A 102,916-nucleotide genomic window follows, 5' to 3' on the forward strand; every position below is an offset into this window, starting at 1 on the left:
AAGGAGTACTTGTGGCACTTTAGAGACTAACAAATTTATTTGAGCATAAGCTTTCATAAGCTTCATCAGATGCATTCAGTGAAACTCATTTGAGCATAAGCTTTTGTGAGCTACAGCTCACTTCATCGGGTGCATTCAGTGGAAAAATTTCCACTGAATGCACCCAATGAAGTGAGCTGTAGCTCACGAAAGCTTATGCTCAAATAAATTTGTTAGTCTCTAAGGTGCCACAGGTACTCCTTTCCTTCAAGACAAGACACACACCACTGCACCCACTTCTCCCTCTGGGGAGAGGCTGAGAGAACTAACACCATATGACAGTTGTGAAGTCACATTATTTAACGTGCTACTGGAACGCACTGATACTACAGTGATGAGTGTTGTCATAAATATAAAGGGAAGGGTAACCACCTTTCTGTATACAGTGCTATAAAATCCCTCCTGGCCAGAGGCAACATCCTGTTACCTGTAAAGGGTTAAGAAGCTCAGCTAACCTGGCTGGCACCTGACCCAAAGGACCAATAAGGGAACAAGATACTTTCAAATCTTGGGTGTGGGGGGGGAAGGCTTTTTTTTGTGCTCTTTGTTTATGTGGTTGTTCTCTCTTGGGACTGAGAGAGGCCAGACAGAAATTCATCTTCTCCAACCCATCCTAATCCAAGTCTCCAATATTGCAACTAGTATAGGTAAGCCAGGCAAGGCAGATTAGTTTCTCTTTTGTTTTATGTGAATTTTCCCTCTGTTAAGAGGGAGGTTTATTCCTGTTTTCTGTAACTTTAAGGTTTTGCCCAGAGGGGGATCCTCTCTGTTTTGAATCTGAATACCTTGTAAAGTATTTTCCATCCTGATTTTACAGAGATGATTTTTACCTAATAAAATCCTTCTTTTAAGAACCTGACTGATTTTTCCATTGTTCCAAGATCCAGGGGTTTGGGTCTTTGATGATTTTGTAACAAATTGGTTAAGATATTATTCTCAAGCCTCCCCAAGAAAGAGGGTGTGTAGAGCTTGGGGGGATATTTTGGGGGAAGACATCTCCAAGTGGTCTCTTTCCCTGTTCTTTGTTTAACACGCTTGGTGGAGGCAGCATACTGTTCAAGGACAAGGCAAAGTTTGTACCTTGGGGAAGTTTTTAACTTAAGCTGGTAAGAATAAGCTTAGGGGGTCTTTCATGAGAGTCCCCACATCTCTACCCTAGAGTTCAGAGTGGGGAAGGAACCCTGACAAGTGTTGTTCTGGGCCAAGGTGCTCAAAGAACCACCAGCCCGGCAGGAGTACTATGAGAAATAAAGAGGCTTACACGCAGCTGTGAGTTATTGGCTTTATTGAAAGTTAGTGACCCACCCACAACGGGGACTCCAAGCGTTGCAGTCACAGAGGCGGGGAACCCAGCACACTGGAGCTTTGCCTGGGACAGAGTCCAATGGAGGGGCAGACAGCGTTAATAAGCATTACACAAAAACAGCTCATGAATATAGAATTAGGTATTTCCCAAAGGGGTCTTTCCACTACCTGGTAAACGGCCATGCAAAGCAGTTGTGTCCTTCAAGAACTCTTTCTATCCCACAATAAGGAAGCAGCTATGTCCTACAGTAACCTCTTGGCTCGAGAAAGCAGAAGTTCCCTGGCTAGGCTGTAACAAAAAGTCTTCTGCAGTCCCTTTCAAGTGTGTTATAAAAATCCTTTATAGAACAGAACAGTACAGATGTCACTGTATTTGCAATAACTTTTACATCCTGTAGGTGGAAGTTTCCCTTAGGAATAAATTAGAGTGTAGATGGAGTCAAACAAGTTACTATGTACAATGGTACCTTTTTACAATGCTCGTCTGCTTGCTGAATACTTTCAAGTCATATCTGGTGTGATGAATGGGGCTACACCTGTACAATTTAAGAATTCTGATTGATATTGTAAAGTCATCTTATGAAAAACTGCTGGACACAGCCTGTAGCATGTACACCACAGACAGAAACACGGGGAAATACTTAAGGTTAATGATCATATTTAGACCTCACAAAGGTTATGCAAAATAGACGCTGCAGTCTTAGAAAAAAATTTAGCTGATTCCTCTGGATGGAGGAGGGAAGGTAGGAGGAGTGGAAATTTGCCAGGAGATGTTTCAATAAAGAAACACATAGGAACAGGAGCCAGGAGGAAGAAGCAGAATGGGGCAGGAGAAAGCAAGATCACAAAAGCAGGGTAAGGGGCTCTAGGAGAGAGAGGTCACTTAGGATGTGGAAGCCTCATGGAGGGCGGTGGGACCCTGCCCACATTCCTGAACCCAGATGGCCTCAAGGACTCTGGACAACCCAAGAGACATGGACCCCAGCCCAAAGAATGCCTTGCAGGTTCATGAACCTAAGACAAAGACACGTGTTTTGTGTTTATTGTTTTATATGATCTGTACTCTCCCATGCTTTACATGGTCAAGTATAACAGAGCATAAAGGTGTTAGACTGTGCAAAGTGTGTGTGTGTCAACTGCTATCCAGTTACTGAGTGCCCCCGAGAGTGTAACACTGTAAACTAGAAGCTACATTCCTTTTTGGTGAAGTTCTGGAAGGGAGGTGTGTTTATGTAACTGGGATATCTAAGGGGTCAACCTGGTCCTGCGACGTGAATTCCCCTAACAGTAGCCCTTGTGGGTAGCTAGAAGAGGGTGCTCGCTACAGTCTGTGACAGAATGGTTCTTTTATTTTAAAAAGCAAACTATCTGAGCCCAACCAGTACAACGACGGGACATTTTGCTCCACTCCACACATCGGTAACAAACTCGTCACCTAAATTCCGATTGCAGAAACCTACTACTGCCAGCGATGTGTGAGCTGGAAAGACAAAACCTGGCCATCAGTGCCGAGACAGGATTTACAATATTTTGTCTTTGAACTAAACTTAATCTAGAACCATTATGTTTACCCAGTGATTAAAAGCTCCATTATAACCATATTTTCAAAAGGTGTTTGGCATGGAGTCTCAAATTCTCCTTAAAATGAAGACGTCATACTAGTATAAAACCCTGCCATACCAGCTTTTAGCCAAATCTGCCTTTGCCAACTAAATGCTAATTTGTCTCATTGTATGCAGTGTAGTAGCCGCATTGGTCACAGGACACTAGAGCCACAAGGTGGGTGAGGTAATATAGTTTATTGGATCAACTTCAATTTGTCTCATTGAAAGAAGCTCCTCCTGCACATTTTTAGAGAATGCTACCTGCAAACTAAGATCTGGGGGAAGAATGAAGATTTGGTATAGTGCAATGGCAAAGGTGCCATTTTATCACTGTTCAAAAATTAGGAGATTTACAGGGCAGTTCCCTGCTCATAAAAATATGAACAAAGTAGAAGGGGAGGGTGGTGGAGAAGAGGAGTGGAACAGAGGAGACTAGAAAACAGACATTTATGCAATATATGAGAGAGTCAAAAATGCAAGTCTGATGTGAAAAAAAGTTATCAGAGAAGAGCAACAAAGGATAATGGAGAAAGAGAAGGTGTGACATCATCTGGGGTACAATCTGGGCTGTGCTATTGCTGTGCCCCCTTCACTCTGTAGCTCAGGATACCGCTCACCTGGCTCTGCTAGTGAAAGGCAGCCCCTCGAGGCTTTGCTTTCACAGCAATTAGCACCCAACAAAGTTATATGAATACTTTCCCGGCCACTCATGAACTGTACATGGGGAGACACCCACAAATGCCCCAGCCTTGCACCTCAGAACTGTGCATCTTACATTACTCAAGACCCCCTTGGATAGTGCAAGCTCACAAGTCTGTCATTTTATCAAAGAAAATGAATATGCACCAGCCCTTGTTAACCTCAGCAGAGATTTTCCCAAACAGGTCAATCAAAACACACTGGTTTACATAAAAGAATAAAACAAGCTTATTAACTATTGAAAGATAGATTTTAAGTGATTATAAAGTGATACAGGCAAAAAAAGGTTAGAACTGGTTACAAAAAGAAATGAAATGATAAAATCACAGTCTAAATTCTAAACTTTGCCAAACTAAGTAAACTTTGAAGCATGCAATTTTCTCACCCCACCAGATGCTGTGGGCAGTTCACAGTTCATACTGACCAGAAAGCCTTGCAGTTAGAACCATCTCTTCCTGCAGTTCAATGGTGCTACTCTTTGTCTTCCAAATGCTCTTGCTTCCAGGTGTCAAGATGAGGGGTAGGGGGGGTGAGGGCTTAAGGAGCCATTGGTTCTTATTTTATACTCTCCTCCTTTCCTTCAGGAACACCCTCCTGCTGGGGTATAGACAAAGCAGTCTCCTGTGTACATGAGATTGGAAGCATCTCTCGGGTGAATTGTAAATTTCTTGCTAGCACCTTCTGTGTATGTGACATTTGGGATGACATGCAAGGCCTTTGTTATTTCTGAGGAACTAGTCTGTGGCCATTCCCCAGACTCACAATGTGCTTGAGTAGCAAACACATAGCAAAATCTCATAACTCCATAGACAATGATGAGACACACATTAACAAGATAATGATGTTCAGTAGCTCATGAGTTTTCAAATGATACCTCACAAGGCATACTTTGTACAAAATATATTTCATAACCATATAAAAGTGGTGAACATGGGGTACAGGGTGTTATTCTTTACAGTGTGTCAGTCCACGCCGGAGTCCCAGGTTCCTGACTGCCTGGTGCTGAGGGGTCCGGGCTGCCCCGTTGCCCAGCACTGTGAGGTCGGGGGGCCAGGTCAGCTCCCTGGCCCCGTGAGCTCCAGGGGCTGGGGCAGCCATGCAGTTGGGGACTAGGGCAGAGGTCCAGGGTAAGGGCAGCCAGCCAGCCCTGCAGGGTCCAGGGAAACTACCTGGCCCTGTGAGCTCCGGTGGCTGGGGCAGCCACGTGGCAGTGGACCAGGACAGGCAGCCGGCCCACCCTGTGGGGTCTGGGGCAGACGACCCACCCCACGTGGCAGGAGCCCAGGATCCAGAGCAGCCGGTGGCCCCACAAGCTCCAGGGTCTGGGCTGCAGCAGCCGCGGGGTGGGAGTCCTGGGCCAGCAGCCAGCTGGCTCCACACCACAGGGGTTGGGTCCAGGGTCTGCTCCGTGCTGCCGCTGCCCTGCCACCTGGCCCAGGTTACACAATGAGAGCCACTGCTCTACAAGCACCAGAAATTCTAAGCAGGCACAGATGCTTTTGCATAAAATTGCACTCTTCTTTCTTTCCCAGGATGAGAGCCAGCATCTCTGTGTTACTCTCTAATTGGAAGCACTGTGTTTTCGTTTTTAGAACAACTTTAAAAACTTAGCTGTCTCCCAGATGGCTGTGAAGGAGCCTCTCTTTGAGGCTGGTCAATACATAGCCAACACATAGCTTACCAGTGAAAACTAATACCCACCTCTGCTCTTAGCTATCATAGAAATGTAGGACTTGAAGGGACCTTGATAGGTCATCTAGTCCATCCCCCTGCACTGGGGCAGGACTAAGTATTATCCATAGGTGCTGATTCCATGGGTGCTCCATCCCTGGAACAACCATGGAAAAAAATTAGCGGGTGCTTAGCACCCACTAGCAGACACCTTCCTTCTCCCTCTCACCTCCAGCCCGCTGGCAGCCCCACCAATCAACTCCTGTCCTCCCAGTGCCTCCCACCTGCCGTCATCAGCTGTTCCTCAGCATGCAGGAAGCACTGGGGGATGCTCAGGGGAGGGGGTGGAACTGGGCGGGAAGAGGGAAGGCAGGGGAGGGGGCTTGAGAGAAGGGGTGGGGTGGGAGCGGGGTCTGGGGTGGATTGGGAGGAATGAGCTCCCCCGGGGCCCGGAGAAAGCCAGCATCTATGGTATTATCTGCTGGTTCTCCCTCCTTTTATACATCTCTCATCTTACTTCCATCCATTTGGTTTCTGATGTGCTGTTTCTGAGGAAGCCCATATCCTGCTCAACTTACTTGCTGTATTGTACAAATGGGCAATCCCATAATTATCAATCATGTTTATTAAGGTAGTGCCTCAGGACCAACCAAGAATGGGGCCCCACCACGCTAGGTGCTGGACAAATACAGAATAGCAGACAGTCCCTCCCCTCAAGAGCTTGCAACCTAAATAGACAAGACAGACACAAGGGTCAGGAAAACGTTGATAACATGCAAACAGAGTAAACAATGGGATCGTAGCAATATTAGTGTGACCATTTTGTTTTGGCTGGCAGGGGTCAGTTAGGAGAAGATCAGCTAAATGGAAAGAAAAGTGACGGGAGAAGGGACATTGAAGGGAAGGGACATTGGGGGCAGGGCAGGTGAGAACAGCATAGGGGGACAGGTGTGGCGTGACAGTGAGATGAAAAGAGTGCGAGGGATGGTGGGGTGGTTTGGAGCAAATAACCAATCAGCACAGGGCTATGAAAGTCCATTTAAAACTGTAGAAATCCTCCAACTATCTCTGCTTTGGCTGCTGCTAACACCGTTCCTTTTTCAAGCCAAGTATCATGTCTGAGTTTGCAAATGTTATCTTTCGCAAACCATTATTTACATCCTTTTGCATTTTACCCCTAAAACTCTAGAGTTTCTCTAGAGCCACAAAGGACAAGAACCAAAAACCACAAGCTCTCAGTATAAAACAGAGCATGTAATAATGCAAAAATCATCTGGTTGCACTTCATGCACCTCCCTCACTATAAGTCCTACAGTGACTTTTCCAACTCTCCACTTAATATATCAGTAATATTTGTTAGCTACAGGTAAAGAACAGCAATGCTTTATCTGTTCAGGGCCCATGTAGACGTTTTCTTTGCGTCGCATTATTCAGGGCCAATGCAAACTCCAACTGCAAACAAGAAGAGATGTCTACAATGAACAAGAACCATTGATTATCTTTAAAGCAGCCAGCCACAGCCACCAGATGAGTTATTTCTGAACTATTCCTTCATGGAGCTGACAAGAAATGAACTAGTTTAATAAATGCTTTATATGCAACCCAGAGTGAGCAACTACACAATCCTACTGTTTCAGAGTAGCAGCTGGGTTAGTCTGTATCCGCAAAAAAGAACAGGAGGACTTGTGGCACCTTAGGGACCAACACATTTATTTGAGCATAAGCTTTCATGAGCTACAGCTCACTTCATCGGAATGCATCAGATGAAGTGAGCTGTAGCTCATGAAAGTTTATGCTCAAATAAATGTGTTGGTCTCTAAGGTGCCATGAGTCCTACCGTTGTAAGCCACATCCTTCCTCGCCCCATTAAAGCTATTTGCACTGTAGTACTAAAGCGGTTCAAAGCTGCACTATGGAGTCTAGTGCTCAAAGATGCTTTGGCTTCATAGAAGGTTCTGAGCTGATATCAGTTACTGTAAACTACATGGCCTTGATGTGCCCAGGATCAAACATCACTGCTCTCTGTAAATTTATGGATTATACTAACGTGCCTTTTTGATTTCTTTAAAATGAACAGTTTTACTTCACTCTTAAAACTGGCCAAAACAAACATTACTCATGTAAAGAGCATGTTTAAAAATATTTGTAAAGTATTTTTTGGTGTTGAGGGTCCCGTTTGCAAACTTTAGCACCTAAAATCCCATAACTGGCTGTTCAAACCTCTGCTAGGTGCCCTGAAATCTATTTTAGGTTACTTGAAGGCCAGAATGTAGGATTTATAATCCCAAATTTAAAAAAAAAATACCCACCCAGACACCCAACTTTCTGCCACATATTAAAGAGCCAGCATTCGTAGAATCATTTTAATCAATGTTTCCTCCATGGTTTGAGCATGGTAAAGGGCTTTGTGAATGTTGGGTATTATTACTGAAAACTACTATCTGAATATCATAACTGATAAGAGATACCAGTCAGCTGAGCACTGTTACCTTACGTAGGTGGAGCAGCATATTATTCTGTAAATTTTTACTGCTAAAGCAGTACCTTTAATGCAGGATGTGGGAAAGAGTAACAATTTCTAGTTACTATTGAACAGTTACTACAAATAATGATCTTAAACCTTTTAAAAACCAGCCCATAGCCCCTCTAGCCCTAATGCTAGCTCCCACCACAGGAACTTCTCTCTATGGATATTATAGACAGTGTTTATTATCATTTATTCCCTTGTTCCTGAAAGAGATTAAAAGGAACCGTATAGACCAGGTGTCTTTTGGGCTGCCAGTGTATGATGGCATGCGACTGGCCTGTCAACTCACAAGGGTGGACTCAAGCATGTCCTTGATTTAAAGTGTTAGCTCACACAAAATGGAGCTAAGGGTGGACAGAGTACCAACTGTACAGAAGTACCATCAAGTATCAGACTCGTCAGAAATCTTGGCATTATTACCTGGACATAAAACAAAGTTGTGACATTCCAGGACTTGCTGACAAGATCTTATTTTGAGAGGGAAATAGGTGATCTTATATGAGGGATAGACTGGGATCTTCAAAGGACCTAAGTAATTCAATCATACTACTCCCATTAAATCTCAATGGGAGTTGGGCAATCTAACTCCCTTTGGCCCCTGTGAAGATCCCACACCTCACTTTTATACTAGGGTATCTTCCAGGCTTAAACTCTCACATGAAGTTGAATCATGAGATGCGATATTCTGAAGTATATGAACTGCCTTTATTCAGTTGTGTTGTGTGTCACAGAACACAATAAATTATAGTGTACACACAGCTAGATATATACTATATAAACTTGTTATATAGGTACCCCATGGTGTCTATCCCAACATTACATCATTAACTTTCCAAATCATTGAAATCTTTCATCTCTCTTCACTATCACATACATCTATGGCAACGTATAAGGAAATAATAATAAATCTATCAAGTAGATAGCATCAGTAGAGACTGGACTGGCATGAAATTTAAAATGACCAGTAGAGTTCAACGATTTATTAAGGAGCACAATTCTCTAAAATATTTATTTTATTCAAAAGAAGGTTAAGAGATCACTTGATCACAGTCTATAAATACCCATTGGGAGAGATTTCAGAGTAGCAGCCGTGTTAGTCTGTATTCGCAAAAAGAAAAGGAGTACTTGTGGCACCTTAGAGACTAACAAATTTATTAGAGCATAAGCTTTCGTGAGCTACAGCTCACTTCATCGGATGCATTTGGTGGAAAATACAGAGGGGAGATTGATATACACACACAGAGAACATGAAACAATGGGTTTTATCATACACACTGTAAGGAGAGTGATCACTTAAGATAAGCCATCACCAGCAGCAGGAGGGGGAAAGGAGGAAAACCTTTCATGGTGACAAGCAATGTAGGCTATTTCCAGCAGTTAACAAGAATATCTGAGGAACAGTGGGGGGTGGGGTGGGGGGGAGAAATAACATGGGGAAATAGTTTTACTTTGTGTAATGACTCATCCATTCCCAGTCTCTATTCAAGCCTAAGTTAATTGTATCCAGTTTGCAAATTAATTCCAATTCAGCAGTCTCTCCTTGGAGTCTGTTTTTGAAGTTTTTTTGTTGAAGATAGCCACCCTCAAGTCTGTAATCGAGTGACCGGAGAGATTGAAGTGTTCTCCAATTGGTTTTTGAATGTTATAATTCGTGACGTCTGATTTGTGTCCATTTACTCTTTTACGTAGAGACTGTCCAGTTTGACCAATGTACATGGCAGAGGGGCATTGCTGGCACATGATGGCATATATCACATTGGTAGATGCGCAGGTGAACGAGCCTCTGATAGTGTGGCTGATGTGATTAGGCCCTATGATGGTGTCCCCTGAATAGATATGTGGACAGAGTTGGCAACAGGCTTTGTTGCAAGGATAGGTTCCTGGGTTAGTGGTTCTGTTGTGTGGTCTGTGGTTGCTGGTGAGTATTTGCTTCAGATTGGGGGGCTGTCTGTAAGCAAGGACTGGCCTGTCTCCCAAGATCTGTGAGAGTGATGGGTCATCCGTCTGGATAGGTTGTAGATCCTTGATGATGCGTTGGAGAGGTTTTAGTTGGGGGCTGAAGGTGATGGCTAGTGGCGTTCTGTTATTTTCTTTGTTGGGCCTGTCCTGTAGTAGGTGACTTCTGGGTACTCTTCTGACTCTGTCAATCTGTTTCTTCACTTCAGCAGGTGGGTATTGTAGTTGTAGGAATGCCTGATAGAGATCTTGTAGGTGTTTGTCTCTGTCCGAGGGGTTGGAGCAAATGCGGTTATATCGTAGAGCTTGGCTGTAGACAATGGATCGTGTGGTATGATCTGGATGAAAGCTAGAGGCATGTAGGTAGGAATAGCGGTCAGTAGGTTTCCGATAAAGGGTGGTGTTTATGTGACCATCGCTTATTAGCACCATAGTGTCCAGGAAGTGGATCTCTTGTGTGGACTGGTCCAGGCTGAGGTTGATGATGGGATGGAAATTGTTGAAATCATGGTGGAATTCCTCAAGGGCTTCTTTTCCATGGGTCCAGATGATGAAGATGTCATCAATGTAGCGCAAGTAGAGTAGGGGCATTAGGAGACGAGAGCTGAGGAAGCGTTGTTCTAAGTCAGCCATAAAAATGTTGGCATACTGTGGGGCCATGTGGGTACCCATCGCAGTGACGCTGATTTGAAGGTATACATTGTCCCCAAATGTGAAATAGTTATGGGTGAGGACAAAGTCACAAAGTTCAGCCACTAGGTTAGCCGTGACATTATCGGGGATACTGTTCCTGACGGCTTGTAGTCCATCTTTGTGTGGTATGTTGGTGTAGACGGCTTCTACATCCATAGTGGCTAGGATGGTGTTTTTAGGAAGATCACCAATGGATTGTAAAAAGAAAAGGAGTACTTGGGGCACCTTTGAGGCTAACAAATTTATTAGAACATAAGCTTTCGTGAGCTACAGCTCACTTCATTGGATGCATTTGGTGGACATCTGATGAAGTGAGCTGTAGCTCACAAAAGCTTATGCTCTAATAAATTTGTTAGTCTCTAAGGTGCCATAAGTACTCCTTTTCTTTTTGCGAATACAGACTAACATGGCTGCTACTCTGAAACCTGTCACAATGGATTGTAGTTTCCTCAGGTGGTCAGTGGTGTCTCGAAGATAGCTGGGAGTGCTGGTAACGGAGGGCCTGAGGAGGGAGTCTACATAGCCAGACAATCCTGCTGTCAGGGTGCCAATGCCTGCGATGATGGGGCGTCCAGGATTTCCAGGTTTATGGATCTTGGATAGCAGATAGAATACCCCAGGTCGGGGTTCTAGGGGTGTGTCTGTGCGGATTTGTTCTTGTGCTTTTTCAGGGAGTTTTTTTGAGCAAATGGTGTAGTTTCTTTTGGTAACTCTCAGTGGGATCAGAGGGTAATGGCTTGTAGAAAGTGGTGTTGGAGAGCTGCCTAGTAGCCTCTTGTTCATACTCCGACCTACTCATGATGACGACAGCACCTCCTTTGTCAGCCTTTTTGATTATGATGTCAGAGTTGTTTCTGAGGCTGTGGATGGCATTGTGGTCTGCACGGCTGAGGTTATGGGGCAAGTGATGCTGCTTTTCCACAATTTCAGATCGTGCACGTCGGCGGAAGCACTCTATGTAGAAGTCCAGTCTGCTGTTTCGACCTTCAGGAGGAGTACACCCAGAATCCTTCTTTTTGTAGTGTTGGTAGGAAGGTCTCTGTGGGTTAATATGCTGGTCAGAGATGTGTTGGAAATATTCCTTGAGTCAGAGACGTCGAAAATAGGATTCCTGGTCACCACAGACCTGTAGCATGTTCATGTGGGTGGAGGAGCAAAAGGAGAGGCCCCGAGATAGCCCAGCAGAAGAATCTGTCCTAAGAGTATAGTTGGATAGATTAACAATATTGCTGGGTGGGTTACGGGAACCACTGTTGTGGCCCCTTGTGGCATGTAGTAGTTTAGATAGCTTAGTGTCCTTTTTCTTTTGTAGAGAAGCAAAGTGTGTTGTAAATGGCTTGTCTAGTTTTTGTAAAGTCCAGCCATGAGGAAGTGTGTGTGGAAGGTTGGTTCTTTATGAGAGTATCCAGTTTTGAGAGCTCATTCTTAATCTTTCCCTGTTTGCTGTAGAGGATGTTGATCAGGTGGTTCCGCAGTTTCTTTGAGAGTGTGTGGCACAAGCTGTCAGCATAGTCTGTGCGGTATGTAGATTGTAATGGATTTTTTACCTTCAGTCCTTTTGGTATGATGTCCATCTGTTTGCATTTGGAGAGGAAGATGATGTCTGTCTGTATCTGTACGAGTTTTTTCATGAAGTTGACAGATTTCCACTCTATACGGCTAAATTCAGTGCCTTGCATAATGACAGGTTTCAGAGTAGCAGCCGTGTTAGTCTGTATTCGCAAAAAGAAAAGGAGTACTTGTGGCACCTTAGAGACTAAAATTTATTTGAGCATAAGCTTTCGTGAGCTACAGCTCACTTCATTGGATGCATTTGGTGGAAAATACAGAGGGGAGATTGATATACACACACACAGAGAACATGAAACAATGGATTTTATCATACACACTGTAAGGAGAGTGATCACTTAAGATAAGCCATCACCAGCAGCCGGGGGTGTGGGGGGAAAGGAGGAAAACCTTTCATGGTGACAAGCAAGGTAGGCTATTTCCAGCAGTTAACAAGAATATCTGAGCAACAGTGGGGGGGGGGGGAGAAATAACATGGGGAATATTTCTAATAGAGGAAGGCTGATTAATCTAGCAGATAAAAAGACTGGAGGCTGAAGCTAGATTAGAAATAAGGTTGAATTAACATTGGACGTAAGGTGCAAATTTTAACAATTAGGGTAATAGACCACTGGAACAACTTCACCAAGTCATGTGGCAAAGTCGCTACTTGTGGTTTTTAAAATCAAGGAGGAATGTCTCACTAAAAGATATGCTGTAGGGTAGCTCAACCAGAAGGTATTGGCTTGATGCAAGAATTATTGGATGAAATTCTATAGCTTATGTTCTGCAGAGAGTCAAACTAGATCATCATACTGGTGCTTTCTGGTCTTAAAAACTATTAACTATTGACCTTCTCCACTGCAATGGCTTATTGTTTTCTTTTTGTTAAAGGGTATGTCTACCCAGCATACCCTTTATGGGAGGTGCAATTCTCAGCTCGGGTAGATAGACAGACACTTATGGCACCTCAGCCACGTCGATATTTTTAGCATGCTCACTTGAGCAGAGCAGTGTATTTCTATCTCTCCTGTTCTTGGAAGCACCCTCCCAGCTGCTAGGTAAACATACCCAAAGATGAATTGTGCCTCTTTACAGGTGTAAGCTTTCCCATTCTACGGCATTTCTTAAAGAAAGACTTTGCTGTTGTCTGAATGATAGAAGCGCTTGTGAAAAGCGCTATATACTCTCTCCTTGCACTTATGTATTGCAGGAATCATTTTGCAGCAGGCTTGTCTAACGGTGAAGGGATCAGTCATCCGTATTTAGACCATTTGTGTATTAGAGACTGAAAATATTTGCATGCATCTGAAGAAGTGGGTTTTTTACCCACGAAAAATTATGTCCAAATAAATCTGTTAGTCTTTAAGGTGCCACCGGACTCCTTGTTGTTTTTGTGGATACAGATTAACACGGCTACCCCGATACTTGAAAATATTTGAGCTGTCTTGAAGAATAAATCTTCCTTAATTTGTGGGCTTTGACAAGTTTACGGAGAATTTTCCATTTCAGCATCCCCTGCATGGATTCTAGAACTGATGTGTTACAATAAGAAATGTGTTTATGATCACCAGTCTCTTAAAAAGAGGAGCGAGTGAGCATGGTGAAAGATGGAAAGGTGAAAATGGGGAAAGGGGGAGAATGTGGTAAAAACCCATGCTGTCAAAACCCTAAATTTTCCCCACCTTCAAGTGAAAAAGAATTGAATTTCTGCTCTATTCCCAACAAAAGTTGGTCAAATAGTCACAGATATGGCGAGAGAAAGAGATATAAAATCTGCTATAAAACAGGGAAGTTTAAACTGAGTGTAGGGGAAGGTTGCGGAAGATTGGCGAGGAGCTAAGTGGTGGACTGAGTATGTGACTGGATGTAAGCGGAGGATGCAGGCAGTTTCAATGAGCTTTGTCTGACAGACCCTGCCAAAAGATATTGTAGCATAGCTCAGCATATTTTCGCCTGTAAACGAGTCAGTTTATGTAATAAGCATAAATCATATATATATGAATGTAACCAGATGTTGACCCCATGTAACCCCGAGATAAGCATGGAGAATATAGTGCCGCAGAGGACTCCCCCCTGGCGGAGTGCTGCCTGGTCAGCTGTTCCGAACAGCCAGAGTCCCCTGCAGCCCCTCCGTGCATCCCAGGGGCTCCCCGCACAGATTGGAGCGTAAGTCCTTCCTTCCTTCAATAAAGCGTAGTTTACTATTCTTAGGCCTGAGTGTCCTCCTTTCACTGGTATCTCCCCCCCCCCCAGCCCTTGCAGGCACACTGAGTTTTCAGTTTGATCCAGAAAACGGGGCCCTTTGTTTCTGTATATTATGTAAATAATCCTAATGGAAATGTTACTTACTCCTATAGGTCCAGTTCTTTGACTGCATTCTGTTTTCTTTCTGAGTACATCCTTGGCAGTTTGCATCAATTTCAGCAGCAGTTCATCCAATGAAAGCCTAAAAACCTATGTTTCAGACTCAGAAGTTTCATGAATACCTCGTCTAGTCACTTACTGCACTGCATTGGCCTTCCTGTTTTGCCCAGTATGTTGAATTCATGTACACATTTTTGTGAGCAACATTGGATAAACATTGCGAATATTTATATTCTCAAAGTAGAGTAGGGAGAATGGGCTGGTGGATAGTGCACTAAAATAGGACTCAAAGGACCTGGGTTCAATTCCTTGCTTAGCCACAGACTTCCTGTGTAACCTTGAGTAAGTCATTTATTGTACCCTGTCCCTCAGTTCCCAAGGGTTCCATTTAGGGAGGGCAAATGCCTTTCCGAGTTTCATATAGGAGGTATGCAAGCTCCCAGATGAAGGTCCTAACTACAGCTTTAGTGTGAAATGTAAGTTCTGCAGAGGACAGGTGGCCCTTTGGCAGGGAGTCAGTATTTTGTTTACAAACAAAGGCAGGGTGATTAAGATAAGAAAGGGTTGTACTGCATTGGATCTGGATCTGGAAGTCTAGCCTGTAAAACAGAAATTCCTGGGAGGGAGGAAGCAAGGGTTGTTTTAGAGAGAACACAGGGGACTCAGAAAAAGTACAGCTCGGACCTCTGAGCCAAGGTTACATTCCGAAAAGGGGGAGATTTGGGGGTGAAGGTGAAAAGAAGGGGACAAAACCAAAGGAAGGGCTAGCCATGGTATAGAGAAGATCCCACTCTACCTGTGGTACTCATGTGGCCCCATCACCATGGTATCTGATCCTCTCACAAGGTCCAACTTATTTCTCCTCACAGCCCCTCAGTGAGGTAGAGCAGTGCTGTTATCCCCATCATACAGATGGGGCACTGAGGCACAGAGAGACTAACAGCCAAATTTTCAAAAGTATTTAGGCACCTGGGGTTGCCAGGTGTCCAGTTTTCAACCGGAACACCTTGTTGAAAAGGGACCCTTCCCAGCCTGTTGAAAATGAGCGAGTGAGTGAGCGACAGAGGGAGGGGGGGATAAAGTGAGCAGGGCAGGGCCTCTGAGAAGGGGCGGGGCAAGGGTATTCGGGTTTTGTTTGGTTAGAAAGGATTTTCCAAAGTGCTTAGAAGTTTAGGTGCGTTGTAAAGCCCACTAGATGCCTAGCTGAATCTTTGGGTGCCTAAAAGGTTTTGAAACTCTGTCCTTAAGGCACTGGTCTCAGGTCATACAGGAAATCCATGGTGGGGAGTAGAACCCAGGTCTCTCGGGGCTAGCCCCCTATCCAGCAGACCAGCCTCTCTCTCTGCTGCAAAAAAACAAGACTCTGACAGATGGGAGCAAAACCAAGGCGGCCAGTTCTCTAAAACTCCAGCAAATGGTCGCAGGACGTTGGGATGGCTGTCATGGCTGACAGCATGAAAAGCAGCACAGAGGTTGGGAAGGATGGAGAACGAGAGTCAGATGAGAGGAGATCACTTAACCTGCAAGGGGTGGCAGCTTCTGCCCCAGGCTGGGTTGTAGAGCAATGCCTGCTGTGCAATTTTACATTTCAACTGAAAACCATTTTGTTTGGTCATTTTTTGTTCTGAGTTCCAGAAAAGGAAGGAATGAGAAAGTGTCGTATGAATATCAGATGTGTTTATGCCTCAAATTCCTAGAGTATCAGCTCAATTCCAGAACAAAGATGATGAGGGCCTGTAAAGGGGCTAGCCAAGGCTCGACCCTCTCCCGGGCGGCAGGGAGCCACACCAGCTCACTGCACCCAGCTGAGGATTGGGGAATTAGTTCAGCCATGGGAGTCTTCCCTGGCCGCTCTTGTGGAGGCAGAAAATAAGTACAGTTATGCCAGGGCCCTAGGTCAGGGCGGGGCAATAATGCGTCAGGAGTTCAGGCCCTCAGGCAGGGCTGAGCAGTGGCAGTACAAACAGTAGTGAGCCCAGGCCTCCAAACGGTCTGGGGGAGGGGGAGACTGCCACCCGCCAGATGGATGGCAGAGGGGACGCAGGCCCTCCAACTCCACTGAGTCCCAGCCCGGGGCCCCAGCAGTGGCAAACGACCGCTGCTGTGTCAGTGGGGATCCTGCCGCAACACACTGACATGGGCTCTGGCAATGCTACAACCAGACTAGGGTCGGCTGCCCCCGGGCTACTTCCTGACTCCCCCTCTTGTGGTTCCTGAGTCCCAGTAGTGTCCTCTGGGGGCTCCAGCACCATGGGTTCCTTGGGGTAGTGGGCACAGGGCAGGTTCGGCAACTCCGCCGGGTAGCGGGCACAGGGCAGGTCGGGCCAGTCCTGGCGTGCACCTTGGGCTGCAGGGGCTTCCCAGTGGCGGGCTAGGCCGGAGGTGTCTGGCTTCCCCAGCGTCATGCCCTCCAGTGAGCTCAGAGCAAGCCTTTATACTTCCGGGTCACCCCCTGACCTCTGAGGGGCAGGCTCAGAGCTCCCTAGCTCCGCCCACCCCGGCCTCCGGATGGGCTCGTCCCTCTCCAGGTCGGCATGGAGCCACACTGCCTCACTACAGGGCCATTATAATATGATGATTTTTATGATGCTGTAATGGCGTGGCACCAGGGCTGGCTCCAGGCACCAGCGTTCTAAGCAGGTGCTTAGGGCGGCAGTTTTTCCGCCACGGCGGCAATTCAGCAGCAGCTCCTCTGTCCCGCCGGCAGCTCCTCTGTCCCCCCGGCAATTTGGTGGCAGCTTCTCCCTTTTGCCATCTGTGGCTGGTATGAGTGGAATCATCAAGCCCTACTTGAGAGAGAAACAATTTGAGGACTTCCCAGGGTGCATCCTTGATGCCCCTGGCCAGAGAAGTCAAGACTGTGTGAACTAGACCGTAAATTAAGTGAAGCGTAAAAATAAAATAAATGAGTTGTAATTTGTGCATGAAGAGTGTTTTAAATATGATCATATTGGGATATGCACTGCAGTGCCTCTGTTTAATCCAGGAGCATTCAACTCAAGGGGCAGAGGCAGAGGACCCAGATAAAATGTTAGATGAAATAATCAAACTAACAGATAAATGGGGAAGCTTGAATGGCTTCTTCATTCAGAAAATTACGAAATCCTGTTGAGCTAAAATCCTAAATTAGAAGTGGTTTGGGAACAGAATGTTGAGAAAATAAAATAAAAGCTTGTGGTTTAAATAAATGTCAGTTGCAAATGATTGTAGGTAACGTGTTTTGAAGGAGTTCCCCAGTATCATACAAACAGATCAATTAACAGCTATACAACCCCATCTTGGGCAAAGACTTTCAAAGCACAGCCCCCACCAAGCAAACCAGTATAGGAAAATATAGTCTGTAAAGGCAGTAGTAATGCTTACGTGCTCCTTTGTTTCAGAAATGTACCTCCTAAAACAGGCAGGTTTCAGAGTAGCAGCCGTGTTAGTCTGTATTCGCAAAAACAAAAGGAGTACTTGTGGCACCTTAGAGACTAACAAATTTATTTGAGCATAAGCTTTTGTGAGCTACAGCTCACTTCATCGGATGCATTCGGTGGAAAATACAGTGGGGAGATTTATATACACACACAGAGAACATGAAACAATGGGTTTTATCATACACACTGTAAGGAGAGTGATCACTTAAGATGAGCCATCACCAGCAGCAGGTGGGGAAAGGAGGAAGACCTTTCATGGTGACAAGCAAGGTAGGCTATTTCCAGCAGTTAACAAGAACATCTGAGGGACAGTGGGGGATTGGGTGGGGGGGAGAAATAACATGGGGAAATAGTTTTACTTTGTGTAATGACTCATCCATTCCCAGTCTCTATTCAAGCCTAAATTAATTGTATCCAGTTTGCAAATTAATTCCAATTCAGCAGTCTCTCCTTGGAGTCTGTTTCTGAAGTTTTGTTGTTGAAGATAGCCACCCTCAAGTCTGTAATCGAGTGACCGGAGAGATTGAAGTGTTCTCCGACTGGCTTTTGAATGTTATAATACTTGACGTCTGATTTATGTCCATTTATTCTTTTACGCAGAGACTGTCCAGTTTGACCAATGTACATGGCAGAGGGGCATTGCTGGCACATGATGGCATATATCACATTGGTAGATGTGCAGCTGAACGAGCCTCTGATAGTGTGGCTGATGTGATTAGGCCCTATGATGGTGTCCCCTGAAGAGATATGTGGACAGAGTTGGCAACGGGCTTTGTTGCAAGGATAGGTTCCTGGGTTAGTGCTTCTGTTGTGTGGTTGCTGGTGACTATTTGCTTCAGGTTGTGGGGCTGTCTGTAAGCAAGGACTGGCCTGTCTCCCAAGATCTGTGAGAGTGATGGGTCATCCTTCTGGATAGATTGTAGATCCTTGATGATGCGTTGGAGAGGTTTTAGTTGGGGGCTGAAGGTGATGGCTAGTGGCGTTCTGTTATTTTCTTTGTTGGGCCTGTCCTGTAGTAGGTGACTTCTGGGTACTCTTCTGGCTCTGTCAATCTGTTTCTTCACTTCAGCGGGTGGGTACTGTAGTTGAAAGAATGCCTGATAGAGATCTTGTAGGTGTTTGTCTCTGTCTGAGGGGGGTTGGAGCAAATGCGGTTATATCGGAGAGCTTGGCTGTAGACAATGAATCGTGTGGTATGATCTGAATGAAAGCTAGAGGCATGTAGCCTCTAGTGGTCAGTAGGTTTCCGATATAGGGTGGTGTTTATGTGACCATCGCTTATTAGCACCGTAGTGTCCAGGAAGTGGATCTCTTGTGTGGACTGGTCCAGGCTGAGGTTGATGGTGGGATGGAAATTGTTGAAATCATGGTGGAATTCCTCAAGGACTTCTTTTCCATGGGTCCAGATGATGAAGATGTCATCAATGTAGCGCAAGTAGAGTAGGGGCATTAGGAGACGAGAGCTGAGGAAGCGTTGTTCTAAGTCAGCCATAAAAATGTTGGCATACTGTGGGGCCATGCGGGTGCCCATCGCAGTGCCGCTGATTTGAAGGTATACATTGTCCCCAAATGTGAAATAGCTATGGGTGAGGACAAAGTCACAAAGTTCAGCCACCAGGTTAGCCGTGACAGTATCGGGGATACTGTTCCTGACGGCTTGTAGTCCATCTTTGTGTGGAATGTTGGTGTAGAGGGCTTCTACATCCATAGTGGCTAGGATGGTGTTTTTAGAAAGATCACCGATGGATTGTAGTTTCCTCAGGAAGTCAGTGGTGTCTCGAAGATAGCTGGGAGTGCTGGTAACGTAGGGCCTGAGGAGGGAGTCTACATAGCCAGACAATCCTGCTGTCATGGTGCCAATGCCTGAGATGATGGAGCATCCAGGATTTCCAGGTTTATGGATCTTGGGTAGCAGATAGAATACCCCAGCTGCTACGCTGAAACCAATCACTTTAGTGACACACAGGCATGGAGATTGAAGATGCTGCCATCTATGTTGCATTGCTTGTAAACACTCTGGTCGCAGTCTTCAAGGATCTTGCAGCATAGCACCAAAAAGAATGGGAAATAATCTAGGGGCAAGCATACAGCACGGCTTCATGACCGTTTGTGACAAAGAAAGGCTCTGATGAAGCACCATTTTCCAGGACTTTAGCCAGCATGCTGACAGGGAATAAGGGTACAATGGTGATGAATTTGTGCAAGCACCCAACTTTGTGCAAGATCCACCAGAGACCCTCTTGACTAACAATGTTGAAGGCCTTTGTCAGGTCTACAAACACCATACAGAGGTCACAGTTTTGTTCCCGGCACTTACCTTGTATTTGGCAAGCAGTAAAAATCATACCCGCTGATCCACACCGTGGGCGGAAGCTACAATGATACTCTGAGAAAGTGTTATTGGTGATCGTAGAGAGTGTATTGAGCAAGACACATGCCAAAATCTTCCCTGCAATGGAATGAGGCAAGATCCCATGATGGTTGTCACAGAGTGCTCGGTCATCTTTGGGATCATATATATGGACAATTGAGACATCCTTGAGGCATGGTCTCCTACTCCCAGATAGCACTGAAGAGCCATATGAGCATTCAAGATGTGTGATAAACACTATGCTTATCGACTTCTGGTGGCATTCTGTCTAAACCAGGTGCTTTTCCTTATGATAATTATTTGATAGTGGCCTCTGTCTTGATGCTACTTGGTGGTCTAGTGGGTTCTTGTGTATTGAGAACCGTGGCATACCATCGATAGCAGCTAGCATTCATAGTGCAAGATAAAAAGATCCATTTCTCTTGTTATCACAACACAAAAAAAGCTTTGGTTAGAACAGAATGGAACTTCTGATGTTAAGTTCTATCCTCTATGGACTTTGGCCCCCATTCCTTAAGTGCAAAACTGCTCTTTATATCAACATTAAATCAGGTGTGCCAATCAATGGGGTTAAATCTGCCCTGTTTGAATTACATAGGAGAACTAGGCAGGAATGTCCATTGTCTCCTTTACTTTTCACATTGGCCATGGAGCCTTTCTTCACAGAAGACAAGAAATCATTAATCTATCACAGGAATGATGATGGGCGATCAATCGTTACCAAGTATGATCATCTTCCATGGGACTTATGAGTCCTCAGATGGCTAATAAGGCCAATCCTTGAACCACAAGTTCTATTACTATGAGGGCAGATGTTTTCAGGCTCAGCAGGAGGCAGTTGACCATGACTGCTAGCCAGTCTCTCTTTCCTCCTGCCCCTCTTGTCCTCTTCAGCTTGTCAGCAAGCAAGTTCAAAATGCAGGGGACCATCATGTAGGACTTCACTCCATTTTAAGCGATCCTGGGCAAGAGTCTCCCAAGTGCCAATGTCAATATTACACTTTTTTAGGTTGTCTTTCAGTAAGTCCTTATAATGCTTCCATTGTCCACCCACATTACAGTACCCTTCTTTCAGCTGAGAGAACGGGATCTGTTTTGGGAGGCAATGGTCTGCATCCAGACAACTTGACCAGTCCAGCAGAATTGCTGACAGATGATCATTGCCTCAATACTGTGGTCTTTGCCTCTTCCAGAGCACTAATATTGGTGCACCTGTCTTCCCATTTGATCTTCAGAATCTTACGAAGGCAGCATTCATGGTGCTTCTCAAGGACTTTCAAGTGGTGTTTGTTTATAGGTTGTCCAAGTTTCGGACCCATACAACAGTACTGGGAGAATAACGGCTTGAAAAACAAGAAGCTTGGTGTCTGTTCGAATGTTGTGATCTTCAAAAACCCTGTGCCATAAACAAGAAAAAGCTACACTGGCACAGCTCAGGCAGTGTTGAATTTCTGCATCAATATCTGTCTTGGATGAAAGATGACTTCCAAGGTAGAGCAAATGATCGACATTCTCCAGTGCCACTCTATTAATTTTGATATATGTGGCATGTAATACCTCATTTGGAGAGGGCTGATAGAGCACTTTAGTCTTCTTGATATTAAGAGTGAAACTAAGGCATGAGTAAGTATCAGCAAACACATTCAAGATAGTTTGAAAAAAGAAAAGGAGTACTTGTGGCACCTTAGAGACTAACAAATTTATTAGAGCATAAGTTTTCGTGAGCTACAGCTGTAGCTCACGAAAGCTTATGCTCTAATAAATTTGTTAGTCTCTAAGGTGCCACAAGTACTCCTTTTCTTTTTGCGAATACAGACTAACACAGCTGCTACTCTGAAACCTAAGATAGTTTGAAGATCTTTCTCAGAGTGGGCAAAAATTGCATTGCCATCAGCTTACTGAAATTCTTCAATAGATGATGTGGAAATCTTACTCTTGGATTTCAGTCTGCTAAGCCTGAACAGCTTTCCATCTGTACTGTAAATGATTTCAATGCCAGCTGTAAGCTTCCCAGCACTTAGATAAAGAATGACAGCAATAAAAATCATTAATGTGGTTGGAGCAATGATACAGCCCTGTTGGACTCCTGTTTGTGCTTTGAAAGGTTCACTCTGGGAGCCAGTCCTGCTCAGAACAGTTGCTTTCATGTTATCATGAAGCAATTTGAGGACATTGGATGTCCTGATAAATATATCAATCTTAGAAAGTACAGTCCAAAGGGCACGGTATTTCACTGAATCTAAGGCTTTAGTTAGATCAAAAAAAGCCATGTACAGTGGTCAGTTTTGCTCCCAACACTTTTCTGTTGTGTAATGTTACAATGGCTGTGAAGATGGATGAAGGCTGCTGCAGATAGAGGATCTCCAATCATCATGGTGTCCATGCCATTGGTTTCAAGTCCTCTATCTATCAAGGATAGTGTGGTGACTGTTATGCACAGTCTCCCTATTTTAAAAGAAGTCTCACCCAGGCATATTCCAGTTTTTGGGAAAATAACATTTGCACAAGTCAAAAGTCTGGTGGCGATCGGCGAGTGGCGATGGAAACAGACAGTGAAATCCGGAAGTTCCTGGTCACAGACTGACACACAGGAGCGGATGTGTGATACAGTCGTCTTGCTCAAGGATGGAGCATCTTGGCAGCTGCACCCAAGACTGAGCAGTCCTTTTTAGGATCCACTTTGCTCATCCCACATGGGGAGGGGGTTAGAAAAGGTACCCTAAAAATAGTCTTGCCTGTTTTTCCTGGCTGGAAAGCTGCATCCAGCAGGATCACCACCTCAGCGGTAGAAAATGTAAGAGACTTTTCAACTTTGGAACTTGGAATATATGTACCCTGATGGACAACTCAAACAGTGACCGACCAGAGCAAGGTACAGACATTATTGCTCGTGAATTGAGTCAGTTTAATATCGATATTGCTGCTTTGTCTGAAACTAGAAGAGCTGATGAAGGACAGGTGGGAGAGGAGAAAGGATGATGCACCTAGTTCTGGAAGAGAAAAATCTATAGATGAACCCTGATTGCATGGAGTGGGTTTTGCTATAAAGAACAAGCTTGTACGGTACCACTTTGAGGTACCAGTTGGCATCAATGAGCGGTTTATGACACTCCGATTGAGGCTCACCAAAAATCAACAGGCAACTATTGTGAGTGCCTATGCACCAACACTGGATGCCGATGAGAATGTAAAGGAAGATTCTCACTTGGAAATCAATTTTATCAGAGACCCCTACAGAAGACAAGATCATCCCTCTGGGGGATTTCAATGCATGTGTTGGACGAGAATCAGACTTGTGGAAAGGAACAATCAGGAAAGAAGGAGTTGGCGAAAGCAATTAAAATGGAATTCTGCTCCTGACCAAGTGTGCTGAACACGAAATTATTTTGAACACTCTTTTCCGACAAAAGGAAAAAGTTCAAAACATCTTGGACACCCCCACGGTCAAAACACTGGCATCTCCTCTACTACATCATAGTTCATGCCAGAGATTGTAGTGACATACTTCTCACAAGAGCAAGGATAAGTGCTGATGACTGTTGGATTGATCATCATCTTATTCGATCCATAATGAAAATTAAGATCACTCCCAAATGGAGGCTGCAAAAGAAGGTCATGCGCAAGTTGAAGGTTCAAGATTTGAATGACACTATTAAGCGTGACCACTTCCAAGCAGGTTTCAGAGTAGCAGCCGTGTTAGTCAGTATTTGCAAAAAGAAAAGGAGTACTTGTGGCACCTTAGAGACTAACAAATTTATTTGAGCATAAGCTTTCGTGAGCTACAGCTAACCTCATCAGATGAAGTAGCTCACAAAGCTTATGTTCAAATAAATTTGTTAGTCTCTAAGGTGCCACAAGTACTCCTTTTCTTTTCACTTCCCAGCAGTCTTAGAAGAAAAGCTCCCATCAGAGTTTCAGGAAGAAATTGAGGAACACTGGAGCCAGTTGAAAGCAGTAATTGTCAATGCCTGTGAGGAAACCATAGGCTACCAAACCAGAAAACATCAGGACTGATTTGACAAGAATGATGCTGAAATTGAGCAACTCACCAGTGAGAAGAGAATGGCATTCCATGCTTGGCAGCACAACATAAATTGTAATATAAAGAGAGAAGTCCATGCCAAGGTGAGGGCAGAAGTCCAATGTAAAACCAGAGAAATCAAAAACAAATGGTGGACTGAGAAAGTGCAAGAACTCCAACATCTTGTGGACATTCACAATACCTATGGTTTCTTTCGTGCCACCAAAGCTATTTATGGGCCAATTTGTCATGGTATGAATCCTCTTCACTCTAAGGACGGAACTACACTTCTGAAGGAAAATGAAGCTATCAATTCTTGCTGGAAAGAACATTTTGAAGGTCTCCTTAACTGTAATTCTATGGTTGCAGATGAAGTCCTTGAGCAAATCCCTCAACGACCATTTAGGGATGAGCTCGGAGACCCTCCCAATTTGTATGAGGTACACAATGCAGATGAACAACAACAAGGCAGCAGGTCTAGATGGGATCCCCGCTGAAATCTTTAAAGACAGTGGACCAGAGCTAATTCAGCAGCTTTACCTGCTTATCTTTAAAAGCTGGATAAAGGAGGAGATACCCAGTGAAAGGAGGGATGCCCTGATTGTGACCCAAGAAAGAGGATAAAGTGGATTGTGGAAATTATCATGGTATCTCCCTCCTAGCCATTGCAGGCAAAGTTCTGATGCGGATCTTTGCAACCCACCTTCTACCCCGTCAGAAGAAATTTTACCGGAGTCACAGAATGGTTTCTGACCAAGTCATGGAACTGCGGATATGATCTTAACAGCACAGCATCACAGGAATAAAAGTTGCAGGAATACATTAAAAATAGCTTTGTGTGTACATTATGTAATATTTTTAGCTCATCTGAATATTTCCCTGAAATTAGTATCTAAAGCAATCCATTATTTCACAAAAGCATCTGGCTTTAAAATAAATTATGCCAAAACTAAAATGGTAGCTATACGTTTACTAGACTCTGAGAAGTCATACTTACAGAAAACATTTAGTTACTAATGGGCAGCCAATTCAGGTCTCTAAACAACCTACAAAAGTTGCATGATTTAAATATTAAACCACTACTTCAGCAAACAAAACAAGATTTGGAGTGCTGAGGGAAGTATGCAATTTCTTGGTATGGAAGAACAGCCACAATCATATTAATATTTTACCAAGGACATTTTTTTTGTTTCAAAATATTCCTCTAATTATCCCACATAAAACTAGCAGGAATACAGAGAATGTTAGAATTTATATGGAATAACAGTGCATTAAACCTGGGTAGTCTAGCTTTTCCAAATACTATATGGTACAAGTAAGCCGGCTGGCAGACTAGGGGTGCTCTAATCTCACCAAATACTGAGTCATTATTGAACAAGAAAACTGTTGCAATGTAAATATTACTGGGAAGTTTCACTCCATATTTTCTTTATGAAAATATGCTTATGACATCAATAGGACATAACTGAGATGTACTTTATGCAAAATGGGTCTTATAAAAGTATCATTGGAAAGGTTATGATTTACTTAATGTGATTATCCAATTTGTATGCCTGTATCATTTTCTGTATCCGAAGTTAGGAAAAATAACTGCGTCTGATTTCAAATGTGTTGCTTTGGGTGTCAACCCCAACCAGCCCTTCAGGTACAACAATGGAAAAGCCAGACAGGACTATTGGGCCATTAGCAGAGACAACGGACTGTGAAAGAGCTTAGTCTTCCTGTGGATGCTGGAGACAGCCTACAAGCAATGGCTGCCACAGCCATGCAGAGACCGGGGTCAGAGTCACCTGGCACTGGATACCCCACTTCCCCTTTTGGAATGCCAGTGGTTTTCCATGAGGAGACAAAGGGTTCCCGCCTTACACAAGAGCTATATAAGGCAGGGGAGTGACATCATCAAGGTGCTCTTCTGCCTCCCCACCCTAATAGACACTGAAAAAGACCTGGAAGCAAGAATCTCTTATATTCACCTAAAATTAACCTTTTGTAGTTAATACAATTTGTTGTGTTTATTAATTAAACCCAGTTTCGTAATTTCTAACTCGGGGGTGAGAGAAGTTGTGCACATCTCCCTCCATGTTGAGGGAGGGGGCGAATTTCATAAAACCTTTGGGTTTGTACCCCTCTAGAGGTAGTGAGCACTAGAGTGTTGGGGCAAGCCCCTAAGGCTGAATCTTTCCTGAGTGGATCTCTGTCTCTCTGTACAGCTGGGTGTGGCCCTGCCTGTGTGCTTGACTGGAAGAGGCTTGTGAGCCTAACCCAGCAAGGCCAGGTAAAGGGGACCCAATCTGACATAATAGGCAGACTCAATGGTATCTCAGCACATCAGGTGACACCCCAAAGGGCCCAAAAACGTCACAATTACTAGGTTACCATGGACTACTAAAAAACATGCCCTCTGGAAATTTACACACATCACTTAGCAAAAGCTACAGGATAGAACTACTCGGGGGGAGGAGGAGGATGGGGGAAAGCAGGTCTTTAGTTCTTTTCCTTCATCAATGACACCCATTGCAAATAATACCCAAGTCACAAATCAGAGAGTTTTTAAAAACTGGGATAGTCACAGAATACATATGGCTGGCCAACTGTTCATCAAAGAAACTTTTCTAACTTATTTTAAAAATCAAAACTAATTTCAATGGTCCCACTCTCCCATGGTACCAGTACCTTCAAGTTAGGCACTAGGTTTCTCAACTTTTCTAGGAAAGTTTTTTTACTCAGAAAGCTAACTTTTATTAAAATTATGGCTTCATGTCAATTAGAAAACAATCTTTGCAGATGCTTTTCTAATAAAGTAGTACACATATATGACAGGTGTAAAGAAATTTGGATATACAAATTACTACAGAGGAATGGACTTTGATCTGGAAAAAGAGGACCAGAAACCTCAATCTCTAGTACAATAAAAGAAAATTTCTTTAAGATACTGTTTCTGTGGCACCTCATATTAGTATGGATGGATGGATTGAATGGGGATAAGTGTTGGAGAAATTGTAGTGAAAGAGGAGATATTATGCATATATGGTGGACATGTTCATTAAAGTTTTTAAAAAATTATAGATAATTTTCTAACACAAATGGTATTGCAACCAACATGATGTAACTATTTTGGACCTTATGAATTAGTCACTGCACATGAAGATGTTGATTGCCTAGGGACCAATGATTTAAAGAATATAAGAATGGCCATACTGGGTCAGACTAATGGTTCATCTAACTCAATATGCCGTCTTCCGACAGTGGCCAGTGCCTGATGCTTCAAAGGGGATGAGCAGAACATGGCAATTTTCAAGTGATCCATCCCTTCTTGTTCAGTCCCAGTTTCTGGCAGTCAGAAGTTTAGGCACAGCCAGAGCATGGGCTTGAAGCTCTGACCATCTTGGCTAATAGCCATTGATGGACCTATCCTCCAGGGACTTATCTAAATCTTTTTTGACCTTCACATGGCCTGATAACATTCAATATGAGCAAACAAAAGACAGTCCCAACCAGTAATATAAAATTACACACCCACACACGTGTGCTTCAACTGATAAAAAAATTAAAGCATAGAAATACAGCTAATGCCAATTCAACATTTTATTGAAAACAGACCTTGTCAAACAAATCTGGTTTTACTCTGATGAGATTAGAAATTCGATTAAGGTACCTGCACAGAGATAACATACTTTGATTTATGTCAGGCCTTTGACTTCGTACCATGCCACATTCAGATTTAAAAAGTGGCACTAAACAATAACTACAAAGCACATGTTAAATGGATTAAGAGCTGGCTCACTGATAGATCTCAAAAAGTAGTTGTCAACGAGGAATCATCATTGAAGGACGACGTTTCTAATGGCATTCCGAAGGCATTCATACTAGGACTGACACTATTAAACATTTTCATCAATGATCTGGAAGTAAATATTTAATCACCGCTGATAGTATTTGGGGATGACCAAGATTTCTGGAATGGTAAATGATGAGGGCAGGGCAGTCATGCATAGCAATCTTGATCGCATAGTAAGCTTGGTCCATTCAAAGAAAGTTGGTTCTGATACAGCCAAATGCAAATGAAACGTCTAGGAACAAGGAATGCTGGACCTATCTACAGAACAGGGAACTGCAGCCTTGAAAGCCATGGCTCTGAAAAGGATATAGGGGGTCACAGTGGAGAAGCAACTGGACACGAGTTCCCAGTGCAATGCTGTAGCATAAACAATGTATAAACAGAGAAGTAGCGAGCAGGAATAAGGAGGGGATTTTATATGCTATCAGTGAGACCAATCCTCGAATACTGCATGAAGTTCTGGTGTCCTTTTAAAAAGAATACTGGAAAATTGGAAAGGGTACAGAAAAAAGCCACAAAAATGATTCAAGGACAGGAGAAAATGTCTTACAGTGACAGACTTAAAAAGCTCAATCTCTTTAGTTGATCAAAAAGACAGAGGTGACTTGATTACAGTATATAGGTACCTTCACACGGAGAAAATACCAGGTGCTGAAGTGTTCTTTAATCTACCAGACAAAAGCATAACAAGGACCAATGGCTGGAAGCTGAAGCCAGACGTATTCAAATAAGAAATTAAGCACAAATTTCTAAACTACTGTGATTAGCAATTGGAACAAAATTGCCAAGGAAAGTGATAGATTCTCCATCTCGATGTCCGCACATCAAGACTGGATGCCTTTCTGAAGATATCCTTTAGTCAAACAAGTTACTGCGTTCAATTACAGGGGTGACTGGTTGAAATTTAATGGCCTATAACATGCAGGAGATCAGACGAGATTACAAAATAGCCTCTTCTGGTCTTAAACTCTATGAATCCATACAATGTCACTTGGCACTGCATTTTCTCCACTTTGAGTCTCCTAGTGCAATGCACAAGTACAAACAGTTCGTTCATAGAACTTTTCAGGGCACAGTGGCCAAAGCAGCAGGTAATAGCCACATGACTTTTATGCAAGTGAGGAAAGAATTTGTTGATCCTGTTTTTGCAATGCCGATCTGTAGCCCACTTCCTCTCTTGCCCCTAGCCCTACTTAAATAACAATGGCAAGTTGCATTATATGGAGATATTGGTATTAGCCCTGCCCAGATTACAAAATTCTTAACAGCAGTATTCAGTGCAGATAGTAAGTGGTAGTTTGAACTCACTTTTGATTCCCAATAAATCCTGCAGCACATCCTCCACTCAGACTGGGTCTGAGCTGCGAGAAAAACCATGGTCTTCCCAGTTATACAGAGTGTGAACTCTCCAGAGTTTCTTCAAGTTTGATTTCTTGACCACTTGATTCTCTCCCCTTTGACATTGTACAAAGCACTGGTAAGACCTCATCTGGAATACTATTTACAATGCTGGTCACCCACATTGAAGAATGATGAATTCAAACTGGAACAGGGGAAGAAAGTGCTACTAGGAAGATCAAGATAAAGGAGAATATATCTATCAGTGGAGACTAAAAACTTTGCTTGTTCAGCCTAGCAAAAAACATAGGCTAACAGGGGATATGAGTACGCTCTGTAAATAGATCGGAGGTAAATAGCAGCAAGGGAGAAAAACTATTTAAGCTAAAGGGCAATGTTGGCACAATGGATATAAAAGTAACAATTATTAAATTTAGGCTGGAAATTAGGTTTTTAGCCATCAGGAGTGGAGGTCTGGAACACAAATTATAAAATGGGGTTACCTGTGGTAGCAGGGCACTGGACTTGATGACTCTTGCAGCGCTCTTCCAGTCCTATGTCTTTTGAGCATGACTGCAAGAAACGTAACAGCCCTGGGCTTTGGAAGAATGCATCAACGCTACAGACCTGTTATACCACAGGTTTATCTCCATTACAGTCCAGGAAATTAGAACAGGGCTGAATTTGATCCACCATCTGGAGTGTAATGCAGTAAAGAAATAGGCTAAAATTGCTCCCTTTCTAAAAAAACCAGAGATGAGCCTGCTCGTGAAGGGTGAGGGAGCTTGGGTAAGTGTGTACATGCATTATTCCTTGAAATGTGTTTTTTGCTTTTCCTCTCCCTCAAACCTCACCTCCCTCCCCGCCATCAAGCCACCTTTGTTTCCCATTTAAAAAATGGCACCTGGCCCACCTGCAAGTTAAGACAAAGGTATGGACTCTTCTTTGCTTTACTGGTATAGTGTTATTTTCTAACAGGTTAGGGAACAAGTTCTAAAAAGGGTTGTATGGCACACAACCCACATCAGAACAGTGTCCTGTGCTCAGCCAGAGGTAATCAAACAAAGGTAGAGTCAGCATTCGCTTTTCCTTTCTCCGAGTGCTCAATTTCCTTTCTTTGGCTTGTCTGGCTACGTGTGGTGCTGCTCCATCAATGTCATCAGCAACCTGGCATTTCCCCCCCCCACTATATACACATCAGCTTTCAGTCAGCATGTGAGAATTCTGTTGAGCTCAAGAGGTTCAAGCTTCTGTCAGAGAAATGATGGCAAAGCACTGCATGGAACTGAGGGAGTTTTTAAAAAACAATGCAAAAATTATGAGATGTGGAAAATATTATGGGATGAAGAAAGTGGCATGGTGTGAACTTGACCCCATCTCAAAGAAATCCTGAGACAAATCACGGCTATTCCACAAAGCACTCAAAAATATCACAAAAGGTATTTTGCCAGACAGTGGCATGAGGCACACTGGGCTGCGTTGCTCCTAACTTTACATCGACACAAACACTCCCGGTAAGTATGCACTGGCAACAGCCAAGTGTGCACACACCTGAGCAACATACAAACTCTGGAGGCTGTTCACAGATGTTACTTGTGCCAACCAAACTTTATAGCGTAGACACAGCCTTAGTTACATAGAAAATAAGGCTTATGCTCTCCAAGATAGTCAGAGTCACTCTCTGGTAAAAGGAGAGCAAAAGGGTAAGGTTCTGGAAAGTCAGCCTTAAGGAAGAGATCCCACTGCTTATGGAACCAGAGGTGCATGCAAAAATCCCTGCTGCTGGTGGGAGAGAGAAAGGGTGCTACCTGACCACTTCTGTGTGGTCTCTGTTGTCACCTCTGAAAGAAGCAGTTTTCAAGCAACCTCCCTGCCTCAGCTGGCTGAAAGACAAGGCCTGGTGACAAAAGCCACCTCATGCTTCTTTTCTGTTCAGATCTCTCCTTTCTAGGTCAGTTGGTCTCCTCTGTTACCTCTTATTCAAGACCAGGCTGCCACACTAAGTTACCACCCAGCACCCACTGGCAGAAGAGGTTGGTCTACATTCAGTCTCTAACATCTCCAAGTACCTCAAGACTGGGTCATAATCCCATTTGAATACCATTGGGTTACAGATCTTTCATGGAGACTAAATGCTTTGTAGAGTATTCTCACTCTGTATTTACACTACTCCATTTGCCTGCATTTTACATATATCAGCATTTTACATGTTCATAGCACTGTACAAACTAATCATAAGTAGCACTACCATACAAAAATCCCAAGCTGACATTGCTTTCATCTGGAGGCAAGCCAATCAGGTTACATGCAGGATTCCTGTACATACACACAGCAATGAGATCCATACTCTGCATACACAAAATTGTGAAAATCTGTGAAAGCAAATTGGAATGGGCAACCTCTAAGCCAAAATAATTGAGCTGTTCCTAGATTTGTCTCTTTTGCTATCTGCTAAATAACCCCCCAAATATGAACTAAACTTAAAATTACTTTAAAGATTTTTTTTAATAAAATATATTTTTAGGTGGACAAGCTAGTGCCCTCTTTAAAAACGTAGTTTAGAGTAGATTACGGGTCTAAATACTTTAAGATTGAACAGATCATCATGTATATCATGTTTTGCATTTTTCAGATGCTGCAAGGTAACAACCTACCACCATTCAAAGTTGAAAAATTAACAAAGTTCTAGACACCAAAGTAAAAACATATCCAGTTAATGAAAAAAGCATACAGACTGCACTGATTCTGAATATGCATCTGTGCCTCCTCCCACTATAATGCTATTATAAAAGGTAAATTCTAATGTAAGGTTACTTTATCTTCACTCACAAATTCTTTAAATTTCACTACACGTGAATCACATGTAAACACATTTAGAACGCTAAGGACAGTGCTGCAATGAAGACAAATATATTCTCATCTACATTAGCCTCAAGAAGCTGGAGAGCACATTGGCTGTGAGTAGGGGACCAATTCTCACGTACACCAAGCAGATCCAAGAATAACTCTCATGAAATTAATCTTAAATCAAGCATAAGTGAAAGGAAATGAGGCACTATTCCATAAGGTCTCCTCTTTCTAGATTGCCTGGGATCTCATGTCGACTATTAAACTGGATCAGTGAACTCTCTAGCTATATATAATTCTTAATGAAAAAGACTGAATACGTTGCGACCTGTGAAACTACATAAATAGAAAGTGGTTCCATCTGTTTATTGCTTTTCACAGCCTGAATTCCATTGCTGTTTCAGGAATGGTCAAGTCCACAAAGGAGTATTCTACATAATATTTACTACTACAGAGAAAAAAGTTTGATCACAACTGACAAAGTTAGTTGGATTACAGTTTAAACCCACATTAAAGCATCTTGTAGAGCTGATGATAAATGGAAAACCTCAAAGGACGCTATTGATTGCTTTAATAATACTTTCATTCTATTAAGTTCACATTTTCATATTCTTAAGTCATAACAGTGAGAAGTCCTGGTGAACTAACAGTTAATGTACAACAAAACTTTTGGGTAACAGCACTTTGAAAGACTTGAGAGTATTACTGTCCATATGCACATTTTGAATTTTCCCAAACCCTTTCATATTTCAGTACTATTGAATGGAGTTAAGGTAACTTGCTTTCATCTTAACTATAAGGGGATAATAATCAACATGTTATATTAAACAAAACACTATCTGTAAAAACTTTACATATCAGTAATTTTCAAGTAAACAGTTTGATCTATACTTAAAAGCATACAAAACATGGACTAGAAATTTATTGCTGTTACAAAAATTAGTTTGTTACAAGGAGGAAGTTAGGTTAATATTATTGCTGTTGCACAAATGGAGCCCTGAACACACAGAGCGTGATTTCTAATCATTCACTTTAGGGGATGTGTGGGTGCTTAGGAAAGATGAGGCTCATAGCCATTATCTTGTGTTACACTTTGTAAACTGGCATTGTTTTATTGTCTCTCTACAACCATAGCCAGTGCAACTTCTGCGTTCATACACGATCATCCATTAGACTCACTCTTCACGGCAAGTATAAATACTATATTCCATTCCCACATCTTATTTTGTTGATGCAATTTAACCTGATGCTAATTTTAAAAATATGCCTAGTGTATTTTACCATATGATAAGGAACTTGTGATATGATAACAGGAAGGTTTATCACCTGGAAAGTCAAAAGCGATTCCTGTAATTCATATAATTATGTTTCACCTGTTCACTTATTAACTTTCTGATAAGATTTCATGTTCAAATAAAATATTTTTCACTCGCTCTGAGTAACGACAGCACTCAAAAGCAAGCAGTCCAATAACCACAACTGTTATTTGCAAAACAGCTTAGACTTGCTCACAAAAATACAGTCCCGCTTTCTTTCAATTGCATTGATTTCCGATCGTTAGAAAGTACATTTATACAGAAATTTTTAAAAGCAATCTGCACTTAGCAGACATTGTACAGTGCTAGTAGATAATACTACTTCCTCGAAGGCAATTTCTTCTTCATAAGTTATTTGTGCACACAGAATTGCCAGTTTATTTGGTGGCCTGCAAAGCAAACAATTCCACTCTCTCCCTCCCAATTAAGAAGCATACACCATATTCACAACATAAAAGGGCCACTATCAACTTAAACTATATTTGAGTCTGAATTTTTATTTTACATAATACTGTTGCAAGTTAATACCTATTGTACCACTAAGGAGATTAAATCAAATACTTCCGTTCTTTTACTTTGTCTGTAGTCAGTTTCACTCCGACTACTACATAGTAAGTTTCCATTTAGTTTGTGGGTCTTTCACACAGCAGCAAGGAGTAAAACATTTTTATAAAATAGCAAAAGGACAGGTGTACCCTCAAACACTACTTTTTACCTCCCTCCCCAAAAAGGACTGGAATTCGTGTTGATGCTGTTCCTGTAACAATGATGTTGAAACTTTGTGACCCAACCATATTATGACCAGGTGTTTGGGAGCCAGGAATGGGAAAGAGAAGAGTTTAGGCTCATGTAGATATCTACTGTAGCCTAAATCTGGTTATAACATGGTCAGGTCCAAATGTGTTAAGTGGTTAAGTAGCCAGCATTCTAATCCTAAAGCACTCACACCCATCAATGATTTAAATACCAGGCATGACTAGATGTGGCATGAATGAACTTACTGTTCAGCTCCACTGCCACATCAGTTTTGCTCTTTCCTGCTTCCCTGACCACCCCACCCCCACCCCCAAAATATCAGCACAGAAAGGGAGTAGTTTAAATATTTGTTGAAGGTTACACAAGTGGATGATCTACCACAAAGAATAGGGAACCTGCAAGCAACAAAGCAAATTCACTTAGAAAACACACACCTTTTCTTTTCTTTGTATGCACAGAAGATTCATGTACTGACAAATGGACCCACAAAGGCAACATCACTTCAGTGGGAACAATTCTGCTCTCCCCAGATTAGGCAACACACACCTAGGTTTGTGAGTGCCTTTCACATATAAAACCCTTAAATTTTCAGTTTTCCCTCAGACAGCTTAAAACATGACACATTTTAAATGAATCTCTCTAAACTGAAAACTGTATTGATAATTACCCACAAAAGTGTGCAAGGTAAAAACCTGGACTCAAAATAAATTAAAAAAATACAACAAATTCAACTTGACATTAAAAAGCAACAGAAATACAAAGAACAGAGATTCTTCAAAGTCTTTGTGGGATGAGAGCACTGAAAGGGCCATTGCTAGCAAGGCTGCAGGAACCTCTAATCCAGTCTGTGCTCTCAGTTCCAGTCATTAGCTTGTTTTTTTGCAGAATTCACACACTATTCCTCCACTGAGGTCTTTCACAATCCCTTCTTTGATCAGTTTTTGTAGGAATTTTGTTTCAGTTGTCACATTATGCATAGTTTGTCCTTCCATTGCAGCCATGCAGAGATTGTCATAGTAGTGCAAAGGTGTGTTGGGTTGATGGAGGTCATATCCAAATCCTGCTAAACTCACTTCATCACATAAATGTGTGGCCAGAACAACTGCAGTGACCCCAATAGTGGGAACATTCTAAAAAGAAAAACAAACATTTTCAATACAACATCTCTCTCCTTTATCAGTGGTCACAGAGTCATAGAAACATAGGGGAGGAAGGGACCTCTAGAGGTCACGTAGACCATCACTCTGCACTGAGGCAAGACCAAGTATAGCTAGACCATCCCTGCTGTGTTTGCCTAACCCATTCTTAAAACCTCAAATGACAGGAATTCCAAAACCTTCCTTGGAAGCCTCTTCCACTACTTATTTATCCTTATAGTTAGAAATTTTTTTCCAACATCTAACCTAAATCTTCCTTGCTGCAGCATAAGTCAACTACTTTTTGTATGGACAGGGAAAACAACTGATCATGGTCCTCTTTAAAATAGCTCTTTACAACATGCTTGAAGACTTCTTTTCTCAAGACTATATATGCCCCCTCCCCTTTTTTAACCTTTCCTCATAAATCAGGTTTTCCAAACTTTATCGTTTTTGTTGCTCCATTCTGAACTCTCACTCATTTGTCCACCTCTTTCTTACTGTGCAGTGACCAGAACTGAACACAGTACTCGAGTACTCACCAATGCCAAATAGAGTGGGACAATTACCTGACATACTACAATCCATATATAAGACATCCCAGAACAACATTAGCCTTTTTAGCACTGCATCACGTTTGAAGACTGTTGAATCGTACTCAATTTGAGAACTACTGTACTAGGAGTAGTAATTTGCACTTGTCTTTATTGAATCTCATCTTATTGATCCGAGACCACTTTTCCAATTTGTCAAGGTCCTTCTGAATTCTAATCCTGTCCTCTAAAGTACTAGCAACCTCTTCCCATCTTGGTGTCATCCACAAATTTTAGAAGCACATTCTCCACCCCATTATCCATCAGTGAAAATATTGAACAGTACTAGGTCCTGTGTCGGCCCTGCATCAACAATGAAAGGAAACAGAAGTTAACGAATGAAGCATGAATCCACAACTTAAATGTATGGCCAACATTAAAAAATATAGGAAGAGAACCAAAAAAGTATCTCTGTGGCTAAACAACAAAGTAAAAGAAGCAGTGAGAGGCAAAAAGGTATCCTTTAAAAAGTGGAAGTTAAAATCCTAGTGAGGAAAATAGAAAGGAGCATAAACTCTAGCAAATGAAATATAAAAATATATTTAGGAAGGCCAAAAAAGAATTTGAAGAACAGCTAGCAAACGACTAAAAAAGTATTAGCAAAAAAAATTTTAAGTACATCAGAAGCAGGAAGCCTGCTAAACAACCAGTAGGGCCACTGGATGATAGAGATGTTGAAGGAGCACTCAAGGACGATAAGACCATTGCGGAGAAACTAAATGAATTCTTTGCTTTGGTCTTCATGGCTGAGATTGTAAGGGAGATTCCCAAACCTGTGCCATTCTTTTTAGGCAACAAATCTGAGGAACTGTCTCAGACTGAGGTGTTATTAGAGGTGGTTTTGGAAAAAATTGATAAACTAAACAGTAATAAATCAGCAGGACCAGATGATATTCACCCAAGACTTTTGAAGGAACTCAAATGTGAAATTGCAGAACTACTAAGTGTCATCTGTAACCTATCATTTAAATCAGCTTCTGTACCAAATGACTGGAAGATAGCTAATGTGACACCAATTTTTAAAAAGGACTCCAGAGGTGATCCTGGCAATTACAGGCCAGTAAGCCTGACTTCAGTACCAGGCAAACTGATTGAAACTAGAGTAAAGAACAAAATTGTCAGACACATAGATGAACATAATTTGTTGGGAAGAATCAACATGGCTTTGGAAAGGGAAATCATGCCTCATCAATCTACTAGAATTCTTTGAAGGGGGTCAACAAGCATGTGGACAAAGGGATCCAGTGAATTATAGTGTACTTAGATTTTCAGAAAGCCTTTGACAAGGTCCCTCACCAAAGGCTCTTAAGCAAAGTAAGCTGTCCTGGGATAAGAGTGAAGGTCCTCTCTTGGACTGGTAACTGATTAAAAGATAAGAAACAAAGGGTAGGAATAAATGGTCACTTTTCAGAATGGAGAGCTGGAAATAGTGGTGTCCCCCAAGGGTCTGTACTGGGCCCAGTCCTATTCAACATATTCATAAGTGATCTCGAAAAAGAGGTAAATGGGAGGTGGCAAAATTTGCAGATGATACAAAACTACTCAAGATAGTTAAGTCCCAGGCAGACCATGAAGAGCTACAAAAGGATCTCTCAAAAGTAGGTGATTGGGCAACAAAATGGCAGATAAAATTCAATGTTGATAAATGCAAAGCAATGCACATTGGAAAACATAATCCCAACTATATAAAATGATGGGGTCTAAATTAGCTGTCATCACTCAAGAGATCTTAGAGTGGATGTTTTCAGAGAACTATCCACAATGACTCCATGTGCAGCGGCAATCAAAAAAGCGAAGAGAATGTTGGACATCATTAGGAAAGGGATAGATAATAAAACAGAAAATATTATATTGCCTCTACATAAATACTGAATACTGCGTACAGATGTGGTCGCCTCATTTCAAAGAGATATATTGGAAGTGGAAAAGGCAACAAAAATGATTAGGGGTATGGAATGGCTTCCATATGAGAAGAGATTAATAAGACTGGGACTTTTCAGCTTGGAAAAGAGATGACTAAGGGTGGATATGATTGAGGTCTATAAAATCATGACTGGTGTGGAGAAAATAAATAAGGAAGTGTTATTTACTCCTCATAACACAAGAAGTGGATAGAAAGTGGATAGAAAGCTGTTGGGCTCAACGGCTAGTGATCAATGGCTCCATGTCTAGTTGGCAGCCGGTATCAAGTGGAGTGCCCCAAGGGTCGGTCCTGGGGTCGGTTTTGTTCAATATCTTCATTAATGATCTGGAGGATGGCGTGGATTGCACCCTCAGCAAGTTTGCAGATGACACTAAACTGGGAGGAGAGGTAGATATGCTGGAGGGTAGGGATAGGATATAGAGGGACCTAGACAAATTAGAGGATTGGGCCAAAAGAAATCTGATGAAGTTCAACAAGGACAAATACAGAGTCCTAGACTTAAGATGGAAGAATCCCATGCACCGCTACAGTGTAGGGACCGAATCGCTCGGCAGCAGTTCTGCAGGAAAGGACCTAGGGATTACAGTGGACGAGAAGCTGGATATGAGTCAACAGTGTGCCCTTGATGCCAAGAAGGCCAATGGCATTTTGGGATGTATGCATTGCCAGCAGATCGAGGGAAGTGATCATTCCCCTCTATTCGACATTGGTGAGGCCTCATCTGGAGTACTGTGTCCAGTTTTGGGCCCCACACTACAAGAAGGATGTGGAAAAATTGGAAAACGTCCAGCAGAGGGCAACAAAAATGATTAGAGGACTGGAACACATGACTTATGAGGAGAGGCTGAGGGAACTGGGACTGCTTAGACTGTGGAAGAGAAGAATGAGGGGGGATTTGATAGCTGCTTTCAACTACCTGAAAGGGGGTTCCAAAGAGGATGGATCTAGACTGTTCTCAGTGGTAGCAGATGACAGAACGAGGAGTAATGGTCACAAGTTGCAGTGGGGGAGGTTTAAGTTGGATATTAGGAAAAACTTTTTCACTAGGAGGGTGGTGAAGCACTGGAACACTGGACCACTAGGGAGGTGGTGAAATCTCCTTCCTTAGAAGTTTTTAAGGTCAGGCTTTACAAAGCCCTAGGATGGGATGATTTAGTTGGGGATTGTAGCGAGCAGATCGAGGGACGTGATCGTTCCCCTCTATTCGACACTGGTGAGGCCTCATCTGGAGTACTGTGTCCAGTTTTGGGCCCCACACTACAGGAAGGATGTGGATAAATTGGAAAGAGTACAACGAAGGGCAACAAAAATGATTAGGGGTCTAGAGCACATGACTTATGAGGAGAGGCTGAGGGAGCTGGGATTGTTTAGTCTGCAGAAGAGAAGAATGAGAGGGGATTTGATAGCTGCTTTCAACTACCTGAAAGGGGGTTTCAAAGAGGATGGCTCTAGACTGTTCTCAATGGTAGCAGATGACAGAACGAGGAGTAATGGTCTCAAGTTGCAATGGGGGAGGTTTAGATTGGATATTAGGAAAAACTTTTTCACTAAGAGGGTGGTGAAACACTGGAATGCGTTACCTAGGGAGGTGGTAGAATCTCCTTCCTTAGAGGTTTTTAAGGTCAGGCTTGACAAAGCCCTGGCTGGGATGATTTAACTGGGACTTGGTCCTGCTTTGAGCAGGGGGTTGGACTAGATGACCTTCTGGGGTCCCTTCCAACCCTGATATTCTATGATTCTATGATTCTATGATTGGTCCTGCTTTGAGCAGGGGGTTGGACTAGATGACCTCCTGAGGTCCCTTCCAACCCTGATATTCTATGAGACTATGAAGTAGAGGTCACCAAATGAAATTAATAGGCAGCAGGTTTAAAACAAAAAAAAAAAGGAAGTATTTCTTAACACAACGCACAGTCAACTTGTGGAACTCTTTGCCAGAGAATGTTGTGAAGGCCAAGACTATAACAGGGTTCAAAAAAGAACTAGATAAATTCATGGAGGATAGGGTCCATCAATAGCTATTAGCCAGGATAGGCAGGAATGGTGTCCCTAGCTTCTGTTTGACAGAAGCTGGGAATGGGCAACAGGGGATGGATCACTTGATGATTACCTGTTCTGTTCATTCCCTCTGGAATACCTGGCATTGGCCAATGTCGGAAAACAGGATACTGGGCTAGATGGACCTTTGGTCTGATCCAGTATGGCCGTTCTTATGTTCTATAGCTCCCACTCCAGCTTTACAGCTGACCATTGATAGCTACTCTGAGTACAGTCTTTCAACCAGCTGTGCACTCATCCTATAGTAATTTCATCTAGCCCACATTTTCCTAGCTTGCTTATGAGAATGTCATGTGTCGAAAGCCTTGATAAAAATCAAGGCATCTCACATCTACAGCTTCTCCCACATCCACAAAGCCAGTTATCCTGCCAAGGAAGGATATTAGATTGGGGTTTGGCATGATGTATTCTTGATAAATCCATTCTTATTATCCTACTATCCTCCAGGTGCTTACACACTGATTGCTGTAATAACTGCTATTTTGACCCAAGTGAGCTACCCCAAGTGAAGAACTCACCTATTTTTACAGTGTAGTGTAAACATATTCGTAGGCAAAATCCTCCTCAGCAAAAAAAGGAACACACAAATGATTCAAAAAGCCTTACGTTCTGAATGCTTAAATGCAGTGCATGGGCTACCACACGTACATGGTATTGAGAAGACCTGCATCCTTAATGCATTTCACAGAAGTACTTTATTTTTAAAACTTTGGGGTATTTATTAAAACAAAAAAACCACACACACACACACACACACACACACACACACCACATCACATGCAGGTCACCTTACGTGAACATAAACAAGCCTAACCCCTAACTTAAAAACTAAAATGGACCTAGATTTTTACTTTTTCTATAATTAATGAGAACGCTGAACCCCACTGCTCTACAAATATTTAATAGAGAATGTTAAAGAAAATACAAATAGTGTTTGAGAAGAAAAGACTGATGTTTTACTGAGAAATTGCACAAAGAGACTACACTGAATGAAAAAGGCCACATTTTTTTTATTTGATCTTGTCATATTAGATTTCTAAGGAGTTAAATGTATCTATACAGCATCCCCGCCCTCTCCCCCCCCAAAAAAGGTATCTTACCTTATCCCAGCCCCAAAATTTAGATCGAGGCTCAGGGTACTGTAGTATATCCAAGGCAGTCTCTTTAACAATGATCGGATTTAAAATGCGAAACTGTTTTGGTGGTACAGGAATTTTCTCAGCCACCTGCTTCCAAAAAAATAGTCGCACCCATAGTGGCTAAAGAGGAAAAAAAAAATCAGTTAAAACTAGGGAAACATTTTGACATGACAAATTGGTACTGGGGCATAGCATGTAACTCAATACTATTAAAACATAAGATTGTCCACATCTCATCACAAATGATTTATGCAAAAGACTTACTAGGACATTGATGAATAATTTCCAAATGCCTGAATTCTTTTAAACAAATAATACTTGAGAGAGAGAGCGAGAGCGAGCGAGCGCACAATTCTTTATCTGATTAGGTCATTTACTTTGAACATGTGACTGCATTTCCGTGGACAGTCACTCACCCATCCCTATTGCCTCTATTTGGGCTTTCCCACAGCAACACGCTAGAGAAAGCATTTGAAAAGAGAGGAAAAACATGATCAAAAATCCACAACAGTTGGCTGAGTGACGTGCAAACAGGTGTAGGACCTGAAACCAGGGTGACCAGACAGCAAGTGTGAAAAACCGGGACTGGGGTGGGGGGTAATAGGAGCCTATAAAAGAAAGACCCAAAAATCAGGACTGTCCCTATAAAATCAGGACATCTGGTCACCCTACCTGAAACTATTTTACTCACATTTTCAAATTAACTGTATTTCTAGCAGACAGTGTACATTTAAAGACAAGTGTAGTAGGATGGAAGGAGAGAAGAGCAATGAGACTTAGCATGCCCAATGCTGGATCTCATGCCAGAATATGTCAGAATGTTAAAGAAGTCAATAGAGATGCACCGGTGCTAAACTGGTGAAAGATCAGAATCAGGCTCATTTTATGTTTCTCTCCATAAATTGTGTCATGGTGAGCAAATGAGACAAGTGATTCAAGAAGAGGGTACCTTTTCTGGACATAGGTACATTCTTTCCCAACAAATCCCTATAAAAAATATTTGTTGTATCTATTGCTGTAATGTGACTTCTCTTCTGATATTACAAAAATACAGGGACTTTTCATCATTAGAATATACCATACGCAGCTTTAAGCCCATAAAATGACGTTAGAGCCACCAAAGTCAGTCAAATATCCAGTTCAGATCAGAGGGTGCATTCGGTAGTTGTTAACATAATGCTGCTATGTGAAATTGTGCCATTTTTTCTTAAAGGTGTGCTGGTGTTCTATAAAATTACACATTGCTTGGGGCCAATAAATCACACAGTAATAGTTCCTCAAAGTTCCACAAATGTAATACGTTTGCCTGTTATCACCCTGAATGATTATTGATTGTTAAGAGTTATCCCCATTATTTAAATTCAAACGATAACTTAAGGATAATTTCTTCATTAGTATCACTTGTATTATATTTAAAGCATTTTTTTTAAAAAAGCAGAACATACAATGCCAAGCACTGTAATAAAACAGTATATTCCACCTAAATGCATATGCAAAGTAATTGGTAGTCGTGGTCACTTCTGCAAGTCTAAAAGCATTCCATAAACCCGTCCAGGTTGCAAAACCATAGAATTTAACCTTCCTTTGCATTATCTATAATACTATGTGCACAAACTGCTAAATATCTTGACAGATTTTCTATCAAATATATTGCTAATGAATAATTTATGGAATTTCATGTTTGCATAAACACTCTAATCAATAAAATACGATACTTCAGGTATCTCTTGCATATAGATCTGTTTCTTTAAACATACATTAAGCAACAAATGAATCTTCATGCAGAATTTGAAGGGCAGTAACCAACACCAGTAATACCTTACATCTATTACACATAACACAAACACCCCTAAACAAGCATGATGTGGTTTAGCGGGTAAGGAAGGGGACGGGCAGTCCGAACATCTGGTTTCTGTTCCTGGCTCTGCGACCTTAACCAAGTCACACAACCCAAATACAAAATGAATTATACTTTACTGAGCACATAAGGCATTTTGATGTTTAGTGTATGTAAAGAATCAAGATACTTGGATGAAAGGCACCAGTGTGAGCATACAGTATTACATCTATGTACTGACATGAACAATAACTAGAAGTACTGCAACAAATAGATTGCTTGCAAGGTGGATAAAAAAAAACAAAATTTGATTTTAATTCAACTTTTTTTAAAAAGATATATTTAAAATTAAATTTGAAATTATGCTATGTTAAGGCCTAAATTAAAATGTATTACAATAATTTAAATATCAAAATAATATTCAAACAGAATATGTTTGCTGCCAGAAAAGCTAAACCACTGAACTAATTGAAGTCATTGGCTATGCACCTAGAACCCGGGTTTGTTGAAGTGTTACCCAGCTTTTGACAGACCTAGCCCCTTCTGCAGCTGCAAAGAAAATATTTTCTTCATTTCAGTTTATTCAAGTAGTTCAATGCAATGATTAATTCATTCAAAGTTGTGAAACCAGCTGGAAGCTTAAAAAGTAGAAAACTTGTTTCCCTCTTTTAATCTATCAATAAACACGAGGGGACAGGACAAGAGCTACCATTATAAAATCTTGATGGATATGATAACCAGAAAGAAATCACTTCAATTAACTACAGATAATACTGTCGTCGTTTAATAAATCAATTAGTTTTAAATGCAAAAAATGTTGATATACTTTTTTTCTTATGTATCCAGCATATTTAAGGTAGTTTTAACAAAAAAAATTTTAAAATGTTATTTTTTGTGCATTTTTAATTAGATTCCAATTTCCATCCAAATAATACCAATAATAATATGACATTCACTTAGTCCTTATATAGCACTTCTCTTTTGTAAAGTGTTTTGAGATATAAAAGATGAGGTCATGGTATCACTATCCCTATTTTATAAATGAGAAAATTAAGGGACATGGAGTAGTGACCTGCCCCAGGGCACATAGGCCAGTGGAAGAGCCAGGAATTAAACCCACATCTCCTAAGTCCCAGTTCAGTTTTCTAGCCACTAAGCTATACTATCTCCTATGTAATACAGCTAGACAAGTCACTGCTAAAAAAAAAATAAAAATCAATCTAGTATATAAATGTGTCAATCAGCATTTTCTAACAAAAATATAAAAATTAAGAATCTGACTAAATCTATGTTAAACCACATACTGCTTAAATGCATAAAATGTCTCAGAAACATAGGACTGGAAAGGACCTCAAGAGGTCATCTAGTCCAGTCCCCTGCACTCATGGCAGAACTAAGTATTGTCTAGACCATCCTTGATAGGTGTTTGTCTAACCTGTTCTTAAAAATCTCCAATGATGGAGATTCCACAACTTCCCTGGGCAACTTATTCCAGTGATTAACCACCAACAGTTTGGAAGGTTTTCCTAATGTCCAAACTAAACTACCCTTGCTGCAAATTTAAGCCAATTATTTCTTGTCCTATCCTCAGAGGTTAAGGAGAACAATTTTTCATCCTCCTCCTTATAACAACCTTTTACGTACTTGAAAACTGTTATCATATCCCCTCCTCAGTCTTCTCTTTTCCAGATTAAACAAACTCCATTTCTTCAATCTTCCCTCATAGGTCATGTTTTCTAGACCTTTAATCAGTTTTGTTGCTCTCCTCTAGACTTTCTCCAATTTGTCCACATCCTTCCTGAAATGTGGTGCCCAGAACTGGACACAATACTCCAGTTGAGACTCAGCATGGAGAAGAGCGGAAGAATTACTTTTCGTATCTTGCTTATGAAACGCCTGCTAATACATCCCAGAATTATTGCTTTTTTTGCAACAGTGTTACACTGTGGACTCATATTTAGCTTGTGATCTATTATGATCCCCCAATCCCTTTCTACAATACTCCTTCCTAGGCTGTCATTTTCCATTTTGTATGTGTGCAACTGATTGTTCCTTCTTAAGTGGAGTACTTTGCATTTGTCCTTATTGAATTTCATCCTATTTGCCTCAGACCATTTCTCCAGTTTGTCCAGATCATTTTGAATTTTAATCCTATCCTCCAAAGCACTCGCAACCCTCCCAGTTTGGTATCATCCGCAAACTTTATAAGTGTACTCTCTGTGCCATTAAATATTGTGTACCCTCCAGGTTAGCGAAAAGTAGTACCACATTGTACCAACCAATGAGAATCAACCTTTCTTTAGAAAAATCATTCAGAAGTACAAATACAAAGGATTAAAACTGAATATTTAAATCAAAGTTTCCTGCTTGCTGATTTAAAACAATCCACCCTGACTGCTTGTGAAGAATTCAATACAGTAAAATAGTGACTGGACTGGAAAGTCAGTCTTCTGTGCATCAGAAAACCAAGATACGCATGTGATAAGTCGACTGTTTATACCTACCAATGCTTCATTTTTTACCATTGCTTGAAGCCAATTGAAATCGACACTTTTAAATAAGACAACAACAAACAAGCTCTGAGGGTTATATTCATTTTCAGAAAGTGGGGCTCCCTCTGGATAGGTCATCCTTATGGTAGTTTTGTTACCAACATGATCTGTGTAGCCCTGAATTGGTGCATCATTTAATCTAAAAAAGTGAAATAAAACACATTAAGTAAACATAGTATCTGATGTCATTAAAATACCATACAAGTGACTTTAAATACCTAAGTAACAAGTTTTAGTTGGCTCACCAAATTTTATTTGAACATAATACATCAATAAATTACTCCCCTGGTAACAAGAACAAACCTCAATGGGTGGCCTCGCTCTGAAAAGCAACTGTACAAATACTATTGCAGTGCTCGTGTTTCTTGTTGCCCTATAGCTCAACTAGGGCTCTGAGGGGCAAACAGCAAGCTTCCTGCATATCACCACCAGTAATAAAAGGCTCCAAGTCAAAATGACCCCTTCAATGACATCTCAGGAATCCCAATGTCCTCAATGGGTTTGCACAATTCTAACTGACTGGAATTTAGGAGACAAGGTGGATGAGGTATTATTGTTTATTGGACCAGCTTCTGTTGGTGAGAAAGAAGTTTTCAAGCTTAAACAGAGCTCTTCTTCAGGTCTGGGAAATTAATTTTGTAGTGTACACGTGGCCTGAGTTAAATTGACCTAGCTTACGTTGGCATACAGCTGCCGTAATAATTACACTGCTTGTGCATATCTATACTTTGCTCCTTGGGTCAGCAGTGTGCCTCCTCACGAGGAGTGCTTGTATCGATTGTACTGTCAGTGTAGGGCATTGTGGGATGGCTCCTGAAAGCCAGGAACAGTCAACATATGCAAAGTGTCTACACTGACACTACTTCGACCTAACTACATTGACCTTGAAATAACGCCACTCTGGAGGTGGAGTTAAGTCAGCATAGCAGGGCAGTTACAGTGACAGGAGCGAAACTGAAGTGTAGACATTGCTATAGTTACTTTAACTTAAGCTGCCGTATGTTGACCTAACTCTATAGCGTAGCCTAAGGCTATGTCTATACTACGTGCCTTCTAGCAACACAGCTGTGCCACTACAGCCAGGCCACTAAAAGGTGCGAAGTGTAGCCGCTCTATGTTGGCAGGAGAGAGCTCTCCCGCCGACAAAATAAATCCACTCCCAACAAGAGGCAGTAGAGAGCACTTTTTGTCAGTAACACTTTTGTCATTCGGAGTGTGTGTGTGTGTTTTTTTCCACACCTCTAAACAACCAAAGTTTTATCAACGAAAGTGCAGTGTTAGACAAAACCTTAACCTCACAGTGTTACCGCTAAATGCAAGATGGAACAGATTGTTTTGCAAAAGAAGTTAACACATATTTCAAGGGACTATTCAAGGCAAAGTGGTCCGTTAACATCTTTCCAGTCACAGGGAGGAAAAGGCAGGGAAAGCAGCTGAGAAGAGGGGCTATTAGTGGGTTATAGATGGCTGTAATAAGCCATAAATCCAGTGTCTCTATTCAGTCCATAATTTTTAGTGTCTCACAATTCTATTGGTGACAAGAAAAGTAGTATCTCTGCAGGGCTAACGAGGGTAAAAAGCAGTCAAGACTTACTTTTGTCACTAAAATGAGCAAGCAGTCTATATTTTATATTGCATTTGTCATCTTTTAATTTCAATGAGTATTTAATATGACCTCTAGCGAGCCCATATTATTCTTTGCCCATCTCATCACTCCCAAAGCTTTTTTTCTTTTTCTTTTTTTAATTGGAACCTCAGAATAGGTTTTCATTTAAAGAAGACAGTGGTTTATTTCATTTTTATTGACTGTTTATTATGCTTCTGTTATACTATGCGTCTTCCAGAGTATGTCAACAAGGCAGGTGCATTGAAAATAAAGCTATGTATCACAACTCTGAAACAGGTTTCAGGGTAGCAGCCCTGTTAGTCTGTATTCGCAAAAAGAAAAGGAGTACTTGTGGCACCTTAGAGACTAACAAATTTATTTGAGCATAAGCTTTCGTGAGCTACAGCATCAGGAATGCATCCGATGAAGTGAGCTGTAGCTCACGAAAGCTTATGCTCAAATAAATTTGTTAGTCTCTAAGGTGCCACAAGTACTCCTTTTCTTTTTGCGAACTCTGAAACAGAATGCTTTCTAACACAAGCAGATCCATTTACCCTTTCACATGAAACACTTAATACTAGAAAAGCAAGATAACTGATCAACTCCCTCGAAATAACCTGTTCTACCTTCTGGTTATCAAAGAGCCTACATTAGAATGATCAGACATCTATTTACTTTAGGAATTTATATAATACCAATTTCATGTGTACATTGTGCTTTGTCCGTGACTGCATTAATTTCCAACTCACTATTTTCATTATCCATGTTGTGTGGTATCTGGTGTCTAGAGCAGTTTCTCAACCCACAGGTCACTACCTAAAGTGGGTCGCATGAATGTACAAAAGGTTCACAGCCACTCAAGCCCTGCTGCCTAGGGCTGACAGCCCTGAGCCCCGCCACCAAGGGCTGAAGTTATGGAAGTCACATAAAATCACGGAATCAGTGACCTCCACGACCTAGCCTTACCGATTAGCAGTTGAATGCAAGGCGGGAAGAGTTATGGGAAAAGAGTGCTGTGTAGAGTTTCAAGTGAAGAGTGTGTTTTAATCACAAAGTGGGTCTTTAGTTAGTGAAATGGATAAATTTTTAAACTGCCCTGTTGCAATTGCAAGTACCAATGATAGTAGGAATTCATCACAACCTGGGAAGAAAAAGTAATCATAGGTACAACCCTGCTTACTTAAAGTTTGGGTTTTCATTTACCGAGGACCGAAATGGTGAACAGAGACCACAGTGTGTCATCTGCAGTGAACTGTTAGCAAATTAAAGCCTAAAACCATCACATTTATGTAGACCTTTGGAGACAAAGCACTCTAGCTATAAAGACAAGCCTCTTCATTTTTTTAAACGAAAAAGCAGATTTGGAAATGCCAAAAAAGCATCTTAACATGTATTTACTGTTCGTGAGCAAACATTGCATGCCTCTTACCTTGTTGCACGCTGCATTGCAAAAAAGCTCACACTGTTGCTGAGGAGTTAATTTTACCTTCTGCTATTGACACATGCACTAAATTGTTGGGCGAGTGAGTGGCAAAAAAATTAAAAGCAATCTCTTTCTCCAACAATACAATATGGAGAAAAATCTGTGATATAGCTCAGAACACACCAAACTGCAAACAACTGATCATCTTTCAGTAAGCGACTATTTTGCTTTACAACTAGATGAATCTACAGATGTATCAAACCACACTATATTGCTGGTTTATGTGAGGCATGCACAGAAAAGTGATTTCCAAGAACAGTACTTGTTTAGTGCAGATGTGGGTATTTCTCTTACTACTGCTGATATTTTCTTGCACTGGATAATTACTTGGAGTTGGTGGGATTAAGTTGGTCGAAGTATGTTGGTGTTACAACTGATGAGAGAGAAACATTCAGTAGTTGCTCAAAGAATCCTTTTGAAAGCACTCAATGCAACATGGAACTATTGTTTCCTGCACAGGGAGGCATTAGCAGCTAAAGACAAGGCACCTGAGCTTCAAGAAACTCTTAAAAATGCTGTCAAAATAGCGACTTACATCAAACAAAATACCAAGAAGTCATGATGCTTTCAAGTTTTCTGTCAGAAAATGGGCAGTACACACGTACATCTGCTTTACCAGGCTGAAGTTTGCTGGCTGTCCCATGGCAAAATATCTCATGTATACAAATTTAAAAATGAGTTGGCAGCTTTTCTGGAAGAAAAAAAGTCTCACATGGCAGAACGCTTCAGTAGCAACACAGTTTGTTTGTGCTGCATATCTGGCAGATATATTTGATCATCTGAATTATCTGAATCTATCTTTACAGGGCAGAGGGCACAATCGCTTTCAGCTAACTGACAGAATTGTTGCATTTAAAAAAAAAACCTCTCTCTGTGAACAAACATGTTTCAGAGTAGCAGCCATGTTAGTCTGTATTCGCAAAAAGTAAAGGAGTACTTGTGGCACCTTAGAGACTAACACATTTGAGCATAAGCTTTTGTGAGCTACAGCTCACTTCATCGGATGCATTTGGTGGAAGTGTGTATGATAAAACCCATTGTTTCATGTTCCCTCTGTGTGTATGTAAATCTCCCCTCTGTATTTTCCACCAAATGCATCTGATGAAGTGAGCTGTAGCTCACGAAAGCTTATGCTCAAATAAATTTGTTAGTCTCTAAGGTGCCACAAGTACTCCTTTTCTTTTTGTGAACAAACATGTTTCAAATGATAGGATGGACATGTTTTGTAACGCATATCCAGAAACAAAAAATTTGAAAGATTCCACTAGCCAGGAAGCACTGAAGAAAATGATCAGTAGTCATTTAACTAAATTGCACATAAGATTCTGCAATTACTTTCCAGACAAACAACCTAAGGGCAAAAAATGGATACAGGATCCGTTTGGAGTTGTGTTGGAAAACATGAATCTACCTAAGGAGGAAGAATCTCAGCTGGTCGAGTTATCTTGCATTCGCAATCTATAGAGAAAATATACTGAAATGAGCATTCCCCAATTTTGGTGCAGTGCTGCTGTTGGAGAATGTCCTGCTTGCCATGCAATTAGTGTCATTTTGCCTTTCAGTACAACATACTTGTGCAAAGCTGGATTCTCTGCCTTGACTCAACTGAAGAATAAAAGCAGAAATAGACTAGATGTTGAACACAACCTTCAGATTGTGCTGACTAAAATTACCCCAAACTTTGATAAACTTGTCAAAGAGAAAAAAGCTCAGGTTTCTCATTAAAGTAGAACCTAGAATTTATTATACTGTTAATGTGTTCCTGTTAATGTTGATTTCTGCCTTTAACCTTCTGGATATTGAGCTGCTTTAACTTTTTATTACTGTTATTGTTATTATTGTTGTTGTTACATATAGTGGGCAATAAGTATTTTGGGGCCAAAATACTTGCGTTTTCTACTTTCTACTTACTGGATTGAGACTGGCCATGAGTGTTTACAAATGGGTCCTGGTCCAAAAAAGGTTGAGAACCACTGGTCTAGAGCACACTGAAATGATATATATCTGGTCCCTGCAGTCTGAATTTGAGTAAGTTTATCTGATTCACCATATTTTGAATATTGTAGACAAGTAATATTAATAAAATACTTTCAGTTTCATAAACTAAGTAATAAATGGAGTCTGAGACTCCCCTTTCCCCTCTCAAAAAGAGAGGCTATTTGCAAACACAAATGTTAAATTACTTTGTAACTTTAGACAGAAGAGAAATATGTACCTTATAACAATATCAAACTCATTCAGCACATGGCCTAGCTCCAATCCATGAAGTATTCCACCACTTCCTACAACAACACAACGTTTACAGTGTTTTGACTTCAAGTTCTCCGGCAAGTCATACTCAGGTAAGAGTTTTAAGAGGTTCTGAAGTTTATCAGAGTTCTTGTGAAATCCAAACGGGGGTTTGTATTTAAACACAGCTTCATGTCTGTTTATATCTTCTCTTACAAAGGGAAATATATTCACGTTGTACTTCTCAGCAAATAATCTGTCCATCTCCTTCTTCACAAAAGAAGGTCGACATTTTCCTTGCTGTATGAGTTTGGCATATTTTTGTGCTCTCTGAAACAAGACGGTATATAAAATTTAAGTCATATCAAGATAGTACATTTCAGTATTATAAATATAGCATATCCTGTCTGAAGCAACCTCCCATGAGGTCAATAGACATCCGTAAATTAGCAGATGTAAATTTTGAAAGACAAACCAAGCTGAACCGCCAACTGTGGGAAATTTAAAACTAGTCAATTAAAACAAGGAGCTACCTGTTTGTGGTGTTATCAAGAGTGCAGGTTTCAGAGTATAACTTACCTCTTTCAGGTGGAAGATTTCTTTGGAGTAAGTTAGAGTGCAGGTGCAGTCAGAAAAATTACTATGTAAAATGGTACCGTTTTACAAAGCTTGTCTGCTTTCTGAACGTTTTCAAGCAATAACCGGTTATTTTTGTTCATGGCCAATACAGCTATGGGAAAGGAAGATGGTTTTTGCTTTGCCTCATCCATCAACAACAAATTTGTCAGCTAAATTTTGATTGCAGAAACTGTACTACCAGAGACACGTAAGCTGGAAAGAAACTCCATCACATCCAAGACAGGACTTGCAGCATTTTGACTTGTGAACTGACTTTAATCTAGATGTTTATGGTCATTTAAAAAATCCCACTATAATCATGCTTAAAATGTTCACCTGGAAGTGGAGGGTCTAAAGTTCTCCTTAAAATGAAGATGAAGTACCAGTATAAAAACCTACAGTACCAGCTTTCGGCTGAATCTTCCCCTGCCAAATAAATGATAATCTGTCTCTTTGAAACAAGATCCTCCTGCACATTTTTAGAGAGTAGAACCTGCAAATTGGGGTCTGGTACCAGGAGGAAGCTTTAGTACAGTTCAAAGGCAAAGATGCCATTTTAATCACTGCTCAACAAATTGGAAGATTTATCATAAAAACAAGAACAAAATGGAAAGGTGGGAGGAACAAAGGCAAGTAGAAAACAAAGATGTTTGTGTGATATATATGGGAGAGTCAAAAATGCAAGCCTGATGTTAAGATTACAGAAAAAGGGGAACAAAGGAGAATGGGAAAAAGGGGAGGTTTTTTAAAATTGCAATTAGAAGAACTCCACAGATGTGCAGAACAGACCCTACAGGTACCAAAAAATTTTAAACAGGCCCAGGGTGTTTTAGAATTCTAATCAAATGTTCAGAATACCAAATTCTTCCTTCTTCCCAATGCAGGGCGAGAGTCAGCACCTTTGTGTTACAGTGTAATAGCAAGCATAATGTTTCAGTTTTTAGAACAACTCCCTAGCCTTCACACTCTCCAGTGTGGCACTACAGAAGCTGGTTTTTAAGTCTGACTAATGATCCCATCCATTCTGCAACTTGCAGCAAGGTCAAAGGCATTCTGTGCATGCACCTGGCAAGATAATCAAGCCACAAAATTCTACGTACATATCTAAGTCATTTTCTTTTCTTGCAACCTTCCACAAACTTTTTTAAACTATGTATCATATCTGTGATGGCAAACATTACTCTTTCATAAACTACTGTTTTCTTCCTCCTTAATTTTATTCCTAAAACGCTATAATTTTCTCTGTGTAAGTCTCACTGCCTACATAAGCATAAGAATTGAAAACCTCAGCCTCTCAGTGCAGGTAACGGAGAATATAGAAAGGTAAATTCATCTGCCTTCATTGCAGGACTTCAGCCTACAACTCCATCACTTCAGGTCCTGCAGTGAACTTTCCAACTCTACACAATACATCAGTAACATTTGCTAGATACAGATAAAGAATAGCAAACCTTTACACGTTCAGGGTCCACATAGTGCATTTTCTTCATGTCACATTCTTCAGGGCCAAAATGTAACTTGAGGATATAAAGGAAGTACACCACGACTGCAAGCAGTATAACAGGTCTAAAACGAACAAGAGCCAGTGATCACTTTTAGAGCAGTAGGCCACTGCCAACAGTGGAGTTGTTTCTGAACTATTCCTTTGTGAAGCTGATAAAATGTGAGCGAGTTCAAAAAAATAAAAAACTGTAAAAAAGCATGTTTAAGTGCAACCCATACTGAGACACTGCACAGTCCTAATGCTGTAAGCCACATTCTTCCTCACCTCTTCAAAGCTTTTTGCACTAACGTGGATAAATACTGTAATATGGAGACTGGTGCTAAAGGATGCTTTGGCTTTGTAGCGTGGTTCTGCACTGGTAGCAGTTACTTTAAACTAAATGACCTTGATGTGTCCTGCATCAAATGTGACTATATCAACAGGCTGCTCTCTGTAAATTTTGGGACAACACTAAAGTGCTTTTTGTTTTCTTTTAAAAAGAATAGTTTTACTTCATTCTTAAAAATGGCCAAAACAAACACTACTCATGTAAAGAGTGCAGTTGCAAACTGGGTTTCCAGTGTCAAAAATACTTAAAATGTTTTTGGTGCTGAAAACCAAATTTGAAAACTTCAGAGCCTAAAATCCCACACCTGGGTGTTCATACCACCACCTAGGTGCCATCAGATCTATTTTAGGTTACTTGGAAGGCCAGAATGCATGATTTATAACCCCAAATTTAAAAAAAAAGATACCCAGACACCCAACTTTCCACCCTATATTAAAAAGCCAGCATTCCTAGAATCATTTTAATCCAAGTTTTCCTCAGTGGTTTGAGCATGGTAAAGGGCTATGTGAATGTTGAGTATTATTACTGGGAACTACCATCTGAATAACATAAGTAATAAGAACTACCAGTCAGCTGAGTGCTGTTACCTTAGATGGAGTGTTATAGTTAGGGCCCTACCAAATTCACAGTCATAAGATTTTAAAAAATCGTCAATTTCATAATTTCAGCTATTAAAATCTGAAATTTTACAGTGTTCAAATTTTGGGGGTCCTGACCCATAAAGGAGTTATGGGGGTTTGCAAGGTTATTGTAGAGTGTGTTGCGGTACTCCTACTCTTACTTCTGGCAGCAGCACTGCTTCAGAGCTGGGCAGCTGGAGAGCAGCAGCTGCTAGCTAGGAGCCCAGCTCTGAAGGCAGAGCCACCACCAGCAGCAGCACAGAAGTAAGGATGGCATGGTATGGTATTGCCACCCTTACTTCTGTGTGGCTGCTTGCAGAGATGGGCCCTCAGTCAGCAGATGCCACTATCCGGCCATCCAGCTCTGAAGACAGCAGCACAGAAGTAAGAGTGGCCTGGTACGATATTGCCGCCCTTACTTCTGTGCTGCTGCTGGCAGGGTGCCACCTTCAGAGCTGGCTCCCTGACTAAGAGCCACCACTCTTCAGCTGCCCAGATCTGAAGGCAGTGCAGAAGTAAGGGTGGCAATATTTTAGGTGACCCCCCTAAAATAACCTTGACACTCCCTGCAACTCCAGTGCGGGTCAGGCCCCTCAATTTGAGAAATGCTGATCTTCCCTGTGAAATCTGTATAGTACAGGCTAAAAGCACACTAAAGACCAGATTTCATGGTCTCCAACGCATTTTTCATGGCCATAAATTTGGTAGGGCCCTAGTTATAATATACTTTAAATATTTATTTGAAAGTATTTTTAACAATAGTTTCTGTCTTCTTGTTCCACTACCATCCCTTCCCCACAGACACTAGCCAAAGCTGTACATTTAATCTGGGATGTAGGAGAGAGTAATTAAAAATTGTTACTATTAAACAGGTATGACTTTATGCTCCCCCATCCCCAGCACTAGTTCCCCAATGGGAACTACTCTCTAAGAATGTTAATAGACAAAGCTTATTAATATTTATTCCCTTGTTCCGAAAGGGATTAAAATAAACTATAAAGAACAGATGTCTTTTGTGCTGCGAACGTATGATGGCATGTGATTGTCCAGCCTCTAACCTCACAAAGCATGGGATTAAAGAATGAGAGAAGGTTACTTACTGTAACTGGAGGTTCTTCGAGATGTGTGGTCCCTACCCGGATTCCAAATGCAGGTGCGCATGCACGCCATGCGCTGGAGCCAGAACTGTTCATATTAGTCTCTGTTGACCTGCACATGCCTCAACCATGTGGCGCATCTGAGGGTTTAAGAGGTTGACACCCCTCTAGTTCCCTCGGACCAGGAAGCAAATGGAGCCCAGAGCATAGGAGAAGGGTGGGATTGGAATCCAGATAGGGACCACACATCTCGAAGAACGTCCAGTTACTCGAAGAAGAAATGGTTATTTACCGTGATGGTCCCTATGTCAGGATTCCAAATGCAGGAGAGTAGCGAGCAGCAGTCAGTAGTGAAGCAGGCATGAGGGCTCTTGAGAAGACCAAGTCTGTAAGATAGCATGACCAGCTGCTGCATTCGTCATAGTTGAGGGGACAATGGCACAGTGAGAGGAAAAGGTATGGACAGAGGACCAAGCAGCTGCCTGACATATCTATTGCCACAGAACATCCGCAAGGAAAGCCAGCAGGGTTGCACATGCCCATGTGGAGTGGTCATGATGCAACGGGAGATTCATTTGGACAGGCATTGGGAAGAAAGGGTGCAACTCCGACAGCGCACTGCGATGGCGATGAAGAGCCAGTGGGCCACTCGGAAGTCACGGGTGTGGTGGAGATAAAAGGCTAATGCTCAACGACATCAAGGGAGTGGAATATGCAATCCATGGGGGAGGTGCATGGCTTAGGGTAGAAGACCAGAAGGTGTGTACTCTGGTTGAGGTGGAAGGAGGAAGTCACCGTGGGCAGGAACTCAGGGGAAAGACGTAAGGAGACCCTGTCTTTGTGGAAGATAGTAAATGGCTGATCCACCATCAAGGCGGCCAGTTTGCTGACACATCATGCGGAGGCGATAGCCACTAAGAAGATCACCTTCATGGAAAGATGGGAGAGAGAGCAAGTGATGAGGGGTTCAGAGGGTGGCTTGGTGAGCACAGAGAGAACCAGATTCTGAACCCAAGAGGGGATAGGCCTTCGTACTAGGGGAAAAGCATTGAGAAGGCCGCAGAGGAAGCGGGAGGTTATCGGATTGGTGAAAACAGAGAAGCCATCCACAGGAGGAAGAAAGGCACTGAGTGTCTCCAGGTGGATGCAGACAGAGGAGTGAGCAAGGCCTGACTGGCAGAGATGACAGAGGTAGTCCAGAAGAACAGGAATGGAGACAGAGCCTGGAGAGATGTGATTGCAATGTGCCCATGAGCTAAAGAGGTGCCACTTAGCCATTTCAAGTGGATTGGCATCTGCTATGAGTGAGGATGTCTTGGATGGGGTCAGAACAAGCCTGGTCTATATGCGAGCCCCATCCAAATACCAGGCCATGAGGTGGAGAGGGCTCGGGTTGGAGCAGGAGGGGCTCGTCCGCTGGAGAGAGGAGTCTCGGAACAGGCAGGGGTCTAGAGCGTGGGGGAGAGCCAATGAAAGGCAGCATGATCTCATCTGATGGCATCAGGGTGATAAGCATGCCAGAGTGCGCAGGACTGGGTGGGACAGGCCGGAAGGTCCTGGCGGTGTTGACAGCGCCGTGGGCGAAGGAGGAGGCCCAGGTGCCAGAGCAGAAGACAGTGCCAGTGGTGTACGACGACGTTTGGAGCAGTGCTCCGTATAAGCCTTCTTAGGTGCAGGAGCATCCACAGCTGCACACATAGAATCATAGAATATCAGGGTTGGAAGGGACCCCAGAAGGTCATCTAGTCCAACCCCCTGCTCAAAGCAGGACCAAGTCCCAGTTAAATCATCCCAGCCAGGGCTTTGTCAAGCCTGACCTTAAAAACCTCTAAGGAAGGAGATTCTACCACCTCCCTAGGTAATGCATTCCAGTGTTTCACCACCCTCTTAGTGAAAAAGTTTTTCCTAATATCCAATCTAAACCTCCCCCATTGCAACTTGAGACCATTACTCCTCGTTCTGTCATCTGCTACCATTGAGAACAGTCTAGAGCCATCCTCTTTGAAACCCCCTTTCAGGTAGTTGAAAGCAGCTATCAAATCCCCCCTCATTCTTCTCTTCTGCAGACTGAACAATCCCAGCTCCCTCAGCCTCTCCTCATAAGTCATGTGCTCTAGACCCCTAATCATTTTTGTTGCCCTTCGTTGTACTCTTTCCAATTTATCCACATCCTTCCTGTAGTGTGGGGCCCAAAACTGGACACAGTACTCCAGATGAGGCCTTACCAGTGTCGAATAGAGGGGAACGATCACGTCCCTCGATCTGCTCGCTATGCCCCTACTTATACAACCCAAAATGCCATTGGCCTTCTTGGCAACAAGGGCACACTGCTGACTCATATCCAGCTTCTCGTCCACTGTCACCCCTAGGTCCTTTTCCGCAGAACTGCTGCCGAGCCATTCGGTCCCTAGTCTGTAGCGGTGCATTGGATTCTTCCATCCTAAGTGCAGGACCCTGCATTTATCCTTATTGAACCTCATTAGATTTCTTTTGGCCCAATCCTCCAATTTGTCTAGGTCCTTCTGTATCCTATCCCTCCCCTCCAGCGTATCTACCACTCCTCCCAGTTTAGTATCATCCGCAAATTTGCTGAGAGTGCAATCCACACCATCCTCCAGATCATTTATGAAGATATTGAACAAAACGGGCCCCAGGACCGACCCCTGGGGCACTCCACTTGACACCGGCTGCCAACTAGACATGGAGCCATTGATCACTACCCGTTGAGCCCGACAATCTAGCCAGCTTTCTACCCACCTTATAGTGCATTCATCCAGCCCATACTTCCTTAACTTGCTGACAAGAATGCTGTGGGAGACCGTGTCAAAAGCTTTGCTAAAGTCAAGAAACAATACATCCACTGCTTTCCCTTCATCCACAGAACCAGTAATCTCATCATAAAAGGCGATTAGATTAGTCAGGCATGACCTTCCCTTGGTGAATCCATGCTGACTGTTCCTGATCACTTTCCTCTCCTCTAAGTGCTTCAGGATTGATTCTTTGAGGACCTGCTCCATGATTTTTCCAGGGACTGAGGTGAGGCTGACCGGCCTGTAGTTCCCAGGATCCTCCTTCTTCCCTTTTTTAAAGATGGGCACTACATTAGCCTTTTTCCAGTCATCCGGGACTTCCCCCGTTCGCCACGAGTTTTCAAAGATAATGGCCAAGGGCTCTGCAATCACAGCCGCCAATTCCTTCAGCACTCTCAGATGCAATTCGTCCGGCCCCATGGACTTGTGCACGTCCAGCTTTTCTAAATAGTCCCTAACCACCTCTATCTCTACAGAGGGCTGGCCATCTCTTCCCCATTTTGTGTTGCCCAGCACAGCAGTCTGGGAGCTGACCTTGTTAGTGAAAACAGAGGCAAAAAAAGCATTGAGTACATTAGCTTTTTCCACATCCTCTGTCACTAGCTTGCCTCCCTCATTCAGTAAGGGGCCCACACTTTCCTTGGCTTTCTTCTTGTTGCCAACATACCTGAAGAAACCCTTCTTGTTACTCTTGACATCTCTTGCTAGCTGCAGCTCCAGGTGCGATTTGGCCCTCCTGATATCTTTCCTACATGCCCGAGCAATATTTTTATACTCTTCCCTGGTCATATGTCCAACCTTCCACTTCTTGTAAGCTTCTTTTTTATGTTTAAGATCCGCTAGGATTTCACCATTAAGCCAAGCTGGTCGCCTGCCATATTTACTATTCTTTCGACTCATCGGGATGGTTTGTCCCTGTAACCTCAACAGGGATTCCTTGAAATACAGCCAGCTCTCCTGGACTCCCTTCCCTTTCATGTTAGTCCCCCAGGGGATCCTGGCCATCTGTTCCCTGAGGGAGTCAAAGTCTGCTTTCCTGAAGTCCAGGGTCCGTATCCTGCTGCTTACCTTTCTTCCCTGCGTCAGGATCCTGAACTCAACCAACTCATGGTCACTGCCTCCCAGATTCCCATCCACTTTTGCTTCCCCCACTAATTCTACCCGGTTTGTGAGCAGCAGGTCAAGAAAAGCGCTCCCCCTAGTTGGCTCCCCTAGCACTTGCACCAGGAAATTGTCCCCTACGCTTTCCAAAAACTTCCTGGATTGTCTATGCACCGCTGTATTGCTCTCCCAGCAGATATCAGGAAAATTAAAGTCACCCATGAGAATCAGGGCATGCGATCTAGTAGCTTCCGTGAGTTGCCAGAAGAAAGCCTCATCCACCTCATCCCCCTGGTCCGGTGGTCTATAGCAGACTCCCACCATGACATCACTCTTGTTGCACACACTTCTAAACTTAATCCAGAGACACTCAGGTTTTTCCACAGTTTCGTACCGGAGCTCTGAGCAGTCATACTGCTCCCTTACATACAGTGCTACTCCCCCACCTTTTCTGCCCTGCCTGTCCTTCCTGAACAGTTTATAACCATCCATGACTGTACTCCAGTCATGTGAGTTATCCCACCAAGTCTCTGTTATTCCACACGACTTCTTGCCCGACCTAGCACGGCTCGGGGAGGTAACATTGCCTTTAGAAGCTGTCCCCGTCAAGTAAGCGCTCTTATGCCCATGCTTCTTGTGCTCGCAGTTGGGTTTTGGCGGGTGCGGCAGTGCTTCATGGGAGCGGCCCAGTGAAGCGCTCACCACTGATGTCGGGCACTGTTCCAGCAGATCTGGTGGAGCCGTGTCCGGTTATGCACATGGGCGCATTGCCTCCTCCATCAGATATTTGCAGAGGTAAACTTCACAAGCTGCTCGAGTCCGGGCTACGAGAAACAGTACAAGGCAGTAAAGGCAACGAATGTGCTCGTCTCTCACTGAAAAAGAAGCAAGGGCACAAGTCACAGTTCTTGAAGCCGGTTTGTTGGGGCATAGTCCCCAGGCCAGGGAGAAAGAAACCCCTGAAGGGGAGAAGTCCAAGGAAAATTAACTAACTACTAAAACTCATGGACAACCACCACATACAGCAGAAACAAAGAGCAGTTCTCTTAGTAGGGGTTCCAACTCTGACCATGCGGCAGTAAGAGGAAACTGTAGTGGCATCGACCCGCACAGCCTCTTACCGCCTCAGACATACCACACAGTTGACACACAAAGCACGTGTGGGTCAATGGACACTACTATGATCAGTTCCGGCATCAGCACATGGCATGCATGTGCACCTGCGTCTGGAATCCAGATAGGGACCATTACTCAAAGAACAACCTTGACTTAAGCGTTAGTTCACATGAAATGGAGCTAATGGAGGACTAAGCCTCCAAGGTTGATGCACAGTACAGCACTTTTACGCTACTTAACAAGATCCTTTTTTTTGGAAACTCAGCTTATTCAAATGTACCATAAGTGTATGTGTTGTATTTGTCTTATTTTAAAGACACAGAATCCTGGAGTGTGCTAGATGCTTTACAATTAAAAAAAAATATATACAAAAATACAAAGCAGCAAGCAATGCCCCTTCATTAGAGTGCTTACAATCAAGATTCTGCCAAAACAGAGTAATACACAATAGAGAAGAAGGGATGAGAAAAACGAAGGCTACAGTAACAAGATGACACATTTAGTCAGTTTTGCTTATACGCACACCCAGTGTGTTGCGTGAGGGGTGTTTTTTTGTTTTTTTTTTTATAATTAGACATATGTAGGTCAATCAAAAAGTGCACAGAATTTTACAACCCACCACAGAAGTTCTGCGGAGACAAAAAATTGATTTTATATCATCATTGCTGCAAAAAAGTTTCAATTCACCTGCTATTGCTTCTGAGAAGGCACAGCCAAGGTGTTTTAGACTGATGGAGTCCTTGCCTATACTCAGCTATAAAAAGTGCATTTTCCTAAGAACTCATGATTTTTTAATATTTTTTTACCCAGAACAGAATAAATAATGTTAATTAAATACTTTCTGACAAAGACTATTGTATAACGGTAATGTTGCAATGTCAATTGCCTGATTTGTCATGTTAAAACACAAAACCAAAAATGCTATTTGGTCATTATATCTTAGAAACACTTATATGATAAAGAATAAAAATATTTTTAAATTGACCATTACAAATGCATATTGTTCTTGTTAGTTAATTTGAATAATTTCTTGTTATTAGGAAATCTGGTTATTGATTTTTGAGGTTTAGTTGTTCATTTATTCCTATGGAACAAAAGCCAACCATTACAATTTATGGATTTTTATACACAAATAAATATTAGTTCTCAGTCATTTAGAGTAGCGTAGATAATTTTTAATAAATGAATGAATGTATATTTGGTTTCTGCATGTCAGAAGTAAATATACAGTAAAGCCAAGATTTTCACAAATGAGTGACTAAAGTTAAGCTCCAAAGTCTATATTAGGCATCCTAAATAAATACCTAGATTGTTAGAAGTGCTGAGCACCCAGCAGCTCCCATTTGACTGTCTTTGACATAAACCTATTCAGTGTATGCCAGCAGACAGCTATTTTAATAAGTTCTATGTGAAAAGCAAAGTTTGCTAATCCACACTCTAGTAAACCATAAAAACACTGGCAGGTTCTCCACACTTCAAAGATTTAATGGCCCACTGTAATGATGTGCCTTAATACAAATATATATCTTTATATTTTATATAATTTAGCATTTATACTAATATACTACTAGCTATGAAGTATTATCAAATTAGAACTAACTACAAGGAACAAACATTTTTGGTGCAATTTTTTTAAAAACACAATTGTGTTTAGCAAGTAAATGAACAATGGGAAAATTCAGTGATCAACAATGCATTTCCACTGTACTCTATTTTCATCAAGTACCACACTATGATTTATTGGACACAAAATAAAACTGATGTTCCAGGTCTTGCTGCTAAATTCTTATTGGGAGGTGGGGAAATGGGCTGTGTATATTATATGTACAAAGTGAGACAGAGGCTGGCATCTTGAAAAAAATTACACAGGCACCCAACTTCCATTGGATCTCAATGTGATTGGGTGCTTAACTCCCTTTGGCAGATGTGATGATCCCATTCGCTAGGCTTTTATACCACACATCACTGAGGTATCTTCAGTGCTTACACCCTGCAGCACGTTTGATTAAACAGCAATTTAAATCCAATTTATCATAACAGAGACACACTTACTTGAGAGTACCTTTTAAAAACCAGCTTGGTCTTTTCATCTTCATGTGTGACCAGCTTTGGTTGATCACTTTTCAACTTCATACAATTATCTTCATCACTCAGCATTGCTGAAAAGAAAAACACCCCACTTTAAATAAGAATCCTGTTGCTATGCATTCAAAAAGCTTCTGAAGGCATCCAATTACTATGAGCAATTAAAGTGGAAAGTTTTCTGGAACAGATCGTGGTTTTGTTTACCCTGTTATCAATGGTGAATCGCAGTTTTAATTTCTGTATTGTTGAGAATCACTTCATCCCAATGGGTTGCAATGAATGTATGAATTCATCCCAATCAACTCTCCACTGTATTGCTAGGAAGCAATTCTAAAAATATACAAGTGTTACTATTTACAAAGCACAGATTTCATGTGAGTTTAAATAATAGGAAATGCAACATTTTGAACTATATGAATTACATTATACAGAAGTTGCATAAAGCTATCACAGAACAGAATAACTGACTATAGCTGACTATAGTCTACATGTACACTTTATATATTATACACACACACACACACACACACACACACACACACACACACACAAGCCCTATGTCATCTATTCCAGCTTACATCACGTCTCAGACTGTAAACTATCCAAGGCAATTATTGTATCTCTAAATTCTATTCAGCATTACATACATCTATGACAACATACAATAAAGTAATAAAATATTTAAAATAGGGAGCCCCTGTAGAGATAGGGCAGGTGTGATGTTTTAAATGACCACGTTTCTAAAAGAATGTCTAAACGGAGGGTAAACCGAAGAGTAGATTTCAATGAATTTATAAGAAAGCAGAGTTATCTAAAATACAGATAAATATTTTAGTTTATCCAAGAGCAGCTTAACAGGTAACTTGATCATAGTCTATAGGAACCTACATGGGGAGAATATTTGTGATAGTTAAGGGCTCCTTAAATCGAGCAGAAAAGGGCATAATAAGATCCAAAAACTGGAGGCTGAGGCCAGACAAATTCAGACTAGAAACAAGGTGAAAATTTTTAACCATGAGGATAACAGACCACTGGAGCAACTCAGTCACTTGAAGTCTTTAAAATCAAGAATGGATACCTTTCTAAGGAACACTCTAGCTCAACCAGAAAACTACAGGATTGATGCAGAAAGTCAGCCTAGATAGTCATAATGGTGCTTTCTGACCTCAAAAACTATCAATAAAAATTGACCTCATCTTCTGGAGTGGCTTAATGTTTTCTGTTTCTTAAAGATAAATTGTGTCTCCTGCACAAGTGTAATTTTCCTATTCTATGTTATTTCTTAATGATTCTGCTGCTATTTCGCTTGGATGTGAAAAACGCTGTTCTGTTTAACTGTATTTACACACTGCAAGTATCATTTTGCAACACGTCTGCATGCTGGTGAAATGCTCAGTCTCCCCTGTTTAGCCAATTTGAGTATTAAGAGACTGAAAATATTTAAAAACTGTCTTCAAGATAAATCTTTCTTAATTTGCGGGTTTTTACAAACTGATTTTCCATGGATGAAAATTCTATTACAGAATCCTGTGCAGTTTCTGATTCTGGTATTGATGTTTTACGTTAAGAAATGTATTTATTATCATCAGTCTCTTAAAAAGAGGAGAAAAGCCCCTGGTTGCCAGAAACCCGAGCCACCTACCCCCACCACCACAGGAGCCCCGGGGCAACTCAAGCCTGCCGACCAACCAAGCAGCCCCAGTCTGCTCTGCCACAGACGCCCCAGCCAGCCCCAGCCCAGCATCCCACAGCAGCGGCTGCAGCCAGGAAAGGCAGAGCCTTCTCTGGTCTATTATACCTGCTGCCCATGATAACAAATGATGATAATAATCATGCCAAGGTCTTGTATAGCATTTTTCATCATCAGACTCCAGAGCACTTCACATTATTTAATATATTAATCTTCACACTACCCCAGTGAGCTGGGGGGAGTGCTATTATCCCCATTTTACTGATGGAGAACTGAGGTACAGAGAAGGTAAATGACTTGCCACAAGAAATCTGTTGCTGAGCAGAAAATTGAACCTATGCCTCCCAGATTATAGACTAGTGTCCCAACTACTGGACCAACTTTCCTCACAAAATATCTTCACACATGGCTCTTGGATCTATTTCACATTTAAACAAAAAATATTCTCACATAACTCAGTGGGAAGACAAGAGTACTCAGCAAATTGAAGTATCCTCGGCTAGAAATGTTTTTACTTTGCTCCTCAAATATCTGCTGACTATACAACAGTGATTTACTTGTGCAGTTTGAAATGGCTGTGGGAGGAGGTAAACAGATTCAGAGCTCTTTCCTCACGTGCTTTGTAAGAATACCAGCCATTTTGAGCACTCTTCTTTATGCTGTCATAAATATAAAGGGAAGGGTAACCACCTTTCTGTATGCAGAACTATAAAATTCCTCCTGGCCAGATGCAAAACCCTTTCACCTGTAAACGGTTAAGAAGCTAAGATAACCTTGCTGGCGCTGACCCAAAATGACCAATGAGGAGACAAGATACTTTCAAAGATGGGGGGGGGGGAACAAAGGGTCTGTGTCTGTGGGATGCTTTTGCCGGGAACAGATCAGGAATGCTCTTCATAACTCCTTAAGTTAGTAAGTAATCTAGCTAGAAATGTGTTCAATTTCCTTTTGTTTAATGGCTGGTAAAATAGTTGTGCTGAATGGAATGTATATTCCTGTTTTTGTGTCTTTTTGTAACTTAAGATTTTGCCTAGAGGGATTCTCTATGTTCTGAATCTGATTACCCTGTAAGGTAGTTACCATCCTGATTTTACAGAGGTGATTCTTTTACTTTTTATTTAATTAAAATTCTTCTTTTAAGATCTTGATTGCTTTTTCATTGTTCTTAAGATCCAAGGGTTTGGGTCTGTGTTCACCTATGTAAATCGGTGAGGGTTTTTATCAAGCCTTCCCCAAGAAAGGGGGTGTAGGGCTTGGGGGGATATTTTGGGGGGAAGACATCTCCAAGTGGGTTCTTTCCCTGTTCTTTGTTTAACACGCTTGGTGGTGGCAACATAGGGTTCAAGGACAAGGCAAAGTTTGTACCTTGAGGAAGTTTTTAACCTAAGCTGGTAAGAATAAGCTTAGGGGATCTTTCATGCAGGTCCCCACATCTGTACCCTAGAGTTCAGAGTGGGGAAGGAACCTTGACACATGCCATTTGCTTCAGGTGTATTTTCAATAAACCAAAGACCACAGAGTTAAATAATCTGTAACAGGAATAATTTAGCAGTAATTGTTGAGCAGGTAACGCCATCAGAAGTACAGACATTGTTCCAACTTTTTCTTCAGTTGTGTGACAATTTTCATAGAATCATAGAACTGGAAGGGATCTCAAAAGGTCATCTAGTCCAGTCCCCTGCACTCATGGCAGGACCAAATATCATCTAGACCATTCCTGACAGATGTTTGTCTAACCTGCTCTTAAAGTCCCCAATGATGGAGATTCCACAACCTCCCTAGGCAATTTATTCCAGTGCTTAACCACCCTGACAGTTAGGAAGGTTTTCCCTAAAGTCCAGCCTAAACTTCCCTTGCTGCAATTTAAGCCCATTGCTTCTTGTCCTATCCTCAGAGATTAAGAAGAAGATTTTTTCTCCCTCCTCCTTTTAACAACCTTTTATGTACTTGAAAACTGTTATATCCCCTCTGTCTTCTCTTTTCCAGACTAAATAAACCCAGGGTTTTTTTTTCCAATCTTCCCTCACAGGTCATGATCTCTGGACCTTTTATAAGGTTTTCCTGTAAGCTGTCCTTCGACCATTACTGCAAAGTTTACAAACAAGTGTTTAGATTTGTGCTTCAGACAAGTGCTCATTGTGCTCGGAGTGATCTTTAGATGCAATTTGACAAGAGTAAACCAATACTGAGGATCAAACATGGAAGAAAAAATAGAAAAGTCTGTTACAGTAAAATCTCAGAATAACAAATACCAGAAATAAGACCAGACTGGTCACCCACACACCTCATTTGGAATCAGAAGTACACAATCAGGCCGCAGCAGAGGACCCCCCCCCCCCCAAAAAAAAAAAGATATACAGTACATCATCCACATAGCAAACAAGATTTCTGCTACTGAAGCTGAAAAGAAACAGAAAGCACTCCATAGTGCATCAGGAACTTTGCCATAAACTGCTTAACCTACTGTATTCTGAATTTAAGAAGCCCCACAGCTCAGAGTTCATTCTGTCAGAAGACAAAGGCAACAACCATCATATTGTACATAAACCCAAAGTTGAGTCTGAACAAGACTTTTCTCCTCAGAGTAGAGGATCTTAATACTGGGTCTACCAGCAGGTGGAAGGAATTGCACAAGTTGAAAGACTCACAACTATGGGTTTAAAGAGGAATGAGAGGACAAGACGTTCTCAAAGCCATTAACACAATCACTAAGTGAAAATTATTTTGCATGAAGAAATGTGTTCTAATCCAAGGTGCTGCCAGTATAATTTTTTTTTGTCTTTGCTTGTTTATAATTCTGTACTAGATTTTTTTCCAGGGACTTTTTGTTTATATTACTGTCTAGTATTCATTATTCCTGTGATATCTGGTGTGTGTCTTCTATTCTACCAACTCAAAGAATTATTAATAATCCACTCTAGATTCTTGTATGTTTTGCCAATTAGTAAAAATCTTCCGAGTGGGCATATCAGGATTTCAATTTTTCTTCTTCTTAAATCACCCCAAATTTTTCACAAACACAGAATTGGTACAGTTCAGGTCTGGACTAAATTCTCAGCATGACTTAGTTATGTTCAGACAGTATCTACACTCACCAACAGTCCACTAAAAACATTTGGCTTCTAACAGCTCCATTCATCCAAGGTTCCATTACAAGTGAAGATTTTTTTGGTGACTTCCAATTAAAATATCAAAGTTTGAAGTTCAAATATGGGATACCCCTCATTATTCTCCCCAATCTATTTTTACCACAGGAGTTTTTCCTCCTTAAACCTTCCAACTGCCATGGAATGTTCTTAAGGTGTTCTGAAGGGAGAAATGACAATGACCCACACTGAAAAATTGTATCAGATTTCAAGACTATATCTCAAAAAGGCACTTCAGTGATTAAAACAAAATGTGTCAGTTGTTTTCTGATGGAAAGGTCAGTATTTGGAGTTGGGATTTCTCCTCCTATTTAGCATCATATGATCAATTAGGGTAGTACCAAATGTCACCATTCTAGCTGAGAACTGGCAAGTCAATTATATTAGTTAAGATCTAAATTGTATTAAATACAGTTCTCTTTCTTAGTAATGCATTTGTTTTGTTCCATAATGTTAGAGCCAGGCCTGAATTTCACAAGTTCCTTTTTTTTTTCCGCCCCAGCCAAGAAGTTTTCTACATTACACCTGGATTATGCAGCAAAATAGCACTGAACAACAGGCGAACTGATAATTATGGAACCATGTTAAAAGTTCAGCAGCATTTTTACAACCATATCATCTAGCCCTCCATGACATGGTAGCAAAAGTTGCACTTAAGCTTAAACAACTGGTGGCTGCAATGCCAGAATTTTCTATACCAAGCAGGGCCTAACAGAAATTTGTAATAGGGTGAAGGAAACAATTCTAGACTCAATTTCAGGAGTTACAACCTCTTTGAGATGGATGATGGGATTTAACCTCAAATTCATATTCATTTGTGACAGACATGGAAATGCCAATCGAAGAGTAACGATTTTATTAACACTGTACGTGACCTGGTCAGTGAGGGGAAGTTACTGTATACTGGGTCAAGACTTTCCTGTATGAACGCACTGATCTAGAGGCTGTGGGAAGAACAAACAGGGAAGGCAACACAATGGCTTCCCACATAAGACCATCCAGGCACAAACACAAAAGACAATTGGGAAAATTGTGTCTCCAACAAGTTGCAAGCCTTGTATACATGTCAGCTGGGGATCAAGAGAACACTAAACAGTTAATAAAAGCTTCTCAGGAGAAGAGAGGTCAATTGTCAGAAGCTATTAGGGAGACAGGCTAACACAGGAAACACTCTGCAGATGTAGTTTGAAGGAGGTGGGCCTTCCCAGAAGCTAGGAAATCATAGAAATGTAGGGCTAGAAGGACCCTGAGAAATCATCAAATTCAACCCTCTTTGCTGAGGCCAGACCAAGTATATCTAGACCATCCCTGACAACAAGTGTTTGTCCAACCTACTAAACCTCCAATGATGAGGATTTCACAACCTACCTTGGAAGCCTATTCCAGAGTTTAATTAGCCTTGTAATTTGGAAGTTTGGACAGATTTTGAAAGTTAGACAAATGTCCAAAGTTGTTAACACTCTGAGGCTCCCTGCTGAACTACAAACTCTACAGGGAGTAATTGTGGCAGCTCTGACTGTGTAATATGAATAGCATGGGGATAAAAGAGGGCCCACCAAAACTTAGTATGCTCAGAATCAACCACTGAAACTCTCCTATCCATCAGTTGAATTGTTATAATTTAAAAAAAAAAAACCCCACAAATATTTTAAGTACTCTCTGCTCTTTAACATGCATCTGTATCACTGAGATTAGCCATTCAGAAAATGACGTTAACCTAACACACAGGAAGACTTTAGTTACAAAAGTTCACTACACTAACATAACACAGGCACTAATGCCGAAAAAATAAGTAGTGAGACACTATTCAATTCCTCAAAGGTCACACAATGAATTCATAAGGCAAAACTTAACCTGAACGGAGGTTCCAAAGAGGATGGAGCTCAGCTGTTCTCAGTGGTGGCAGGTGACAGAACAAGGAGCAATGGTCTCAAGGTGCAGTGGGGGAGGTCTAGGTTGGTTATTAGGAAACACTATTTCATTAGGAGGGTGGTGAAGCATTGCAATGGGTTACCTAGGGAGGTGGTGGAATTTCCATCCTTAGAGGTTTTTAAGGCCTGGCTTGACAAAGCCCTGGCTGGGATGATTTAGTTGGTGTTGGTCCTGCTTTAAGCAGGAGCTTAGACTAAATGACCTCCTGAGGTCTCTTCCAACCCTAATCTTCTATGATTCTAAAATGGCAGACGTCTTCAGGGAATTATGGAAAGGCTGTGGAATTTCTTGCTCCAGAGTTTCTTTTGCATTCAACCTTATATTAGTGTTTATAGATTCATAGATACTAAGGTCAGAAGGGACCATTCTGATCATCTAGTCTGACCTCCTGCACAGCGCAGGCCACAGAATCTCACCCACCCACTCCTATGAAAAACCTCACCCATATCTGAGCTATTGAAGTCTTTAAATCATGGTTCAAAGACTTCAAGGAGCAGAGAAGCCTCCCTCAAGTCAACCATGCCCCATGCTACAGAGGAAGGCAAAAAACCTCCAGGGCCTCTCCAATCTGCCCTGGAGGAAAATTCCTTCCTGACCCCAAATATGGCAATCAGCTAAACCCTGAGCATATGGGCAAGATTCACCAGCCAGATACTACAGAAAATTCTTTCCTGGGTAACTCAGATCCCATCCATCTAATATCCCATCTCAGGGGATTTGGCCTATTTACCCTGAATATTTAAAGATCAATTACTTACCAAAATCCCATTATCCCATCGTACCATCTCCTCCATAAACTTATCAAGTAGAATCTTAAAACCAGATAGATCTTTTGCCCCCACTGCTTCCCTTGGAAGGTTATTCCAAAACTTCACTCCTCTGATGGTTAAAAACCTTCGTCTGATTTCAAGTCTAAACTTCCCGGTGGCCAGTTTATACCCATTTGTTCTTGTGTCCACATTGGTGCTGAGCTGAAATAATTCCTCTCCCTCTCCTGTATTTATCCCTCTGATATATTTATAGAGAGCAATCATATCTCCCCTCAACCTTCTTTTAGTTAGGCTAAACAAGCCAAGCTCCTTAAGTCTCCCCTCATAAGACAAGTTTTCCATTCCTCGGATCATCCTAGTAGCCCTTCTCTGTACCTGCTCCAGTTTGAATTCATCCTTTTTAAACATGGGAGACCAGAACTGCACACAGTATTCTAGGTGAGGTCTCACCAGTGCCTTGTATAAACGGTACTAAAACCTCCTTACCCCTACTGGAAATGCCTCTCCTGATGCATCCCAAAACCGCATTAGCTTTTTTCACAGCCATATCACATTGGCAGCTCATAGTCATCCTATGATCAACCAATACTCCAAGGTCCTTCTCCTCTTCTGTTACTTCTAATTGATGCGTCCCCAACTTATAACTAAAATGCTTGTTATTAATCCCTAAATGCATAACCTTACACTTCTCACTATTAAATTTCATCCTATTACTATTACTCCAGTTTGCAAGGTCATCCAGATCCTCCTGTATAATATCCCGATCCTTCTCCAAATTGGCAATACCTCCCAGCTTTGTATCATCTGCAAACTTTATTAGCACACACCCACTTTTTGTGCCAAGGTCAGTAATAAAAAGATTAAATAAGATTGGTCCCAAAACCAATCCCTGAGGAACTCCACTGGTAACCTCCCTCCAACCTGACAGTTCGCCTTTCAGTAGGACCCGTTGCAGTCTCCCCTTTAACCAATTCCTTATCCACCTTTTGATGTTCATATTGATCCCCATCTTCTCCAATTTAACTAACAATTCCCCATGTGGCACGGTATCAAATGCCTTACTGAAATCTAGGTAAATTAGATCACTGCATTTCCTTTATCTAAAAAATCTGTTACTTTTTCAAAAAAGGAGATTAGGTTGGTTTGGCACGATCTACCTTTTGTAAAACCATGTTGTATTTTGTCCCATTTACCATTGACTTCAATGTCCTTAACTAATTTCTCCTTCAAAATTTTTTCCAGGACCTTGCATACTACAGATGTCAAACTAACTGGCCTGTAGTTACCCGGATCACTTTTTTTTTTCCTTTCTTAAAAATAGGAACTATATTAGCAATTCTCCAATCATTCGGTACTACTCCTGAGTTTACAGATTCATTAAAAATTCTTACTAACGGGCTTGCAATTTCAGGTGCCAATTCCTTTAATATTCTTGGATGAAGATTATCTGGGCCCCCGATTTAGTCCCATTAAGCTGTTTCAGTTTCGCTTCTACCTCAGATATGATAATATCTACCTCCATATCCTCATTCCCATTTGTCATGCTACCATTATCCCCAAGATCCTCTTTAGCCTTATTAAAGACTGAGGCAAAGTATTTGTTTAGATATTGGGCCATGCCTAGACTACCTTTAGCCTCCACTCCATCCTCAGTGTTAAGCGGCTCCAATTCTTCTTTCTTAGTTTTCTTCTTATTTATATGGCTATAGAACCATTTACTATTGGTTTTAATTCCCTTTGCAAGGTCCAACTCTACTCGACTTTTAGCCTGTCTCACTTTATCCCTACATGTTCTGACCTCAATTAGGTAGCTTTCCTTGCTGATCCCTCCCATCTTCCACTCCCTGTATGCTTTCTGCTTCTTCTTAATCTCCTCTCTAAGATGCTTGCTCATCCAGCTTGGTCTACAACTCCTTCCTATGAATTTTTTCCCCTTTCTTGGGATACAGGCTTCCGATAGCTTCTGCAGTTTTGATTTAAAGTAATCCCAGGCCTCCTCTACCTTTAGATCCATAAGTTCTTCAGTCCAATCCACTTCCCTAACTAATTTCCTTAATTTTTGAAAGTCAGCCCTTCTGAAATCAAAAACCCTAGTTGCAGATTTATTTTTGTTAATCCTTCCATTTAGTTTGAACTGAATTAGCTCATGATCACTTGAGCCAAGATTGTCCCCTACAACCATTTCTTCTATGAGGTCCTTGCTACTCACCAAAATTAAATCTAAAATGGCATCCCCTCTAGTCGGTTCAGCAACTACTTGATGAAGGAATCCATCAGCTATGGCATCTAGGAAAATCTGAGCCCTATTATTATTACTAGCACTGGTCCTCCAGTCTATATCTGGGAAGTTAAAGTCTCCCATGATCATGCAGTTTCCATTAGTATTTACTATATTAAAGACATTAAAAAGGGCTCTATCCATATCCAAATTAGATCCCGGAGGTCTATAGCACACCCCAAGCACTATCGTAGGAGAGGCTTTACTAGTTTTCTTCCCCAGTGTAATTTTTGCCCAGACGGACTGTCTTATCCATTGCATCGCTTCTTATTTCTTTACATTCTACCTCATCATTGATATACAATGCTACTCCACCACCTTTACCTTTGTTTCTGTCTTTCCTAAACAGCACATACCCTTCAATACCTGTAGTCCAGTCATGAATACTGTTCCACCATGTTTCTGTTATCCCTATAATATCTGGTTTCATTTCCTGCACCAGTAGCTCTAGTTCCTCCATTTTGTTACCTAGGCTCCTCGCATTGGTGTATAAACATCTTAATTTTTGCTGTTTGGCCTCGCTCACATTTTGTACCCTATTAGGCACAGTCATTCTACAACCAGTATAACCTATTAGACTAGTATCCACACCGCCCTCGCTCTTTATATACATTCTCCTACCCATGGCTGTATCCTTTCTTACTTTGTCTTCTTCCCTCTCAATGCTAAAATCTGGCGTGGAGATTTCCTGGACATCTCCCAACCATCTCCCCCTAATTCCTAGTTTAAAGCTCTTTTTATCAGTTGTGCCAGCCTCGATCCTAGAAGTCTATTTCCTTCCCTACTCAGATGAAGTCCATCCCGAGAGAACTGTCCTCTGTCCGTGAACGCCTCCCAGTGGCCATACATCCCAAAGCCCTCCATATAGCACCACTGCCTAAGCCATCTGTTGACAGTCATAATCGTGTCACACCTTTGTTGCCCTTCTCTAGGAACAGGAAGGATCCCGCTAAAGATCACCTGAGCCTCAATTTCCTTAAGCGTCTTCCCCAGCCTAGCATAGTCTCCCTTAATACTTTCCAGCGAGAATCTAGCCGTATCATTTGTTCCCACATGAAGGATAATTAGGGGATTCTTTCCCGCTCCCTTTAGGATCCTTTTCAACCTCAGGTCGACATCCCGTATCTTAGCACCCGGAAGACAGCACACCCTTCTATTCTCTGGATCAGCTCTAGTTACAGGCCTGTCTATTCTTCTCAATAAAGAGTCCCCGATCACATAGACCTGCCTTTTCCTGGTGACGGTGCTATTCTCCAGTCTCTCCCCTGTTCCCTCTGGCTGCAAGTTCTTTCCATTCCTATTTTCCCTTATAATCTTCTTCAACCCATCCTGTATCCTCCTGGGGCTCATATTTGGTCTAGTCTCCCTTGACTCTTCTGCTTTTCCTATAGGATTAGCCTCTCTTCTCTTCTTCCTTACCCTTCCACCTTCAACAAGTACCTGCTGAGCCCCTTCTTCATTTTCCAACTCTGCAAACCTATTCCTAAGCTCTATTTCTCCTTCACTAGCCCGTCTTTTCCTCTGCCTGGTTCTTTTAGTCACATGCTTCCACTGACCACTTTCCTCACCCAGTCTCCTCTCAAAATTCCCCAGCCCTGCTTCCGTCCGTGAGTCTGAGCTTTTCCCTTTAGATACCTCATATCTTTGCTCCATCATCTGCTCAAACCCCTTCCTAAACTCAACCAGACTTTCCACCTACATCTCCAAACCTCGGATCTTTTCCTCCATCAGCTCTATCAGACGGCATTTCATGCAGAAAAAACTCTTACCGGTTCCCCCCTCCAGGATCATGTACATACCACAGCTTCCACATCCAGTCATCCTCAATGTGTCTTCCACTACAGGAGTCACTCCCACAGCTGCCTCTGTATCTGTCATCGCCTTCCCACCTAAATCCTGTTAATCTGGGAAACACAAGCCACACCAAAAAGACCACCCCCCCCCCAGCAAAAGCAAACCCCAAACAAGCACAATACAAACTCCCACTCAAACTCTCGTTTAGAGCTCTGTTTGCTAGCTCCTGTGCCGCTGCCTGACTGGCTGTCTACCTTTATAGGACCTCTAGTCAGAAACCCCACCCCCTAAGCAGGGCTCAGCTGCTCTCCCAGCACAAAGCCCCTACACACACAGGTTTCAGAGTAGCAGCCATGTTAGTCTGTATTCGCAAAAAGAAAAGGAGTACCCGTGGCACCTTAGAGACTAACAAATTTATTAGAGCATAAGCTTTCGTGGCTATACTTCAACAAAAAAGCTTCAAAAACAGACTCCAACGAGAGACTGCTGAATTGGAATTAATTTGCAAACTGGATACAATTAACTTAGGCTTGAATAGAGACTGGGAATGGATGAGTCATTACACAAAGTAAAACTATTTCCCCATGGTATTTCTCCCTCCCACTCCACCCCCCACTGTTCCTCTGATATTCTTGTTAACTGCTGGAATTAGCCTACCTGCTTGTCACCATGAAAGGTTTTCCTCCTTTCCCCCCCTGCTGTTGGTGATGGCTTATCTTAAGTGATCACTCTCCTTACAGTGTGTATGATAAACCCATTGTTTCATGTTCTCTGTGTGTGTGTGTATATAAATCTCTCCTCTGTTTTTTCCACCAAATGCATCCGATGAAGTGAGCTGTAGCTCACGAAAGCTTATGCTCTAATAAATTTGTTAGTCTCTAAGGTGCCACAAGTACTCCTTTTCTTTTTGCAAAATGTGTGTGTGCTTCTTTATTTTGCCACATTTAAAGAGATATTGTAAAGGTTAGAAATCTATTTGTGTGTTGCAAATGGAAATTTAGATTAATAAAAATGAACATTTTAAACAGCTAATTTGGTTAACTGTTCATTTGGGTTTTTTATTTTATATTTCTCTCTGGACAGTGAACATAGACTATGACTTCAATTTCAGGCTCTTACATGCTGAGACTTAGTGTTTGGGTTGCAGATACTAAAGGGAATATTTTTGTTTAAAATGCTTTCTGTTAGACTTAAAAGAGAGAGATAATGGAAATGTTTCTCTTAGTCTTAGCTTTTGTAAAAACTTATTTTATGTACTAAATTTTGAGCTAAATTCTGATAATGACACTCTAAACTTAGACTAGCCCTGGACTTAGGTCTCCAATTATACGTGGTGTCTTTGGCACAGTTGAATAAATTTGGTTCACAAATAAACTATCCACAACAACACCCACAATGTTAACTCAAGCACAGCATTCACGCCAACCTAAGATGCTGTAAGACTCTTTAAGTAAAGTCTGTTGGTAAAATATTTATCTTAAGGAAGGTTGTGTCTCCCATAGGATTTAGAAGAATTGAGTGTGGGTTTTGGTAGTGGTTGTAGGTTGGAAGTGAAAGCAAGTTTGTCTTGGCTTTTACGCTAGAAATAACAGATGTCAGGAGAATGTTGTTTAGCTGAAAGTTGAGTTGAGGACACGTTCAATACTGTTTCAGCAATCAGAAATGGTACCGAACCTCTTCTACAATTTTGTGAAGCCCTTATTTCGTGTAATGTGGTAGAAACGATTTAAAAAAAGCATTCCTTTTCTTAGGTGTCATCTATGCATGTTTTATTAAACAGATAAGGTGAGCGTCCCAACACGTGGTTCATGTGCACAGGTATCTGTAACCAGGCGTCCTAGGGTCTTGACTACACAGAAATAGTTTTTTGGTATAACCCAAGGTATGGTGGTGGTAATTAAAAATACACTCATAACTTTACAAAATAAAACATATTATTTTTCTTTTTTAACTTTATGCAAAAAGCCCTGCAGATTCAACAACTCCTGTTGCTTAAACTTCTACAACAGAATTTCATTATCCCTAATCATGAGCAAAGGTGGCGTTTCCATTTTCTAGAAAATTTTGACATCTTTTCTGCAAATTATTTTTATTTTTTGATTTGATTTTTTCCAAATACAACAAATACACCAGCATACTATTTTCTTTTATTAAATGATTGTTTCTTGCCTCTGAAAAAGGAAGTGGATCAGTGCATTTGGAAAAAGGGAAGACTTTATACTGAGTGTTTTCTTCCTTGTATTATTGACTTAAGCTTTATGTTGTTATATTCATATGTTTCTTTTAATAAAGTCTGATAGTTTTCTATATGCCACTTTCTGGGAAATGGAGATGCTCATACACCAAAAAGAATGGGTAGTAGGTGGGAAATGGAGGAGGGGAAAAAAAATTGTGCCTTCACCTTTCTGAGTAACTTCCAGGGTTGGGATTCCAACCAAGCTGCTGCCCTTGAACTGCATTGCTTCCCCTCCAACTTTCGTTCTGACTACTTGGTGTCTTGGAACTTTTCAAGACCTGTAGCCGCCTATAATGAAAATAGGCTTGGCACGGTTTGATTTTTTGTTTTGTAATTTTGATTGATATCAATGTTTATTTTTAAGCATTTTTTTATTTTTATCCATTTAAATGGTCACAGTTGTGCAAAATGATGGGTTCTAAGCATTTTCTTCAATTTTTATCAAATTAAATTTTCACAGGTGCGGAGAATTATGAGGGGTGTCAGACAAGTTATTTAATGACTAGATGTGGGGATTCAGAAAGTTAAAGCTTTATAACTGTTAAATCAAAAATTGTCAACATCACGGGTCAAAATGCACAAAGTAACTACCTTTTAAATCAAACTCTAGTTCTTCAGCAGCATTTTTCTTTCTTTGGCTGTCTGTAAATCTGGATGATCATCTATGGAAATATTTTTAATTGGTTTGTGTGCATACAGTGAAAGCAACATTTATCAACTATTGGAAATAATTTCTCTAAGTTTATTAAGCTTTACCATGACTCAGTTTCCACACAAGCATTCATTTATTTGTCCAGAGGCCAGTTGGTGTTGGTTACATCCAAAATACAAATACAAGCATATATGCACTTCTATACCACATTTTAGCAACAATACAGTTATAAACATTGGCCAGCTACTCATAACAGGAACAGGCCCAGGAGATGCCTTTCCATCATGGCATGACTCCAGAGGGGTAAGGAAAAGCTCTGTCAGAGACCCCTAGAAAACTTTGTTTCTTATATACTATAACAAACAAGTGATGTCACTGCTTGTTATTGGACTTTGCGGAAGCCAGATGAGGGAGTTTTAAGACTGAACACTGTACCTGATATCCAGTTAACCATGTTTTCTTTGTTTCCATTACCTCAGCTCAACCTTAAATAAGATAATGCTGGTATTTCAAGGATCACTACAAGTTTAACACAAACAACTCTTCTTTCTCATGATTTCATTGTATGTGGTCACATGCTTTGGTTTTATCGCCTATGCTAATATTCAAACTCAATTTAAAACCATAGTTCACGTAGTTCTAATGTGGGCCTATATTCCTACACTAACAGTTTCCAGTAAAAAATCTAATTCTTCCAAGCCTAATGTTAAAGAACAAAGAGATACCTGCACTTAAAACAAAAATAGATCTGCAACTAGGGTCCTTGATTTCAAAAGGCCAAACTTTAAAAAATTAAGGGATTAGTTAGAGAAGTAGACTGGACCGCAACTGTCTGAAGCCTGCATCCCAAGCACGGGGAAAAAAGTCACAGGGAAGAGTTGCAGGCCAAACTGGATGAGCAAGCATCTCAAAAGAGGTTATTAAGAGAAAGCAGAAAGCCTATAAGGAATGGAAGATGGGAAGGAAGGAAACCTAGCTCTTGGAAATCAGAAAAAGTAGAGAAAAGTGAGAACTGCCAAAAGCCAAGCAGAGTTGGAACTTGCAAAGAAAATTGAAACAAATAGTTAAAGGTTCTATAGCCATTTAAATAAAAAGAAAACAAGGAAAGAAGTGGGACCGCTAAGCACTGAGGATAGGGTGGAGATTAAGGATAATCTAGGCATGACCCAACACCTAAATGAATACCTTGCCTCAATTTTTAATAAGGCTAGTGTAGAACTTAGGGGTAGTGGCAGGGTGGCTATTGGAATGAAGATATGGAAGTAGAAATTACCACATCTGAGGTGGAAGTCAAACTCAGACATCTTAATGGGACTAAACTGGGGGCCCCAGATAATCTCCATCCAAGAATATTAGAGGAACTGGCACATGAAACTGCAAGCCCAATAGCAAGGATTTTTAAAGAATCTGTAAACTTGGCGGACATACCTTATGACGAGAGAATTGCTAATACAGTTCCTATTTTCAAGAAAGGGGAAAAAAGTGATCCAGGAAACTACAGGCCTGCAAGTAATTTGTTCCAAGACCTCAATTGTATGGAAGGTCTTGGAGCAAATTTTGAAAGAGAAAGTAGTTAAGGATATAGAGGTAAACGGGAATTTGGATAAAATACAACATAGTTTTACAATAGGTAGCGTGCACCAGATGAATGTGATCTGCTTCTTTGAGAAGAAAACTGATTTTTTTTTTAAGACAAAGGAAATGCAGTAGATCTAATGGACCTGGATTTCAGTAAGGCATTTGATACAGTTCCACATGGGAAATTATTAGTTAAATTGGAGAAGATGGGGATTAATATGAGAATTAAAAGGGGTAAGGGACTGGATAAAGGGGAGACTACAATGTGTCATGCTGAAAGGAGTTTAAGAAAGATTAATTCAAACTGGAACAGGTGCAGAGAAGGGCTATTAGGATGATCTGATAAATGGAAAACCTACCTTATGAAAGGAAACACTAAGAGCTTGGCTTGTTTAGCCTAACCAAAAGAAGGCTGAAGGGAGATACGATTGCTCTCTATAAATACATCAGAGGGATAAATTCGAGACAGGGAGAGGAGTTAAAGTTGGGTGCCAAAGTGGACAGAAGAACAAATGGATATAAACTGGCTATCAACAAGTTTAGGCTTGAAATAGACAAAGGTTTCTAACCATCAGAGGAGTGAAGTTCTGGAACAGCCTTCCAAGGGGAGCAGTGGGGCAAAAAAAACTAACTGGCTTCAAGACTGACCTTGATAAGTTTATGGAGGGGATGGTATGATGAGACTGCCTACAATGGCATGTAACTGATCTACGACTGCTAGCAGCCAATATCTCCAATGGCCAGTGATGGGGCCAGATAGGTAGGGCTCTGAGTTACTACAGAGAATTCTTTCCTAGGTGTCTGGCTGGTGGATCTTGCCTACATGCTCAGGTCTAACTGATCTCCATATTTTGGGTTGGGTAAGGAATTTCCCTCCAGGTCATATTGTCCCAGAGACCTTGGGGTGGTTTTGGTTTTTTTTTGCCTTCCTCTTCAGCATGGAGAGGGACACTTGCAGATTTAAATGTCTTTAAATAATGATTTGAGGACTTCAGTAACTCGGCCAGAGATTAGGGGTCTATTACAGGAGTGGATGGATGAGGTTCTGTGATCTGCAATGTGCAGGAGGTAAGACTAGATGATCGCGATGGTCCCTTCTGGCCTTAAAGTCTATGAACGTGAGTTTAACTACACTGTATAGATGCCAAGTTGTAGATCAGGGGAGAGCAAACTACGACCTGCAGGTCAGATCTGGCCCGTCAGGGCTTTCAATCCGGACTGTAGGATTGCCAATCCTTTGGCAAAACAGGGCTAAGCCCTGGCCCCGTGCTGCTCCCGGAAGCAGCCGACACCATGTTCCTACAGCCCCCGGTGGGTGGGGAGGGCAGAGGGCTCTGTGTGTTGCCCTTGCCTTCAGGCACCGCCCCCCACAGCTCCCATTGGCTGGGAACGGGGAACCGCGGCCAATGGGAGCTTCGAGGGTGGTACACACAGGCAAGGGCAGTGCATGGTGGAGCTGCCTTCCCCACTCCACCCCCAGGAGCCACTGCCGGACATGCTGGCCACTTCCGGGAGCGGTGAAGGGCCAAGGTCGGCAGGGAGCCTACCTTAGCTCCACTGAGCGCCGCTGCCACCCCAGAGTTGCGCGAGGTAAATGTTGCTGGGCTGGAGCCTGCACCCTGCACCCTGCACCCCTGTCCTGAGCCCCCTCCTGCACCCCAACTCCATGCCCCAGCTCTACATTCATGGCCCTGCATACAATTGCCTCACCCAGATGTGGCCCTCGGGCCAAAAAGTTTGCCCACCCCTGTTGTAAATGCAGTTAGGGGTATATAATTACAGAAGCTAAATCACCAAGAACATGATAAAACATGCATAAAATAACAGCTGAATAATATGAACAATCCAAGAGTCACATGGCGTTTAACACCATGGAGAAGGTAGAAGGAGAAGGTATTTGTACTTGGTTTTGTACTTTTAGTATTTGTGTGTGTGTAGGAAGAAAAGGAGTACCCGTGGCACCTTAGAGACTAACAAATTTATTAGAGCATAAGCTTTCGTAAGCTACAGCTCACTTCATCGGATGCATTTGGTGGAAAAACTTTTTCCATGTTCTATGTTATTATTATAACATTCAAAAACCAGTTGGAGAACACTTCAATCTCTCTGGTCACTCGATCACAGACCTAAGAGTGGCTATACTTCAACAAAAAAGCTTCAAAAACAGACTCCAACGAGAGACTGCTGAATTGGAATTAATTTGCAAACTGGATACAATTAACTTAGGCTTGAATAGAGACTGGGAATGGATGAGTCATTACACAAAGTAAAACTATTTCCCCATGGTATTTCTCCCTCCCACCCCACCCCCCACTGTTCCTCTGATATTCTTGTTAACTGCTGGAATTAGCCTACCTGCTTGTCACCATGAAAGGTTTTCCTCCTTTCCCCCCCTGCCGTTGGTGATGGCTTATCTTAAGTGATCACTCTCCTTACAGTGTGTATGATAAACCCATTGTTTCATGTTCTCTGTGTGTGTGTATATAAATCTCTCCTCTGTTTTTTCCACCAAATGCATCCGATGAAGTGAGCTGTAGCTCACGAAAGCTTATGCTCTAATAAATTTGTTAGTCTCTAAGGTGCCACAAGTACTCCTTTTCTTTTTGCGAATACAGACTAACACGGCTGCTACTCTGAAACACACATTTTGATCACCCTTACAACTTCTGAGTTCAAACAACAGAAATAATCATCCAGGAAGGAAAAGGTTGTTTTCCCAAAAGAAATTCTTAAACATTTTTCCCCTCACATATTTAGAGGTCTAAAGTAGCATTTTACAATTATAAATTAGAATGGCAAAATGCAGAAGATAAGCAGAATTACCAACTTCCTGGAGTACTTTAACAGGGCCAGCCTTAGGGAAAATGGAGCCCCAGGCAAACTTGTATTTTGGCACCCTTTCTTTGAGTTTGAGAACAACAGCGTGGGGCTCCAAGCACAAGGGCCAGCTCCTGGCCCCAGAACCCGGCCAGGCTGAACAGGGAGGAGTCCGGGGCTCCCCTGGCTATGCACCCCCTGAACACCTAGCAGGAGAGTGGGTGCACAAACACCATCCATACCCACAGGAAGGGGGGACGCAGGGGCTAGCCCACTGGCTCTGCAGGGGTGAGGCCTGCTGCCTGTGCCTCTCCACCAGGCTGGCAGCTCAAGGCAGCATTGCCCCCCCCTGCCCAGGGGCACCAGCCCCCGGGTTCACCCACACTCACTCTGCTCCAGCAGCCCAAGCCTGCCAGCTTGCAGCACTCAGACAGCACTCCCCTGATTACAGCACCCTGGGTGGCTCCCCACATCACAAGGCTTTGTAAGGCTGGCCCTGACTATTAGAGAGGCAGAGACAGGGAAATGTGTTTTAATAGAAGAAGCTATTTCTTTCCACTTTGCCTCTTTACTGCTTCAAATTACAGCAGCAAAAATACACACCAACCATACACTCAAATGTTAATATACATATTTCAGGGGAAACCCAAAGCAACACAAGGCAAAAAAAATTTCTCATCTCAAAAACAGTGCTGAGAAAGACAAGTGGTTTTCATCATCTGTTACAGACCCACATCCATTACAGACCCACCTCTACAATCTTAGCACATGTTTATCATTTGGAGAAAGCCTTCCTCACTCTAGATTAAAGGCAGTTTTTAAAGTTTTGCTGCCTTTTATGGAAAAAAGGTTTTGCAAATTTCACTTTCATTTTGAAATCCATTTAATCTTTCCGTTTGACAGCTGTGAATCTAGATCCTCAACCCAATTTAGAGCATCAGACCACATGACAGAGAGAGAAATGATGCAACAGGATAGAATTTTATTTATTTTCATAGCAAAGCATGCAGCAGTAGCAATTATATAGTCTACTTGTTCCACCCATTCACTCCTGGCTGACAATAGAACCCCAAATCAAGCTTGCTGCAGCTTCCACAATTTAAATGAGAAGCTCTTATTCAGTACGATATGCCCACAGTACTGGTTCTTTGGGGTTTTGTGGCCACCTAAGGCAGCCCCCTACTGCGCCATCACCCATTCAACACCAGGTTCCAGCTATGCACCTTGGTGACTTACAACAGCAAACATGAAAAGGAGTACTTGTGGCACCTTAGAGACTAACAAATTTATTTGAGCACAAGCTTTCGTGAGCTACAGCTCACTTCATTGGATGCATTCAGTGGAAAATACAGTGGGGAGATTTATATACACACACAGAGAACATAAAACAATGGGTTTTATCATACACACTGTAAGGAGAGTGATCACTTAAGATCAGCTATTACCAGTGGGGCGGGGCGGGGCGGGGGGGGGGGGGGAGAAACCTTTTGTGGTGATAATCAAGGTGGGCCATTTCCAGCAGTTAACAAGAACATCTCAGAAACAGTGGGGATGGGGGGGGAGAAATAACATGGGGAAATAGCTTTACTTTGTGTAATGACCCATCTACTCCCAGTCTCTATTCAAGCTAAATTAATTGTATCCAGTTTGCAAATTAATTCCAATTCAGCAGTCTCTTGTTGGAGTCTGTTTTTGAAATTTTTTTGCTGAAGGATAGCCACTCTCAGGTCTGTAATCGAGTGACCAGAGAGACTGAAGTGTTCTCCGACTGGTTTTTGAATGTTATAATTCTTGACGTCTGATTTGTGTCCATTCATTCTTTTACGTAGAAACTGTCCAGTTTGACCAACGTACATGGCAGAGGGGCATTGTTGGCACATATCACATTGGTAGATGTGCAGGTGAACGAGCCTCTGATAGTGTGTCTCGTGATTAGGCCCTATGATGGTGTCCCCTGAATAGATATGTGGACAGAGTTGGCAACGGGCTTTGTTGCAAGGATAGGTTCCTGGGTTAGTGGTTCTGTTGTGTGGTGTGTGGTTGCTGGTGAGTATTTGCTTCAGATTGGGGACTGTCTGTAAGCAAGGACTGGCCTGTTTCCCAAGAACCGTGAGAGTGATGGGTCGTCCTTCTGGATAGGTTGTAGATCCTTGATGATGCGTTGGAGAGGTTTCAGTTGGGGGTTGAAGGTGATGGCTAGTGGCGCTCTGTTATTTTCTTTGTTGGGCCTGTCCTGTAGTAGGTGACTTCTGGGTACTCTTCTGGCTCTGTCAATCTGTTTCTTCCCTTCAGCAGGTGGGTATTGTAGTTTTAAGAATGCATGACAGAGATCTTGTAGGTGTTTGTCTCTGTCCGAGGGGTTGGAACAAATGCGGTTATATCGTAGAGCTTGGCTGTAGACAATGGATTGTGTGGTGTGATCTGGATGAAAGCTAGAGGCATGTAGGTAGGAATAGCAGTCAGTAGGTTTCCGATATAGGGTGGTGTTTATGTGACCATCGCTTATTAGCACTGTAGTATTCAGGAAGAGGATCTCTTGCGTGGACTGGTCCAGGCTGAGGTTGATGGTGGGATGGAAATTGTTGAAATCATGGTGGAATTACTCAAGGGCTTCTTTTCCATGGATCCAGATGATGAAGGTGTCATCAATGTAGCACAAGAAGAGTAGGGGCATTAGGGGATGAGAGCTGAGGAAGCATTGTTCTAAGTCAGCCATAAAAATGTTGGCATACTGTGGGGCTATGCGGGTGCTCATCGCAGTGCCGCTGATTTGAAGGTATACATTGTCCCCAAATGTGAAATAGCTATGGGTGAGGACAAAGTCACAAAGTTCAGCCACCAGGTTAGCCGTGACATTATCGGGGATACTGTTCCTGACGGCTTGTAGTCCATCTTTGTGTGGAATGTTGGTGTAGAGGGCTTCTACATCCATAGTGGCTAGGATGGTGTTTTTAGGAACATCACCGATGGATTGTAGTTTCCTCATGAAGTCAGTGGTGTCTCAAAGATAGCTGGGAGTGCTGGTAGAGTAGGGCCTGAGGAGGGAGTCTACCTAGCCAGACAATCCTGCTGTCAGGGTGCCAATGCCTGAGATGATGGGGCATCCAGGATTTCCAGGTTTATGGATCTTGGGTAGCAGATAGAATACCCCAGGTCGGGGTTCAAGAGGTATGTCTGTGCGGATTTTTTCTTGTGCTTTTTCAGGGAGTTTCTTGAGCAAATGCTGTAGTTTCTTTTGGTAACCCTCAGTGGGATCAGAGGGTAATGGCTTGTAGAAAGTGGTGTTGGAGAGCTGCCTAGTAGCCTCTTGTTCATATTCCGACCTATTCATGAATGGGGGTTAGAAGACCCCACAGCTAGTTCCAGGTTGTGTGATTGAATATAGCAATACCAGGGATGGTACAGCTGAGAATTGATCCATTTAAAGAGGTAAATTTACCCCATAAACAGGATTTTCCCTTCCTCTGAACCAAATAAACCACTTCTCATAAACTGCCCTCTCAAAAACCAAATCCCCCGCAACCCATCCCTTCTAAGAACACTCCTCTTCTCCCCACCTTACCAAGTACTCCAACACTACCCCATTTCCGAAATCTCCAAACCTTCATTATTAGCCACCAACATCAAAACTTCTTGAGTAACCCTCTACAGTCCTTCCTTAACCCAACAGACCCCACACAACACTTCCATAACCCCATACAAACCCAGTAACATCCCCTACAAACTCTCCCACCACCTCACAGCACCAAAACCTTCCCAACCAACTATGTAACTAGAGTAGCTGGGGGAAAAAATTTCAGCTGACCCAAAACGATCAGTGAATTTGTGTCAAATTCACCAAATATTTTCTTCTTTTTTTTTTTTGGTTTGGTCAAAACTGTTTTGACATTACCAAAACGTTATTTTTTGTAGGTTGGAGTCACAAAACAGTTGAAGGAAGGGATGTGAGATGTCTCTTTTATAAAGTTTAGTCCAATGGTTAGTGTACTCACCTGGGACTGTAGTAGAGTGCCCTACCTACTGTGCTGGATATTCTGGTGGGGGTGGAGAGGGTCTCAATCTAGATAATTACTCAATCATTGGAGCAGTGATTGAATTTGGGTCTCCCACATCCTGGGTGAATGCCCTAATCCCCCTGGAGCCAGAGTGTCATTCCATTTCCCTGGTCCACTGTCATTATGAATGACAATGAACAACTGGACCAGAGAATGAGAATGCCTCTATAACCCGGGAGTCTAGGGCATTCACACAGGATATGGGAGATCCTAGTTTAATCCCTAATTTAAGGACAGTTTATTTAAACAGAGTGAAACAGCTTTAACAGGAGAGAGACCCACACCAGAACATCCAGCCCAGTGGTTAGGGCACTCTCTACAGTGTAGCCAACCCAAATTCAAATCACTTCTCCACATCAGAGAGAGGGCGGAATAGAACTTGGGTCCCCCACATCCCAAGTAATTTATAAGGAGAGCACCACTAGCCACCACCACCTCAATCTCCTCGTCCCCTGTTTTGTGAGTAGTCATCCTTTTAACAAAATGCCTGAAATCAAAACCAAAAAAATATGAGTTGGATTGAAAAAAATGTTTCATTCAACCCAACTAGAAATGTTTCCTGTTTTTATATGCCAAAAAAATTCTAAACAATTTCTTTTCAGTTCAACCCAAAACAAGATGTACGATTTTTTCAGAATTGCCAGAGAACTGAAAAATCCATCACTAAGCAAGCTCTGCCCATAACATTCCCTTATAAAGTTTCTGAACACTGCCCTCGCACCCAAACCTGCCCGATAACCCCCTCCAGCCCCCATAACATCCCCTACAAACCTACACCACCCCAGAACCAACATGCCCACAGCCTCCTACAGGCAACTAATAGTCCCTCCCCAACACTCCTGTAACCTCTTACAGAACCCTCAAAATACCACCACCAACCCCCCATAACCTCTTCAGACCCCAAAATATCTCCTACAAGACCACCCCATAACCCTAAGACAACCAATACCCAACCCCCGCATAACCACCTACAGGCCCCCAACATACTCTCAAAACACCATCCCACCACCACCACCCCACAACAGCCTCACAACACAGCCCCACAGCCCCCACACCACCAACCCCCCCAGCTCCTTACACACCCCCATAGCATTCCCTACAAAAACCTCTTCCCATAGCCCCCCACTGGCAACCAATACACCCTCCAAGCCCCCCCCAACAGCCTCACAACACAGCCCCACCACCCATGCCCCACAGCCCCCACATCACCAAACCCCCCCAGCTCCTTACACCCCCCATAGCATTCCCTACAAAAACCTCTCCCCAGAGCCCCCCACCAGCCTCACAACACAGCCCCACCACCCATGCCCCACAGCCCCCACACCACCAACCCCCCCAGCTCCTTACACCCCCCATAGCATTCCCTACAAAAACCTCTTCCCATAGCCCCCTACTGGCAACCAATACACCCTCCAAGCCCCCCAACAGCCTCACAACACAGCCCCACCACCACCAAACCCCCCAGCTCCTTACACTCCCCCATAGCATTCCCTACAAACACCTCTCCCCATAGCCTCCCACTAACAACCAATACAGCCCCTCCAAGCCCAACACAGCCTCACCACCCATGCCCTACAGCCCCCACACCACCAAACCCCCCAGCTCCTTACACCCCCCCATAGCATTCCCTACAAAAACCTCTTCCCAGAGCCCCCCACTGGCAACCAATACACCCTCCAAGCCCCCCAACAGCCTCACAACACAGCCCCACCACCCATGCCCCACAGCCCCCGCACCACCAAACCCCCCAGCTCCTTACACACCACCATAGCATTCCCTACAAAAACCTCTTCCAATAGCCCCCCACTGGCAACCAATACACCCTCCAAGCCCCCCAACAGCCTCACAACACAGCCCCACCACCCATGCCCCACAGCCCCCACATCACCAAACCCCCCCAGCTCCTTACACCCCCATAGCATTCCCTACAAAAACCTCTCCCCAGAGCCCCCCACCAGCCTCACAACACAGCCCCACCACCCATGCCCCACAGCCCCCACACCACCAACCCCCCCAGTTCCTTACACCCCCCATAGCATTCCCTACAAAAACTTCTTCCCATAGCCCCCTACTGGCAACCAATACACCCTCCAAGCCCCCCAACAGCCTCACAACACAGCCCCACCACCACCAAACCCCCCAGCTCCTTACACTCCCCCATAGCATTCCCTACAAACACCTCTCCCCATAGCCTCCCACTAACAACCAATACAGCCCCTCCAAGCCCCCCAACAGCCTCACCACCCATGCCCTACAGCCCCCACACCACCAAACCCCCCAGCTCCTTACACCCCCCCATAGCATTCCCTACAAAAACCTCTTCCCAGAGCCCCCCACTGGCAACCAATACACCCTCCAAGCCCCCCCAACAGCCTCACAACACAGCCCCACCACCCATGCCCCACAGCCCCCGCACCACCAAACCCCCCAGCTCCTTACACCCCCCATAGCATTCCCTACAAAAACCTCTCCCCAGAGCCCCCCACCAGCCTCACAACACAGCCCCACCACCCATGCCCCACAGCCCCGCACCACCAACCCCCCCCCCCATAGCATTCCCTACAAACACCTCTCCCCATAGCCTCCCACTAACAACCAATACAGCCCCTCCCGCCCCTGCAGGCCCCGCCGCTGCGCCCCCTTCCCAGCCCCTACCTGCGCTAGGCTCCGCACCGACCCCGTGGCGTTTCCTCCACATGGGGGAGGGGGCGGGGGAGCGAAGCGCCAGGCCGCCCCCGCCCGCCGTTGCGCTGGGCTCCGCGCTAAACGGCTCGAGGGGGCAGCTCGGCTGCGGGCACGCGACACGTGGGGCGGCCCAGCCAATCGCACCGCGCCGGCTCGGCGGCGGCGGCGGCGGGGGGATGACGCAGGATCAGACAGTAGAGCGCGGAAGCGGCGGCGGGGCTCGTCCCCAGAGGGGGCTTGCCCCTGAGCCATGCCCGCCCGGGCCACTTATCCCGTGGGGCAGAGTGGCCGCTCCCAGCAAAGGATCCGAAGTCCCTGCCCCGGTGGGGCGCCCGCGGAACCGCAGCCCTCCTGCCTTTGCACTGAAGGACAAGCTCCCTCGGGATGCGTCTACACTACAGAGCCGTGCCCGCCCGACGGGAGTGCTGCCGGTGCAGGAACACAACCTCCCCCGGTGACGCTAGCGGTGCAGACGGACGCAAAAAGAAAAGGGTGCATTCCGATGAAGTGAGCTGTAGCCCACGAAAGCTTAGGCTCAAATAAATGTGTGCGTCTCTAAGGTGCCGCAAGTCCTCCTTTTCTTTTTGCGAATACAGACTAACACGGCTGCTACTCTGAAACCAGACCGACGCAGTGTGCTGCGGGACTTGTTGCGTCCGGACTGAGGGGTTTGTTGGTCTAGCTGGGTTGATGGTGGGTGCCGTTTTTTCAACACTCCCTGGCTGACATAACTATGCCCGTGTCCGTTTTTAAGCGTAGACCAGTCTTCAGCATTCATTGGTGGTAATACAGTACTCGTCTTCTCCCAGCGGAGGACTGTGATGCACAGGCAGAGCTTGATTCTCCGTAGCTTTTGACCCTTCGGCAGTCATAACATGAAACAGTGAGTGTTACCATACCCACTGTAACCAGAGTGATCACTTAAGGTGAGCTATTTCCAGCAGGAGAGCGGGGCTGGGGCTTGGGACATTTTGTAGTGATAATCAGGGCAGGCCGTTTCCAGCAGTTGATAAGAAGGTCTGAGGAACAGTGGGGATAAACATGGGGAAATAGTTTTACTTTGTGTAATGACCCATCCACTCCCAGTCTCTATTCAAGCCTAAATTAATTGTATCCAGTTTGCAAATTAATTCCAATTCAGCTGTCTCTCCTTGGAGTCTGTTTTTGAAGTTTTTTTGTTGGAGTATTGCCACCTTTAGGTCTGTAATCGAGCGACCAGAGAGATTGAAGTGTTCTCCAACCTGGTTTGTGAATGTTATAATTCTTGACGTCTGATTTGTGTCCATTTATTCTTTTACGTAGAGACTGTCCAGTTCATGTTCTCTGTGTATATAAATCTCCCCACTGTATTTTCCACTAAATGCAGCCGATGAAGTGAGCTGTAGCTCACGAAAGCTTATGCTCAAATAAATTTGTTAGTCTCTAAGGTGCCACAAGTCCTCTTCCTCTTTTTTCATTTATGTCTGTGCACACAGTATTGTTAGCCTCAAATGTTCAAGAATCATGGCAGGGAACATGAGCTTGGCTTAAAAATCATAAGATTTTTTAGAAATAATACATTTTGGGTTCTTTTTCCTTCCAGTTTTTGAGTCTTTAGTTTATATTTGGCTCATGTTTCCAAGAGACAGGGAACTGTTAGCACCATTATACAAGGCACTGGTGAGACCTCTTCTGGAATACTGTGTGCAGTTATGGTCTCCCATGTTTAAGAAAGATAAATTCAAACTGGAACAGGTGCAGAGAAGGGCTACTAGGATGACCCAAGAAATGGAAAACCTACCTTAAGAGAAGATTCTCAAAGAGCTTGGCTTGTTTAGCCTAACCAAAAGAAGGCTGAGGGGAGATATGCTTGCTCTCTCTAAATACATCAGAGGGATAAATACCAGAGAGGGAGAGGAATTATTTATGTTGAGTGCCAAAGTGGACACAAGAACAAATGGATATAAACTGGCCATCAACAAGTTTAGGCTTGAAATTAGACGAAGGTTTCTAACCATCAGAGGAGTGAAGTTCGGGAACAGCTTTCCAAGGGGAGCAGTGGGGGGAAAAAAACATAACTGGCTTCAAGACTGACCTTAATAAGTTTATGGATGGGATGGCATGATGAGACTACCTACAATGGCATGTAGCTGATCTATGACTGCTAGCAGCCAATATCTCCAATGGCTAACGATGAGGCACTAGATAGGTAGGGCTCTGAGTTACTACGGAAAATTCTTTCCTAGGTGTCTGGCTGGGTGGGTCTTGGCAACATGCTATGGATCTAACTCGGGGTAGTCAATAGGAGGCCCGTGGGCCAAATCCAGACCACCAGCTAATATATGGGCTTCGTAAGGAATTTTCTCCCAGATCAGACTGGCAGAGACCCTGGGGGGGGGGGGGGGGGGGTTTCGCCTTCCTCTGCAGCATGGGGCCTGGGTGACTTGCAGGTTTAACCCAGTGTAAATGGTGGATTCTCTGTAACATGAAGTCTTTAAAACATGATTTGATGACTTCAGTAACTCAGCCAGAGGTTAGGGGTCTATTACAAGAGTGGGTGGGTGAGGTTCTGCACTCTGCAATGTGCAGGAGGTCAGACTAAATCAGCAGTTCTCAAACTTCATTGCACTGCGACTCCTTCTGACAACAAAAATTATGACATGACCCCAGGAGGCGGGACCAAAGCCTCAGCATGCCTGAGCACCGCCACCCTGGGTGGGGGGTCTCAAGCTCAAGCCTCACCACCCCATGCAGAGGCTGGGGGAGACAAAGCCGAATCGCAGGGCTTCCAACCCAGTCACGGCTAAAGCTAGAGCCTGAACCCTGCAACCCAGGGCTGAAGCCCTTAGCTTGGCTTCGGCTCCAGGTGGTAGGGCTCGGGCTTCAGCCCCGGGCCCCAGCAAGTCTAACACCGGCCCTAGCGACCCCATTAAAACAGGGTCGCGACCCACTTTGTGGTCCTGACCCACAGTTTGAGAACCCCTGGACTAGATTAGTTTCAGAGTAGAAGCCATCTTAGTCTGTATCTGCAAAAAGAACGGGAGTACTTGTGGCACCTTAAGGTATGTCTACACTATGAAATTAGGTTGAATTATAGACGTCGGTTTTGTAGAAAGCGATTTTATACAGTCTATTGTGTGTGTCCCCACACAAATGCTCTAAGTGCATGTAGTCGGCAGAGTGTGTCCACAGTGCCGAGGCAACCATCGACTTCCAGAGCATTGCACTATGGGTAGCTATCCCACAGTCTCCGCTGCCCATTTGAATTCTGGGTAGAAATCCCAGTGCCTGATGGGGCTAAAACATTGTCGCGGGTGGTTCTGGGTACATATTGCCAGGCCCCCCTTCCCTCCGTCCCTCCGTGAAAGCAAGGGCAGACAATCGTTTGCGCCTTTTTTCTTGAGTTACCTGTGCAGACGCCACACCGCAGCAAGCATGGAGCCCGCTCAGCTAACCATCACCGTATGTCTCCTGGGTGCTGGCAGACGTGGTACTGCATTGCTACACAGCAACAATTTATGCCTTTTGGCAGCAGACAGTGCAGTATGACTGGTAACCGTCATCGACGTAGTCCTGGGTGCTCTTTTAACTGACGTCAATGAGGTCGGGGCGCCTGGGCAAACATGGGAGTGATTCAATCAAGTGACCATCGAGGCAGGGTTGGTGTGCCTATGCAAATGAGATCAGCCCCTGAAGTTCTTTTCCACAGCCCACCATGACTTGCCACCAGATGTCAGGGTAGAGCTCATCCAGACTCTGTTACACTTGTACTATTCTTTTGTACTCATCCTCAGCAATTTGTCAGTGTTTTCGATTTCTGTAGGATTCCTTTTTGATTTGCAGGTCATTAAAGAACTCCTAATGGAGCCATATTGGCATCTTCCTATTTTTCCTGTCTTTCCTTCACATTAGTATAGTTTACTGTTGCACCTTTAATAGTGTCTCTTTGAGAAACTGCAAGCTCTCCTGAACTCTGTTTCCCCTTAGATTTTCTTCTCATAGGACCTTACCTACCAGTTCTCTGAGTTTGTTAAAGTCTACTTTTTTGAAGTCCGTTGTTCTTATTCCAGGGCTCTCACCTCCTTTCCTTTCCTTAGAATTATGAAATCTATCATTTCACGATTCACTGTCACCCAAATTGATTTCAGTCTTCAGATTTTCTACCAATTCCTCCTTCTTCTTCAGAATCAAGTCTAAAATGGCTAACTCTTGGTTACAGCCTCCACCTTCTGAAATAAAAAGCTGTTTCCAATACATTCCAATAACTTATTGGACATTTTGTGTTTTATCATATTAGTTTTCCAACAGATGTCTGGGTAGTTAACTTTTCCCATTACTAGCAGATCTTGTGTTTTGGATATTTCTGTTATTTGTTTTAGAAATGCCTCATCCACCCTGAGATTTTCAACTGGTCTGTCTCTCCCCTTCTTCTGGACTTCAGGTCTAGTGTATACATTCTTGACATATAATGCAACACCTCCACCTTTTTTCCCCCCTTCTTGTCCTTCCTGGACAAGCAGTATCCCTCTATTCTAATATTCCAGTCATGAAATTTCTCCACAAAGTCTCTGTGATGCCAATTAAGTCATAATTTAGCTTGTGTGCTAATACTGCCAGTTCTTCCTATTTAATCGCCATGTTCCGTACAACTAAGTAAAGGCAGCTAAGATGTTGAATCGATTCCTCCACTGATTTCTCTATTGTTCATATGACCCTATTGCAATTTTCCGTTTTCTCCCCCAATATTTAGCCCTCTGTTATTGTCAGCTTTTTTATACATACCTCTGGGCTCTTATTATCTTGAGGCTATGAGATCAACAGGATGACTGCATTGTTTTTGCGTTCTGCTGGCTCTAAATTGTATTTTTTTTTAAATTTATGGCAGGACCTCCTAGAACTTTGGACAAGACCCCTCTTTTACATTTTACATAAATCAGAAGAAAACAAATAATGTAAAAAGTGTGTCCTTGTCCGATTTAAATGTGTTCATTTTTCACTTCACTGAGTAATCCCGTTTTTCTGATTATAGTGTCTTAGACATGCAAGCTGGCAGGTACAAACTAATACCTGGATCCTCAAAGGTATCTAGGCTCCTGACTTCTAGCCTAAATACCTTTGAGGATCTGGATCTAAGACCCCTTGATTCTGTAAATACACATATATGTAACTTTTACTTACATGACTAGTCCCATTAAAGTCAGTGGGCTTGCTCACATGTGTATGTAATTGCAGGACTGAGTCGAGACTGGAAAGGAAAAACAGGCCAGGTTTTGCAAGCTGTCATAAATATAAAGGGAAGGGTAAACGCCTTTAAAATCCCTCCTAGTCAGAGTAAAAACCCTTTCACCTGTAAAGGGTTAAGAAGCTAGGATAACCTCGCTGGCACCTGACCACAATGATCAATGAGGAGACAAGATGCTTTCAAAGATGGAGGGGGGGAGAAACAAAGGGTCTGGGTCTGTCTGGGTGATGCTTTTTCTGGGGACAGAATGGGAATGGAGACTTAGAACTTAGTAAGTAATCTAGCTAGATATGCATTAGATTATGATGTCTTTAAATGGCTGAGAAAATAAGCTGTGCTGAATAGAATGGATATTCCTGTTTTTGTGTCTTTTTGTAATTTAAGGTTTTGCCTAGAGGGATTCTTTATGTTTTGAATCTAATTACCCTGTAAGGTATTTACCATCCTGATTTTACAGAGGTGATTCTTTTTACCTTTTCTTCTATTAAAATTCTTCTTTTAAGAAACTGAATGCTTTTTCATTGTTCTTAAGATCCAAGGGTTTGGGTCTGTGGGCACCTATGCAAATTGGTGAGGTTTTTTAGCAAACCTTCCCCAGAAAGGGAGGTGCAAGGTTTTGGTGAGGATTTTGGGGGGAAATAGGTTTCCAACCGGCTCTTTCCTAATAAAAAGTCTGGTTAGACGGTTAGTGGTGGCAGCAAAAGTCCAAGGGCAAAAGGTAAAATAGTTTGTACCTTGGGGAAGTTTTAACCTAAGCTGGTAAAAGTAAGTTTAGGAGGTTTTCATGCAGGTCCCCACATCTGTACCCTAGAGTTCAGAATGGGGAAGGAACCTTGACACAAGCAATGTAAAAAAAAGGGCAATTAAACAGAGAAGCATTATATTCTCCACTGTACAAAAGCAAGGAGATTACTGAGAAATATTGTCTCAAATGATCAGAAACAATACAAAATTGTAAGCTAAACAATGAAGAAGAAAAACTGCCCATGTCTTTCCAAGCATGAGAAAAACAGCAGCAATTTCAGAATATTTTGCTGTTTGCCATCAGATTAAAAATGTGCTATAAAGAGATTAAAATCTATTTTTCAACCACTGCTCTATTTGTTGTTCAAAATACATTGTTACACCAGCTTTGAGAGACTGGTGTAATTTATCATGTCTATAAAGTTATTTCAATATGGGCACTGGCTGGAGGACACCACTGTGCTGCTGATTGACTGAGCTGTTGAAGGTAATGTGGAAACACTGGACTTTGGTTTGCGGTGTAATAAAGCAGGCTGAAAGGGAAGTTCTTACAAAAGTAGTTAGTTTACGTATTTGAGTAATGCATCTTGCTATGGCATGGAGAATAGTTAGATTCAAATTCAGCATCCTAACTGGATAGTTCCTGCAATCTGGGCTGGGGGTTATGTAGGGTTACCATATTTGAACATTCAAAAAAGAGGACACTCCACAGAGGGGTGGGGGTGGTATTTGCTTGCGCCCCCCTGGCCCCACCCCAACTCCACCACTTCCCCACCCCCATTCCAACTCCTTCCCCAAAGTCCCTGCCCTGACTCCGCCCCCTTCCTGCCCCATTGGACCCCGCCCGCTGTTGGCTCCCTCACCGTTTGCCGCTTCACCGCCCACCGCTGGCTCGTCGCTCGCCTCTTCACCCTCCCTGCCTGCCATTTGCCTCCTCACCTGCCCGCCTGCCTGCCCGCCAGCCAGCCACTGGCTCCCTTGCTGCTTACCTCTTCACCACCCCCCGCTCGCCTACTCACACCCCCCCACCTGCTGCTGGCTCACCGCTCGCCTCTTTACCCCACCCTGCTTGCCTACTCACCCCTCCTGCTGCAGGTCTCTCTGACTCCTAGGATCAGGGGCAGCCGAGGGGTCTCCACATGCTGCACCCACCACAAGCACGAGCTCCGTGCTCCCATTGGCCGGGAAAAGCGCCAATGGGAGCTGCCGGAGCCGCAGAGTGGGGCTTGCAGGCACCAGCAGCGCGCAGAGAGCCCTCCGCTGCCCCCCCACCCCACCCAACCAGACCCTAAGAGCCAGAGGAACCTGCCGGGGGGCGAAGTGGAGTGTCCCGGCGATGCTTACTTGGGGCAGCTCCCAGGAAGCATCTGGCAAGTCCTTCTGGCTCGTCCTAGGGCCGGGTCGGAGGGCTTTCTGCCCGCTGCCGGCACTTGCAAGCCCCGTCCCCACAGCTCTGATTGGGCAAGAGGGAGCTGGTGCAGCACTTGGAGACCCCCCTCCGCCTCTGTGCCTAAGGGCTGCCCACACTGCAGGCTCCTGCCGGCGGGTGGGCGCCAGGACCTGCCCCAGGAAGCGCCACCAGCCCCAGGACTTTTGTGCGCGCGGTGAGGTGAACAGTCCCCGATATCAGGACAAATGGGCGACCCAACCGATGTGGCAAAATCCCAGATGTTTTAGATATTTAAAAATTTGTCCCGGATGGCAATTTAAGAACTAAAAAACTGGACATGTCCGGAAAAATACAGACGTATGGTAACTCTAGGGTTATGGAGTTAGGACCATATTTTCAAAGGTATTTAGGTGCTTAAAGATGCAAATAGATGTCTGGTGGGATTTTCAAAAGTGGCTAGGCATCTAACTCCATAGCGATCTCAATCTTTAGGTGTCTAAATAGCTTTAAAAATCTGGCCTGTAGTGTCAGCGTTCTCTGCTGTGAGGAGCCAAATGCTAGAAGGGCTTTTGCAATGTTGTATAAATTATGTATTATTTATTTGGATCTCTTTTTAGATGCATGCATTATTGCCTCTTTCCTCAAGGGAATTGTTCCAAAATTGCGCTCTCGCCACTTCTCCATCATTGTTGTTTGGAGAACAGCACAGTTTATTAAGAATTGAAGTCTTGCAACCTCAGTAAAGTCCTTCATTTTTGTGTAATTTAATTAGGCCTTTACAGAGGTCTCCAGCTTTTATTGACTTGAAGGAACTATTAGTGAATAGTAACACGGTACTACTACATATCTTTACAGGGAACTCTAGTCTGTGGTGTAATTAACATTGTAGGAGAAAAAGCTTTTCAGATATGATAGATTTTTGCATGCTAGAAAAGGAAAACGGTCTGAATCACAGACATAGCTATTTTTCCTGTACTGACTGTCTTACTTCAATGGTTGTGGTAAGGCAAGTCATCCTACTGCAGTAGGTCTGCACTTAAATAATGGCTGTCTCTGGTTACTGATCTTTTTAATTATTTCTGCAGCACCACTCTTACCATTTTATTGAGCTGTGTTGCACTTTAATGGTTATTTTGACTGACTACTGAAATACAGAACTGTGCATCAAGATTGCTTCTGCACCAATGAAGAAATGCTTAGAAAGTTACAATGTATTCTCTAGGAAGCACATTTACTCAACAGAGAGCTGCTATAATTAAGAATAGTGTGGGACACTACTAACAGAGGTCGGACTATATTTTACATGGTACGGTAATTTAAAACAATAACATTTTTACTGTGATGAGATACAAACTGCATACAGAGAGCACTGTACATAACATTGGTCATTTGTATAATTTTTTTGAAATATGCTGGAGAATCCACTCTGAGCTGTACCATTGTACTCCAGAATCGAAACTCTTATTTTAAAAAACAAATACATTTCTGGTCCCTATAGCTGCCAAGATAAACTTCTAGATGAGAACAGAGTATAAACTCATGGACTGTTTGTCTTCCCACAGCCTCAAACAAAATTTCAGTAAATGTCATTAACCTCAATGGGACATTAACTTTGAAACAGAATGGGAAATGAAAACTATCAACATTGCTAGGCAAGGCTGAGAGCTTCTTAACCAGGCTGTGATCCCTAAGCCTTTTAGTACCCATCAACCCTTAACCAGGGGGCGGGGCTACTCAGGGAGACCAGGGGTTTAAAATGCCCACTCATAAGCGACCAGAGGAGCTAGTGAACAGGAGTGGCTAACAGGGGAGTTTGGCGAGGGAGTTTAGAGGGGAAATGTGAGCAGGGGCTAGAACTCAGCATTCATTAAACTTAAAAGCCAAAAACACCCCCTTGATATAAACGAAAACAACAGCAAAGGAACCAGCTGCAGGAGTAAAAAGAAAATGCAGGCAGAAGTCCAGCAACAAAGTGGGGGCTACCCAATTTATTGCACCCAATGCAGCATGTATGATTACCTGCCCTATGGGCAGTTGGAGTATGTGTGCATTCGGTGCAAGGAGTTCCTGGCCCTCAGAGACCGTGTACGGGCTTTGGAGACTAGAGTGGCTGAACTGGAAGAGCTGAGGGAGACGGAGAGGTACATAAATGAGACTTTCCAGGACACAGTAGAACGGTCCCAGCCCCGTTCTGACAGCCACTATGCTGTTGAGGAGAATGAAAGTCTTGGAGAAGGAGAGCATCTAACTGCAGCAGAGGGAAACAATCCCATAGTTGGAACCTTCCTTCCAGATGATGATGTGGTATCCTCTCGCACTGAGGATACCTCTCCAGGGGAGCGAACTCCAGTCATTAGAAAGAGACAGGTATTAGTAATGGGCGATTTGATCATTAGAAACATAGATAGCTGGATTTGCGATGACCAGGAGACCCGCATGGTGACTTGTCTGCCTGGTGCGAAGGTTGCGGCTCTCTTGAGACATCTAGATAGACTTACGTGTAGTGCTGCTGGGGAACCGGTGATTGTGGTACATGTAGGTACCAGTGACGTAGGGAAGGACAGGAGAGAGGTCCTAGAGGCCAAATTTAGGCTGCTAGGTAAGAAATTGAAGTCCAGGATCTCCATGGTAGCATTCTCTGAGATGATCCCAGTTTCATGCGTAGGGCCAATTAGACAGGCAGAACTGCAGAGTCTCAATGTGTGGATGAGACAATGGTGTAGGCAGAAGGGGTTTACATTTATTAGGAACTGGGGAAACTGTTGGGAAAGGGGGAGCCTATACAGGAAGGATGGGCTCCACCTAAACTAAAATGGAACCAGATTTCTGGCACTTAACATTAAAAAGGTCGTAGAGCAGTTTTTAAACTAAGGGCTGGGGGAAAGCCGATGGATGTGGAGGAGCACGTGGTTCGGACATCCCTTGGGGGAGGATCTATTAATAGAGAATCTCTATGTCCTAGTGAGGACAAGAGGATGGAAAATGATAAAATACAGGCAGGGTCTGATCAGGGTCTAATCAAATAAAAAAGAGTCCCATTCAATTACATTATGTAATGGCAGACATCTAAAAGGAGACAGGTTTTTAAAGTGCTTATATACCAGTGCTAGAAGTCTAAATAATAAAATGGGTGAACTAGAGTGTCTTGTATTAAATGAGGATATTGATATAATAGGCATCACAGTAACTTGGTGGAATGAGGATAATCAATGGGATACAGTAATACCAGGGTACAAAATATATCAGAAGGACAGAACAGGTCCTGCTGGTGTGGGAGTGGCACCATATGTGAAAGAAAGCATAGAATCAAAAATCGTAAATGAATCAAACTGTACCATAGAATCTCTATGGATAGAAATTCCATGCTCTAATAATAAGAATATAGCGGTAGGGACATCTTACTGACCACTTGACCAGGATGGTGATAGTGACTGTGAAATGCTCAGGGAGATTAGAGAGGCTATTAAAATAAAAAACTCAATAATAATAATAATAATAATAATAATAATGGGAGATTTCAATTATCCCCATATTGACTGAGTACATATCACCTCAGGATGAGATGCAGAGATAAAGTTTCTTGACACCTTAAATGACTGCTTCTTGGAGCAGCTGGTCCTGGAACCCACCAGAGGAGAGGCAATTCTTGATTTAGTCCTAAGTGGAGCATAGGATCTGGTCCAAGAGGTGACTATAGCTGGACCGCTTGGTAATAGTGACCATAATATAATTAAATTTAATATCCTTGTGGCAGGAAAAACACCAGAGCAGCCCAACACTGTAGCATTTATTTTCAGAAAGGAGAACTACACAAAAATGAGGGGTTTAGTTAAACAGAAATTAAAAGGTACAGCTCCAAAAGTGAAATCTCTGCAAGCTGCGTGGAAACTTTTTAAAGATACCATAATAGAAGCTCAACTTAAATGTATACCCCAAATTAAAAAACATAGTAAGAGAACCAAAAAAGAGCCACTGTGGCTAAACAACAAAGTAAAAGAAGCAGTGAGAGGCAAAAAGGCATCCTTTAAAAAGTGGAAGTTAAATCCTAGTGAGGAAAATAGAAAGGAGCATAAACAGTGGCAAATGAAATGTAAAATTACAATTAGGAAGGCCAAAAAAAAAATTGAGGAACAGTTAGCCAAAGACTCAAAAAGTAATAGCAATTTTTTTTTTAAATACATCAGAAGCAGGAAGCCTACTAAACAACCAGTGGGGCCACTGGAGATCAAGGTGCTAAAGGAGCACTCAAGGATGATAAGGCTATTGCGGAGAAACTAAATGAATTCTTTGCATCAGACTTCATGGCTGAGGATGTGAGGGAGATTCCCAAACCCAAGCCATTCTTTTTAGATGATGGATCTGAGGAACTGTCCCAAATTGAGGTATCATTAGAAAAATTTTGGAACAAATTTATAAATTAAACAGCAATAAGTCACCAGGACCAGATGGTATTCACCCAAGAGTTCTGAAGGAACTCAAATGTGAAATTGCAGAGCTACTAACTGCAGTTCCCAATGTCTCAGAAACCAGGGAGCTTTGCTGCAGAATTTAGGTCCATGCAGAACACGGAGCCTTTCAATTCTCATTATGGACAGATGCTAGTCTCTCCAAAGTTAATGTGGGAACCACATGACTATTTGAAGCTTGATTTTGGCTTGTATTCTAAATTCCTCATGAAGGAGATCTTTTGCTCATGAAATTTGACAGGTAAAGTTTTGGCAAGAGGACTCTCTTTTGACCAAATTTGAGATGGCTCTGAGAAGACATTTCAGAGGTATGGTACTAACAAAAAAGAGGTGGCAAAATCCATGACGAGATCTTAGGCACACAAGTTGCTGGCAGAGCACGGTATTTCATTCTGGAATTAACATAGGAAAAACAAGAGGGAGTAAATATGCTTATTAGCTATCCAGGTAGTCAGATGGGTCCTGTGTGACAGGGCTCTATTAGTAGCACATGCAGCAAAGAAGACCTCTTCTGGAGGCAAGAGACGGCCTCAGGTGAAATAAGCAGGGGGAGGTGTGTGACAGGGCACTGTTAGTAGGACCCCAGTCATTGATGTTGCTGCAGCATGAAGAAGGCCATAAACTCAGTTATGAGCAATTACACACTTTCTGTTGGGGGATTATGAGCACCTGGGTGGTACTCACTGGGTTAACAATCTAACTGGGAGGAAATAAGTGTAAGGAACAGGAAGCAAGGGGAGGCTGAGAAGGAAAGATCAGAGGGTGAGACTGGGCTGAGGAGTGGAGGCTCTGGGGGGAAACCGCCTCTTGCTGTGAGCCTGCAGTGCGTTATGATACTTTGCAAGGAAGGAGTAAATGCACATGTGGTGAAAAGGTAACAACCTGGTGTGTGTTTGTGACCTTGAGACCACAGTGCAGGTAACGACCAAGGCGCCATCTGACAGTCCCCAACAGCATGGTATCTAAGCACCTCACAAACATTAATGATTTTTATCACCACAACAGCTCTTGGAAGTCAGTAAGTGTCATTAGACCCATTTTATAAACAGAGCTCTGAGGCACGGTGAGATGAAGGCCCTGCTTCAGGAAGGTTCTTAAATCACATGCCTAACTTTAATCACATGAGTAGGTCAGTTATCTCCAATTGGACTATTCACATGCTTAAAGTTAGGCATGTGATTAAGTTACTCCTGGAATTGGGGGCTAAGTGAGTTGCCCAAGGTCCTACAGGAAGTCTGTGGCAGGGCTATAAATAGAACCTAGATTTCTTGAGTCCCATTCCAGGGCCTTCACCAAACCATTCCTCTCCTGGCTGCATCTTAATGTTTTAAACATATCCTCCTAGAAGATGAGAGACATAAATATTACTACTGATGATAAGTCAATTATTAAGAGATAAGCCAATGCCTCCCTTTTTATAGAACATTCTGTTGTTTGTTGTTAGACATGAATTACTAAAGTAACACACAAGTATGAGCCTGCCTAGAACTCTCTACAAGAAGCTTGAGAAGAAAAGTATTTTCCTTAATATTAATTGATTATTCCTTTTCCTAACACTGGCTTAGATTAAGCCCACATCTCTGCAAGAAAGTTTTACCAATTGCATTTCTGCCGGCATGCTGCTGCTGACATTGCTATTTTGCCTGACTCCATTCACACTTGGCTGCCTTTGCTGATGTAGTGTGTTCTCACTGCACCAGGTTGTATTGGCAAAAGATGTGTGGCACTGGGGGCAGGCATCCCAATGTCCCCCGCACTGCTGTTGGGTGCACTAGCTCGTGGGAAATATTTGTAGTGAATTGTAAGGAACTAGTGCTCCTGAGAGGGAAATGTGGCAGTTCGGGGTCAAGTTCCCACAATTCCCTCTGTTCCATCCCATAGTCTGATCTTCCTTGTACTGTACCTGTTTTCAACATCTCTCTTGGTGACAGAAGCAAGGGGGCTGAACAGGTCATCAGAGTTCTCGTGTCTGTTTTAGACAGAGTGCCTATAAAGGCTTGTCTACACTTATCGGGGGATTGATGCATCAGCGGTCGATTCAGCAGGTCTAGTGAAGACCTGCTAAATCGACTGCCGATCGCTCTCCCAACAACTCCAGTGCTCCACCTGATCGAGAAGAGTAAGGGGAGTCCGTAGTGCGGACCCCGTGGTAAGTAGATCTAAACTATATTGATTTGAGTAACACTATTCACGTAACTCAAATTGCATAGCTCAGATCGACTTTTCCCTTTAATGTAGACAAGGCCTCATTATTCTCTACACACCAACTACCAAACCAGCTGGTTGTGTAATAGTGAAAATGAAAATACTGAGCAGGCAGAGATAGACTCGTAGACATTAAAGTCAGAAGGGACCATTATGATCATCTAGTCTGACCTCCTGCACAAAGCAGGCCACAGAATCTCACCCACCCACTCCTGCAATAAACCTCTCATCTATGTCTGAGCTATTGAAGTCCTCAAATCATGGTTTAAAGACTTTAAGGTGCAGAAAATCCTCCAGCAAGTGAACCGTGCCCCATGCTGCAGAGGAAGGCGAAAAACCCCCAATCTGCCCTGGAGGAAAATTCCTTCCCGACCCCAAATATGGCGATCAGCTGAACCCTGAGCATGTGGGCAAGATTCACCAGCCAGATACCCAGGAAAGAATTCTCTGTAGTAACTCAGATCCCACCCCATCTAACATCCCATCACAGGCCATTGGGCCTATTTACCATGAATAGTTAAAGATCAATTAATTGCCAAAATCATGTTATCCCATCATATTATCTCCTCTATAAACTTATCAAGTTTAATCTTGAAGCCAGATAGGTCAGATGACTCAGATAGTGAAAGAAAGTTGCCAACTCTGCAGGCATTAATTGACTAACTGCACAGGGTGGAGCTGCAGTTCTGGGCTTAGAATCATAGAATCATAGAATATCAGGGTTGGAAGGGACCCCAGAAGGTCATCTAGTCCAACCCCCTGCTCAAAGCAGGACCAAGTCCCAGTTAAATCATCCCAGCTAGGGCTTTGTCAAGCCTGACCTTAAAAACCTCTAAGGAAGGAGATTCTACCACCTCCCTAGGTAACGCATTCCAGTGTTTCACCACCCTCTTAGTGAAAAAGTTTTTCCTAATATCCAATCTAAACCTCCCCCATTGCAACTTGAGACCATTACTCCTCGTTCTGTCATCTGCTACCATTGAGAACAGTCTAGAGCCATCCTCTTTGAAACCCCCTTTCAGGTAGTTGAAAGCAGCTATCAAATCCCCCCTCATTCTTCTCTTCTGCAGACTAAACAATCCCAGCTCCCTCAGCCTCTCCTCATA

At 42.7% G+C, this 102,916-nt stretch overlaps 1 protein-coding gene across 8 annotated transcripts; it reads right to left on the reverse strand.

The window, feature by feature from the left end:
• Nucleotides 1-27,787: 27,787 nt before the first annotated feature.
• ST3GAL5 (ST3 beta-galactoside alpha-2,3-sialyltransferase 5) lies at nucleotides 27,788-87,971 on the reverse strand. 8 transcript variants are annotated; one of them, XM_038399563.2, is made up of 9 exons: nucleotides 87,755-87,884; nucleotides 76,589-76,659; nucleotides 62,356-62,481; nucleotides 62,129-62,225; nucleotides 52,942-53,056; nucleotides 50,859-51,202; nucleotides 45,507-45,693; nucleotides 41,127-41,285; nucleotides 27,788-35,445 (listed from the first exon to the last, which is right to left on the reverse strand). In XM_038399563.2, the coding sequence occupies exons 4-9, from the start codon at nucleotides 62,221-62,223 to the stop codon at nucleotides 35,182-35,184; spliced, it is 1,164 nt and encodes a 387-aa protein (XP_038255491.1). In that variant the 5' UTR covers nucleotides 62,224-62,225; nucleotides 62,356-62,481; nucleotides 76,589-76,659; nucleotides 87,755-87,884; the 3' UTR covers nucleotides 27,788-35,181. The 8 variants fall into 8 exon arrangements, with proteins under 8 accessions (XP_038255491.1, XP_038255493.1, XP_038255492.1 ...); XM_038399565.2 differs by lacking the exon at nucleotides 76,589-76,659 and having other exon boundaries at nucleotides 87,755-87,871; XM_038399564.2 differs by lacking the exons at nucleotides 76,589-76,659; nucleotides 87,755-87,884 and adding an exon at nucleotides 73,767-73,810.
• Nucleotides 87,972-102,916: the final 14,945 nt, after the last annotated feature.

This window comes from Dermochelys coriacea, chromosome 4, assembly GCF_009764565.3.
Source record: "Dermochelys coriacea isolate rDerCor1 chromosome 4, rDerCor1.pri.v4, whole genome shotgun sequence".
NCBI classification, from domain to species: Eukaryota; Metazoa; Chordata; order Testudines; family Dermochelyidae; genus Dermochelys; species Dermochelys coriacea.

Bases quoted from the DNA above. Each gene is read 5' to 3' on its own strand.
- ST3GAL5 (XM_038399573.2), bottom strand. From the start codon at position 87,797: ATGTGGAGGAAACGCCACGGGGTCGGTGCGGAGCCTAGCGCAG. The intron at 62,226-87,754 runs GTAGGGGCTGGG...TTTTCTTTTCAG, and splicing joins CGGTGCGGAGCCTAGCGCAG to CAATGCTGAGTGATGAAGAT. The intron at 35,446-41,126 runs GTAAGATACCTT...TTTTCTTTTTAG, and splicing joins AATTTTGGGGCTGGGATAAG to AATGTTCCCACTATTGGGGT.